General features: G+C 44.1%; 2 protein-coding genes across 2 annotated transcripts; one reads left to right on the forward strand and one right to left on the reverse strand.

The window, feature by feature from the left end:
- Positions 1-14841: 14841 nt before the first annotated feature.
- SAP30 (Sin3A associated protein 30) lies at positions 14842-55166 on the forward strand. Its single transcript, XM_077477213.1, has 4 exons — positions 14842-15205; positions 29258-29383; positions 45139-45237; positions 51516-55166. Exons 1-4 carry the CDS (start codon positions 14930-14932, stop codon positions 51636-51638), a joined length of 624 nt encoding a protein of 207 aa, XP_077333339.1. The 5' UTR covers positions 14842-14929; the 3' UTR covers positions 51639-55166.
- A 15098-nt stretch (positions 55167-70264) lies between these two features.
- Positions 70265-112984, reverse strand: SCRG1 (stimulator of chondrogenesis 1). Its single transcript, XM_077478576.1, has 3 exons — positions 112854-112984; positions 77356-77621; positions 70265-70599 (listed from the first exon to the last, which is right to left on the reverse strand). Exons 2-3 carry the CDS (start codon positions 77592-77594, stop codon positions 70545-70547), a joined length of 294 nt encoding a protein of 97 aa, XP_077334702.1. The 5' UTR covers positions 77595-77621; positions 112854-112984; the 3' UTR covers positions 70265-70544.
- Positions 112985-138499: the final 25515 nt, after the last annotated feature.

Consider the following 138499-nt stretch of genomic DNA (forward strand, 5'->3'; position numbering starts at 1 on the left):
AAAACACACTGTTGGGCCCCCAACTGCTCCCCTTTAAAACAGAACTGAACAACAACAAAAAAATCCCTGACAAGTAGGGTTTCTATGACAAAAAAAGACTCTATTAGTCTCATGTGTCACAAATGCTTCTCCCTGCCTATCAGTGGTAATGAACACTGTACATGTGCATACAGTTACAAAACCTGCATGTGTGAAAGTAACATTCAAGCAGCTGAACAGAGTAGGTTCAGAAGCAAGACCTGGAGAGGATGGAAGTGCTTGTGACCAGTGGGAGGGCTCGCAACCATCATTTAGTGAGTCTGCCATAATGTGCTATTATGTGGTGCATAAAGCTACTGGGGTCCATTTAATAAAAGAAAATGGCAACGTTTACATATACTCACATAGTTACTTACTTACATCAAAAGCAGTGGGCGTGTGGTATATGCAGAGGCTGTGGTGCAAAAATGATTCCCCCTGACACACTTGGAAGGCAGTACCACCTGCAGAACATGAACTATTCACCTGAATAGCGCCACTCCACAACCGCCCTGTAACCAGTGTTGCCAACCTCCTGTAAATTTACAGGCAGCCCGTAAATGTAATATTTTGGGTTGCCTGTAAATGCCCGTTACGGAAAGCAGCCACCAGTGAAAAATATGTGCAGTTCCAAAGCCTGCCAGGCTTATACATGCTTGGCCATTTTCGACTTGGCGGGCGCAAGCACAGTGAGTCAGTGATGTAATGGTGCTGTTGCAGAAATGGACGGCAGTCAGCACTAAGTCTCGGCGCCTCGGCAGCAAATCAGCAGGCATATCTCCCGACCCGAAGGCTGGACCCTGTCCTGCACCATGGCTAGAGCCTGTGGGGGCTCCCAGCCCAACTGCATTGTAAGCATGGTCACGCGGAGTCCCAGAGAGTGGAGTGACTGGACCCCTACACCATCCATCCATGGCTGCTGGAGACTCCCACCAAGTCACTGTGAGCACAGTCACCCTGGCCCGGCATTCACTTTCCAGACACTCCAAGACCATGAACAGTCCATTGGCTTTGTTTTGTTGTTTTATTGAGGGGTTAGAACTTGGATGGGGTTAAGGAATTTATGGGATGTCCAGAAATTGATTCTTGCATAGTATGGGACAATTCAGATATTCTCCCACAACACTTGCTGCAGACTAGCTCTCTTTCTCCCTCCAGCACAATTCTTCAGGCGCCACTAGCACATGGTTAGGCCTAACTCTGGTTTCAGCCAGGCCTTAGCAAAGCTCCTTATTTCAGGCAGGGACTGCGGGTCCCCATAGTGTAGCAAAAGACAGTTCTGGTGCTAGTTGCCCTCTTTGGTGGACTACTGATCCCAGTCAGCCCTTTGCAGACCCTGACAGCCCTCCTGGCTGCAGCGGCCTGACTTCACTGCCAGTAATATCACAGTCTCTCCCGCTGCCTCTACATCCATCTCTGATTGCACACTTCCAGTTCTCTCCGGCATGCCTATCCCAGCTCTCCCGACTGTGCCTGCCACTCACCGACACTTGATGGATCCCTCTTGGAGACTTGCCTGGCAGTATTCCCTGTCCTCTCTTGCTCCTGTTCAGGACACCCCTTGGGTTGTATGGGGTTCCTGTTCAGCTCAGAGTCACTGGCCCAAGGTCACCCCCCCAGACTGGGGGGTGCCTTCCAAGGCCCTGACAGCCTAATACTCTATCTCTAGTTTATCTCCAGGTATTTAAGGAGGCCTGCCCCCTGCCAATCCAGGTTGGGGATTGGTCAGGGCTCCTCAGAACAGCCCAGATAGCCACCTTTCTTCCCCACCTTCCTTCTAGAAGCCTCTAGAAGCAGAAGGGTGGTAACGGAAAGATGAAACTAGCTGTGAGTCACCAGCCTACTCTAAGCCACTTCCAGACCCACAGAACAAAACACAAAACAAACAGCCTGCTTAAATTTACCTGCACTGACAAAAATCCTACTACTAGCACCTACCTAAAGTAGAGGGTGCTAAACTTGCTTGCAGAATATTCTCTCTCTCTTTCTCTAGGAGCAGCTAGCACATGGTTGAGCCTGACACTGGCTCAGCCAGGCCTTAAGAATTTTCCTTTCCACGCAGGGACCGCGGGCCCCTATAGTGTAGCAGAAAATATGGAAAGCCTCCTTAGTGCTAGCAGTCTTTACAGATGGACTACTGCTCCCAGTCAGCCCTCTCCAGGCCCTGCCAGCCCTCCTGGCTGCAGCTACCTGACTTCACTGCCTGCAACATCACAGTCCACACTACTGGCTGACTGGGGAGCTCCCTCAAAGGCCCTAACAGCCTAGTACTCCATCCTCAGTTCTTCTACTCAACAACTCCCCCCAGCTGGGCTGACCCTGGGTATTTCAAGGAGGCCTGCCCCCTGCCAATGCTAGTTGGGGATTGGTCAGGGCTCCCTAAGACACCTCAGACAGCTCCACCTCCTTTCTCCTCCTCTTCTTCAAGAATCCTCTAGAAGAAAGAGGGAGGTTAACAGCGAAGTAATACTGTCTTTCAGTCATAGCTGCTACTCTGAGCCACTCCTTGTGCAAACAAACCAAAAACAAACAGGCCTAGCTTCCAGCTAGGCCTGCTTAACCACTACAGCCCCGGACCAATAAACACCTTAAGGACCAGAGGTCTTTTTCCAATTTCGCACTGCGCTGCTTTAACTGGTAATTGCGCGGTCATGCATTATTGCACCCAAACGAAATTTGCGTCCTTTTCTTCCCACAAATAGAGCTTTCTTTTGATGGTATTTGATTGCCTCTGCGGTTTTTATTTTTTGCGATATAAATGGAAAAAGAGCGAAAATTTTGAAAAAAAATATATTTTCTTCTTTTTGTTATAAGAAAAATCGAATAAACTAAATTTTAGTCATACATTGAGGGCAAAATTTATTCAGTCACATGTCTTTAGTAAAAAAAATGTCAATAAGCGTATATTTTTTGGTTTGCGCAAAAGTTATAGCGTCTACAAACTAGAGTACATTTTCTGGAATTTACACAGCTTTTAATTTATGACTGCCTATCTCATTTCTTGAGGTGCTAAAATGGCAGGACAGTAATTGGTATTGGAAATTGCTGATGGGTATGTTGAGCCCATTGAATATTTTTTTTTTGTCCTAAGGGATTGAATAATGACAAAAAAATTTTTTTTTTACCAAAAGTTGTCACTAAATTATATATTGCTCACACATGCCATGGTTATATGTGGAATTGCACCCCAAAATATATTTCGCTACTTCTCCCGAGTATGGGGATACCACATGTGTGGGACTTTTTGGGAGTCTAGTCGCGCACGGCACCCCGAAAACCAATCACCACCTTCAGGATTTCTAAGGGTGCAAATTTTTGATTTCACTCCTCACTACCTATCTCAGTTTCGAAGGCCATAAAATGCCAAAATAGCACAAAACCCCCCAAAATGACCCCATTTTGGAAAGTAGACACCCCAAGCTATTTACTGAGAGGCATGTTGAGTCCATGTAATATTTTATATTTTGCCACAAGTTGCGGGAATATTACAAACTTTTTTTTTTTTTGCACAAAGTTGTCACTAAATGATATATTGCTCACACATGCTATGGGCATAAGTCAAATTACACCCCAAAATAAATTCTGCTGCTTCTCCCGAGTATGGGGATACCACATGTGGGGGACTTTTTGGGAGCCTAGCCACGTACGAGACCCCGAAAACCAAGCACTACCTTCCGGATTTAAATATAAAATGCTACCAAAAAAACTGTTAGCGATCGCAGGGATCAGGCCTGACTCTGCGATCGCTGCAGTTATGTGTTTAGTGTTTTGTAAGTGACAGTGATCGATCGATACTGCACTTGGGTGGGCTGGGCAGAGGGGCAAAACTTAGTTGCTAGCAGGTATCTGGGCTGATCCCGCTAACAATGTGTTTTTTTGGAACCCTGAACTGCTGGGGACGCTAGTATAGATCTGATCAGATCAGATATTGATCTGTTCAGATTCTATACCACTACAGGAGGTTTATGCTTTGTGTGTGGGTGTTAGCGGTACTGGCACTAACCTAGCGCTGCCTGGGGCGACGCAGACCCTGACCCTAAAACCTAATTGATATCACCCGCCGGGTGATCAGGGGGTTAAACCTTTATTGGGTAATAAATGGTGGGTGCCCTGATGCTATAAAAAGCAAACTAACCAGAGTCACCCGTAACACTTATACGGTGATCAGTGGTGAAAGGGTTAACTAGGGGCAATCAGGGGGTTCAAATTTTTATTAGGTAGTATATGGGGGTCCCTGGCGCTATATAAAAACCTGACGGGGAACCTAAATAACTAACTGGCTAACCAGCGTCACCAGTGACACTTATACTGTGATCGCTGGTGAAAGGGTTAGCTAGGGGCAATCAGGGGGTTAAAACCATTATTGGGTAGTATATGGGGGTACCTAACGCTATAAAAACCTGGCGGTGAACCTAAAAAAATAACTAGCTACCTAACGACACTAGTGACACTAATGCAGCAATCAGAAAAACGATCGCTTAGTGACACTGGCAAAAGGGGGTGAAAGGGTTAACTAGGGGCAATCAGGGGGTTAAAACCATTATTGGGTAGTATATCGGGGGGACCTAGCGCTATAAAAACCTGGCGGTGAACCTAAAAAAATAACTAACTACCTAGCGGCACTAGTGACACTAATGCAGCGATCAGAAAAACGAGCGCTTAGTGACACTGGCAAAAGGGGGTGAAAGGGTTAACTAGGGGCAATCAGGGGGTTAAAACCATTATTGGGTAGTATATGGGGGTACCTAACGCTATAAAAACCTGGCGTTGAACCTAAAAAAATAACTAGCTACCTAACGACACTAGTGACACTAATGCAGCGATCAGAAAATCGATCGCTTAGTGACACTGGCAAAAGGGGGTGAAAGGGTTAACTAGGGGCAATCAGGGGGTTAAAACCATTATTGGGTAGTATATAGGGGTACCTAGCGCTATAAAAACCTGGCGGTGAACCTAAAAAAATAACTAGCTACCTAGCGACAGTAGCGACACTAATGCAGCGATCAGAAAAATGATCGCTTAGTGACAGTGGCAAAAGGGGGTGAAAGGGTTAACTAGGGGCAATCAGGGGGTTAAAACCATTATTGGGTAGTATATCGGGGTACCTAGCGCTATAAAAACCTGGCGGTGAACCTAAAAAAATAACTAGCTACCTAGCGACAGTAGCGACACTAATGCAGCGATCAGAAAAATGATCGCTTAGTGACAGTGGCAAAAGGGGGTGAAAGGGTTAACTAGGGGCAATCAGGGGGTTAAAACCATTATTGGGCAGTATATCGGGGTACCTAGCGATATAAAAACCTGGCGGTGAACCTAAAAAAATAACTAGCTACCTAGCGACAGTAGCGACACTGATGCAGCGATCAGAAAAATGATCGCTTAGTGACACTGGCAAAAGGGGGTGAAAGGGTTAACTAGGGGCAATCAGGGGGTTAAAACCATTATTGGGCAGTATATCGGGGTACCTAGCGATATAAAAACCTGGCGGTGAACCTAAAAAAATAACTAGCTACCTAGCGACAGTAGCGACACTGATGCAGCGATCAGAAAAATGATCGCTTAGTGACACTGGCAAAAGGGGGTGAAAGGGTTAACTCTAGGGGCAATCAGGGGGTTAAATCTTTATTGGGGGGGTGATAGGGGGCTACCCTGGACCTAACACTAACTGCCCTGACAGTTTTAACTGTTACAACTGACACTGAATGCAGTGATCAGTAAAGAAATGATCAATGCAATCAGTGACACTGTGACTGGGGGGGGAGGGGGGGGCGGGGGGGATCAGGGGGCGATCGGGGGGGGTCGGGGGGGGGTTTGTGTACCTATGTGTACCTATGTGTCAGTGTAGTGTCTTGGTGCACTTACTTTTAGTCTTCTCCTCGTAGTCCGGTCAAAAAGACCGCCCCGAGGAGAATGACATCACTTCCTCCTTCCTGTGTAAACAATACACAGTGGGAGGAAGCTTGTCATTGGCCAGGAGCGATCCAGAGGGGGTGGCCAGAAACCAACGGCTATCCCCTCATCACGGATCGCTCCTGGAGCGAACCGGACCGTACATGTACGTGCTTGTGCCTGCCTGTGCCATTGTGATGACGTACAATGGCAATACGGCGGTCCTTAAGTGGTTAAATTTGCCTGCACTACCAAAAATCATAACTTCTAGCGCCTACCTATGTGAAGGGTGCTATACTTGTCCTGTATCATGTCTGCAGTCTCTGACGAGCCTGAAAAGGAGTCAAGAGTGATAGCGTCGCCAGGATGAGGAGTCAGAGGAGTGTGGACTGTGGACTGTGGAGAGGAGACTATAGGATAAAACCAGAGCTGGAGTCCGGAGAAAGCCATCTGACCGAGCCCTGCATGGTGCACCTAAGGGGATGTTAGTGACAGCTCCATCCGGTCAGTCTGAGGGGGAGGTCACTGATGTAAGTGGGGAGTGAATACGATAATGTAAGGGGGCACTTATATACGGGTCCCCTCTCATATAAGTAACCCCCCTCCTTTCCCTTAATGTATTCACTCTGCGGAAGGTAGTCTCTGGTCACCAGAGTCTCCCCCACATCAGAGCTCCCGCTTTCCCCTTTACATCAGAGTCTGCAGAATTCCCCCTTACAGTGAGCAAGGACCCTGATGTAAAGGGGAACTCCGATGTAAAGGACAATGCTTTAACTTAAGCACATTGCTAATAGCACTAGTTAAAAGTTTAAATATTGATATTTGCACTGTTTAGCACTGAAAACGGCTATTATAGGTACTTTTTTGCAGTGTCAGAAAAAAAGTCTCTGTCAGTAAATTTCATGATTTTTGCCAGTAAAAAGTTGGGGGTTGCAATGCAGGTGTTCACTGTGCGATTCCACGTGTGTGTTTAAGTTAAAGCATGTGTGTGTTTAAGTTAAAGCATGTGTGTTTACATGCATTTATAATGTGATTGCAGCATATTTTTTTTTTTTTTTTTAGAAAATTCTTTATTTAACAAGATTATTGCTGAGTTGCATGACTGCTGAGAAACATAGGTGCGGTCACGACCAACTTAAAAACATACTTTGCCTAAAAACGACACAGAGACTGATTAAAGTATAACTAAGGGCTGGTTCACACTGCTGCGATGAGGGGAACCCTGCAAATTCACTACGGTTCCGATACGATGGTTCCCGCAACGTATTTATCCCGGCCCCTATGTGAACTGCTGGGAGTGTCAGTTCGCATATCGCGGTGTGATCTGAAAATTCGAAAAGGAATTGGATCACATGGGTGTGAACATTCTGCTGCGGACCAAAAAAAGGGTTCTGTGCGAGTTTGGGCCAAATGCGATGCAATTCCAGCCACACTATCTGTATGGATAAAATCACATCACACAGAGACTGCATGTGCATACCTCCCAACATTAGAGATTTGAGATAGGAATAAGCGACACCTACTAGCAAACATATGTAGGCTTAGGACACACCCCCTGCTATGCCCCTTAACCACTTTCCGACCAGCACACGATGATGTACGTTGGCACAATGGCACGGCTGCACAAATGGGCGTACCCGTACGTCCCCTTTAAGGCATGGCATTGTTGGCGCGCGCGCGCCCGCCACGTGCTCTGTGAGTGTGCCCAAGGGTCCCGCTGGACTCGATGTCCGCTGGGGCCCCACGATCGTGACATGGAGCAACAGAACCTAAATCGCTCCCTGCCCATTGAAAGCTGGCGCTTTGCCGGGGCTTTTAACTTTTTCAGCTGCTAGCGGGGGTTAAAAGCACCCTGCTAGCGTTTACAACCGCTGTAACGTTCATGTGCGTGTAAAGGCAGGCGTCCTGATACTTTTGACAATATAGTGTATATGTGATCTGACACTTCCAGGTAGGGGGCATGCATGTGCGCTGCTGGCGGCTCACTTGCGCTGTAGTTACACACAGTGTAAGCTGATCAGCGGGAATGTCAGGCAGAGAGACAGAACTGCCATCTGTCTATGTAAACAAGGCAGATCGCCGTTCTTACAGGAGGACAGGGATGAAGTTTGTTTCTCTGCAAAGGGAATACATTTCATCTCTTCCCCTAGTAAAAGCATCACACACAGTGTAGTAAAACACTGGCTAGGCACACCGTTAAAGTGGTCGTAAAGGCCCACCCAATACTTACCGAAGCCCATCTTGATCCAGCAATTTTGCAGGAGAGACTCAGCTGCCCGGGACTCTACCTCCTGATTGCCCATTGGCTCCCGCTGTTGTCAATCACAGTCAGTGAGCCAATGAGAGAGAGAGGGGGCGAGGCTGAGCCATGTCTCTGTGTCCTCTATCTGATCACCACCTTATTAGTTTCACTCTCTCCTTGTCTGCCTCCTCCTTGCCTTCCAAATACCAAACTATTACCTGTAGAAACCTTTGTCATCTTAATCCTTCTCTTCTTTTTTCTGCTACAGATTGTCTCTATGACAAAATCTCATCCTTGTCCTGCCCCAACTTGGCTACTTCTGTCTACAACAGTTCACTGTCAGCCACCCTGGATACCTTTGCTCCCCTCACTACGCACAGAATCAGGCCCCGATCGCTACAACACCGGCAGACAGACAATACCAGACGAAAAACCTAGCCAAGCTCTTGAGCGTCTGTGGCATAAAAAGAAGTCGCAGCAAGATTTCAGCCAATATAAATCTGCCCCCCAAAAATACCATTCCTGCCTCCACACTGCCAAACAGACCTACTTTATCACTCTCATTAACACCCTCTCCCACAGTCCCCATCAACTCTTTTCTACGTTTACCACTCTACTTCATCCTCCATTACCCCCACCCACTAACTCACTCACTGCCCAGGAGATTGCAAATCACATCAAAAATAAGATGGAGACAATTTGTCTCGAGATCTCCGCTCTACAGACATCTCCCTCACTTTACACTCCTTGTCCTCCTGCACAATCAATACCTCCCTCTTTTAACCCAGCTACTATAGAGGAAGTCACTAAACTTTTTTCTAATGCCCACCTCACCTCCTGCACCCTGGACCCTGTTCCTTCTCAAATACTACAGTCACCATCTGACTCAATCCTACACTCCTTAACTCATATCTTCAACCTCTCACTCTCTACTGGCATCTTCCCCAACAGTCTAAAACATGCACTAGTTACTCCCATACCAAAAAAGGCCTCAGACCCCACCAATCTTAACAACTTAAGACCCATCTCTTTACTCCCTTTTGCCTCCAAACTCCTTGAACGTTTAGTCTACAACCGACTGAGTGACCACCTCATTGAAAATAACCTTCTTGATCCCCTTCAGTCTGGATTTCGTCTACAGCACTCCACTGAAACTGCCCTTCTAAAACTCACAAACGACTTACTAACAGCCAAAACCAAGGGTCATTATTCCATACTCTAAGGCTGCATTCACACCTGAGCGTAGCGTTTTCAAGCGTTTTTTGCGGCATTTTTTACCACGATTTGCGGCGTTTTTTACTGCGTTTTTTACCGCCGAATTTGTGCAGGGCAAAAGGTCACCAATGTTAAAAGAAGAAAAACGCCCAAATCAGCCCGATTCGTGCGACAAAAAAGGGTCCGGAACTTGTTTGAGCTTCAGGCGTAGGGCTTCAGGCGACTTGGAGTGGAGATGTGAACCATCTCCATTGAGAATAATGGATTTTTTCCCCTCCAGCGTTTTGTAGCTTCAGGCGTCAAGCTACAAATTGCTCAGGTGTGAATGGGGTCTTACTCTTGGACCTTTCTGCTGCTTTTGATACAGTCCACCACCCCCTCCTCCTCAAAAAGCTCAATTTGCTTGGTCTCCAAGGCTGCACTCTCCTTTGGTTCGAATCTTACTTAACTCCCCTTTCCGTTGGGGTCCCCCAAGGTTCTGTCCTTGGACCTCTACTATTCTCGATCTACACATCCTCCTTGGGTCAGCTGATAGCCTCCCATGGCTTTCACTACCATTTATATGCTGATGACACCCAAATCTCTCTCTGCCCCTCAGCTCACTCCATCAATCTCCTCACGCATCACTGATCTACTAACAGACATATCAGCCTGAATGTCAAACCACTTCCTCAAACTTAATATAAAACTGAGCTCTTAATATTTCCTCCCCCACGTACCCCTTCCCCTGACTTCTCTGTCAAGATCAATGGCACATCTATCAGTCCGTCCCCACATTCCAGGATGCTAGGGGTAACCATAAACTGAACTGTCCTTTCAGGCCCACATATCCAAATCATGCCGCCTTAGCCTCCACAACATTTCCAGAATACACCCGTTTTTAACTAATGACACCACCAAGCTTCTTATTCACTCCCTGGTCATCTCTCGCCTGGACTACTGCAACTCCCTCCTCATTGGATTACCTTTACATAGACTATCCCCTCCTTCAGTCCATAATGAATGCCACTGCCAGAATCATCCACCTTACCAGCCATTCAGTGTCCTCCACCCCTCTCTACCAATCCCTGCACTGGCTTCCACTCACCCAACGAATAAAATTCAAATTACAAACAATAATTTACAAAGTTATCCATAACTCTGCCCCCAGCTACATCACTAACCTAGTCCCAAAATACCAACCAAGACACCCTCTTCGGTCATCCCAAGACCTCCTGCTCTCTAGCGCCCATGTCACCTCCTCCCATGCTCGCCTCCAGGATTTCTCCAGAGCTTCTCCCATCCTTTGGAACTCCCTACCCCAATCTGTCCAACTGTCCCCTAATCTATCCATCTTTAGGTGATCCCTGAAAACCCTTCTCTTCAAAGAAGCCTATCCTGCTTCTAACACTGTTCTACTTCCTCCATCAATGCATCTTCCCTTCTGTATCAATTAACCCTTCCTTTTTAGATTGTAAGTTCTAACGAGCAGGCCCCTCTGATTCCTCTTGTACCAAATTGTAATGTAGCTGTAATGTCTGCCCTCATGTTGTAAAGTGCTGCGCAAACTGTTGGTGCTATATAAAACCTGTATAATAATATTGTTAGCACTGATCACTGTATGAGTGTCACTGGTCCCCAAAAAGTGTCAAAAGTGTCAGTTAGTGTGAGGATGTCCACCACAATATCGCAGTCCTGCTATAGGTCGCTGATCGCCATCATTGCCAGTAAAAAATAAATAAATAAAAATATCCCATAGTTTGTAGACGCTCTAACTTTTGTGCAAACCAATCAATATACGCTTATTGGGATTTTTTTTACCAAAAATATGTAGCAGAATACATATTGATCTAAATTTATGAAGAAATTTGATTTTTTACATTTTTTATTTGATGTGTTTTATAGCAGACAGTAAAAAATATTGTTTTTTTTTGTTTTGTTTTTATCAATTGTTGAAGAAATTACACTTTGCTGCAATGTAAAGTAGTGAGCGCACAGCTTGTATATCAGTGTAAATTTGCTGTCCCCTCAAAATAACTCAACACACAGCCATTAATGTCTAAACCTCTGGCAACAAAAGTGAGTACACCCCTAAGTGAAAATGTCCAAATTGTGCCCAATTAGCCATTTTTCCTCCCCATGTCATGTGACTCGTTAGTGTTACAAGGTCTCAGGTGTGATTGGGGAGCAGGTGTGTTAAATTTGATGTTATCACGTTCAGTCTTTCATACTGGTCACTGGAAGTTCAACATGGCACCTCATGGCAAAGAACTCTCTGAGGATCTGAAAAAAAGAATTGTTGCTCTATATAAAGATGGCCTAGGCTATAAGAAGACTGCCAAGACCCCAAAACTGAGCTGCAGCACGGTGGCCAAGATCATATAGTGGTTTAACAAGACAGGTTCCGCTTACAACAGGCCTCGCCGTGATCAACCAAAGAAGTTGAGTGCACATGCTCAGCGTCATATTTAGAGGTTGTCTTTGGGAAATAGACATATGAGTGCTGCCAGCATTGCTGCAGAGATTGAAGGGGTGGGGAGTCAGCCTGTCAATGCTCAGACCATATGCCACACACTGCATCAAATCGGTCTGCATGGCTCTTGTCCCAGAAGGAAGCTTCTTCTAAAGATGATGCACAAGAAAGCCCGCAGTTTGCTGAAGACAAGCAGACTAGGGACATGGATTACTGGAACCATTTCCGGGGGCTGATGAGACCAAGATAAACCTATTTGGTTCAGATGGTGTCAAGCATGTGTGGCAGCAACCAGGGGAGGAGTACACCCTGCCTGACATGTGTCCTGTGTGCCAACCTCCCCACCCTGCCTGCCATGTGTCCTGTGTGCCAACATCACCACCCTGCCTGTCATGTCTCCTGTGTGCCAACCTCACCACCCTGCCTGATGTGTCCCATGTGCCAACCTCACTGCCCTGCCTGCCATGTCTCCTGTGTGCCAACCTCACCACCCTGCCTGACATGTTCTGTGTGCCAGCCTCACCACCCTGCCTGCCATGTGTCCTGTGTGACAACCTCAACACCCTGTCTGACGTGTCCTGTGTGCCAAACTCACCACCCTGCCTGCCATGTGTCCTTTGTGCCTACCTCACCACCCTGCCTGCCATGTATCCTGTGTGAGGGCCCTCTGTGTGCTCCTCTACATGGGGGACAATTCTGTGTGCTCCTCTACATGGAGCACTCCTCCCGTGTACTCCCCTACATGGGGGACTCCTCTGTGTGCTCCTCTATATACGGGACTCCTCTGTGTGCTCCCCTTACATGACTGACTCCTTCTGTGTGCTCCTCTACATGCTGGACTCCTCTGTGTGCCCCTATACATGGGCTACTCCACTGTGTGCTCCCCCTACATGACTGACTCCTTTGTGTGCTCCCCAGGGGCGGACTGACAACTCATGGTGCCCCCGGCAATAGGAGATTATGGGGCCCCTGGGCAATAGGAGATTATGGGGCCCCCAGGCAATACATTATGGGGACACACAGTATACACACACAGACACACAATATACACTCGCAGAATACACATACAAACACTGAAAAGGTACTGGAGAGGCGGGGCAGCTATAATCTTGGTATTTTTTTTTAAAACACAGATTTTTACATACTGTCCCTGGTTTTATTGAGGCTGGCAACCCAGATGGGTCCCCTTAGTGGCATGGGACCCTCGGGCAGCGTCCGAGTGCCCGAATGGTCAGTCTGCCCCTAGTGCTCCCCCTACATGTCTGCATACTCTGCTGACCTCCTGTATCATTTCAGCAGTCTCTGAACACCTCCTGTATCCTGTGTGCATCTTCTGTCCCCTATGTAGGGGAGCACAGTTGCAGTGGCAACCTGAGAAGCTCTGGTGAACTCCATGCCAAAGAGGGTTAAGGCAGTGCTGGGAAATAATGGTGGCCACACAAAATATTGACAATTTGGGCCCAATTTGGGCATTTTCACTTAGGGGTGTACTCACTTTTGTTGCCAGCGGTTTAGACATTAACCACTTGCTGACCGAACCATAGCCGATAGAAGGCTACAGCGCAGTCGACTTATTCTGGGAGAACGTCCAGCGCGCCCCCTGAAAAATCCGTGACCGCCGGGTCCGGAAGACCTGGCGCATCACAGATCAAGGTAAATGGCCGCTGGTAGCAAACCAAACAAACCGGCGCCATATCATGACGCCGGTTCCTCCCTCCCCTCTCTGTACCGATCTGTACAGTGAGAGGGGAGAGGGGGAGAGATTGTTTGCAGCAGTGCTGTGGGCTGGATCTGTAGTGCCAACAGAGATGCTCAGTGCTCATACTCTGCAATAATCTGCATTACTCTGCCCATACTCTGCCAATAATCTGCAAAACTCTGCCAATACTCTGCAGTACTCTGCCCATACTCTGCAATACTCTGCCAATAATCTGCAGTACTCTGCCAATAATCTGCAAAACTCTGCAGTACAGTGCCAATACTCTGCAGTACTCTGCCCATACTCGGCCAATAATCTGCAGTACTCTGCCCATAGTCTGCCAATAATCTGCAAAACTCTGCCAATACTCTGCAGTACTCTGCAAGACTCTACCAATACTCTGCAGTACCCTGCCCATAATCTGCAGTACTCTGCAATACTCTGCCCATACTCTGTCAGTACTCTGCTAACTAAACATTAAGATAATTTTTAGTCTTTTTGGATTTATAGTGCAAAAAATAAAAAACCCAGAGGTGATTAAATACCAACAAAAGCTCTATTTGTGTGAAAAAAGGACAAACATTTCATATGGGTACAGTGTTGCATGACTGAGTGATTGTCATTCAAAGTGTGAGAGCACCGAAAGCTGAAAATTGGTCCGGTTAGGAAGGGGGGTTTAACTGCCCAGTGGTTAATGGCTGTGTGTTAAATTATTTTGAGGGCACAGCAAATTTACACTGTTATATAAGCTGTACACTCACTACTTTACATTGTAGCAAAGTGTAATTTCTTCAGTGTTGTCGCATGAAAAGATAGAATAAAATATTTACAAACATGTGAGGGGTGTACTCACTTTTGTGAGGCAGTGGCGTATCGCAAAAAATGGCCTGGTCACGAAGTGGGGTAAATCTTCTGGATGTCAAGTGGTTATAAAAAAAAGAAGTATGGCATGCTGCATTATTCTGCACCGTAAAAATGTGTAAATGCAGTTTAGTAGAGAAAATAAATTGAAATAAGTGGAAAGAAAAACAATCTGAAACACGCAGGGAAGGCAGACGTTGTGGTGTAATGATCACTATTGTGTAGTATGGGTTGTGTGTGCCTTTTAGTGACTCTGACTTGTCCCTTTCCCAGCTACTGTACAGAACGAATCACACACACACACAGGGATCTGTGATCCTGCAGACAGCCATGTAAACAATGTCCTCCCATCTGTGCCAAGTCTGCACTCCGCACAAGTTTGTTATTCAGTGTTGTGCTATATTGCAGAGTTTGGAGGGGAGTGGCAGTAGGCGGGGCCAGCGGTGATGGGGGCGGGCCAGGCGAAGCTTGCAATGAATGTAATGCTGTGAAGCTGTGAGCCTGGCAGTGTACACACTCTTCTCTCATAGACACATGCCAGGCAGCTGGGTGTATGTCTGCACCATACTACACATCGCCCGACAAGCTGCATCCACACACCATGATGAACGGCTTCCCCTCCGAGGACATAGCTCGGGATAGCGGGGGAGAGGTCACCTCCCCGACAGCTGCCATCCCCGCCGGGGCTCTGGGTCCTCTCAACGGGCAACTGTGCTGTCTGCGGGACGAGGGGGAGCGCTGCACCCGGCCTGCGGGCAATGCCAGCTTCAGCAAGAGGATCCAGAAGAGCATCTCCCAGAAGAAAGTCAAGATCGACCTGGACAAGACGGTAAGTGGCCATCGGTCGCTCAGACCCCTGCCATGGCATGCTGACACACTGCTATTGTGTAGTTCGGGCTGCAGAGGAGGCCAGTGTGTGATCGGGGACAACAACAAACTAGACAAGTCATCCGCATTGCATGACTGATGAGATCAACACAATCATCACACTGCACTACACAAGCATCACTCTGCACTACACACATTGCACTACACAATAATCACTCTGCACTACACACTGCACAACACAATCATCACTCTGCACTACACAATCATCACTCTGCACTACACACATTACACTACACAATGATCACTCTGTACTACACACACTGCACATCACAATCATAACATTGCACAACATAATCATCACTCTGCACTACACACACTGCACAACACAATCATCACTCTGTACTACACACACTCTGCACAAGACAATGATCACTCTGTACTACACAATGGTCACTCTGCACTACACACACTGCATAACACAATTATCACTGCACTACACACACTGCACAGCACAATGATCACTCTGCACTACACACACACACACACACTGCACAACACAATGATCACTCTGCACTACACAAGGCACACACACACACAACACAATGATCACTCTGCACTCACAACACAAGGCATACACAACACAATGATCATTCTGCACTACACAAGGCGCACACACACCGATCACACACACTGCACTACACAATGATCAGTCTGCACTACACAAGGCCACACTGCACAACACAATGACCACTCTGCACTACACAAGCCAGCCACACAATACACTACACAACACAGTGATCACTCTGCACAACACAATGATCACTCTGCAATACACAGGGCACATTGCAAAACACAGTGTTCACTCTGCACTACACAGAGCACACACCAAACACGAACAGTACAGCACGATGCACACTCTGCACTACATCAGACACACACCGATCCCACTCTGCACTACATTACACACACTGCACAACACAGGGCACAAACCAATCACACACACTTTGCACATGATCTACACACTGCACAACACAATGCATACTCTGCACTCTACATCAGACACACCGATCATACACTGTACACGCGATCTACACACTGCACAGCACTACCCACACACCGATCACAATGCATTACAGCAGACACACACCGCACACACTTTACACATGGTCTACACATTGCACACACAATGCAATGCCTGGATCACACACACAGCTGCTTCCTGTCATGTGAAACTTCATGCAATGGCTGTGTGCAGCGTGCTCAGTGCTGTGTCTGCTATCACTGCGATGTAAACAATCGGCATGGAGTTTCCCTTTGTGTGGATGTCGGTGATACGTGGCGGTTCCCGGGAGGAGGAGGGGGGATCGGGTGTACAGTGTGTGGCGGGGAAGGACTTTGCTTTTGTTCTGCTGCCTGAAATCAGTCAAGTGGCAGGTTGTTGTTGCCTGTTAGAGACAGAACAAGTGTCAGCCATGGAGGGGACATTTCCTGCACCGTCCACACTGAGAGCAAGGACAATGCATGACATGTGTAGGACCTGTGTGTTGTGTGCACATATCCACTGCATGCAGCACAACACCGCCTCTGTATACATGTCTCCTCCACCACCAGAAGGGACTTGTACTGTATACATGTCTCCTCACTACTACAGGGACTTGTACTGTATACATGTCTCCTCACTACTACAGGGACTTGTACTGTATACATGTCTCCTCACTACTACAGGGACTTGTACTGTATACATGTCTCCTCACTACTACAGGGACTTGTACTGTATACATGTCTCCTCACTACTACAGGGACTTGTACTGTATACATGTCTCCTTCAATACTACAGGGACTTGTACTGTATACATGTCTCCTCACTACTACAGGGACTTGTACTGTATACATGTCTCCTCACTACTACAGGGACTTGTACTGTATACATGTCTCCTCACTACTACAGGGACTTGTACTTTATACATGTCTCCTCACTACTACAGGGACTTGTACTGTATACATGTCTCCTCACTACTACATGGACTTGTACTGTATACATGTCTCCTCACTACTACAGGGACTTGTACTGTATACATGTCTCCTCACTACTACAGGGACTTGTACTGTATACATGTCTCCTCACTACTACAGGGACTTGTACTGTATACATGTCTCCTCACTACTACAGGGACTTGTACTGTATACACGTCTCCTCACTACTACAGGGACTTGTACTGTATACACGTCTCCTCACTACTACAGGGACTTGTACTGTATACACGTCTCCTCACTACTACAGGGACTTGTACTGTATACACGTCTCCTCACTACTACAGGGACTTGTACTGTATACACGTCTCCTCACTACTACAGGGACTTGTACTGTATACACGTCTCCTCACTACTACAGGGACTTGTACTGTATACACGTCTCCTCACTACTACAGGGACTTGTACTGTATACATGTCTCCTCCACCACTACTGAGGCTTGTACTGTATACACTTCTCCTCCACCACTACTGAGGCTTGTACTTTATACACTTCTCCTCCACCACTACTGAGGCTTGTACTGTATACACTTCTCCTCCACCACTACTGAGGCTTGTACTGTATACACTTCTCCTCCACCACTACTGAGGCTTGTACTGTATACACTTCTCCTCCACCACTACTGAGGCTTGTACTGTATACACGTCTCCTCCACCACTACTGAGGCTTGTACTGTATACACGTCTCCTCCACCACTACTGAGGCTTGTACTGTATACACGTCTCCTCCACCACTACTGAGGCTTGTACTGTATACACGTCTCCTCCACCACTACTGAGGCTTGTACTGTATACACGTCTCCTCCACCACTACTGAGGCTTGTACTGTATACACGTCTCCTCCACCACTACTGAGGCTTGTACTGTATACATGTCTCCTCCACCACTACTGAGGCTTGTACTGTATACACGTCTCCTCCACCACCACAGGGACTTGTACTGTATGCACGTCTCCTCCACCACCACAGGGGCTTGTACTGTATACACGTCTCCTCCACCACCACAGGGACTTGTACTGTATGCATGTCTCCTCCACCACCACTGAGGCTTGTACTGCATGCATGTCTCCTCCACCACCACAGGGACTTGTACTGTATACATGTCTCCTCACTACTACAGGGACTTGTACTGTATACACGTCTCCTCACTACTACAGGGACTTGTACTGTATACACGTCTCCTCACTACTACAGGGACTTGTACTGTATACACGTCTCCTCCACCACTACTGAGGCTTGTACTGTATACACGTCTCCTCCACCACTACTGAGGCTTGTACTGTATACACGTCTCCTCCACCACTACTGAGGCTTGTACTGTATACACGTCTCCTCCACCACTACTGAGGCTTGTACTGTATACACGTCTCCTCCACCACTACTGAGGCTTGTACTGTATACACGTCTCCTCCACCACTACTGAGGCTTGTACTGTATACACGTCTCCTCCACCACCACAGGGACTTGTACTGTATACACGTCTCCTCCACCACCACAGGGACTTGTACTGTATGCATGTCTCCTCCACCACCACAGGGACTTGTACTGTATGCATGTCTCCTCCACCACCACTGAGGCTTGTACTGCATGCATGTCTCCTCCACCACCACTGAGGCTTGTACTGCATGCATGTCTCCTCCACCACCACTGAGGCTTGTACTGTATGCATGTCTCCTCCATCACCACAGGGACTTGTACTGTATGCATGTCTCCTCCATCACCACAGGGACTTGTACTGTATGCATGTCCCCTCCACCACCACAGGGACTTGTACTGTATGCATGTCTCCTCCATCACCACTAAGGCTTGTACTGTATGCATGTCTCCTCCACCACCACAGGGGCTTGTACTGTATGCATGTCTCCTCCACCACCACTGAGGCTTGTACTGTATGCATGTCTCCTCCACCACCACAGGGGCTTGTACTGTATGCATGTCTCCTCCACCACCACTGGGGCTTGTACTGTATGCATGTCTCCTCCACCACCACTGGGGCTTGTACTGTATGCATGTCTCCTACACCACCACTGGGGCTTGTACTGTATGCATGTCTCCTCCACAACCACTGGGGCTTGTACTGTATGCATGTCTCCTCCACCACCACTGAGGCTTGTACTGTATGCATGTCTCCTCCACCACCACTGAGGCTTGTACTGTATGCATGTCTCCTCCACCACCACTGAGGCTTGTACTGTATGCATGTCTCCTCCACCACCACTGAGGCTTGTACTGTATGCATGTCTCCTCCACCACCACTGAGGCTTGTACTGTATGCATGTCTCCTCCACCACCACTGAGGCTTGTACTGTATGCATGTCTCCTCCACCACCACTGAGGCTTGTACTGTATGCATGTCTCCTCCACCACCACTGAGGCTTGCACTGTATGCATGTCTCCTCCACCACCACTGAGGCTTGCACTGTATGCATGTCTCCTCCACCACCACAGGGACTTGTACTGTATGCATGTCTCCACCACCACTGAGGCTTGTACTGTATGCATGTCTCCTCCACCACCAAAGGGACTTCTACTGTATGCACGTCTCCTCCACTACTACGGGGACTTTTGTTCCCTTTGCAAATGCTTGTGGAGATGGCTTGCAGCAAGTGTGTGCTGTAGCAGCTGTCAGCTGGAAACTGGTATCAACATATGTCAAAGCATATATTACCAGCACACCATGGATCTTCAGAATAGCACCCAAATGCCTGATGAAGGGGTCCTGAGTGGCCCCAGAACACCACATTTTACTGCTGTGATATGATCACTTTTTTAAACTTTTGAACACTGTATACATGGCTCTTCCACCAGTACTGAGACTGGGTTATCCTCTGTGTACAGGACTCCTCCACCAATACATGGACTTGGGTGTCCTCTGTGTATTACCAAGTAAATTATTTCTGTTGCTTGTGGTATGATGAAAATATACTGGGATGGTTTTTACTATATTGTTTGTCTGTCTCTTTTCAATAAAAATCATTGGAAAATAAATTATTTCTGTTGTAAATGCTCCTGGAGATGGTTTGGGCAAGTGGGTGCTGTAGCAGCTGTCAGCTGGAAACCGGTACTCGGTAGCCCCAGCATACCAGGGATCTTTAGAAAAGCATCCAAATACCTGATGAAGGGGTCCTGCATGGCCACAAAACATCATTTTACTTCACTTTTTTCCAAAATGTTGAAGATTCATGGTGTGCTGGCAATATATGCGGTAACTCTGTGTACAAGGCTCTTCCATCAGTAAAGGGACTGGATTTCTGCTGTATACATGGCTCCTCCACCAGTACTGAGACTGGGTTGTCCTTTGTGCACACCAGGACTGGGGTTTCTGCTCAGTCTGGAGGAAGTTGAATGTGTAGCATGAGAAATTACACACACTGGGGTGTCCTCTGTGTACATAGTGACTCCACCAGTACTGGGATTTCTTCTGTATCAATGGCTTTTCCACGAAGTACAAGGACTGAGGTGTCCTCTGTGCACGTGGCTTATACACCAATATAAAGACTGTGGTTCCCTCAGTGTGCATGGCTCCTCCACAAGTACAAGGACTTGAGTGTCCTCTGTGCGCAGCTCATCCACCAGTACAAGGACTGTAGTATCCTATGTGTACGTGACCCTTTTATACATAGCTCTCCTACCAGGACTGGCGTGTCCTCTGTGTACGTGGCTTGTACACCAATATAAGGCCTGGGGTGCCCTCTTTATACATTACTCCTCTACTTGTATAACAACTGGGTTGTCCTCTGTGTATGTGGATTCATCACCAGTATAAGCCCAGGGTTCTCTTCTGTGTACATGGCTCCTCATCCAATACAAGGACTGGGTTGTCCTCTCTGTATATGGTTCACACACCAGTACTGTACAAGGACTGGGTTGTCCTCTCTGTATATGGCTCACACCAGTACTGTACAAGGACTGGGTTGTCCTCTCTGTATATGGCTCACACCAGTACTGTACAAGTACTGGGTTGTCCTTTCTGTATATGGCTCACACCAGTACTGTACAAGGATTGGGTTGGCCTCTCTGTATATGGCTCACACACCAGTACCGTACAAGGACTGGGTTGGCCTCTCTGTATATGGCTCACACACCAGTGCTGTACAAGGACTGGGTTGGCCTCTCTGTATATGGCTCACACACCAGTACTGTACAAGGACTGGGTTTGCCTCTCTGTATATGGTTCACACACCAGTACTGTACAAGGACTGGGTTGTCCTCTCTGTATATGGTTCACACACCAGTACTGTACAAGGACTGGGTTGTCCTTTCTGTATATGGCTCACACACCAGTACTGTACAAGGACTGGGTTGTCCTCTCTGTATATGGTTCACACACCAGTACTGTACAAGGACTGGGTTGTCCTTTCTGTATATGGCTCACACACCAGTACTGTACAAGGACTGGGTTGTCCTTTCTGTATATGGCTCACACACCAGTACTGTACAAGGACTGGGTTGTCCTCTCTGTATATGGCTCACACACCAGTACTGTACAAGGACTGGGCTGTCCTCTCTGTATATGGCTCACACACCAGTACTGTACAAGGACTGGGCTGTCCTCTCTGTATATGGTTCACACACCAGTACTGTACAAGGACGGAGTTTTGCTCTGTATGTGGCTCATACACCAGTACAAGCATTGGGTTGTCCTCTCTGCATATGGCTCATATCCCAGTACAAGCGCTGGTTTGTCCTCTCTGAATATGGCTTGTGCACCAATACAAGGACTGGTTGTCCTTTCTCTGTATATTGCTCGTACACCAGTACTTGCACTGAGGTTTCTGCTCAGTCTGAAGGAAATTGCATGTGGAGCATGAGAAAGGGAAGTTGTTTTGTCTGGTCTGCCAAGCCTGGATTATTTAGAGATCACACACAGTTTACCCATTCTCCAGATGGGATTTTCATTGTTTTATCAGCTCACGCTCTATTCCTTAGGCTTCTGGAATGCAGTTGTCCAGCTAGTGTATAAATAGTAATACTGTGGCGCTAAAGTCAACAGAATATATTCAATATTCAATGAAGTCCATAATTAAGTCCAAACAGTGACTTGACAATCCAAAATTCATAAGATGTGCAAAATAAACATGTGTAAATGAAGTATATTTCTTTAATCCTAAATTCAAAGAAGGTGCTTGTGTAATCCAAAATATAAACATGTTATTGATAGTAGATGTGAAAAAGTCCAGGGCAGAAACAAACCTCAATTCTTAAAGCATCTAGTCACGCTTGCTTCCACCACCTGCAATTCACCAATAGTGTGCCCCAGCCTCTCACCTCAGATGAAGACCCCAGTGGGTCTAGTAGAGCTTCTGGTAGTAATGATCCTTACTGGCGATTTCACCTCCACTTTTCTCTTATAATGCACCAGACCAGGCAAAGGTAAAGCAGTGGTTTGGGATATAAATAAACAGTGTTCTCTCACTGTGCACAATACCGAAAGTGGCGTCACCTGGCTCCTCCCGATGCGTTGCGTCACTAATCACGTGACTTTATCAAGGGCTTGCTAAAGTCTCATGATTAGTGACTCAACGTGTTGGGAGGAGCTGGGTGATGCCACTTCTGGTTGTGCCGATACTGGAAGTCCTTGATTTTATCGATGTTCCAATTTTCCAATTTGATATGTAAGTTTGCTGCTTTGAATACATTTTTATATATGGATTTACTGCACTATAGAGATCTCCTTTATCTTATATGAGTCTTGAGTGGAGGAGATTAACGAGGACGTATTGTGCACAGTGGGTGAACACTGTTTATTTATATCGGGAACCACTGCTTTACCTTTGCCTGGTCTGGTGTCTTTGTTGAAACTGCCAATTACTACCATAAGTGCTACAAGACCTGCTGGGCTCTTCATTTGAGGTGAGAGGCTGCGGCACATTATTGGTGGATAGCGGATGATGGAAGCAAGCGTGACTACACGTTTTAAGAATTGTTTGTTTCTGCACTGGACTTTTTCACATTTGTCAATTTAATTTTATATTTTGGATTACACAAGCACCTTTTTTTGAATATAGGCTTAAAGAAATATACCTAATTTGCACATGCTTATTTTGCACATTTTATGAATTTTGGATTAAGTCACAGTTTGGACTTAATTATGGACTTCATTGAATATTGAATGAATATATTCTGTTCACTTTAGCACTTTACTTGGGTGAGCGCCACATTATTACTATTTATATACTTTGTTTGTGGGGACACTTTTTTCAATATTAGCTGGCACTCTTTGATTCTTTTTTTATTTTATATTTTTAATTTTTTTTTATTTTTTGGTTTGCGCATTTGTGTGTGTGTTTGTTTTTTTTTTTTTTTTATCACATGTCCAGCTAGTGTGTGGTGTGCTTTTTTTTTTATTTTATTTTTTTTGAAATTTATTTATTTTTTTTTTTTTTTTTATTATATACAGTATGTATATGCACACACCTTGTGTATCCAAATAGTCCTGAAGACAAGGACAGCTTTGATACATGTTTTTTTTTAGGATACAAATATGCTAGTAATGTAATAAAAAAACACATACAGGGATACCTTTTTTCTAACAGTTCATGAGATGGTGATATGCAATGTTTCTGTATTTTTTTTTTCAAATGTTTTCCACTGATGTTTTTAATTACCAAATATTTTAAAATGATTTTACGTATGGTTTAGTATTTGCTAAACATTAAATGTACTTTTCTGATGTATTATGACAGGGAAGAATTCCCCCAGCACCTGGCAGAAGGTTCATTTAGCAGTAGCTGAGAAAGTCTCCAGTACGAGCTATCAGATGTTAGATCTCAGCAGTGTAGGCAGTACAGCCTGGAAGTTGTTTGATGATTAGTGCCCGGGGTTATTATTACTGGGGTTGTCACCTGGCGGGTAGACACCAGACTAGTTGCCAATATTATTATTAGGAAAGAGATCATAAAGCCAGTGTTTTTCCCTAGAAAAGGTGGCAATCTTTTGTTATTACACTCCATCTCTCTTACACTTTAATGAAATATAGGCCTGTACATGCACATGCCATATAAATCGTTATGAAGTAGAGCTGCACGATTCATTATTGAAGAATCAGATCGCGATTCTTCCCCTCTTCACAATCTTAACCAATCATTTTCCAGATTTTATGCAAAATTCTCTGCTTACAGCTGTCTAAAAAATAAATAATCCAGGCAGCCTGCCAAGTTTATGAGACATTGCTTATACAGAGATAAAGAGCTACATTGTAACACTTAGGTTAGGTTTTCACTATTGCGACCTGAAAGTCACGTAATTTTGCGACAATATTCGATATTATTTTTCCCCGCAAATTTGATGCGACTTGAAACAATGCCTGTGTATCCTTGAGGTCTATGGACCTCAAGCCCCATAAAAGTGGGGACTAAAGTAGCACAGGGATTATTTTGAAGTTGCTGTGACTTTAAGTCGCAGATATGAGCGGTACTCATTGGACATCATGGGATACAACTTGTCATGCGACTTTACATTCCCAAGTCACATGACTAGTTGTACTAGTGGAAACTGAGTGGAAGTGGATGTAAACCCGAATTATTATTCTTTTTTTTTTTTTATGTCATAATGAATATACGATTTCCTATCATTTGAGCCCAGTCTTGCCACAAAGAGTTAATCCAGCTCTGAGCAATCCTCTTTTATTGTTCAGTGAGATAAATCTTGACAAACAGAAAAACTTTGTCAAATCCTCCCCCTTGCTGTGAGTGACAGGTGATTTACATACCTCCTGCACTAGCCTAAGAGACATGCATTATTTTTTAATTCCCTCCCACTCCTTTCTTCTGCTGCTCTGCCAGGTTTGGATGTTCCACACCTCAGCATGATTTGGCATGCTGAACTCATGTGGGGACTTTCCTATATTTCACTGGATGTTAGAGATCATAGCAGAAGTTCAGCGTAAGAAATAAACAGGAGAAAATGCATATTGATAAGGGGAGTGTAGAGGTGGGCGGGGAGTCTACTGACATCACAACTCCACCCACCGAGCTCCAGACAACAGACCCGCCCACAGAATCTGCAGTTTTTCGGGTCTCATAACAGACAGAGGGGAGACATTTGACAGGTAAAGATACATGCAGGAGGCATGATGTATATCCTTCTATATAACCCCTATGGCAGTAGTTTAGAAAGGATGACATTGGGTTTACATCAACTTTAAGCCCCCCGTACATACTATTAGATTTTCTGCAGATTTTTGTCTTCAGATTTACCAAAATCATGTAGTGCAAAGGGCCCGCCTGGTTGCATACAAATTGAAATTCTTAAGGTTTGACCTCATTATATGGGTTTGGAAAATCTGAAGACACAAATCTAGAGAAAATCTGATAGTGTGTATGGGGTCTAAGTCCTTAGATCCAATGAATGAACTTTGGTCTGTAACCACTTAAAGACTAAACCTTTTTCTGACACTTGTTGGTTTAAATCAGTATTTTTGCTAGAAAATTACTTAGAAGCCCCCCCCCCCCCCAAAAAAAAATATAATAAATAAATAAAATAAATACGTGTGTGTGTTTATTGGCTGTTGTTGCAATATTTTATGTCACACTGTATTTGCGCAGCGGTCTTTCAAATGCAATTATTTTAGCAAAAAGCATACTTAAATTAATTTAATAAAAAAACTAAAAGGTAAAGTTAGTCCATTTTTTTTTTTTTTTTTTTTTTTGGTATAATGTGCCAGAATTGTGCAGCTCTAGTATAAAGTTAAAAAAAAAAATTTGAAAAAGTGACATTATTTGATGTGTAACTATAGGGCACAAATAAAAGAAAGAGACCTGGTGCAAACTGTCACCAGCATTAATGTTGAACTCCCCCACACAGCAAGGGTCAAATCATTGTTAAAACGGTTGTAAAGTTATTATTTTTTCTTATTAACTAAACTAATAAACATGGTATACTTACCTGATCAGTGCAGTGGAATTGCAGAGTGGCCCTGAACCTTCTCTTCTGGGGTCCCCTGTCGGCACTCCTGGCTCCACCTCTTCTTTGTCTGCCATGATAGTAAGCTGCTTGCTATGGGGGCAGATGTGCAGGCTTGGCTCCACCCTCTACTCACAGGATTTGATTGAAAGCAGCAGGAGCCAATCACTCTTCTCTATCCTGTGAGTGAGGACTCAGGTAAATATTTGAGGGCAGTTATATGGCTACTGGGAATTTTTTACTTTTTTTTTTTTTTTTTTTTCAATTCTCAATTTAGAATGAGTTTAATGTCTTAAGCCGGCAATACACTAAGACCCCTTTCCCACTTGGGCATTTTTCAGGCACTTTGGGCTAAAAATAGCACCTGAAAAACACCTCCCCTGCAGCCCCAGTGTGGGAGCCCGAGTGCTTTCACACTGGAGCGGTGCGCTTGCAGGACGTTAGAAAAAAGCAAGCAGCATCCCACTCCAGTGTGAAAGTGACCTAAGCAAATTTAGTGTGGTTCTTGATAAATTAGCCAAAACGTCCTCAATAAGTGGCCCTGCAGGCATCACTTTTTGGCAGAACAGCAACTGCATCCAATCCGATTGGTCAATCTACATTGTTTAGCTGTTTACAGTATGAATATAGGAAGTCTAAAGCCAAATTTTCTACATGGCCTGTCAGGGGCAGTAAAATTGGGGAGTTGGGCCACGTTGAATGCCCGCCTAAAGCCTATAATACGGCCAGAGGGGGCCGTTCACATGCTGCACCCATGATGCTTTGTGTTGGGCTGCAGCAGAGAGGGCTGCAGCACGTCTAAGCCCCTGTACACACGGTCGGAGATTTCGACAACCAAATCCTTTGGATTTTGTCCGCCGGATTTTGTCCGTCGGATTGTGTCCGAAACTGTTGCATTCACACGGTCGGACTAAGTTGTCGAAAAATCCGATTATTCAGAACGTGATGACGTAATTTCGTTACGATGGGGCTACGTTCAGGCTAGGAGCCAATAGCTTTGATGTAGGAATTTGATCTGAGCATGCGTGGCACTTGGTCCGATCAAAATTCTCTACACATGATCGGAGTATGTCCGATCGAACCAGTTGGTCGGGAAATATTTCCAACAAGTTGGAAAATTGAGTCCGACGGAATCAGTGCGATGCATACCACACACAGTCGGATTATCCGACAACACGGTCCGATAGGACACATTCCGACGGATTCTCCGACCGTGTGTGCAAGGGCTAACACTGTATGTGATTTTGACAAACTAAGCTGCCTATCAAGCTCACTTTTCCATGTCAAAGGGTCCATGTTGCAACCGTGAGTCAAATACTTGGTTCTTAATTGTGGCACATTTAGTCCTATTGAAAACCGGGGCAGGAGCCTCCTGAATGCCTGATGGTGGCTGCCTAGCCACACTTAGAAAAGCAATCCATCACAGATTACTTTTCAGAGAGTTTAGACGTGTGAGTGTATAGCCAGCTTAAAGTGATTGTAAAAGTATAATTATTTTTTTATTAAAATAAAAAACCTCTTATACTTACCTGCTCTGTGCATTGGTATTGCACAGAGTGGTCCCGAACCTCCTCTTCTGGGGTCCTCTGCTGGCAGTCTAGGCTCCTCCTCCCTTCCGAGTGAACCCATAGCAAGCCGCTTTCTATGGGGGCACTTGTGCTGGCTTGATTTTGAGCCAGGCTGTATGGCATCTATAGACACATACACAGTGCAGCTCGGCCCCACCCTGCTCCCTCCTCACAGGATTTGATTGACAGCAGCAGGAGCTAATATATTTGAAATTAAATCTTTATTATTTTTTGGCAATAACATGGTATGGGGGGGTTTATGCCAGTCACAGACTCTCACACCATTCCAGCCTGTGTTTTAGAATAACAGGAAGGTGAAGCCTCCATCAATCAAGATGTAATATCCTGCCCTCATTGTGTTTAGCTGGTTAGTGGGCATGGAGGAGAAGGGAGGGAGTGGGCTGTCATTTCCCTCTGTGTATATGCCCACATGTGTGATTCTATAGTCACATGGGCTGCTCGGATATGATAGGGAGGAAATGCTTAGTGCAGAAACTGAAAACTGAGCATGTGCAGAGCTGCCACCACAGCTGCAAAATCCCTAGCTGAATTGGGAACATGGAAAGAAGGTGGAAATAGAGAACAGCAGGATCTACCAGGTTTTATTGCAGAAAACAAATCCCATAGTGACTGAGTATGAACTTCATGTAATACAGCATTTAGCATTTATTGATCATTTTTAATGATCAGTGTTAATTTTGGCAGCACATTTTTGATTTAGTCTTAGTCTTAGGACTAAAATGGCGTTTTAGTCCCATTTTAGTCTTCTGCAATTGTTTGTCGTATTTAGTCAACTAAATCTCCAGCACATTTTAGTCAACTAAAATGTCCTATGTTTTAGTCGACTAAAATCTCCAGTACATTTTAGGTGACTAAAACTCATTTTATTTGTCTAAAATCTAATAGGTGTAATTAAATTGTAATGCATTAGTTAACAATTTCCAAAGTCATTATATACTGCTGGAGTGAAAAATCGAATATGTTATTTGTTATGGCATTGAGGTATGAACATGCACTACAGACCAATGTTAATTTTCAAGTCAAATTTCAATTTAGTTTTAGTCTTAGTCTTTTGATTAAAATGGCATTTTAGTCCCATTTTAGTCTTCTGAATAAAATGCCATTTTAGTTTTAGTCATATTTTAGTAATCTCAGCTGTTTTGATTTTAGTCGACTAAAATATTATTAATTTAGTCAACTTAAATGTTTTAGTCGACAAAATGAACACTGTTAATTATATGGGTTTAAGGAATAATCTGCAATAATTACCTTGTGCCTTGCTCTAGTGGGATTCCGAATCTCACCTTTTCTGTCCTTGGTTCCGAGTTGTGGGGGCAGGCTGCACAGCATGCAGCATAGATGAATCCTGCTGGAGCAAGGACTACATGAAGTATTGGAGCTTCCTCCTGTACACCTAGGCTTGACAAGAATTTAAAGGGCAAGTTTGTCTTTTCATAAAAGGACACCGATATCCCAGGAGTAGGGATCCACTTGTTATGGCCTACTTCTAAATTTATGTTACTTATACTGCATACGTTTTATCTGTTTTAGGCAAGGCATCTTTATATTTGTGACTTCCACAAGAACTTAATTCAGAGTGTAAGGAACAGACGGAAACGGAAGGGTAGTGATGATGATGAAGGGGACTCCCCTGTCCATGACACTGATACTCCGGAGGTATACTTTTCAAATTTATGTTTTTATCTGAAGTGTACAGTCATCTGTGTACTATTTTGACCGAACTGTGTATTCATTCTTTTATAGTTTTGTATTTGTAGCAAGCCTTTAACCACTTAAGGACTGAGCCTCTTTCTGAGATTTGTCGTTTACAAGTTAAAAACCTATTTTTATTTTTTTTGGCTAGAAAATGACTTAGAACCCCCAAACTTTATACTTTTTATTTTTTCTTCTTCTTACACCCTAGAGAATAAAATGGCGGTCATTGCAATACTTTCTGTCACACTGTATTTGGGCAGCAGTCTTACAAGTGCACTTTTTTTTTGGAAAAAATAAACGTTTTTGAATTAAAAAATAAGACAACAGTAAAGTTAGCCCAATTTATTTTTTATATTGTGAAAGGTAATGTTACTCCCGAGTAAATTGATACCCAACATGTCACGCTTCAAAATTGCACCCGCTCGTGGAATGGCAACAAACTTTTACCCTTAAAAATCTCCATAGGCAACGTTTAAAAAATTCTACAGGTTGCATGTATTGAGTTACAGAGGAGGTCTAGGGCTAGAATTAGTGCTCTCGCTCTACCGATCACGGCAATACTTCACATGTGTTGTTTGAACACCGTTTTCATATGTGGGCGCTACTCACATATGCGTTTTCGCTTCTGCACGCGAGCTCATCGGGACAGGGCACGTTTAAAAAAAAAATTCTTATTTATTTTACCTCTTTAATTTTACAGTGTTTAAAAAAAAAAAAGTCACTTTTATTCCTATTACAATGAATGTAAACATCCCTTGTAATAGAAAAAAAAAACATGACAGGACCTCTTAAATATGAGATATGGGGTCAAAAAGACCTCAGATCTCATATTGACACTAAAATGCAATAAAAAAAAAAAAATTATTGATTTTAAAAAAATGCCCTTTTTAAGCGATATGGGCGGAAGCCACGTTATGACGTCGCTTCCGCCCAGCAATGTCATAGAGACGAGTGGGGGCCGCTGATAAAAGCGATCTTGCTGCGAATCTGCCGCAGGGACCACTTTTATCTTGTAGCCAACTGCCTGCCGAATATGAGGATACCAGGGTTATGGCGAGCTAGTGCCATAACAACGATATCTGTCCTCAAAGTTAGGATGTATATCGGCATGCGCTGGTCGGCAAGTGGTTAAAGCACAGTTTATTGAGGCATTTGAAAGGGAACTGTTTTGCCTTTTAAAGTGTAACTAAAGGCATTTTTTGTTTTAGATTTGGTGGAGAGGGATTAGAACACCAACACCTGTCGGGCTTTTATTGACATTTGTAACCCCATTAGGGAGATTCCCCCCCCCCCTCTCTATCCCGTGATTATCAAAATGAAACTAAAAGAAATTCCCAAATTTTGGGTTGTCCCCAGAACCATAATACAGGAGAAGTCTTCCCATGGGGATACTAGTTTGGGTGACCCCGGTGACAACATCTCCTTGGAGGGATTTGATCTCACCTTCCTGTTTTTGCTGTGGGACAGGAAGTGAAGGTAAATCACCCCCAATGGGAAATTGATGGCCAACCCTCCCTTACACTGTCCAAAATTAAGAAGAGAAAAAGTTTTGCCTTTAGTTCTACTTTTAAGTAAACCATGTCACTCTTGCTATCCCATCTAACAGTGCTTGTTCATTGAGTCGGTTGTAAGCTCTTTATTGCTCCCTATCTGACATAGATGGGGAACAATAAAGATGTAGGAACTACATACCTGCTTCGAAACCTCTGAAAATCAGACTTTTTGGCCTCATTTACATGGGTGCAGACAGCTGTATACCTCAGTCCTTGCCAGGTATACAGCAAAAACGCTAGTCCCTGTACTGTACAGCATGTATGTATGTGGCTGGGGGGCACCCAGGCATTTTGGGGCCAAGGCCACTCCGTGCTTCTTTTTACACATAGAAACTCTTGGATGTGTTGTTACACATATACAGCCGCAGCAAGTTAGTGATTTATATGGGTGGCTGTATGCAAACATTGTCATTCCCAGGCACCTTCCAGGTGCACAAACACATGCCCTTTTTACATTGTATGACCCTCTGCACCCATGAGAATGAAAACTTAAAGTGGAGGGCCACCCTAAAAAAACTCATAAAAATGTCCCTAAAATATCTGGAGAAAAAAAATGGAAAAAAATGTTTTTTTTTAACTTAATAGAAATGGCTGTTGCTAAGCAGATCGTCCTAATCTGCCACTTCTTACACCATGGTGATCTTCAGTCTTCTCCTCCTCACGTTGTCTTCCGGGGAAGGTGGCGCAGTGTGTTCTGGGAACTGTTTGTCCCAGAACACAGCCGGCCATTCACAAAGCACTGCGTGGCTCGCGCATGCGCAGTAGGAAACGGGCTTAGTTGGAATGGGTGCGCCGGGACCCAAGGGACAGGTCGAACTCAGGCGGCCAATATTGCGGGCACCCTGGACAGGTAAGTGTGCTTATTAAAAGTCAGCAGCTACAGTGTTTGTAGCTGCTGACTTAAAAAAATAATATTTCAGCTGGCCCACCACTTTAAGGTATAGTGAAGGTTTCGTTTTACTGTGTACAGTAACATCATCCCTTCTTTCCTGATTGGCTGGAACAATTCTTTTCTTTTCTGATGGCTAATAGAAACAATAATTCCAGCCAATGGGTAAAAAAAAAAAGGGGGGATGGGATGGGATTTTGAAAATGGGTAATGTGGATTTTTACAGAAAGTTTTCACAGCTGTTATCTAGGGATTGCTAGAGAGCTGTGAAATGCGATGGAAAGCAACAAAGCGCTTACAAAAGTCTCTGTGCACAGGTACTATTAATAATTTACTCGTTAATATGATGAATCTTGCTGTCAGAAAAATCAAGTGCAAAAAAAAAAACCACATGCAATGGCATATGAAGTACTTGCCTTCACGTGCATACAGCATTTCCAAGAATAAGGTCTTTTTCTTTTTTTTCATAACTAGAATGTATTTACGTGGAAAAATATGCTCTTCTACATTTGATATTATTTTTTTTTCCTGTTACTTCCTTATTTTGAGCTCTAGAATGCTGCCATGTACATGTACACTTTGGCTATAATAAAGCTGCGGTCAGACTCCAAAAAAAAAAAAAAAATGCAGAAAGCAGGATTTTTTTTTTTTTTTTAAACCTCATCGCACCAAAAATTCGGAGATAAAACTGCACCATAGCAAATCATTTTATTTTCTTTACTATAACTGGTGAAATTGGGCAAAAATCGTCTCATTTCTGTGGACACCTTATAGCTCATCTCTAGACATATTTTTTCTTTCATAAAATCTGTGACCCCTTCCCAGAGCTGATTTACTTTTTTTTCCTGTGTAGTCACTGGGACAGATACTGAAAGCATGTTTCCCCAACAAAGACAGACTCCAGTAAATGTCTTTTTTTTTTTTTTTTTTTTTTTTTTTTTTAGCTGAAGTTCCTTTTTCATAGGTTATTGGAGGAAATAGGAACCATTCTGTCACATGAAGATTGAATCGGTCTTACAAAAGGAACTGTGCAAAATGATTCTCTTCCTCCTGGCTTTAACAAGAACCACTGTTTGCTTAGTGTTTAAAGGAAACCTATACTGAGAAAAGTACTTTGAGTAATAGACCAGGAACATAAATGTAGATCTTTTGGGGATTTACTACTTAACATTGGCTGAGAAATCATTGAGGCCAAAGGCAGCCAGGCAATGATCATTTCCAGAATAAGGTCTGCAATAGCAGCCTTTATATTTCTCTCAGTATGTCTTCTTCTTGTTTCTAAACACTAGGTTACTTGGGGATTTTTTTTTTTTTTTGTGTGTGAAGTAACTGACAAATCTTACCAGAACATATACAAGATGAATTTTGACTGATTGGAAGCATCGAGGTGCAAAGACTTCCTTGACCACCCAGTGTTGGGGCAATAGTGGTTGGTGATGGTAGATTTCTTTGACTAAGGCCCCTTTCACACTAGGGTGGGAGGTGCGTCGGCGGTAAAGCGCCGCTATTTTTAACGGCGATTTACCGTCAGATTTGCGGCGCTATTCGGCCGAGAACGAGTTAAAAACCACCATAAAGCGTCTCTGCAGGGGCGTTTTGCCGGCGGAATAGCCGCGCTGCCCCATTGATTGAAGGAGCTGTATACACACCGCTCCTTCACCGCTCCAAAGATGCTGCTAGCAGGACTTTTATTTTTTTTATTTTTTTTACTGTCCTTGAGCACTGCTCCAGTGTGAAAGGCTTTGGTGCTTTCACACTGGAGACACGGCGTAGGCTATTTCAGGTTGGTTTGCAGGTGCTATTTTTAGAGCTGTATCGCCCGCAAAACGACCCACTGTGAAAGGGGTCTAAGGCCTCATGAACACTGCTGCTGCTAAACGGACGTTTAGGAGCAGTTAGGCAATTTTTTCAACTGCTCCTGAACTCTCCTCTGTTATCTTATCAGTACATGTACACAGGGTCGTTTACAGTCGTTTCTAGGCAGTTGAGTTTAGAGGCTTTTATTGGAACGCAAAAACAGTGTGTTCAAAAGCCGAGTTTAGAGGCATTTCAGTATCTCACAAAAGTCAGTACACCCCTCACATTTTTGTAAATATTTTATTCTATCTTTTCATGTGACAACACTGAAGAAATTACACTTTGCTACAATATAAAGTGAGTGTACAGCTTGTATAACGGTGTAAATCTGCTGTCCCCTCAAAATAACTCGACACACAGCGATTTATGTCTAAACCACTGGCAACAAAAGTGAGTACACCCGTAAGTGAAAATGTCCAAATTGGGCCCAAAGTGTCAATATTTTGTGTGGCACTGCCTTAACCCGTTTGGGCATGGAGTTCACCAGAGCTTCACAGGTTGTCACGGAAGTCCTCTTCCACTCCTCCATGATGACCTCACGGAGCTGGTGGATGTTGGAGACCTTGAGCTCCTCCACCTTCCGTCTGAGCATGCCCCACAGATGCTTAATAGGGTTTAGGTCTGGAGACATGCTTGGTCAGTCCATAACCTTTACCCTCAGCTTCTTTAGCAAAGCAGTGATCATCTTGGAGATGTGTTTGGGGTCATTATCATGTTGGAATACTGCCCTGTGGCCCAGTCTCCGAAGGGAGGGAATCATGTTCTGCTTCAGTATGTCGCAGTACATGTTGGCATTCATGGTTCCCTCAATAAACTGTAACTCCCCAGTGTCAGCAGCACTCATACAGCCCCAGACCATAACGCTCGCACCACCATGCTTGACTGTAGGCAGGAGACACTTGTTTTTGTACTCCTCACCTGGTTGACGGCACACACGCTTGACACCATCTGAACCAAATAAGTTTATCTTGGTCTCATCAGACCACAGGACATGGTTCAAGTAATCCATGTCCTTAGTCTGCTTGTATTCAGCAAACTGTTTGCAGGCTTTTTTGTGCATCGTCATAGAAGAGGCTTCCTTCTAGAACAACACAGACATGCAGACCAATTTGTTGAAGTGTGCGGCGTATGGTCTGAGCACTGACAGGCTGATCCCCCCACTCCTTCAACCTCTGCAGCAATGCTGGCAGCACTCATACGTCTACTCAACTTCTCTGGTCGACCATGGCAAGGCCTGTTCTGAGTGGAACCCGTCCTGTTAAACCGCTATATGGTCTTGGCCACTGTGCTGCAGCTCATTTTCAGGGTCTTGGCAATCTTCTTATAGCCTAGGTCAACTTTATGTAGAGCAACAGTTCTTTTTTTTTTGGATCTTCAGAGAGTTCTTTGCAATGAGGTGCCATGTTGAACTTCCAGTGACCAGTATGAAAGACTGAATGTGATGACACAAAATTTAACACACTTGCTCCCCATTCACACATCAGACCTGTTAACACTAACGAGTCACATGACACTGGGGATGGAAAATGGCTAATTAAGCCCAGTTTAGACTTTTTCACTTAGGGGTGTACTCACTTTTGTTGCCGGCAGTTTAGACAATAATGGCTTTGTGTTGAGTTATTTTGAGGACCAGCAAATTTACACTGGTCTACAAGCTGTACACTCACTACTTTACATAGTAGCAAAGTGTAATTTCTTCAGTGTTGTCACATTAAAAGATATAATAAAATACTTACAAAAATGTGAGGGGTGTAGTCACTTTTGTAGTTATATTGTGTGTGTGTGTAATATATAAATATATATATATATATATATATATATATATATATATATATATATATATATATATATATATATATATATATATATATATATATATATATATATATATAATTTTCATGACGTGGCATGTAAACGCAGCAAAATGGATGTTTTCAACATGGGTTATTATCTGTCAAGTTAAATTGTTCAGGAGAGGTTGTAAAAACGTCCAGTGTACACGAAGCCTCATAGTTTCTGTTTTTCTCCGAGGATGTGTCGGGGATGTTTCCTGTTTTCCTCCTGGCAACCTCTGTAGCCACGAAGACACAATCTTGGGAAAACTGGGAAAATTTCTCAATCATTAAGGAGTGGAGGGGGGAAATGAACCACTTTTGAGTGATGTTCTGTTATAAGTCTAAGCCAATTTTTCACTGGCAAATGGCACATGTATAATCTTTAGGCTTTGTATAAACCGAAGCAGGTAAGACGGTGCGCATGTGTCTTTGTGTGTTTTAATGCGTTGCGTTGTGTGGGAAAATCGCATGAGAGGTGCATAACCCCCCTTTTTTTGTACCATTAAGAATAAATGGCACAGTTGCACGCAAAGTTGCAACAGTTGATTAATGGCACAGTTGCAAACACAACGCATATTTTTTGTGCATTTCGTGAACGTGCGCAGTTCCTGCAATGCAGAATTCCAGGAATGTGAACCTAGCCTAAAGCTGGCCAAAGATGGAATGAAATTCGGCTGTTCAGCAGGGACTGAGTTTTCGATCCATGTATGTCCATCCCTGTTAGACAGGAGTCAGTTGTTAATTGACTTCTGTCGAAAGGGAGTATTGGAAAATGTTTCTCAATTAGTCTCGCTTTCAGAATACAATGTCCCAGTGGGGAGGATTCCTCTATCAACCTCGCTTGTGTGGATGCCTGCTGGCAGGTCGAAAGAAAACAATTCCTCTATGGCCACCTTAAGTGCCTATACCACCAATATTTTTTTTCTAGTTTGCACACCATACAGTGTGTTCTGAAACAATGGGGCAAATGGTGCTGTTCTCATTCACACAGAGATCCATATATCACCAGCACACCACTGAATGGATATCGGTATATGTTCTTCAAATTCATAGACTCAATGCAACAATTTACAACATTTGTTTCCTATGTAGGGTTACTTATTTCACCGCACTTTGCAGAGGTAGATTGATGTGTTGCATTGCTTCCACATACAATCTGTTTTACTAAGGTGTTTTAACTAGGCCACTCTGCGTACCAATTAGGGCTTGCTGCTGGGCAGTTAGTTTAATGTCTTTCTGCGGCCTGATTTATTCAGATTAAAGTGATTCTGTGGACTTGAAATCTATATCCTCTTCACATGACTGGATGTGTGCAGTGAATACAGGCTTATTTTAGCTCCCTTTCCACATTAGTGAATCAGGTCCAGGCTCACTTTATAGCTCTTCAAAGCAAATCACACGTTGGTACATCAAGCTCTTAGCAAATTGCTGTTCCCATGTGTACTCCCTTTAATAATTTCCCTTCTTTGCTAAATGCACATATTACATAAACTGCAATAAATATTTGTTGAGCATTCCTATTTTTATTGTGTAGTGTTGTGATTTATTATAAGTCGCTGGCCATATAAATAAAAAGTGCAATACAGGCATACCCCACTTTTAAGTACACAATGGGGTTTATTTACTAAAGCTAGAAAGTGCAAAATCAGGCTCACTTCTGCATAGAAACCAATGAGCTTCTAACCCCAGCTTGTTCAATTAAGCTTTGGTAATAAAACCTGGAAGCTCATTGGTTTCTATGCAGAAGTGAGCCTGAATTTGCACTTTCTAGCTTTAGTAAATAAACCCCATTGTGTACATAAAAGTGGGGTATGCCTGTATGTAGCCATTTTTCTTATGGTCAGTATGTTGCCAATTGAAATTTCTCTGCTCCCACTGTGAAAAAAAAGACATTATTAGCGCTACAATTTCTTGTCTGTGGGCAGGCCTGGGCATTTTTTGGAGCCCAGCTTTCTGGTCTCTCCCCCCTCAAGCCACCCCTCAAAAAATGCATTCTATGTACTTTTATATTTTTAAAATTTTTATTAAATATCAGAGAATATAGTGGTAACATAAACATATTTCAGGTATTCTGCTAGGGCTGCCTACTAGCTCTCCATAGCAATATAAAGAGAAGGCTTTAGAGAAATTCAGCTAACAAAAATGTGTTCACTGTCACTATGGCAAGAAATGGGGATTACCTCTACCACTGGGGTACAAACAGACATCAAAACCTGACAAGCGCTATCCCCTCTCAACAATTAAAGTGGTTGTAAACCCTTACAGACCACTTTTACCAACAGGTAAGCCTATATTAACCTCCCTGGTGGTATGATTATTTCCGATTTTTGGTGCTGAAAGAGGTACAATTATTTTGCATGGAAATTTGGCATTTTATATTGTAGGTCTGTAATTCTTAGGATTAGCTCACTTAAATCTGTCCAAACCAGAATCTAGTAGACATCCCGGATATGATATATCATTTGAAAACAAAATCCTAAATTAAAAAATAACTATAAAGAATTATACCAAAATAATATTAATAAAAATTATTCAATAATGTAATCAAACCAAAAATACTGAAATTTGCTCAGTTGCAGAATTGTCACTGTCGTTACTTTCAGTATTTGATTACGAATTTCCTCACAAATCGCTATCACTCTGCGAGTGATTCTAATTTATTATCGCTGTTTTCTAGTTGATCTAAAACCACCTTTGATGTAAAGGGACAGTTTAGGTTGCTATGGACAATCTCCAGTTTCCAGGCAGAAAGAACAGTTTTCATAATATAAAACTACATGCAGGACACTGGGCAGACCTCAAGGGACAAAAGGGATGTGAAATAATTACATAGAGCAATGTAATCTGTAAGATTACATTATACTGTATGTAATGTGTGTGTTTCGCTTTTTGAATTTGGCGCCGTTCTCCATCCCCGTGCATCTCAACGCTCCCAGGGAACGGAGCTCGGCTCCGTGATAGATCGAACGGAGGACAAGCCGCTCACACAGGGGGACATCGCTGGATCCAGGGACTATACATACTAGCTCATTGAAGTGTGTATTTTTTATTTTTTTTTGTATAGTTTGGCTTTACTTCCTCTTTAAATACAGTTAATAATTACCTGTTTATTTCAATTGGCTGATTGGTATTGTGGTTGAACTCACTCTCTATTAAAGTGATTTTAAAGGTTCTATATATTTTTATTAAAATAAACATGTTATACTTACCTGCTCTGGCAATGGTTTTGCATAAAGCAGCTCAGAACCTCCTCTTCTGGGGTCCTCTGCTAGTGATCTTAACTCCTCCTCCCTTCTGCTGCATGCTGTAGGGGCACTAATGCTGGCTCAACCCACAGCCAGGCTGTCTGCATCTATTGACAAACACAGTGAGGCTCCCCCCCCTGCTTCCACCTCACAGCGTTTAATTAACAGCAACAGGAGCCAATAGCTTCCGCTGCTACCTTCATGTCCTGTGAGGAAGGAAAGAGAAAGCAGCGCTATTGCTCTCAGGTACAGTGCTTCTTCGGTATTTTGGGGGGAGCTGATCACAGAAGAGTTTTTTTTTTTTTCTCTTAATGCAAAGAAAGCATTAAAGGCTAAGTTCACCTTTGGAAAAAAGAGTCTGTGAAGCATTGCACCCGCGATCAGCAGATCGCGGGTGCAATGCAAGGCTCCTGCAGGCTGTCAGTGTAGCTGTCTTCCGGTGCCTCATACAGGCAGGCAGTGATTGAATGACCGGTAGAATCGATGAACTACCGAGAGTACTCATCGGCACCCCGGTAGTTCATTGAGAACTACAAGTTATCATCCACAATGGCTGGCTGTAGTTTGTAGTTCTCTAATTCACAGGACTTTGTGAATGAATGATTACTACTCACTACTCAGCGCTAAAATACTTCACAGTTCCCAAGGTCAAATAATATTCAAACATAAAAGTTTTAAATTATAAAGTGAGACGTGCTTAATCGCTTTTCAGCAGTCAAGCGCATAAGGGGATGTTATGCAAAAGTTTCTGTTTAAAATGAAAAAAAATGATCACAAGAAAGTTCAGCTAAACTTCTGCATCAGTTCCATGTTAAAACCGCGCTACTGTTAGCCCATTTAAGCTTCTGACCAACATCAACATCCCAAATAGATGATTCATATGTGATGACAGTACAAATTGTTCTTTAAACACAGTGGGTGATCCTAGAAATTGGTCAGTGTGTGCACCATCCACCAAACACAAAATCTTCACCGTGTGAGGCACGCTCCCCCAAGGGGTTAAACTCACCAGAGCCTAGATAAACTCAAGCTTTTAAAAAAAATCTTTATATTGCTTGGAAACACAGTCATCTGTACTGGAAGCGATTTTGGGAACTATAATTCACTCCGATCAGGTGTATCCATAAAAAATTCGGACATAGCGTAATCCTGATTCATGAATTTATTAATAAAAAACCCAAAAACCTGTCCCTCATACAAAATATGTACATAAATGTAAACATCAATGAAGAATATAAATCACAAAGTGAGTGTAATCACCAGTCTGCTGCCCAAGGAAATGTTTGTTGAATACACAGCGATACATGCGCTTTGTGGAACCGGACGTGACGTGTGCGTTCCACTGTCAGCTGGCTAGTATCAGGAAGCACATTGTATCGCGGTGTACAGTGCCTTGCAAAAGTATGCACCCCGTTGGCTTTTTACCTATTTTGTTACATTACAGCCTTTAGTTCAATGTTTTTTTTTTAATCTGAATTATATGTATTCACCCCCTTTTGTTATGAAGCCCATAAAAAGTTCTGGTGCAACCAATTAGCTTCAGAAGTCACATAATTAGTGAAATGATGTCCACCTTTGTGCAATCTAAGTGTCACATAATCTGTTATTACATATACACAACTTTTTGAAAGGCCCCAGAGGCTGCAACGCCTAAGCAAGAGTCACCACTAACCAAAAACTGTCATGAAGATCAAGGAACTCTCCAAACAAGTAAGGCCGCGTACACACGGGCGGACTGTTCGCCCAACTTTGTCCGCTGAACAGTGTTTGGGCGGACAGTCCGCTCGTGTGTGGGCTTTCAGCGGACAGTTTCAGCGGACAGTTGGACGGACAAGGTTTTTCGGAAATTCCGAAAAACTGTCCGCTGAAACCTTGTGTGAGCGAACAGTCCGCCCGTGTGTAGGCTTGTTCGTCAAACAAAGTTGCGCGCATGCTCAGAAAGGATTTTCACGCCGAAAGCTATAATGCAGTGTATAGGACGTCGTATTTTTCGTCCCGTCGTACGTGCCGTTCACGTCATCGCGCGCGGTTTCAGCAAACTGTTCGTTCGTCGTGTGTGGGCATGTCTGTCCATGCTAAGTTTGAGCGGACTGTTTGCCGAAACTGTTGGACGGACAAAGTTGGGCGAACAGTCCGCGCGTGTGTACGCGGCCTAAGGAACAATGTTGTTGAGAAGTACAAGTCAGGGTTAGGTTATAGAAAAAAATATCCAAATCTTTGATGATCCCTAGGAGCACCATGAAATCTATCATAAACAAATGGAAACAACATGGCACAACAGCAAACCTGCCAAGAGATGGCCGCACACCAAAACTCACGGACTGGGAAAGGAGGGCATTAAAATGAGAGGCAGCACAGAGACCCTAAGGTAACCCTGGAGGAGCTGCAGAGTTCCACAGCAGAGACTTGAGTATCTGGACAACAATAAGCCGTACGCTCCATAGAGTTGGGCTTTATGGCAGAGTGGCCAGAAGAAAGCCATTACTTTCAGCATAAAACTAAATGGCACGTGGGAGACTCCCAAAATGTATGGAGGAAGGTGCTCTGGTCTGATGAGAATAAAATTGAACTTTTTGGCCATCAAAGAAAACGCTATGTCTGGCGCAAACCCAACACATTGCATCACCCAAATAACACCATCCCCACAGTGAAACGTGGTGGCAGCATCATGCTGTGGGGATGTTTTTCAGCAGTCGGGACTGGCAAACCGGTCAAAGTTGAGGGAAAGATGGATGGTGCTAAATACACGGATACTCTTGTGCAAAACCTGTACCACTCTGTGTGTGATTTGAGGCTAGGGTGGAGGTTCTCTTTTTCAGCAGGTCAATGACCCCAAACACAATGCTAAAGCAACACTTGAGTGGTTTAAGGGGAAATATGTAAATGTGTTGGAATGGCCTAGTCAAAGCCGAACCTCAATCCAATAGAAAATCTGTGGTCAGACTTAAAGATTGCTGTTCACAAGTGCAAACCATCCAACTTGAAGGAGCTGGAGCAGTTTTGCAAGGAGGAAGGGGAAAAAATCTCAGTGGTAAGATTTGGCAAGCTCATAAATAGAGTACCACTATTTGAAAACAATATCCTCTATTAAATTGTGTGCCCTCCCCCTCCCTAACCTGACGCTTCAGTGAGTGCTGTAGGAGCAGAGCTGAGAGTGGTGACTGAGAGTGACTGCTGTGATCAGAAGTCATGTTATTGCTCAGTTTTCAGTCTTGGAGCCACTGTGTAACAGCTGTGGCTTCACACTGATGCTGCAACATGAGTATGTAGGTTTATATTTTCCGCGGGATAATCTGATTGTGTTTACGTGGCATAAGTGACACTGAAGGATGTGGATGGGGACAATGTGTCTTCCATATACATGTGCCTCATCCTAAAGTGCCATGGCACCCCCCAGTTTGAGAATCACTGCTTTGAATTCACTTTTGAAAGTGGAAACTACACCAATTGTAGTATTGGTGTCCTACACACTCTTTATTACTCTCCATCAATTGGTATGTTTGTAATAAATGTAACTTCAAACATGTCTGCTGCTTCAGACAGAGTGATGACCTGAAAAAAACTTTAGACCAAACATGTTCTTGATGTTGGAAACTGGCCCAGCAGAAATACCTGAACCTGAATATATATATATCATAAATATAATTTTTCCCCACCCTGCATACACATTAAGGAAACAATACTGCAGCCATTATCAGTACAATGCTAATAGAAATGTATGAATGTTTAGGTTCCCTAAGTCTGCCTCAAAAGCACCATGTTGAAACCATACATGGACTTGCCCAAAATGGCCAGTGGAGTCCACAGCTGCAGAGACCATTGGTCTATCCTATGATTTTTCTTTTTCTTCCTACTGTGAATCTCCAGTGTCACAAAGCTGTGTCACAAAACAACTTCCTATCGGAACACTATTGCCGCGTACACGCGATCAGACTATCCAGCAGACAACCCACCAGACTTTGCAGAGAAGGTCCGCCGGACTTTCCAAACGAGTGGACCTGCCCACACACGCCCGGACTTTCCGGCGGACAATCCACCGGACTATGGCGGGAGTCCGCCGGACTTTTTGAAATGAACGGACTTGCCCACACACGGAGTAAAGTCCGTTCATTTTGAATGGGGCTCCAGGTAGACGGAACTAGCGAAGGAAGTGAATGTCACCACCTCCATCAGCAAGATTGACACTTCGCGGGCCCGTCACCTGGTATGGATTTAAAGGGGAACCCCTACACCGAAAAAACGGCGTGAGTGTCCCCCCAAGGTCCATAGCAGACCCTTATCTGAGCATGCAGCCCGGCCGGTCAGGAAAGGGGGTGGGGACGCCTCCCCTCCTGAGCCGTACCAGGCCGCATGCCCTCAACATGAGGGGGTGCTTTGGGGTGGGGGTCACAGGGTCCCCCTTCCCCAAAGCCCCTTGTCCCCATGTTGATGAGGACAAGGGCCTCTTCCCGACAACCCTGGCCGTTGGTTGTCGAGGGTCTGCGGGTGGGGGGCTTATCAGAATCCTGAAGCTCCCTTTAATAAGGGGGCCCCAGATCCCGGCCCCCCCACTCTATGTGAATGAGTATGGGGTACATGGTACCCCTACCCATTCACCTGGGGGAAAAATATATATATAAAAAAAAAAACACAACACGGGTTTTTAAAATACTTTATTAGACAGCTCCGGGGGTCTTCTCTTCTTCCGTATTCGGGGGTGTTATTGCTGGACTCCTCCACTATCTTCTGCTAGCTCTTTTACTAGCAGAGGAGCCCGGCTTTCTCCTTCGCCGCCGCCGTCCGGGGGTCTTCTTCCGACTTGGGGGGGTCTTGTCCCGCTCTCCGGGGCTCTTGTCCCGCTCTTCGGATCTTCTTGCCGGGCCTCCGCTTTCTTCTTTCAGCTCTTTAACTAGTGTTGGCCCAGTCTTCTCTGCTTCTTCTTCTTCCGATGTTGACATGACGCTCTCTATGGCTGTAATGCTGGGGACGTGTTGTGCGGCGACTTATATAGGGACAAGGGACGGGGTCACCGGATGATGTCACATGGTGACCATGCCCCTTATGATGTCACAGTCCCGGAGGATGCTGGGACTGTGACATCATAAGGGGCGGGATCACCATATGACATCACCCGGTGACCCCGCCCCTGGTCCCTATACAAGTCGCCACACAACGCGTCCCCAGCATTAAGGCCAGAGAGAGCGTCGTGTCACCATCGGAAGAAGAAGAAGCAAAAGGGAAGAAGAAGGCGGCGACGGCAACAGAAGACCGGGCCAATGTTAGTTAAAGAGATGGAAGAAGAGAGCGGAGGCCTGGCAAGTAGAACTGAAGAGTGGGACAAGACCCCCGAAGTCGGAAGAAGACCCCCGGAAGGCGGCGGCGACGAAGGAGAAAGCCGGGCTCCTCCGCTAGTAAAAGAGCTAGCAGAAGATAGCAGAGGAGACCGGCAAGAAGACCCTCGAAGACGGAAGAAGAGAAGACCCCCGGAGCTGTCTAATAAAGTATTTTAAAAACCTGTGTTGTGTTTGTTTTTATGAGCGCTTTTTTTTTTCCCCAGGTGAATGGGTAGGGGTACCATGTACCCCATAATCATTCACATAGGGTAGGGGGTCGGAATCTGGGGGCCCCCTTATTAAAGGGGGCCCCCAGATAAACTCAGGACTCTGGTCCGCCGGATAATCCGATCGTGTGTACGCGGCATAAGTGACACTGAAGGATGGTGCCTCTGGAATGGGGACAATGTGTCTTCCATATACATGTGCCTCATCCTAAAGTGCCATGGCACTCCCCAGTTTGAGAATCACTGCTTTGAATACACTGGTGAAAGTGGATACTACAATTGTAGTATTGGTGTCCTATGCACTCTTTATTACTCTCCATCAATTGGTATGTTTGTAATAAATGTAACTTCAAACATGTCTGCTGCTTCAGACAGAGTGATAACCTGAAAAAAACTTTAGACCAAACATGTTCTTGATGTTGGAAACTGTCTGGCCCTGCAGAAAGACCTGAACACCCTCCTATAGCACTTATGTGTACAAAGGCCTTTAAGAAATAATTTCACAGGTACTTGATGGCTTTTCAGTCATAACAGATAAATGATATAAACCAGCCTGCTATGCCTAGACCTGCATTTTCCAGTACTGTTTTATAGTCCTATAAAATAAAGCATAAATTACAAGATAGATTCTCTAAAATCTTATCTCCTGTTTTGTGAAGAACGTCTGTGGTGAGGAAAGCAATTTTGTAGGAAACTGTTTTGAAGGCCGTTTGAGAAACTGAAAAAAAAAAAAGTTCAGATGGTATCATGTAGCCCTTGCAGCAACCTTGATTTTTATATAGCTTTTTAATGTTCTAGGTGGACCTTTTCCAGTTGCAAGTAAACACATTAAGAAGATATAAGAGGCATTTCAAACTACAAGCAAGGCCTGGACTGAATAAAGCACAGCTTGTTGAAGTGAGTTTACTGCTTGTGCTATGGAAATGTGGACGTATACTGACAGCTGCATAGTATATTTGTATTATTGAAAGAATCATCTTCACATTTTAAAATGTCATTTGGCATTGTGACATTACAGCATTTCTGCTCTTATTAAATAAACCTGTAATGTGAAGTAAACCATATAAGCCAGTCTAAGCCCCTGTACACACGGTCGGATATTTCGACAACCAAATCCGTCGGATTTTGTCCGTCGGATCTTGTCCGAAACTGTTGCATACACACGGTCGGACTAAGTTGTCGAAAAATCCAATCATTCAGAAAGTGATGACGTAATTTAGTTATGACGGGACTACGTTCAGGCTAGTAGCCAATAGCTTTGATGTAGGAATTTGATCTGAGCATGCGTGGCACTTGGTCCGATCAAAATTCTCTACACATGATTGGAGTATGTCCGATCGAACCAGTTGGTCGGGAAATATTTCCAACAAGTTGGAAAATTGGGTCCGACGGATATTCCGACGGAATCAGTCCGATGCATACCACACACAGTCGGATTATCCGACAACACGGTCCGATAGGACACATTCCGACGGATTCTCCGACCTTGTGTGCAAGGGCTAAGAATGGATTAAAGGATGAGTGCGTGTTCATGGCCATCCTATCTGTGCCCCCTGACCTAAAGTAGCCCTCTCTCGCCTGCTCCAGGTGTGTGCTTAATTATATGTCATGGTCCACTGCGGTGTTTTGCATCAGCTGGTAAAATGTTTTTTGCCGGGCAGTGTCTGTGCAGTTGATCCTCATAGACATCTGTGGGATCAGCTCCCAAAGATAAAAGGGGTGGGAGATGACCCCATATACGTCTATGGGAATCGGTTGCACAGGTGCATGTAGCACAGAGATGATTTGCCCATGAGATGTATGGCAGCAGGCAGTGTGATAAGGTAAATATACATTTGCACAATGCAAGGGGCAGCTACTTTATTTGAAGAGAAAGCAGAAAGGATATGTGCCCTTTCTGTGAAATTATATGTATCCTGCTATGAGAAGCAGCCACTTAAAAAATACCTTTCCTAAAGCACTGTGTTATTAAAGCCATAAATAGTGCCTGAAGACCCATTGAACTGTTCATGAAAAAGGCTGTCATCATAATGGGAGGTCATCACTCAAGGAAATTCCACCTTCTTTTCTTTTCCTCCTGAGCAAAATTCCCAAGTGTGCGCACAGCGCTCGTCATATAAAGAGCACAAAAAGATTTGTTAGTGATGAATACAAGCAAGAGATGGGCTTTACATAACATCTTTTTATGTGATCTTATTTTCCTACAATATAGATTTGATAACAAGCATCTCTTGCTCAATTGAGGACCTTCAAACTTTATTAGAGCTAGAGACCCTACTCCACTGTATTTTATAATGTTTATATGTACAGTGTGGAAAACAATTATTTTATCCCTCAGATTTTGTAAGTTTGCCCACTTACAAAGAAATGAAGGGTCTATTTTTTTTTTTCTTGTCAAATTTTGTTTTTGAATTTTAACAATTGGTATACATAAGTACATATGGTGGACCTTCTGTGAAAGATCACATATATGGTAATAATGAGTTGTAGTTCCAACATAAACTAAAAGGTAGTTTAACTAAAACAATTTTAGCATGGATCTAATTGCTCAAAAGTTTGCATAATACATTGTATAAGGGAGGATAAAACCAACTTAGACCAGGTTAATATAAGATGACCTCAGATAAAAAAAAAAAAACCTTTAACGCTCTGCTCCACCGTTTGGTGGAGCAAATTTTGAGTCACGCTAACTCATTGAAAAATGTGGACTTTAAAGGGTTAATTATCAATAGTATAATTTTTACATAAAAATAAAGAAATAATTTATTATAGAATCTAAAATCTTATACTACATTTTGGAACTATGTACAATTTGTATAATGATAACCAAGGAAATAAAAGTTCTGCTACCAGAACTATATAAAGAGTAAATTGAAAGAGGAGAGCGAGAATAAGGGGAAAATGTCGAAAACAGAACATAAAAGAAAAAGTATTCTTGGGTAGGGGAAAAATAGATGGGAAAGAAAGAATTGAGGTAGTAGCGGTCCCTGGGGAAGTACATGGTAATAAACACATACCATGAATGCAGAGAATGTAAGTATAAATCGAGATTACCATGGTTTTAGTAGGGAAGCATCGAAATTGGAAGGCAGAAAGTGAATCACCCAGGGATTCCATATATTCTCAAAGTTGGATATTTTATCTTGAGTTAAAGCCTCTGTTTTGGCATGGATCATTGCTTGATTAACTCTATTTTTAGTTTCAGCAATTAAGGACAGCTTTGGCAATTGCTTTGGCAATTGTTTGTTTCGTGGCTGTAGTGATCTGTAATTGGAGTTTGAATTGGCGGTAGGAGAGAGTTGCCGGTTTTAAGTTTAAAAGTACTATTGTAGGATCAGGATTGATAGAGATTTCAAACAGTGTTGAAATCGTAAGAAATACATCAGTAAATCTTAAAGAAAATATTGTAGTATACTGCATTCATGGATTGTAAGTCTACAATTACTCAGGAGGGGCAGGGGGCAAGAACCAAGAGGGGAGTAGAGACAGAATAAAGAGGAAGAAAGAGAGAGAGAGTAGGAGTCATATAGTCAAATAGTAAGTCAATTGTGCGAATAAGAAAACTAAAAAGGTGGCGTACTGAGTTTGTAAAAAAATGCTAACTCTGAGGCCTAGTATCTATCCTAGGAGGTCCTCCAATAATAGGGCAGAAAGGAGGTTTATCCTAGGACAGAAAGATAGGGAGAGCAGTGACAATTTCTTGAGGCCCCCAACAGCCTAGATCTATATACAGAAAAAGACAAATACTTGGACAGCCAAGTTTGGCTGTTGAGAAAGGGGATAAATAGATAAAACATCAAATATGTTATCTGAGGTTGTGGGGGTTAAAAGGGGGAAGTTCAAAGCTTAACAGTATTATTTTAAATAAGTTTAGTCAGATTATACTGAAGGTGGTAAATTAGTGACCAAAGAAAGGCAAGCCTTAAGATTGAATATGCTTCAAGATGAGGAGTGAAAGTTATTCAGTCCATTGTGTCTACAGGATCTATATCAGGAGAATTGAATCGACTTCTCTTAGAGGAATTTTGTCAGCCTCTATCTTTTTTCAGATTCAGTGAATAAAATAAGTATTTGATCCCCCAAGCAAAACATAACTTAGTACTTGGGGAAACCCTTGTTGGGAAGCACAGAGGTAAGACATCTCTTATAGTTGGTTACCAGGTTTGTACACACATCAGGAGGGATTTTGGTCCACTCTTTACAAATCTTCACTAAATCCTTAAAGCGGTTGTAAACCCACTGATTTTTTATTTTTTATTTTTTTCTCACCTGCAAAGGAAAAGATATAATGAGCTAGTATGCACCGCATACTAGCTCATTATGAAATACCTTAGACCAAGGCCCCGACATCTGGCCCGATCCACGCCGAGGGAGCGGACTTGTTCCCTCTGCGTTTCTTCCGCGTATCGCGGCTCCGGCGCTGTGAGTGGCCGGAGCCACGATATCGTCACTCCCGCGCATGCACGCGGGAGATTTCTTCCCGGCAGGGTCCGGCATCTGCCGGGCTTCCAGCCGAGAATCCCCTGTGCGCATGCGCCGCTGCAGTCAGCGGCACATTGCAAGGGGAATATCTCCTAAACCATACAGGTTTAGGAGATTTTTTTTTTACCTACAGGTAAGCCTTATTATAGGCTTTCCTGTAGGTAAAAGTCAAAAAATTACTTTACAACCACTTTAAGGTTTCTTGGCTGTCACTTGGCAACTTGAAGTTTTCAGCTCCTTCCATACATTTCCTATAGGGTTAATATCTGGAGACTGGCTAGGCCACTCCGTGACCTTAATATGCTTCTTCTTGAGCCACTCCTTTGTTGCCTTGGCGGTATGTTTTGGGTCATTGTCATGCTGGAAGACCCATCCATGACCCATCTTCAGTGTTCTGGCTGAGGGAAGAAGGTTCTCATGTGGCAAAGTCGGCCTGTACCTTTAGCAGAGAAAACAACCCCAAAGCATAATGTTTCCACCTCTGTGCTTGATGGTAGAGATGGTGTTCTTAGGATCATAGTCCGTATTTTTCTTCCTCCAAACACATTGAATCGAGTTAATGCAAAAGAGCTAAATTTTGGTCTTGTCTGACCACAGCACCTTATCCTAATCCTTCTCTGAATAAGTTATATATTTATTGGCAAACTTCAGACGGGTGGTCTGTACATGTGCCTTCTTGAGGAGGGAGACCTTGTGGGCACTGCAGGGTTTCAATCCATGGTGGTGTATTGTGTTACCAATGGTTTGTTTCTTGACTGTGGTCCCAACTGCCTTGAGATCATTCACAAGCTCCTCCTGTGTAGTTGTGGGCTGATCCCTCCCTTTTCTCATGATCATCCTTACCCCATGAGGCGAAAAATTGCATGGAGCTCTAGGCCGAGGGCGATTGGTAGTTATTTTTTTTGTATTTCTTCCATTTGCAAATAGTTGCTCCAGCAGTTGTCTCCTTCTCGCCAAGCTTTTTGCTGGTGGTTTTATAGCCAATTCCAGCTTTTTACAGGTCTACAATCTTGTCCCCGATATTCTTTGACAGCTCTTTTGATCTTGCCCATGATGAGGCTTGAGTGGAAGAGAAAGATTCTGTGGACAGGTGTCTCTTATACACATAAAGAGTTGTCGTTAAGAGCACCTTCTTAAATTGACAGGACTGATCAGTCTACCACATGAGCACATACTGTAGCCAGTCTGTGGGAGGCAGATTTATTGTTTTTTGGTAGCAGATCAAATACTATACTTATTTTACTTACTGAACTGCAACTAAATTTATAACCTTTTTATCATGGTTTTTTTTTTCTGGATTTTTGGTTGATATTCTGTCTCTATCGTTTAAAATAATTATAGACCTTTCATTTCTTTGTAAGTGGGCAAACTTACAAAATCTGCAGGGGATGAAATGATTATTTTCCACTCTATATTATATAATTTACATTCTAAATTAATCTACCTGGGGCTCTGGAGTTGGCTTGAGCATACAATCATACATACATACATAAATTTAGAAATCCTAGCTGAACTTTGAAGGACTAGGTAGACATTTTTTACCCATTTTAAACATAAGTTGCAAACTAAAACGTAGCTGCTGTCTTTAGGCAGTTTTATTGTGGCTAGACCAGCCTTTCTCCGCCAGGGTTTCTCATGAGGTAGTTGAGGGCTTCTTCAACAGTGAGCAATAACAAACTGATCTCCCACCTACACTGACCAACAGTGCAAGGGGGCACTTCTACACTGACTATGGAATAAACATATATGTAAACCCTCTCTCCTTGTAAAACAACCCATACAGTTTAAAATAAAATGAAAGGAAATCCATTTGTGAATAGATATAAGAAACTATTTATACATCCTCCCAATCCCCCCCGATCACATAACCTCTGTTCTCAGCTGCATAAGGAACTCAGAGAGCCGAAGGAGGAGGAACAGCATTGCATCGGCTCTCCCAGTGAATGGCTGTGTGGGGGGGGGGGGGGGGCGCGTGTCAGCACACGTCTGATATTCAGAGGCAGCATAGCTAGAAAAATGACAATGCTCTATTCTCATGCCTCATGTGGTCAGTTTTTGATAGGATATCAAGGGGACTGACAGAAACACCAGGTATTTCATACAAAGGGAGCAACAGAAAGAGAACAGGATATTTTCTCATACAAGTACACGATGCAGCAGGCACCTATCAGTGAAATGTTGGGTTTACATATTTAATTTTTTTTTTTTTTTTTACAGCCTGTGTTTCTTTTCTGTTATTATAATTCATTTTATTTCAAGATCATTACTAAAAATAATTTACTAGTAGAATTCAGGGGATTACAAAAAAATTGTATATGCAACATTATTTATTCTTTAATTTTAAAACTTTCTAGCATATACTCAGAAGCAGGAAAGAAAGTCGCACCATCTATGGTCGGCTTGCTTTAGTGAGGGGAGATCTCCTCAAGGGGGTTACAGATAAACCTGACCGGTCAAACTTTTCCGCATTCTATTTAAAACTAAAAAAATTGTTCAGACTGGAGTTCGGCTTTAACAGGGCCACAGAATATGTTTGTTGTAGACAAATACATTGTAGAAAAAACTTAGTTTAATTGTATAGGTACCATTTGGCTTATTTTGGAATACGGAAAAAACTCTTGTCAAGGCTATTTGTTTCATCTGTCTATTTATCCCCGTGTCAAATATATTCTTTTGCTGTTTTTGTTGTTTAGATAATTGGAGGCCATTTCAGAACACTCCCAGTGAATGAAAAGGACACACTAACATATTTTATCTGCTCGGTGAAGAACGAAAAAAACAAAGCAGATCACAAATCTGACGGGGGACTCCACTAGAGAAAATCGGACATTTTATGGACAGTTTTGGGTTTGCTCAAGGCCTTGGAATGGAAGGACAGTTGTAAATAAAATTCAGTGTTATTTTAGTTATTTCTGTGAAAAGGTTATTCGTTGTCTCATCTAAAAATGTATCTATTTCCTAAGCCTGTAGTTGAGAAATGTCACCTTTCATAAAGTATAATCTATCATAAAGCTGGTTTATTTGACCTGGTAAGCAGTACTTTGATACAATATTTAAGGTGGAAGGTAAAGTAGAACTATGTACAAAGCTTTATATTTTTTCATTTTGGATAGAGTGATTAAGGGTTATAACCACTGTCGGATTTTTTATTTTTTTGTCATCTGTGTCCCATTGGAGAGATTTACCTTTGACTTCATGTCCAATAGCCAAAACAGGAAGAAAGAAGAAATCGCCGCAAATTAAGGGAATCCCTTGGGGCACCCCAGGTCACCAGAACTAGTGTCCCCATTGGAAAAATGGTGAATCTTCCTAATGGGGACACAGACGGAAATAAAAACCTAATGGGTGTTCTAATCCATCTCCACTCTCATACTATGAAGAAAAAAAAAAGGTTTCGCCTTTTATTTCTATTTTGACTTCCAAAACGTTATGGATAATATACATCTGGACCTCGTGTAGGAACAGTATCTGTGCCATCATGCCATTTATCTTGCTGTTCCATCTAACACCACCTGCGCTTAGAGGTGGTTGCAGGCAGTTTATAGCTCCCTCTCTAGTACCACCACAGCTGACTAGTAATCATTAGCAGCTATGAGACTAAAAAATTGACTTTACTTCAGAAGTTAGATGTACAATGTCTGTCTAACAAATATACCCTAAACACAATGAAATCCCTTCTTTTTCTATAGGCCAAAATAACCATTTACTTTTATAGCCTAGATTTGTGAGCTATCAACCAAAAGAAAAAAATAACTACAGCCAATTGGCTAAGAGAAGATTTTATCTAGGCAGACTTCTGAAGGTGAAGTTGGCTTTTATATAGTTTCACAGCTGCTATCTAAAGATTTCTAGATATCTCTTTCACACCTGAGCATTCTAAAGCATCATTTGAAGCTTCACCAAAAGCACTTCAGTGCTCGACACTAGCATTTTCATTTTATTCAGTGGTGCCTGTTCACACCTGAGTGTAGTGTAAAGAAATGAAAAAGCCAGCAACTTTGGCAATTGATGAATTTTATTGTAGCAGTTGAATTACAAAATAATACAAGGTCTTACGTGTTTCGACATGTAGCCTTATTCATAGCAATAGAATAATGTGTAGTGTGTCTTGAAGCTCATCTCTCAAAACTTCTGTTGGGCAGCGTCGTGTGTTTTTGCCTCAATAGCATTCAATGGGAATGCTTGAAAAATGTGCATAACATGCATTTTGCAGTCATCTTGTCTAATAACTAGCTTTTTAATTGGCTAATAATAATAATAAAACAATAATAAAAATGCTGAAGCCTGAAACATGTCCAAAAATGCTTGCACAAATACTCAAAAACATGACCAAAGTTGCACAACTCAAATGTAAATTGTTCCAGAGAGCTGTGACAGGAAAGAAGGAGCAATAGGAAACTTACAACAGCCCCTGTGCACAGGTACTGTTACTAAGGGTCATTTTAAAACCAGTTTTTCATTCGATTTTTTGACTTTTTAGCACTTTTATACATTAGGCCCACTATATTCTGTAGTTTATACAGTAGTAAAAGGCTGTGTCCAGACCGGTACATTGGAAGAGGGAATACAGATGTACAAAGATGTATCATAATGCTATTTTCAAAAGGACCTTTTTAAATATAATTTTTTTCAGTTGGTTTAATATAAATGATTTGATTTTTCTATTAAACTTTATTTGACCAAAAATGCTTACTTTCAAAGAACCAGATAACTCTCAGATAAGAGTTGACCCTACAGTATGAACGTAGGTAGTAGGGATGTCTTGCAATGGTTATTGTGGTGCTGACTCTCACCTAATAGTGAGGCCAGCTATTTCTTAGGAAAGGGGCAGCTATGTACAATGGAAAATATATAATTTGTTTAAACCTGATTGATGAATAAGGCGTGAGTGGCCGTATGGTAGCTCGTAAATTTTCCATAAACCTAATACAAGATTCCTTCACAATGGCAGCCTAGGGATGTTGTAGAGCTACGTTTCCAGCACAAGAAATGCAGGGCAGTATTTTATAGATTTGCCAGCACTGTGCTGTTATGAATCCCTTAGCATTAAGACACAAGGGGGTTATTTACGAAAGGCAAATCTACTTTGCACTGCAAGTGCATTTTTAAGTGCAGTCACTCTAAATCTGAGGGGTAGATATGAAATAAGCGGAAGCTCTCCTGATTTTATCATCCAATCATGTGCAAGCTAAAATGCTGTTTTTTATTTTCCTTGCATGTCCCCCTCGGATCTACAGCGACTTTACTTCCAAGTGCACTTGCAGTGAAAAGTGGATTTTCCTTTAGTAAATAACCCCCAATGTTTCAATGGGTTCTCTTTATGCATAAATACACAGAGAACTGTTGTAGGAGCTCTCGTTCCTATATATTGATTGTAGCAATCGCATTTAATATGTGCCCCACTGTAAAACTGATTTTATGAAAGCTCAAGCAAAAAGTAGACTTGTTTGAAGGCCTAACAGAGCTATTAGCAACTACTACCGGTATTCTCTGTTTGCTTCTAGGCAGTGTTTGGCAGAGTCGTTTTATATATCATGGTGACGAGTACTAATAGAAATGGAAGAAGTTTAGAGGGGATGAGAGATTATGCCATCTAGTGTGGTCTTACTTCAACAAGACAAGGATCAGTAACCATAGCAACCAACGAGACCTCATCTTTCATTTAGTCAACAGCACTTAACTGCTGAAATCTTACTGGTTGCTCTGGGCAACAGCACATCATGGTTGCTCGTTGTACTGTAATATTTCTAGCATACTCTTTAAGGCACTTAAATGAGAATAATGACGGTGTGTGTCATGTGCAGTTAGCCTACAGCAGCCAATCAGGCGTTCTTGCTTATCTGACCACTGTGCTTTGCACATAATTGCTGCTCTTTGCGCTTCCTTATTAAACTGCTGCATCCAAACTGGCAAGACATCTTTAAATTAACATGTTTGAATATGATTTCTGTATACATGTACAAATATATAAGTTGGCAAAAATATACGACAACACACACTGCACTATATGTTTCAAATGCTGACAAAATATACTGTTAAAGGATATTCTTTGTGTATATCCTGTTTATTGATGTTTTTCCTTGACTCTTAAATAAATCAAGCTTGGATAAATTGGCTTTCTTTAAGTTAAGACTTCATTTGGTGTACAGCATGTATTAATGCTATAGGTTGCACAGCCCCTTATATCATATGATAGCCTTTAGAATTTGCACTTTCCTTTTCTGGGGATTTTTGTCTCTTAAATATTGTTGGCATGTGTTGGTTAATGTTAGTGATTTAAGTCCCTGGATCAACCTGAATGTATAATATTGTGATGGCTTTAATAAAAAAATAATTGTTATTGATCTTTTGTTGTGTGGTTCTAAATTATTTTTAAAGAGTTATATCTAAAGAAAGGGACCTTTTACACCACTGCATAATGCATGTTGCTGTGCTTTTTATCTTGAATGGCACCCTAATGCACCTCCACAAAGCACCTATATTGCAGTGCACCACAACACACAGTTACACACTGCTGTGCATTGTAATACACTTGTAACAGAAAAAAATATGAAGGTACATTTCCATAAGGCATCTTTCTGGACAGCACCTCTAAGAGACAGCGCCTCCCCCTTTACCTGGACACACAGCCACATCAAACTTTAAAAGCAGTGTCTGTCCATCAGCTCTTCAGTTTTAGTGTTTCCTCGTGGGGAGACACTGCAAGGAAACCTGTTGTGTGGCTGCTCTCAGGGGAAGTCTGGTGTGTGTTACCAATGGCTAACGTGGTCGAGGGCAAGCGGCGCTTCAGAGTAGATCTAGCCTAGCTGTGCTTGGTATACCTTATTTTCTTGTCCCTCAAGAAGGATTGTGTCAGTTAAGATGTCTGCATTGCACAGCTGCCGTTCCTAGACACACACATGTATGCAGGCACCAGCAAAGAACGAGCAGAGCAGCCACGGGCACATATGTGAATGCGGCCGCGCACCTATCACCAGGACTGGCGCCAAATGGCCTTTTGATTCCTATGTTTGACTTCTGATACTGATCCGGCTTGCTCCCGACTACCTCTGTCTGCTTCCTGCTCTGACCCCTGATTTAACTACGGACTCTGTCTCTGCCTGCTGCTCCTGTTTTACCATGCAACTGTTGCCATCCCTGCTATGCTTCTGCCTGCCATTTATGTCTGATCTGCCTGTTACCAACCCGGCTCGCCTGACCCTGCTTCCACCTCCTCCAGCCTGCTACAGCTCCTTCAGTCCAGCTCAGCACATCCAGGTTCCTGCTTCCTGTTGGGCATCCACAGTCTGTCATCAGCCAAGTCTGCCAGCCTGTCTGCTCCTCATCTGCCTGCTACCAGCCAAGTCCGGCTTCCTGCCTGCGAGTTCCTGGCTACTACCTGACTTCTGGACTGATCCTAGGCACTCTTACCCCACCGTGCTCCAGTGGTTGCTGTCTCACTATCAGTAGACCTCTACATGTCAGGCTCACCAACTGGGTAGGTGACAGATTGGGGTTACCTGTATGTTGCCATCCCAGCTTTCCCTCAGACATTTGGGAGAAGTTTCTGGGGTCTGCTCTTTCTGATGCCCAGGGAGGGTCTGTACTTAAGGGGGATACTTCCCTGGGTATGTGTCAGGGCTGGGTTCAGCCCTTCCTTCTCTGAGCTGGCCTCTCAACTGTTGGCTAATTGGCAGCTCCCTTCTCTCTCCACAGTTACTCAGCTGTTGATAATCCTGCTCGTCAGTCCTGCCTACTTAAGCCGTCCAGTCCAGAGGAGCTCTGCCTTCGCCTTGGTCACATCACAAGAAGCTATCTCCTGGGTTCCTGTTTAAAGACTGGCTTTGCTGACATCCCTTCTGGCTCCAGATCCTGCTTGCTGTTCCACTACATTGATCCCTGACTTCTGGCTTGGTTGACTCTCTGTTCCGGTTACTGAACTCTGGCTATGTTTTGACTACGTTTTGTTCTTTTTACTTTTATTATTTAACAAGTGTGTTTTAACTGTACTTCTGTCTCAGTCTGATTTCATGGTTTCTGACAGTAGGAGAAGGCCATGAATTCAGAAGATGCAGTCAATCCATGGGTTAGTAATATTTTTTCCAGATTGGATGAACTGGATCACCACATGGATCAGTTCGCCATGGCGTTACAAATGCTTCCGAGTGGAATGGCTCATCTGGAATCTCCCACTGTAGCCAGCCCGATACAACCTATGTTGCATGCCGACCCTGCTGCTGCTCCAGTCTCTGTGCAGGCACCCGCCTCGAGTATTACCTCTATTAGAGGTATGTCTGGTTCCGCTCCACTTCCCCAGTGATTTGAGGGCGATCCAGTCCAAGGCAGAGGGTTTCTAAACCAGGTTGAGACATACTATGAGATGCTGCCCCAGGCAAAATATCTGAGATTGGCATTGAAAGCAGGGATTAAGGTTGTACACCTGCAGTTTAGAGCACTCCCATTTGGTTTGTCATTGGCCCCAAGAGTGTTCACGAAGGTAATGGCCAAAGCATTGGCACCTTTGTGTCTAGAAGGAATCTCAGTGATTCCATATCTGGACGACCTGTTTTTCACTCAAACCAGAGAAAAGCTTCAGCAAAACTTGGTCAGAGCTCATGCCCACCTAGAGTCCATAGGATGGATCTTAAACCTCCAGAAGTCTAATCTTATTTCCTCGCAGGAGGTGTTATTCTTGGGCTAACGGATCAACTCAGTGGAGCAAAAGATCTTTCTTCCAGAAAAAAAGGATCATGTCAGCATTGGGAACTAGAGCTGCACAATTAATCGTTAAAAGATCGTGATCTCGATTTACCCCCCCCCCCCCCCCCCACGACAATCCATATTGCAGTGTTTCCTGATTCTTTCATGTTCAAGTATAGAGAGTTCTCTGCTCACTCTGGCAGTCTGCCAAGTTTTTAACAACATTGTAACTCTTCTGTCTTATATTAAAGGGATACAACTTCTGTGTGAATATGCAAGAGGTTTAACCACTTAAAGTCTAAACCTTTTTCTGACACTTGTTTCTTACAGTTGTAATCAGATTTTTTTTCTAGAAAATTACTTGGAACCCCAAAACATTATATATATATATATATATATATATATATATATATATATATAAGAAGGCCAGTATGGTGGCCTGAATTTATGGGAGGAGCCCGGGGGGTATTTAACCAGCCCGTTCGCCTGTGGTGGTTGTCGGTTTCCGGTGCGCAATACCACGTCACTAGGCCGACAGCTCGTGTTGATCACCATTTGATTACCATTCAGACAAACGTCTCCCTTCTTGGAAGTCTCGTAGTTTTCGTGTTCCGTCCGGTTTTGTACAAATCTCGCCGGCTCGACTGCCGCAGGTAGGGGTCTCGATTGACCTTCATTTCTATTCATTTCTATTTTATTTGAGTGTCGTAAACCCTAAAAAATGTCACATCGTTCGGGATGATACCGGGTTGTTATCACTCATGTCGCACTTGCCCGCACACGCCCTTCATTTCACGGGCGTCGTTCGGTAGGTTGTCTGTGATACCTTGTTAGCTACCGGTTGCATAATCTTGTTCGTCATGTTCCGCAGTCATATCGTTGTCAGTCGTATCTTGCGGCACAACGACCCATGCCTCTGCCACAAACTGGCTCACGTAGGCCATTTCTTCATTTCACCTGTCACTTACTACGCTCCGATTCGAATCCAGTTGCATCACCTAAATGCGCCGATTCGTCCCGGGGTGCCCCTAGGTATTCGGCCTCATTTCGGTACATGCTCCAGAGTCCGCGCGTTCCAACCGTCCAGGTCTCTGTCATGGGTTCATTTCACGTCACCTACTACGTTCGAATCGATACCAGTCGTTTGCCAAAAAAAAAAAAAAAAACGCACAGGTTCGATTAAACGTGTCCCAAATAGCTTGGCCTCATTTCGGTACATGCTCCAGAGCCCGTGCGTTACCAATTCAACCCGGGCCCTGTCATGGGATTCATTTCACGTCACCACTACGTTCGAATCAATACCAGTCGTTTTTAAAAAAAAAAAAAAAAAAAAAAAAAACGCACAGGTTTGGTCGACGTGTCCCAGTTGTCGTTGGCCTCATTTCAGTACATGCGCTAGAGCCCGTTCGTTGACGGTTGCGAGTCGCGTCCTCTCCGAGTCGCAGCTCTACCATGGGAAAACATTTCATCCTCATCTAGTTCGCCCGGGTCGAATCCGGTCGCATTTCGTTTGCATCGATTCGCCCGGACGGTCCCACATTTTGTAGCTTTTTTCGGCCTCATTTCAGTGCATGCTCCAGAAATCCGGGTTGGTTCCAGCCTCAGTTTGGGGCCGGCCATCCCAGGCCTCTGTCATGACAGTAGTCCTTCATTCATTTCACTGTCACATTCCGCGCTCCGGTTCGAATCCAGTCGCACGATCGGATGCACCGATTCGTTCCGGTTCGCCCCCCAGGTTGTTGCCCTCATTTCAGTACGTGCTCCAGAGTCAGTTCTGCTGTCAGTTGTACTAACGACACGACCAGTTTGTGCCTCTGTCACGGCAAATCGTGCTTCATTTCATGGTCACTTATAGCGCTCCGATCCGAATCCAGTAGCATCTATGATGCATCGATACGGTTCGGCGTGCCCCAGAGGGAACAGCCACATTTCATTTATTTTTTCCACAGGTTGTCTGGCGCTGGGCCAAAAAAAAAAAAAATAAATAAAAAAAAAACGGAAATCTCAAAAGGATAACAGAAACAATGAGGAAATAACGGCGTGATGGTTTAGGAATCATGGCGCAGAAATATCTACTCACCGGTGCACTTCAGTTGTGTTAGCCAACTACTTACGTCACATGCCAGTTTTCCTTGTTAGGCTCCTTCAAACAAATGTCATCTGTTGTTTCTCTCTCCAGGTCAGTCAAAGCTTAGTAGGTCCACCCTGCACCAGCTTGGACGTCGTCTCCCAGGTAAAAAAAAAAAAAAAAAAAAAAAGAAGGGCTAGGAGTGGAAAAGGCGACAGCGAGACGGACCGGTACACATATGTATGTAGGCGAAGGAACGTCAGTATATACGTGTATTCGCGTTCGCTTCCGCCTTAGTACCCAAGCAACAGGTGGGCTCACTTGGAAAATAGAGAAACAGTCTTGACTTTGTCATCCTCTATAGGTTCCGGTCGTCCATCTATCTTCCCCAAAAGAGATAGGACATCACTCCCGGGGCTCGATCCATCAGGAACCATGTCCCAGATCAGCAGTGAAGACCTTACTGCCCCCCTGTCACCTCGCCCGCCTTCAGTGGGCGACAGCATTCAGTCTTTCAGGGGCTGGACTATCCCTAGGCTGTCAGCGGAGCTCAGACGCAGGGGCATTCCCTTCCCAGCCACAGCTAGGAAGGCAGAGCTGTTTAGGCTCCTCTCTGCCCCCCCAGCTACCGCCGGGCCTAGTACCCCGCCTCAGGCTACGCTGCAGTCCATCTCTTCGGCCATAGGTCAACTGCATACCATGGTGTCGTCTCTGGCCAGCTCGGTCACGGATGTTCAAACCAGAGTGACCCTCTTAGAAACACCTCCAGCTACAGCCACCACTGTTCCGGATGCAGTCCCGTCTCCTCTACCAACAGGTACCGAAGGCACATGTCCCGTGGTCTGTCCAGCACATCTTGTGCCGGCCAGCATTAGGAAGGACATCTTGGACGGCAAGGATGTTAACCTTGCCTCCTTGCTCATTTCGGTGCATGACCTGGCAGAGAACAAGGCTTACACCTGGGGGGATGTATCCGTAGTTCTCAAAGCTAAGGACCCCAGGCTAAACCGGAAGCTATCCATCCCCGAGTTTACCCTAGCCTTCGGCATGCTCAGAGATGTCGTTTGCTCAGCCTCTCCTGCCAGGAGGGTTGAACTAGATTTGTATCTCCACACGGTGGTGGACCTGGGGTACAAATATGGTGGCTTTGCATTCTACGACTACCATCGTTCCTTCTCAGCGAAAGCAGCCGCCATACTGGCACAGTTCCAGTCTCTCACAGACTGGAGCCTGATGGACACGGAACTATTCTGCCGGCATTTTGCCGGCCTTCGTTCTCCCCTGTGTGCCGTCTGCCAGTCCTCCACCCATACCGCTCCCTGGTGCGCCAACATACCGGCTACTCGCCCGGTAGAATTTCCCTCCACCTCTGCCGCAGCCCCAGGCCCATCAGGCTCGGCACCAAAAAACCAGGTGGACAAATTTGGACGCACGGTCCAAACCATTGGGGGTGCGGCCATCTGCAATAACTTCAACTACGGTTCTTGTAATTACAGCCAGTGCCGTCTACTGCATATCTGCGTTATATGCCACAGGGCGCACCCCAGGAATTTGTGCGAGGTCAAAGCGCACAAAGGTTCATGACTGAGCCGTATAGACATACTTTGCCTGGGCTTCTACCTCAACACGCACCCCACTCCTTCACTAACCACCTTCCTCATAGGCGGCTTCACCGCAGGTTTTCACACCGGCCTCATCTCCCTACCTCACCAAACCCACGAGTGCAGAAACCTCCGCTCAGCAGCCTCTGACGAACAGGCCATCGACCTATTGCTGCAGAACGAGGTGGATCGAGGCTTCGTTATAGGCCCCTTCACTCAGCCCCCCTTCAATATGTGGAGAGTTAGCCCTATTGGGCTTGTCAAGGGCAAGTTTTCCAATAAAAGTCGTTTAGTGTATGACCTGTCTGCGCCTCATTCTTCTCACATCCCTAGCTTAAACTCATTGATCCCTTCTGAAGAATTCTCCTTAAAATATTCCTCAGTGGACATGGCAATCCAGGCCATCCTTAAAGTAGGCACAGGCGCATGGCTGGCGAAAGCGGACATATCCGACGCCTTTAAACTGTTACCTATCCACCCGTCCCTCTGGTGCTGGCACGGGATTAAGTGGAAGGATCAATACTACTTCGCCACGAAGTTGACGTTCGGCTCCAAAAGCAGCCCGTGGCTGTTCGACATATTTGCCCAATCTCTCGAGTGGATTCTCTTACACAAGGTCGGCTGTCAGCGAGTTATCCACTACTTAGATGATTTTTTATTGATAGAACGGCCAGGCGCACCTCCCAGAGATCTCGACAAGTTAAGGACCGTTTTCGGGAACCTCAATGTTCCCATCGCTGAACATAAGGTGGACGGACCCGCACATTCAATCACCTTCCTTGGTGTTATTTTAGACGCCGGCTCCATGAAAGCCAGCCTGCCCCTTGACAAACTAACCCGCATCAGGGCGGCACTTCACGAGTTCACTCGGACCAGGGGATGTACTAGGAGACAGCTGCAGTCACTGTTGGGCATGCTCAATTATGCCATGCGCATTATCCCACAAGGCCGTTCCTTTATCTCACGACTGTTGGTCTACCTGTCTCAGGCTCAAGACCCGGATCATATCCTTTGCCTAGACACCGCAGCTTTAGCAGACCTGGCAATGTGGGACGAGTTCCTGTCCAACTGGAATGGCATCTCCCTTTTCATCCCGTGCATTTCACCTCTCTCACCACAGGTAGTCACAGACGCCGCGGCCTCTACAGGGTTTGCAGCAATTTTTGGCCACCATTGGTTCGCCGGACCCTGGCCTTCTCAGATACTTAGCATCCCGGGCTTTAGTCAATCCTCTTCACTCTTCGAGCTCTACCCCATGGTTGCAGCCGCCCAGCTCTGGGGCCCTACCTGGTCCGGACAAACGGTAGGCTTCACCACCGACAATCAGGCCACAGCCGAAATTGTCAATAAAGGCAGGTCTAAATCCCCCTCCGTGATGTCCTTCCTACGCAGGCTGGTGCAGCTGTCACTACAGCACCAATTTAATGTCATCTGCATGTTTATCCCAGGGAAATATAACCGGGCAGCTGACGCCCTCTCCCGCTTTAATTTCCGGTCCTTCTTTCTACAGGTTCCCAGTGCAGATGCCGCATCAGCGCCTATCCCGCATTGGTCGCAGTTGACCCTGGACTAGAGCCGCATTTACTAGGAGCCACGCAGCTCATCAACCGTTCGTTATCGGACAATACTCTCAAAGCCTACCAGGTAGCCTGGAGAACCTTCAACGCATTTCTGGTCACCTCCTCAGTAGGCACCCCCACAGATACTAGACACATTCTAGCCTTCATCTCGTACTGCCACAACCAACTGGCCTTGTCTTTTAACACCATTCGCTTATACTTAGCTGGTGTTCAGCACTTCCTTTCAATCCAGGATCCTACCAAACCCTCTGTTTTCTCGTCCCACGCTGTCCGAGCCATATTACGCGGCATCCAAAAGCAACAGCCGCCAGTAAAAGTCAAGCGGCTCCCCATCACCAGTGCCATCTTCAGGGACATGTCCACCATACTCAACAGCTACCCCTTTGGTGTTCTCCCCAGTCTGGTCATACAGGCAGCCATTTACCTAGCCTTCTATGGCTTCCTTCGGCCCGGTGAGTTCACTCACAACAGCCTACACGGCCCAGTCCTCCGCAGACGTCATCTGCTCCGTCACCAGGACCATTTCATCCTCCACCTCCCGGTAACCAAGACCCAGCAGACAGGCACCGGCGTAGACATCCACCTCTACAAAACCAACAATGCCTGGTGCCCGGTCACGATGCTTACACAGTTTCTCGCTCGGCTGCCCGAGCTCCCGGACTCTAGCCCACTTTTGCCCTTCCCGGTGAAACCACTAACTAACCAACAATTTATTAAGCATATCAGGATTCTCCTCCGCAACCTGCTCCTCAATCCTAGTGAGTATTCCGGCCACTCCTTCCGCATTGGAGCAGCTTCATCCGCATCCCGGCATGGGGTCCCGGACCACGTCATCAAAAGGTTGGGCAGGTGGAAGTCGGCCTGCTTCACTCGGTACATCCCTAACCCACAGGTGGAGATGTCTCGAGCATTCACTCAACTGGCTCAATAAAATTAACCAGGAAACAATAAAACTCTCTTATCCCTACCTGACTGTTTTGCCCCCTTATTTTGGTATACCGTCCATTAGACCAGGGCACACTTTCAGGTCCATTTCATAAAAGGTGTCTCATGATAAGCTTGTTTTGTTCAGATACGTATCGGCCATAGGGCTCCAGCCATAAGTAAGAAGGCCAGTATGGTGGCCTGAATTTATGGGAGGAGCCCGGGGGGTATTTAACCAGCCCGTTCGCCTGTGGTGGTTGTCGGTTTCCGGTGCGCAATACCCTCCCTCCCATCCCCTTTTTAGGGCATTTATCAAAAAACATTTCTCTTCAATCATATTCATTCTAATTACTGGGTATGCCCCCTTATTTTGGTATACCGTCCATTAGACCAGGGCACACTTTCAGGTCCATTTCATAAAAGGTGTCTCATGATAAGCTTATTTTGTTCAGATACGTATCGGCCATAGGGCTCCAGCCATAAATATATATATATATATATATATATATATTTTTTTTTAGCAGAGGCCCTAGGAAATAAAATGGCGATTGTTGCAATATTTTATGTCACACTGTATTTGCATAGTGGTCTTTCAAACACAATTTTTTGGGAAAAATACACTTCAATAAATAAAAAAAAAACAGTAAAGTTAACCCAATTATTTTATTTAATGTGAAAGAGAGGATGTTACGCCGTGAGAATCATGATCTATCTATAATCTATCATCTAAGCAAATAAAATCATGATTTTCATTTTAACCAGAATTGTGCAGCTCCATTGGGAACCCTGACCTCTTCCATGCCTGCAATTTAGTGGGCAAGACTTCACTTCAGACCCCTGCAAAGTTTCTTGTTAAAAGTCTTTGATCACCAGCAAGATCTGCTAGTGAGGGTTCCCACCTCGGTGAAAAAGGAGTCTTTGTTGGTGGAAGAACCAGACCAGGTTTTCACAGGTCTGTTATGGCCCTTCCCGGTCCAAGTAAGGTTAACCAGCTCCTGGGGTTGGGGGGCTCACATGAGCAGTCAATGGGCTCAGGGCTCGTGGTCCACAAGAGAAGCAGTAAAATCCTCGAATTGGAGGGAACTAAAAGCAATAGAAATGGCTTTACTGACGTTTGCCAGAGAAGTGTGGGGACTTCATATACAGGCACTGTCGGACAACGCCATGACAGTGGCCTACATAAACAGACAGGGGGGCACCAGAAGCAGAGTCAGTGCCTAGCAGGAAGTATTCAAAGATGGGCAGAGCTCCATATTGTATCCTTGTCTGCAGTCTATCTAAAAGGGACTCTAAACAGGGTAGCGGACTTCCTCAGAAGAAACCAGGTGTATGAAGCAGAGTGGCAATTGAACCTGGAAAGCTTTCATACAATCATGAAGAAATGGGGGCAGCCAAAAGGGATCTCATTGTGACTCAGGAAAATGCACAGGTGTCTCTCTTCTTCTCCCTGAACAGAACCAAGCCATCCCTGGGGTTAGATGCTCTGGCGCACAGCTGGAAGTTTCACCTCTGTTACGTCTTTCCCCCTTTTCAGCTTTTCCTTCAGGTCATAAGGAAAATCCAGAAGGAGGATACAACAGTAATCCTCATCACTCCCTTTTGGCCCAAGAGAACTTGGTTCTCATCCCTTCTCCAGATTCAACTCAAACCGTATTGGCACCTTCCGTTGAGACTTGCTGATACAAGGTCCCTTACTTCACCAGGAAGTAGCAAAACTAAAGCTTGCAGCTTGGCTTCTAAAGAGAGGCTCTTAAGGAAGAAGAGATTTTCGTAAAGGTTGGTTGTTACCCTCCTATCTAGATGAAAGAGTGTTACCAGAACAACTTATTCCAAAGCCTGGAAAGGTTTCAACTTCTAGTGCACTGAGTCTGCCAGGTCTTTAAACGATATTTCTTCTATTCTGAAATTCCTGCAAGAGGGAGGGGATAAGGGCTTAGCAGTCAGTACTGTCAAAGTTCAGGTTGCCACAATTTTATGGAGGTATCTATCTCATCAGAACCCCTAGTGATCAGATTCTTCAAGGCCCTCACCTGGTCCAGACTGGTAGTGATCAGAAGCTGTCCAAAGTACGACTTATCAGTTGTTCTACAGGCCCCTACCAGAGAACCATATGAACCCTTTTAATTTAGCCTCCCTGAGACTGCTTGAAGAATTAGTAAGCTTCAAGCCTTGCCAATCAGGGGGCCATTTTTTCTATTTTTTTTTATTTGCAGACAGAATAGTTCATAAGATCTAATTTTTTACCGAAGGTCGCTTAAGTACAAAATCAAGCTCAGGAGATGATACTTCGTATGTTTTGCTCTAATCTATTGGGAAAGAAGGAAGTGGAATTCCATACCTTGGATGTTAAGAGAGCAGTCTTAAGTTACCTGGAAGCCACTAAGGACTTAGGCGTTCAGACGCATTATTTGTTTCATAAGCTGGTAGTAAGAAAGGAAGACAAGCTACCAAAGGAACCACTGCCAGATGGTTGAGAATGGCTATCACAGAGGCCTATTCACTTTCGGGCCAGGAGAGTCCAGTTGGTGTTCGGGCTCATTCTATGAGAACTTTGGCAGTGAGTTGGGCAGAAAAATCTGAGGCCACCCCGAACAGATCTGTAAAGCAGCTGCATGGACGAGTCTGACGACCCTTACCCTTCATTATAGGTTAGACCCAAACAGATCTGTAAAGCAGCTACATGGATAAGTCTGGCAACCTCTGCCCTTTATTATAGGTTATACCCAAACAGATCTGTAAAGCAGCTACATGGATGAGTCTGGCGACCTATAAAAGATGAGGCTGTACCAAGTAAATAGATACATAAAAATGTCAAGTCTCAACATTTTCTGTGTGTGTGTATGTGTATGTCTTGGGGTATTTTTTTTTTTTTTTACATTTTATTTATTGTTATCACAAGGGAGAAGGGAGGCGGTAAAGTCACTTTACGATAACAATGTGCAGATAACAGGTCCTCTTCAACCATCTCAGCCCTGGAAGAATTTACCCCCTTCCTGACCGGGCCATTTTATGCAATACGGCATTGGGCCTATTTAACTGACAATTTGCCCAGAGCAGCCTGGATTCTCCTCTTCTCTGGTCCCTCTTCGGTCCTTCTGGCTCCTCCTTCCTGTTGAGTGCCCCCCGCAGCAAAAAATCTGAGGCCAAATAATGGTTCTGCGATGTTGTACCCAAATAAAATTGACGTTCTTTTTTCCCCACAAATAGAGCTTTCTTTTGGTGGCGTTTGATCGCCTCTGCAGTTTTTATTTTTTGCGCTATAAACAAAAAGAGCGACAATTTTGAAAAATATTGTTTTTATTTTTAACTTTTTGCTATAATAAATAAGAAAAAAAAATGTAAACAAATTTCTTCATCAGTTTAGGCCGATATATGTAGAAGAATACGTATCGGCCTAAACTGAGGAAATTTTATATATATATATATATATTTTTTTTTTTTTTTTTGGGGGGGATGTTTATTATAGCAAAAAGTAAAAAATAATGTGTTTTTTTTTTTCAAAATTGTCACTCTTTTTGTTTATAGCAAAAAAAATAAACACTGCAGAGGTGATCAAATACCACCAAAAGAAAGCTCTATTTGTGGGAAAAAAGGACATAAATTTTGTTTGGGAGTCATGTCGCACGGCCGCACAATTGTCAGTTAAAGCGACGCAGTGCCGAATCGCAAAAAGTGCTCTGGTCTTAAGCCAGCAAAATGGTCCACTCTGAAAGTGGTTAATGCATTCTATGCATTAAGATAAAAAGCCTTCTGTGTGTAGCAGCCCTCCTCAGCCCCCCCGATACTTACCTGAGCTCCTTCTCTGTCCATGAGTGTCTCAGCCACCCAACACTCTCACTCCTAATTGGCTGAGACACAGCAGTGGGAGCTGGAGCACCGAAGAGGGACCCAAGAAGAGGAGGATCCAGGCTGCTCTGTGCAAATCTACTGCACAGAGCAGGCAAGTATGACATGTTTGTTATTTTTAAAGAAAAAACATGACTTTACAATCACATTAAGGATTCTCTTCCCCAAGTGCTACCACTGGGAGTGATTGATAAGTAAGCACCGGAGCTATGTCACTCCATCATCCCTCATCCCCACCCTATTCAGAAAACATATTCCCCTGCCCAGTGATTCCAGCATTGTTCTGCAGTGATCTTAAGGCATCTTCCTTGCCTCTTTAGGGGAGAGCAAAGTAGAGCAACCAACTCTAAGGACTGGTAATCTGCAATATATTACATTTTTTGTTTTTGTTTACATACACCTTTGACACATAAAAAGGATCCTTTTGGTAAAATAGCTTAGTTTTTATATTCAAGACAAATCAAAAAAAGTATAATAGTATAGTAATGTAGTATAACAATATGTGCTGACTACAATACTTGAATTGCTCAGAATGGAGTTCGCTGCCCAACTTCTGTCACTATGTGATAAATCCTAAGCAAGTGGAGCTTCTTGTTACACCTTCCAGTTTCTTCTTACATTTTGTTGTCAATAGCTTTTTATAGAGCTCAATAGCTCAAGCTAAAATGTGCACACATAAATAAATGAGAAAGAGCAGAGACTCATATTGCCCTTCTCTTGAAAATGCTATTGTCTAGTACTTGACTAACACTGACCTGGAACAAAGCAGTACTTTTGCCTGATGTACAGTGGTGTGAAAAAGTGTTTGCCCCCTTCCTCATTTCCTGTTCCTTTGCATGTTTGTCACACTTAAGTGTTTCGGAACATCAAACCAATTTAAACAATAGTCAAGGACAACACAAGTAAACACAAAATGCAATTTGTAAATGAAGGTGTTTATTATTAAAGGTGAAAAAAAATCCAAACCATCATGGCCCTGTGTGAAAAAGTGATTGCCCCCTAAACCTAATAACTGGTTGGGCCACCCTTAGCAGCAACAACTGCAACCAAGCGTTTGCGATAACGTGCAATGAGTCTTTTACAGCGTCCTGGAGGAATTTTGGCCCACTAATCTTTGCAGAATTGTCCTAATTCAGTTACATTAGAGGGTTTTCGAGCATGAACGGCCTTTTTAAGGTCATACCACAACATCTCAATAGGATTCAGGTCAGGACTTTGGCTAGGCCACTCCAAAGTCTTCATTTTGTTTTTATTCAGCCATTCGGTGGTGGACTTGCTGGTGTGTTTAGGATCATTGTCCTGCTGTAGAACCCAAGTTCGTTTCAGCTTGAGTACACAAACAGATGGTCGGATATTCTCCTTCAGGATCTCTTCGTAGACAGCAGAATTCATAGTTCCTTTTATCACGGCAAGTCTTCCAGGTCCTGAAGCACCAAAACAGCCCCAGACCATCACACTACCACCACCATATTTTACTGTTGGTATAATGCTCTTTTTATGAAATGCAGTGTTCCTTCTACGCCAGATATACTTGGACACACACCTTCCAAAGAGTTCCACTTTTGTCTCATCGGTCCACAGAATGTTGTCCCAAAAGTCTTGGGGATCATCAAGATGTGTTGTGGAGAAATTGAGACGAGCTTTGATGTTCTTTTTGCTCAGCAGTGGTTTTCTCCTTGGAACTCTGCCATGCAGGCCATTTTTGCCCAGTCTTTTCCTGATGGTGGAGGCATGAACGCTGACCTTAACTGAGGCAAGTGAGGCCTGCAGTTCCTTGGACGTTGTTGTGGGGTCTTTTGTGACCTCTTGGATGAGTCGTCGCTGCGCTCTTGGGGTAATTTTGGGCGGCCGGCCACTCCTGGGAAGGTTCACCACTGTTCCATGTCTTCGCCATTTGTGGATAATGGCTCTCACTGTGGTTCGCTGGATTCCCAAAGCTTTGGAAATGGCTTTATAACCCTTTCCAGACTGATAGATCTCAATTACTTTCTTTCTCAATTGTTCCTGAATTTCTTTGGGTCTCGGCATGATGTGTAGCTTTTAAGGATCTTCTGGTGGACCTTACTGTGTCAAGCAGCTCCTATTTAAGTGATGCCTTGATTGTGAACAGGTGTGGCAATAATCAGACCTGGGTGTGGCTAGAGAAATTGAACTCAGGTGTGGACAACCACAGTTATAGTATGTTTTAACAAGGGGGGCAATCACTTTTTCACACAGGGCCATGATGGTTTGGATTTTTTTTCACCTTTAATAATAAACACCTTCATTTACAAATTGCATTTTGTGTTTACTTGTGTTGTCCTTGACTATTGTTTAAATTGGTTTGATGTTCCGAAACACTTAAGTGTGACAAACATGCAAAGGAACAGGAAATGAGGAAGGGGGCAAACACTTTTTCACACCACTGTAAGAGACAGCTAGATTACTATCATTTTTATTTTGAGGCTCTGCATTTCTTTTAGTACATATTTTTCCTCTTATCTGTGATTACCTTTTAGAACTTTTCAGTAGGCCACAAAACATTTATTGCCATGCTTGGACTATAATTATGCATGCCTTCAAAGCTGCATTGGGATCAACAATCCACTTTAGCTTAGCCTTAGGGGATTTTTTTTTCCAAGCTCTTTAACCTAAGAATCTGTGTCAGAATGGGTCTGGAAAGAAGCAAAATATTTCTCTGTTGGTTTCTGTATGCATTGCATTTATAACACAACTACAAATAACATAATCCAGTCTTGACACCGTTAGGAGTAAAAAAAAAATCTTTTTAATTTTAGCAGCTCTGTTCCAAAAATGTGAAAGTGCACATAGATTTAGCCTTAATTATCGTATTGGTAAACAGAATATCTTTTTGTGGCCTGTCCTCATAATCGTTATAGTGTGGTGAAAAAAAGAATACAGAAGGAGACAGATTATTCCACTGGGGGCAACACAAAGTAACAGAGATGAAGGTATTTTATTGGAAAACTTCACATTTTCTGTACCAGGCATTCTCTTCCTCCCGCATAATGTTTGCTTTGTTTATCAGTGGGTGGTACAAGGAATCACAAAGGAAATCTTCGGCCCAAAGAAAATCTCTCTGTAAAACAAGAAACAGAGTTTACGTTCACGTTCTGGAACAGTAAATAGTATCGCTCTGATGCCATTTATTAATGGAATTGGAAGTTGTTGGAGTTTTTGAGAACAGCAATCTGGCACCTTGAAGACACAGTAGACAACACATTAATACAAGCTGGCTTCTCTCTGAACATGTTCACAAGCTGATGCTTCAGGGGGAAGGAACAGAAGCATCATTGTGAGAGTATAATAGCACTTCAGTTGTGCTCTCACATCCAAATAGCTTGGCTGTAACTGCCAATACATGGGAAAAACAGAGCCCCTACTAAGTCTTTTTACCAGCTCTGTGTCTGCAGGCTGTGCTGCATTTCCTACAGTATAGCCCACGCTGGTATTTTTTTCTCTTCTATATATACCCTGTGTATGCCCATAGTTGCTAACATTCTAAAATTTCAAGTGACATTTTACTGCTAGGCTGTTCTTTGATCATCACTAATACGCCATTGTTTAACGCCGCGTACACACAAGCGGACTTCTCATCGGACTGAACTCCGAAGGACTTTTCAACGGAGTTCCGATGGAGTTCTGCTGAAATGGACTTGCCTACATATGATCACACCAAAGTCTGATAGTTTAGAATGCAATGACGTACGATGGGACTTGAAAAGGGAAGTTCAATAGCCAGTAGCCAATAGCTGCCCTTGCATTGTTTTTGGTCCGTCAGAACTGGTTCCGGCGGAAAGATTTGAAACGTTCTATTTCTAGGTCTGTCAAAATTTTAGAAAGAAAAAGTCAGATGAAGCCCACACATGATCGGAATGTCCGACAGAATGATTCCGTCTGACCTTTTCTGACGGAAAGTCCGGTCGTGTGTACAGGGCATTCGATGCGTTAAACTATATTCATTTTTAACTTTATCGCTAATTTGACTCATAGATAAGTAAGATTTTAAATGGTGCTCTTTATAGTGCATTGGCTGAAAATGCCATAAGAACATTTTTAAGGGGCATAAAATGGATCTGTACACACACATGGCTTTGTTATCAATCCCTCTGCTGTGTCCTCAAATTACCATTACATTATATCATCTAGCTGAACCCTGTGGGATGCTGGATGAAGGCAATAATATATCCCACAGCCAAGACATGATGGTTAACTGTGGAGATTTCTCTAGTACTGTAGATGCAGCAGAGGGACCGAACAAATATACAGTGGTATATACTAGTATAAAATTGGGGCAGATCCCATTTTATGCCCTTGTCTGTAGCCACAGGTTTGCTTTAAAGCAGAACCAGGGCTGCTGTTAGAAATTATGAGGCCCTATACAGCCTACCTGATAAGAGTCCCCCGCCACCCCAGAAAATATCAAAACAATATTTAAAAAATACACTAAAATCATTATTAGAGGGCACAACTTAAAGCAGAAGTCTCTTAATTTTTTTTTTTTTTTTTAAGTCAGCAGCTACAAATACTGCAGCTGCTGACTTTTAACCACTTTCAGACCGGACCAATTTGCTGGTCAAAGACCAGACCACTTTTTGCGATTCGGCACTGCGTCGCTTTAACTGACAATTGCGCGGTCGTGCGACGTGGCTCCCAAACAAAATTGACGTCCTTTTTTCCCACAAATAGAGCTTTCTTTTGGTGGTATTTGATCACCCCTGCGTTTTTTATTTTTTGCGCTATAAACAAAAATAGAGCGACAATTTTGAAAAAAACGCATTATTTTTTACTTTTTGTTATAATAAATATCCCCCAAAAATATATAAAAAAAAAATTTTTTCCCTCAATTTAGGCCGATACGTATTCTTCTACATATTTTTGGTAAAAAAAATCGCAATAAGCGATTATTGATTGGTTTGCGCAAAAGTTATAGCGTTTACAAAATAGGGATAGTTTTATAGCATTTTTATTAATAATTTTTTATTATTTTTTTTTTTACTAGTAATGGCGGCGATCTGCGATTTTTATTGTGACTGCGACATTGTCGGGGACCCATCGGACATTTTTGACACATTTTTGGGACCATTGTCATTTATACAGTAATCACTGCTATATAAATGCAGTGATTCCTGTGTAAATGACACTGGCAGTGAAAGGGTTAACCAGTGGGTGGCAGTGTAGGGGTTAAGTGTTCCTAGGGGTGTGTTACTAACTGTGGGGGGGTTGGGCTTTCATTTAGTGTACACTGATCTCTGCTCCAATCACATGGAGCAGAGATCAGCGTCACTAGTTGCTAGGCAGAATGGAAAAATGTTGTTTATACAGCATTTCCTCCATTCGGCCGCTCCGTGAGACGATCGCGGGGATGCCCGCGGCGATCGAGTCCGCGGGTCCCGCGACCGGACTCACGGGGGTCCCGACCAGCGCAGGAGCGCGCCGCCGGCGGCGCGCTCCCGATGGCAGGGCGGCATTGAATATTGGACGTACATGTACGCCAATATGCCTGCCCGTGCCATTCTGTCGACGTACATCGTCGTGCGCTGGTCGGGAAGTGGTTAAAATAAGGACACTTACCTGTCTCAGGGTCCAGCGATGTCGGCACCCGAGGCCGAACTGTCTCTCGGTCCTCAGATGCTGCTGCCGCCATCTTCGGTAAGGGAATCAGGAAATGCCTTGCAGCTTCACTTCCCAGTTCCCTACTGTGCATACGCGAGTCGCACTGCGCAATCAAAATGGTCTCTGCTGTCTCTGGGACCCGTGTTTATCCCAGCAGACAGTGCAGAAGGACGGGAAGAGGTGTATACTCCCGTGGGAGTCTATGCCCAGAAATGGGTGCAAATACCTGTCTTAGACAGGTATCTGCACCCCCCTCCCCCCTGAAAGGTGCCAAATGTGACACCGGAGAGGGGGAGGGTTCCGAAAAGCGGAGGTTCCATTTTTGTGTGAACCTCTGCTTTAATGTACAAAATTACATCTAAAACTAAAAGGTAACACTCTATTAGGTTATCAAACAAACCTCTGTGTGTGAATGAGATCTTGGGGATCATTCACATGGGCGCTGTGGCCTGCATAGTGTGAATCAGCAGTTTGTTTATGTGGCTGGAGCCACCAGTAGCTGTGTGCAGGCAGCTTATGATGTATGAACACATCTGCAGGTTCTAATTTTACCGACGTGATGTGCAGGCGTAGTGCCCCCTGAACGCGACCCAATAAAGTTATTATGCTCCATGTTGGCATGGTGTCTACCTTAGCATTTGCAGTGGCAAGGCAGTGTAGGACTCACCAGAAGAGGGATTAATTTAACACAGTTGGTCAGCTTAACCACTTTCAGACCGGACCAATTTGCTGGTCAAAGACCAGACCACTTTTTGCGATTCGGCACTGCGTCGCTTTAACTGACAATTGCGCGGTCGTGCGACGTGGCTCCCAAACAAAATTAACGTCCTTTTTTTCCCACAAATAGAGCTTTCTTTTGGTGGTATTTGATCACCCCTGCGGTTTTTATTTTTTGCGCTATAAACAAAAATAGAGCGATAATTTTGAAAAAAACGCATTATTTTTTACTTTTTGTAATAATGTATATCCCCCAAAAATATATAAAAAAACATTTTTTTCCCTCAGTTTAGGCCGATACGTATTCTTCTACATATTTTTGGTAAAAAAAATCGCAATAAGCGATTATTGATTGGTTTGCGCAAAAGTTATAGCGTTTACAAAATAGGGATAGTTTTATAGCATTTTTATTAATAATTTTTTATTATTTTTTTTTTTACTAGTAATGGCGGCGATCTGCGATTTTTATTGTGACTGCAACATTGTGGGGGACCCATCGGACATTTTTGACACATTTTTGGGACCATTGTCATTTATACAGTAATCACTGCTATATAAATGCAGTGATTCCTGTGTAAATGACACTGGCAGTGAAAGGGTTAACCAGGGGGTGGCAGTGTAGGGGTTAAGTGTTCCTAGGGGTGTGTTACTAACTGTGGGGGGGTTGGGCTTTCATTTAGTGTACACTGATCTCTGCTCCAATCACATGGAGCAGAGATCAGCGTCACTAGTTGCTAGGCAGAATGGAAAAATGTTGTTTATACAGCATTTCCTCCATTCGGCCGCTCCGTGAGACGATCGCGGGGATGCCCGCGGCGATCGAGTCCGCGGGTCCCGCGACCGGACTCACGGGGGTCCCGACCAGCGCGGGAGCGCGCCGCCGGCGGTGCGCTCCCGATGGCACGGCGGCAACGAATATTGGACGTACATGTACGCCAATATGCCTGCCCGTGCCATTCTGTCGACGTACATCGTCGTGCGCTGGTCGGGAAGTGGTTAAACATGTATTGCAATATACAGTGCCTTGAAAAAGTATTCAAACCCCTTGAAATTTTCCACATTTTTTAACGTTTCAACCAAAAACATAAATGTATTTTATTGGGATTTTATGTGATAGACCAACACAAAGTGGCACATAATTGTGAAGTAGAAGGAAGATGATAAATGTTTTTCCCATTTTCTTTTCAAATAAATATGTGAAAAGTGTGGCTTGCATTTGTATTCAGCCCCCTTTACTCTGATACCCCTAACTAAAATCTAGTGGAATCAATTGCCTTCAGAAGTCACCTAATTAATAGAGTCCACCTGTGTGCAATTTAATCTATATATACAGCTGTTCTGTAAAGTCCTCAGAGGTTTGTTAAAGAACCTTAGTGAACAAACAGCATCGTGAAGGCCAAGGAACACACCAGACAGGTCAAAAATAAAGTTGTGGAGAAGATTAAAGCAGGGTTAAGTTATAAAAAAAATCCCAAGCTTTGAACATCTCACAGAACACTGTTCAATGCATCATCCAAAAATGAAAAGAGTATGGCACAACTGCAAACCTACCAAGACATGGCCGTCCACCTATACTGACAGGCCAAACAAGGAGAGCATTAATCAGAGAAGCAGCCAAGAGGCCAATGGTAACTCTAGAGGAGCTACAGAGATCCACAGCTCAGGTGGGAGGATCTGTCCACAGGACAACTATTAGTTATGCACTCCACAAATCTGGCATTTATGGAAGAGTGGCAAGAAGAAAGCCATTGTTGAAAGAAAGCCATAAGAAGTCCTGTTTGCAGTTTGTGAGAAGCAAATGCCTGATGTTCAAGTCGAACTTACGTTCGACTCGAACATTGAGCTCATCAGGGCCGTCTTTAAGGCAGGGCAAAGGGGGCAGCTGCCCTGGGCCCTGTCATTGGTATTTGGAGGCAGGAGTGAATAGAAAGTTACTGCTGCATTTTTTTTTCAATGCAGATAGCGCTCTGTTGGTTTATCTGACCATTCAGATTCCAACTGCTATCTTTGAAGGATGGATTAAAAAAGGAATAGAACCATCTATTCAGTTATAGTAGAGTTTTTATTTTAGTTTTTTGGCAATACATTCTTTTTTTCTTATATATATATATATATATATATATATCAGCTTATTTCCATCATCCAATCACGTGCAAGAAAAAGTGCTGTTTTTTTTCCTTGCACCTGATTGGGTATTCTTTGTAAAGTGAAGATTCACCTCAAACTCTGGGTAAAATTAGTGCAACTGCAATTGCAAAGTATACAGTCTATTTTTTTTCCTTTAATAAATCAGCCCCAAAGTGTCTTAAGTGTCTTGCCCAGCTCTTTTCCTTTCATATCCAATAGCACAGTTTAGAATATCTATGCAACTCTGAAAGCTATTTTAATGTTGGGTATAAAATGGAAATTAGGTTAACAAGTGTAGGGATGTAAGGATATGATTAATATTATATGACTGTTGTCAGCTGCTACTGAAATTACTTTTATCAGGCTATGGAACTTGCATATGCTGGTTGCAGTATAATTATCTATATCTAACATTTTCAGCCAGCTTTACTTTTTTATGTTTTCACACCCACAAACATTTCTTCAACAGGTATTTCAGTGTATTTTTGCTTTCTACAAGCAGTAGAAAGACATTATTTAAACTGCTATTTTGACAGAATGGGAATGTTTTAAACTGCAATATGGAACCTATTTGATGTTACATTGCATCGCTGTATAGAATAACCAAGGTCATTACCGTAGAATTGTTGTGAAGAATATTTTGCTCCTCCAGGCTTTGTGTGACCAATTATGTCAAGTTGAAATAACCTAAATATTTTTTCTAGGCCAAGGCAACATGTGAGTAAAGCTACATTTTCTGACATATACAGTGGAAATGATACAGGGATAGTATAAAAAGTTGTTGTTCCTGGGACACTTGTATAGAAACACTGAATGTAGCTAATATACAGTACATTTATTAATATACACGATTTATATAGCGTCAACAGTTTACGCAGCGCTTTACAATGTAAAAGGGGGACAGCACAATTTACGATACAGTTCAATACAGAAGGGACAGGAGTGCCCTGCTCGTAGAGCTTACATTCTAAAGGACACTAATGCTCCTAATTTATTGTCAATTTAAAAAATGGAGAACAACAGATGACTATGGAAACATTTCAGTAGCCAGAGAATGCAGAGGGAAGTGGGACATACCAGCCTCTGCATTCCTCTTGCCATTGCTTGTCTTAGGAAAGTTCTCAGAGCCAAGACAAGCTGCCTATAAAGCAACCGTCTCCTTCCTAGCTGTTGTCGGATTGATTGCAGCAGGAGGGGAGAGGGGGCAGGTCAGGCCTTACAGCTCGGGATAGGAAGCTCCTTGTAACATAGGACTAATTACTATATGTAATATGTCCAATAGTGAACAGTCTGTGCATGCAGACTTCAAAAGCTAAATGCAAAAAAAAAATTTAAGAAGAATAAAATACTGTACATAAAGTACAACACATCTTACCTTGGGCAGCAGAGCAGCTCATTAAAATTGCAGTAGCACACCATATCACACCCTGTGCCTTCCCAAAAGTGGTCTTGCAGATTTTTATTCATTGGCCAAAGATCCTGCATTCCCTCTGGAATGTTATGACAGTTCCGATCTTTGAGAATCTTTTTATAACATGAGAGACGCCCGACTGGAGTAGCAGTGATTCCCCAGACAATAGTCAATAATAGCACAACAGCTCCAGCCAGTTTCATTTTTCACCAGAGAAAAATATGATTACCCTGAAAGAAAAAAAAAGCACATAATTTAAAATGTAAGTGTGTGATTGGTTGTCTGTACAGGCAGAGCTGGATTTCATTTAAAGAGAATTTCAAAGAAAAATGGAAAACCCTTATTTACCTAAAACTTGCCTTTCTCAGTTCTCATAATCCACAAATCAAAATAGTTCACAGATAATTTCATTGTACAGATGAGTACAGTTTAAAATTTCACCACCAAAGGATATTAGCAGACATTATCTGAATTTCTAGCTCTAACATTAAAATTCAGATGCCATATACATACTGTAAACAGGGCCCCCATTAGGGGGGACATCCCATACACATGTAGGGGGCTCAGGCGTATCAACCAGGGGCAGACTGACCATTCAGATCGGATCAGGAGGGGGCCCCATGAGAGGTTCAGTTTGCCCCTGGAGGTGCCCACAGATTAGGATGCAGATATAAGAAAGGTTAGGCCCAGAGGAAGCAGTGAACCATGGCATCCCTGGCGGGAGTTGCAGCAGTGGTGGGAGAGGACTCACATGCTGGCCAGGGATTAGAGAGGGTGAGTAAACTCATGTAAAGCAATACCAAAGAAAATTCCCAGCCCAACTCGCCAGCCCCCCCAAAAAAACAGGGTTTAGTTAGCACACATTTGCAAATATATGTGTAAACTGTGGAGGCCGTGACAAGGTACCCCATCATTATCTGCAGTCCTAACTCTATACATCTTTGGGAGCCTCCATAGTAGAAGCATATGCATTATAATGGATAGGCAGAAGGCAGGTGAGCCTTGAAGGAGGGCAGACAGAGTGCAGTACAGAGTGGACTCGGAGGAACCTGCATTGTGTGCAGCAGGTCAGTGACAGTGATTGTCAGCCTAGCAGCTTAGTGTGTAACTCTGTTTAAATCTATACCAGCTAGTCTGAGTGTTCCTGCCCAGTGCACATACACCAATTGCTATTCCCTATCTAACAACCCTGATCTCTATACACTGAGTGCACACTGATATGTGTACACTGAATGCACTCAGTGTACACATATCGGTGTTATATATACAGTAGGTAATAGCACTCATTGTTTACCTATCATTGTTATTTACAACACACTGAGTGTTATTCTTTATGTATAACACTGATCTCTGTACACTCAGTGGCACTCAGTGTACAGATATTAGTCCTCTACAGGGGCGGACTGACCATTCGGGTGTAAGAGAGTCTTATATCGAGGCGGGTAGATGTCATACTGAAGTTGGTAAGTGTCAGGGGGTCTTACATAGGGGTTGGTAGGTATTTGAAATTCTTACTGTATATAGAGGTTGATATGAGTCTGGAGTCTTATATAGATGTTGGTAGGTGTCAGTGTGTCTTATATAGAGGTCATTGTGTCAGGAGGTCTTATATAGAGGTCAGTAGGTATTGGTGGAGTCTTATATAGAGGTTGGTAGGTGTCCAGGGATCTTGTATAGAGGTGGGTAGGTATACGGTTGACTTGGAATACACTTTCCATCTTCATATGTTAAGTTGTATGAGTGTTAAAATAAAAGTGGGTGCACTAAAGGACTTGGTGGGATGGCCAGTGGGCGGGCCCTGGGAAATGTTGGTGGTCAGGCCTGGGGGGGGGGGCTAAAGTTGTGTAAGGGGCCCCAAAATTTCTGATGGTTGCCCTGTCTGTAAGGAATATATCAGTATTATCAAATCATAATTATTTTGAGGGAAAAAGTAACTATTTCTTTCTATAAACAAAACCAGCTGCTCCCAAACTCTCTCATCAACTTACTGCCTTGTCCCTCCAAGAATCCTGTTGTTGGAGGCACTTTGCCAGCCACATGATCTTTAACCACATTCAGCCCGCCGAACGCTGATATAGGTCCTTTCTTTGAGAACGGATATTGTTGTTATGGCAGCAGCTAACCCCGGTATCTTCATGTTCGGCCTGTGGTCCGCTACAAGAAAAAAGTGGTCTCTGCAGCGGATTCACCGCAAAATCACCTTTGTCAGCGTTGGGAGAGGCCCCTCCCCCCTCCTGTGCCCTCCGATGCTTATCAGAGCTGTCGGCAGTGGCGGAGGCGATCCGGTCCTCTCTGTGGCTGGGCATGGAGACGAGTGAGGGGAAGATGGCCCACACCCGTCTCCATGACATTTTACGGATCAGAAGCGATGTCAAAACGTCACTTCCGCCCATAAGAGCCATTTTTTAAAATAATTTTTTGAAATTACAAATTTTTTTTTTTTTTTCTTATTGCATTTTAGTCTAAATATGAGATGTGAGATCTTTTTGACCCCAGATCTCATATTTAAGAGGTCCCGTCATGCTTTTTTTCTATTACAAGGGAGTTAAAGGAATAAAAGTGACACAATTTTTTTTTAAAAACTGTGCAAAAATAAAAGTTAAAATAAATAAAAAAATAAATAAATTAAACACGCCCTGTCCCACTGAGCTCACGTGCAGAAGCGAACGCATAGGTGAGTAGCGCCCGCATATGAAAACACTGCGATCAATAGAGTGAGAGCAATAATTCTAGCCCTAGACCTCCTCTGTAACTCAAAACATGCAACCTGTAGAATTTTTTAAATGTCGCCTATGGAGATTTTTAAGGGTAAAAGTTTGTTGCCATTCCACGAGTGGGCACAATTTTGAAGCGTGACATGTTGGGCATAAATTTACTCAGCGCAACATTATCTTTCACAATATAAAAAAAATTGGGCTAACTTTACTGTTGTCTTATTTTTTAAATCAAAAAAGTATTTTTTTTCCAAAAAAAAGTAGTGCTTGCAAGACCGCTGCGCGAATACGGTATGACAGAAAGTATTGCAACATTTATTCTCTAGGGTTTTAGAAAAAAAAAGTATAACGTTTGGGGGTTCTATGTAATTTTCTAGCAAAAAAAAAAACAGTTTTTAACTTGTAAACAACATCTAAAAAATAGGCTCGGTCCTTAAGTGGGAGATATCTGACCTTTTTCCATGGTGCTGGCTTTGCTGGCTAAACTAGCGAGAGGTTGCTGTGTTACTACTTTCCTGGATAGGTTTTGCAGCATTTCAGCCACTGAGGGAGTGACATCCATGTCTATTGCACCTCACCAAGGCGGCCAGTGGTGACACCTTTTCATTGGCAAAAGAATAAATGTGCAACCAATTTTATGATCACGTCCACATGGTACAGAGTTTCTCAACTTCTGCATAAATTCTACCTAAAATCTTCTCCGCTGTGCTGGAGATGTGGTCAACAGGAGGGATCCATGTTAAATGTTTTCTGGAGCTGCCTAGTACTAGAAGACTTTTGGAAACAAGTGAGCGAAATTATATTTAAATTGACGGACATCAAACTAGAAAATGACCTGGCTGCTTTTCTCATACATCTTACCCCACTCTCGACCAAACGGTATAAGATATCACTTCTTATCCATCTTTTGAATGCCGCAAAGGCTTGTTATGGAAACAAACTACTATCTCATCAATTAGCCTTTGGTTTCGCAAAACTTAATGTGATTGTAGTATTGATATTAGTGCAATTGTGACAGAGAAAATTGAGTACTGTCCGTGAAAAAGTATCACGGACAGTACTCAATTTTTTTTCGCAAAAAGAAATAAAATCCAGCCTATGGAAGAGACTGTAGCTTCCACCAGTGGCAGTGGTGCACAATGTCATAAAACCTGGTTCTATTGGATGGACTTTACTCTTCAGCTTATCATACATTCATAACACCCACTCTCCGCTGGACTTTTTTTTCATTCTCAGAGATTGCTTTTATAGAGAATACGTGACCATATATGCCCGTCTTGTTGCTCAGCCTGCATGCTAAAGTTTATCCAGCATTATTTTTGATCCAACCTCAGTGTTAGTTAATGGTGGCATTCTGTGTTGGATGCCGGGTTTCAAGTTCCGATAATGTAGTGTTTTTATAGGATGTTTATTCCTATACCCCCCCCCCCCCGGCTTTTTATCTATTTTGTTACATTACAGCCTTTAGTTCAATGTTTTTTTTAACCTGAATTATATGTGATGGATCAGAACACAATAGTCTAAGTTGGTGAAGTAAAGTTAGAAAAATATATACATAAAACTATTTTTCAGAAATAAAAAACTGATAATAGGCATGTGCATATGTATTCACCCCCTTTGTTATGAAGCCCATAAAAAGCTCTGATGCAACCAATTACCTTCAGAAGTCACATAATTAGTGAATTGATGTTCACCTGTGTGCAATCTAAGTGTCACATGATCTGTCATTAACCACTTCCCACCCGGCCAATGTACATATACGGTATACCGTATATGTACATTGGCCGGGTGGGAGCCACCTCCTTCTGACTGGACGTTCCTGAACGTCCATCAGAAGGAGGGGGATCGCGTGTGCGTATGCCCGCGCGGCGGCGCGATCCCGATGCGCTCGTGTCACCCGGATGCGGCGCATCTCGGATCGGCAGGAGGGCTCTGTGATTGGCCCTCCTGATCACATGACGGCCGTGTCCAATCACGGCCATCATGTGATGTAAACAAACAGCCGGTTGCTAGGCAATCGGCTCTCCTCTCCTCACACGGAAGTCATCACTGAGGAGAGGAGAGCAGATCGCTGCAGCCGGCTGGTGATCAGTGAGTATGAGCTGTTTTTACAGCCAAAACACATGTCCCCACACATGTCCCCAAAACACACATGTCCCCAAATAATAAAAAGACATGTCCCCAAATAAAAAAAAAACATGTCCCCCACATATGTCCCACTAAAATCACATGTTCCAATGATTATCTGCACACATATGTACGTGATCACCTGCACACATATGTACATGATCATTTGCGTACATATGTCCGTGATCACACAAACCAATTATTATACACTTAACGGAATTTTTTTTACCAAAAACATGTAGCAGAATACATTTTGGCTTAAATTTATGACAAAATTTGATTTTATTGGATTTCTTTTAAAATAGAAAAAAGAAAATATTGTTTTTTTTCCAAATTTCCGCAAAAAATAAAAAACGGAGTCGTGAATAAATATCACCAAAATAAAGCTCTATTTGTGTGAACAAAATGATAAAAATTTAATTTGGGTACAGTGTAGCATAACCGAGCAATTGTCATTGAAAGTGCGAGAGCGATGAACGCTGAAAATTGGGCTGGGAAAGAAGGAGGCGAAAGTGCCCTGCATTGTAGTGGTTAAGGAGACATGATCTGCCACAAAGGACAAGTTTCCTATAAAACTTAATGGGGAATTGGGTCCACTGGTGTAGAGCAGCCTTTCTCAGCCTTTTCAGCATAGAGGAACCTTTGAAATATTTATCCGGTATCAGGGAACCCCTGCTAAAAATTTGAAATCTAACATGATACATTAGTGTGATGGTCAGTGGGAAGAATGGTCCTTACACTTGTGGTCATTGGGAAGAATTACCTTCTTACAGATAGCTAGAAAGACCAATGGTGTCAGTGGGAACTTATCTGAGAGGCAAAAATTGCCCAATGCTGAAGCATGGGCGTCCGCAGAACTTTTTCCAAGGGGGGGCATCATTTTAAGGTCACTCATGCTCCGCCCCTTTTCGACAATCTCATGAAAATCTTTCCACTGGAAATACATATGTGTCATATAACAGATAATTCAGCTTCACTTTGTATTGGAAGTTACTCTGGCGGTTGTGTTCCATGCCCATATAGCCTAGAGAATGTACATATTTTTACATTGCAATACATCTGTTGTGGCCATATTTTGATCTCATACTGTCACTGTATAGGCTGTTTTCAGCAAGATAAAAATATAGCAACAACAGATGTATTGCAATGTAAAAATATGTACATTCTCTAGGCTATATGGGCATGGTACACAGCCACCTGAGTAACCTTGCGGATGCCCATGCTTTCAAAAACCAGCCCTGGAAAAAATTTCATACCAGCCTCACAGCATTATTATACCAGCCCAACAGCATAACGTCATTATTTTCTTGTTCATGAAAGGGAAAACCATACATTTTAAAGCACATTTGATGAAGAGAGTATTAGATATAGATATGAAATCACATAGGGCTTTATATATATATATATATATTTAAATTCCAGTTAATAGTGGTAAGTGATCAATCAAGGGGGACCCCAGAAACTCAGCACGGTGGGGGGGGGACCACCTTCTGCAGAAAGAATACTTTAAGCTAAGTGGGGTGGGTTACTAATATAAGGAGGAAACCCTTTATATCAGTGCCCCTTACATTATCATATTCACTCCCCCTTACATCAGTGACCCCCGACTGGTCTGGCGGTGCTTTCACTGACCTCCTCTCAGGTGCACTGTGCAGGGCTCAGTGAGTCGGCTCCAGCTTGGTGGCTCTGGTTTTATCCTATAGTCTCCTGTCCACAGTCTACACAAGTCTCACTTCTGCCATGACCCCCATTCCGGTGGTGCTCCCACTCTTGACTCCTCTCCAGACTCCCTCAGAGACTGCAGACATGCTACAGGAGATGGTCAGAGACTGCAGACTTGATGCAAGAGCTCAATGCAGCCTCACTGTGTCCATAAAATGCAGCCTCACTGTGCCGTGAATGCTGTCTCACTGTGCCCATCATTGCAGCCCCTCCTTTGCCCCATGTCCCAGTCTGCAGTCCCTGTCTGTGGGAAGGTGTGTTGTTGATGCTTGGTACGGTACCTTACATGCCAGAAGGATATCCATGACGGCCAGCAGCAGGCAGGGTCTGTTCTCGTTTTGGATGGGGATGGTGCTCCTTCCAGAGGATCTGTCTGCTGTGAGATGGAGTGGTCCCTGGCCACCTGCATCTTCAGCCGTCCTCATTTTCCGGCCCCAGTCAGCCTGCCCTCTGGTCCTGGTGAAGTGGAGAGCACTGGGTGGGAGTTGGAGAGAAGGGGGAGCAGAGAGTACTGGCGGGGTTGGAGAACACATGGGTGGGGGCAAAGAGCGAGGGGAGTGGAGATCACAGGGGTGGGGAGTGGAGAGCACTGGGGGGGGACTTGAGAGCACTGGGGGGTGCAATAAGAACAGGGGTAGAGAGCACAGTAGGCTGAGAGCACTGGGGGGGCTAAGAGTGTAGTGTGGTGAAGAGCACTAGGGGGCAGAAAAACAGGGGTGGAGAGCACGGGGGCTGGAGAGTACTGGGGGGGGGTACAAAGAGCAGGGGGAGTGGAGAGCAATGGGGGGGGGAAGCTTGAGAGCACCAGTGGGGGCCAGAAAGAACAGGGGTGGAAAGCACGGGGGACTGGAGAGCACTATGGGGGGTGGAGAGCACATGGGTGGGGGCAAAATGCAGGGGGAGTGGAGAGTGCTGGGGGAGTGGAGAGTACAGGGGTGGGGAGTGGAGAGTGCTGGGGGGAGCAAAAAAGAACAGGGGTAGAGAGCACTGGGGGGGGGGGGGCTGGAGAGCACCAGGGGGGCAGAAAGAACAGGGGTGGGGAGAATGGGGGGCTGGAGAGTGATTGGGAGAGCTGAAGAGCACTGGGGGGGGGGAACAGGGGGGAGAGCACTGGAGGTGTGGAGAGCACTGGGAGGAGAACAGAGGGGAGAGCACTGGGGAGGAGAACGGGGGGAGAGCACGGAGGGGAGAGGACTGGGGGGAGTGGAGAGCACTGTGGGGGGGAGCACTGGGCGTAGTTGAGAGCGCTGGGGGGAACAGGGGGGAGAGCACTGGGGGGAGCAGGGGGGGAGAGCACTGGGATGGTGGCTAGAGAAGGATGGGGAGAGCTGGAGAGAAGGGGGGGGCAGCAAGAACAGGGGAGGAGAAAACTGGGGGGGCAGGAGAGTGTGGTGGAGGAGAGCACTGAGGGGGAGTGGAGAGCACTGTGGGGGGGGGGGGGAACAGAGGGGAGAGCACTGGAGGGAGTGGAGAGCACTGGGGGGAAAGCAGTGGGGGGGGGGCAGGGGGGGGAGTGGAGAGCACTGGGATGGTGGCTAGAGAAGGATGGGGAGAGCTGGAGAGCAGGGGGCAGCAAAAACAGGGGAGGAGAGAACTGTGGGGGGGGGGGCAGGAGAGTGTAGTGGTGGAGGAGAGCAGGGGGGGGGGGCAGGAGAGTGTGGTGGAGGAGAGCACTGGAGTGGGTGGCAGGAGAGTGTGGTGGTGGAGGAGACCACGAGGGGGGGCAGGAGGGTGTGGTGGTGGAGGAGACCACGGGGGGCAGGAGAGTGTGGTGGTGAAGGAGAGCACTGGGGGGGGCAGGAGAGTGTGGTGGTGGAGGAGAGCACTGTGGGGGGGGGGGGCAGGAGAGTGTGGTGGTGGAGGAGAGCACTGGAGGGGGTGGCAGGAGAGTGTGGTGGTGGAGGAGAGCACTGGAGGGGGTGGCAGGAGAGTGTGGTGGTGGAGGAGACCACGGGGGGGGGGGCAGGAGGGTGTGGTGGTGGAGGAGACCACGGGGGGCAGGAGAGTGTGGTGGTGGAGGAGAGCACTGGGGGGGGGCAGGAGAGTGTGGTGGTGGAGGAGAGCACTGGGGGGGGGGCAGGAGAGTGTGGTGGTGGAGGAGAGCACTGGGGGGGCGGGGCAGGAGAGTGTGGTGATGGAGGAGAGCACTGGGGGGGCGGGGCAGGAGAGTGTGGTGGTGGAGGAGAACACTGTGGGGGGGAGGCAGGAGAGTGTGGTGGTGGAGGAGAGCACTGTGAGGGGTGGGGGGCAGGAGAGTGTGGTGGTGGAGGAGAGCACTGCAGCCCCCCCTCGATCCTCCTATCCAGGCACACAGGGGGCTGTACAGATGGGCATCTCCTTCCCTGGATCACAGTGCTGGATGACTCTGTGTTCGGCGGCTGCTCTGTAACACAGTCCCACCCCCCCCCCCCCCCCCAGACCGGCTCATGTGATAGGCGGAACGTTGATTCTCTCTACTATCACACGAGCTGGTCTGGGGGGGTGGGGCTGTGTTACAGAGCGGCTGCCGAACACACAGTGATCCAGCGCTGTGATCCAGAGGAGGGAGCGGAGGATGCAGCTGCCAGCGGACTCAGTAAAAAAAAATGCAGCATGGCGGCGGCTGCAATACCTTGAAGATTCCAGGGGGGGCACTTGACCCCCCTTGCCCCCTGCTGCGGATGCCCATGTGCTGAAGGAACCCCTAGCAACCTCTGGAGGAACCCTGGTTGAGAATCACTGGTGTAAGAGAATAAATTCATCTCAGGGAACAAACTGTTTGGATTAACTGTGAATGCTGACTCCCTCAAACTGATTTACTTATCGCTTATTTTTGGCTACCAAAGTGGGTTTTTCACATCATAAGCAACTTCAGAAAGTCTAGCGCTTTCAAACAGATTGACTGCCATTTGGAGTGAGATAATTGGTTTAATTAAGCACAAAATTGTGTATCATTGCAAAGCAGGAAGTCCGGCCTATGTGCTGAGCACAATAGCCCTTTCTGATAATATTATTTACTTGAGTGCCATTGTTTTCACATGTACAGTGCCTTGCGAAAGTATTCGGCCCCTTTGAACTTTTCAACCTTTTGCCACATTTCAGGCTTCAAACATAAAGATATAAAATTTTTATTTTTTGTGAAGAATCACCAACAAGTGGGACACAATTGTGAATTGCACTGTATATTTAAAAAACATTAAAACACTACAGTACACCTCTAAGGCCTCATGTACACTGCTGCTGGACGTTCAGAGGCAGTTGGACACTTTTTTTAGCTGCCCCTGAACTCATCCAATGTTAGCGTATGTGTACATGTACACAGGGTTGTTTAATGTTGTTTTTAGGCAGTTGCGTTTAGTGGCTTTTCTTTGAAGGCAAAAAATGGGTTCAGACGCTAATGTTTACCGATGTGCCAGACGCGCCTAAATGCGGTACTGGCATTTAGGTGCGTTTTCGTTTAGAATAGTTTTTAAAGGTGCCCTATTTTATTTGAGTCTAATGATGTTATCTTAAATGTTCCTAGATGCGAACGCGGCTAAATGCGGCATTCAAACATGGCTAAACTGAACAATTGTTTTGCATAGAAATTTGGGGTTTTATATTGTAGGCCTGTAATTCTTAGTAATAACACACTTAAATATGTCAAAACAAGAGTCTAGTAGACATCCCGGGTATGATAATGTTTGAAACACAAAATCATAAATTATAATATAATAAATACCGTATTTATCGGCGTATAACACGCACCTCAAGTTTAGGAGGGAATTTTAAAGGAAAAAACCTTTAGGAGGGAAGTTTAAGGCAAAAAAACTTACATTTAAATGCCCATCAATGCAGCCTTGTCAGTGTCAATTGCAGCCTTGCATTCCAGCCTTGTCAGTCATTTGCAGCCTTATCAGTCATTTGCAGCCTCGTTAGTGTGTTTACCGTTTAAAAATGGCGCCGCCGAGATACAGAGCGGATGTCCTGTGTATCTCGGCGGCACTCGGTAGTTCTTGGCTGTTCTCGTCGGCCTTCCGAAAGCCGCCGAGAACGGCCGAGAAAAAGAAAAGCAAGGGGGGATGGGGGTATGATAGGAAGGGGGAGAGGAAAGAAAGAGGAAGGGTGGGGGAGAGAATTAGAGAGGTGTGGGAAGGGAATGGCAGGAAAAGGTGGAAAATACAGTATTTTATGGTTAAATGTATTATGAGTTAACTTGTAATAAACAAAACTGCTTTTATTGTGGTACCTTGGTTTCCTTTTTCTCGAGATATAAATATTCATTATAATAAAAATGTAATTTAAAATAATTCTGAGAAGAAATGGTAATGCAATTCATGTGTGTTCCCTGTAATAAAGAAAGTTGAAAACAAGGATTATAGATAAATCCAAGCTTTACACAACACCATTGCTAGTGTGAAGTGAGTTCAACACCACCTCCTGGTCAAATTGGATATTGCAACATAAAGATGCACGAAAGACAGAAGTGTAACCAGATACACTGAAATTCATCTGCACGGTGCAGATGAAAAAAGCGAAACGATCTAAAAAAGCTGAAAAAGTGTTGCTAAAATGTTATCCATGCTTTTTCATCCTGCTTTATCATATAAATAACACTTTCATGTTAATAATATTGCACTTTAATAGCAGATGAATTTCATGGTAATAAAGAGATAACAATATAGACACTTTCTGTATATATGCACTAGGAACCATGGGCTACAAATTAGGGCAAATTGAAATATGTGAATAAGTGACTTGTGAGTTCACAGTAATTGCCCATCTTTCCTCACTGCTGCTCTGACGGATAAGATCTTGCAAGTTGGCCTATCAGCAGGGCAGCCATCAGAAATTGTGGGGCCCCTTACACAGCTTTAGGCCTGGCCCCCCTGGGCCTGACCACCAACATTCCCCAGGGTCTGCCTACTGGCCATCCCACCAAATCCACCCACTAGCCATTCCATCAAGTCCTTCACTGCCTCAGCCTCCACTCACCTGAACACTCTCAACCCCCCTCTCAGCCTCCTCACACCTTTATGCTTGCTGCCCCCTCACACCTGTACACTCTCAGCCCTCCTCACACCTGTATGCTCTCAGCCCCCCTCATACATGTACGCACTCAGTCCCATCACACCTGTACACACTCAGCCCCATCACACCTGTACGCACTCAGCCCCCCTCACACCTGTACGCTCTCAGCCCCCTCACACCTGTAATCTCTCAGCCTCCTCACACCTTTATGTTTGCAGCTCCCCTCACACCTGTGCACTCTCAGCCCCCCTCACATCTGTACGCACTCAGCTCCCCTCACACCTGTACATTCTCAGCCCCCTCACACCTGTACACTCTCAGCCCCCTCACACCTGTGCACTCTCAGCCCCCCTCACATCTGTACGCACTCAGCTCCCCTCACACCTGTACATTCTCAGCCCCCTCACACCTGTACACTCTCAGCCCCCTCACACCTGTAAACTCTCAGCCTCCTCACACCTTTATGCTTGCAGCTCCCCTCACACCTGTACACTCTCATCCCCCCTCACACCTATATGCTCTCAGCCCCCTTATCAAACTCCTCACACCTGTATGCTCGCAGCCCCCCTCACTCCTGTACATTCTCAGCCCCCTCACACCTGTATGCTCGCAGCCCCCTTCACACCTGTATGCTTACAGCCCCCCTCACACCTGTGCACTATCAGCCCCCCTCTCATCTGTATGCTCGCAGTCCCCCTCACACTTCTACACTCTCATCCCCCCTCACACCTGTACGCTCTCAGCCCCCTTATCAAACTCCTCATACCTGTATGCTCGCAGCCCCCCTCACTCCTGTACATTCTCAGCCCCCTCACACCTGTACGCTCGCAGCCCCCTTCACACCTGTATGCTTACAGCCCCCCTCACACCTGTGCACTCTCAACCCCCCTCACATCTGTACGCTCGCAGTCCCCCTCACACTTCTACACTCTCATCCCCCCTCACACCTGTACGCTCTCAGCCCCCTTATCAAACTCATCACACTTGTTTGCTTGCAGCCCCCCTCACTCCTGTACATTCTCAGCCCCCTCACACCTGTACGCTCGCAGCCCCCTTCACACCTGTATGCTTACAGCCCCCCTCACACCTGTACACTCTCAGCCCCCCTCACACCTGTACACTCTCAGCCCCCCTCACACCTGTATGCTCTCAGCCCCCCTCACACCTGTACGCTCTCAGCCCCCCTTCTCAGACTCCTCACACCTGTATGCTCGCAGCCCCCCTCACACCTGTACGCTCTCAGCCCCCCACACACCTGTACGCTCTCAGCCCCCCTCACACCTGTATGCTCGCAGCCCCCCTCGCACCTGTATTTTTGTAGCCCCCTCGCACCTGTATGCTCTCAGCCCACTCACACCTTTACACTCTCAGCCCCCTCACACCTGTATGCTTGAGGCCCCCCTCACACCTGTACGCTCGCCCCCTCTTGTGTATATATGCTGTGTGTGTCAACGTACACACAGAGTGTAACTTGGAAGCAAGTCCAGACCTGTGCTCCATAGTAAGTTGCTTGCTATCGTGGACACTCAGTGGGGGAGGGAGCCAGGAGTGCCGATGGGGGACCTGACTAAAGGAGGATTTGGGCAGCTCTTTGCTAAATGATTGCACAGATCAGGTAAGTATAACATGTTTGTTATTATTTTTTTTTTTTAAATGTGTTTACAATCACTTTAATAATTGCAGTACTACTGCTGTAAGCACAATTAGTGTTCCATGTAAATGTTCCTAGCTAAAAAAGCTACACGCTTTTAAAAATTTGTCATTATTGGGTACAATAAACTGAGTCATTGATATACCGTTCTTCGCATATGTGTTCTTCCAGGAAGGAGTGTGAAGAATTAAATGCTGGTTGCAGAAAGATCAAAATGAAATGAAACATTGTAGTTTTAGAAAAAAACAAACAATAGACCTTTGAATTTGGTTAAAAAAAAGTTAGTCATGTGGCATCTGAACTGTTTGTGCTGGCAAGAAGCCTAGATAGGAGGCAGCATGCTTCACGTTTCTCAGCAGGGTATAAAATGTTACTCAGTTACCAGGTGCCACTTTCAGTGATGCTATTATTCTTTGAACTCCAATGGCCAAGAATCCATCATTCAAATCCATTCAGCAAGGAAAGCGAGAGCTATGAAAAACGACTCTCAAATGTTCAGGTCTAAACCAAGGAACTGTAATTCTGGCCATGGACAAGAACAACAATGGAAGCTTCCTTGTGTAATGAGGTCATACTTTGGTATACATTAAAGTTTAACTGTAGCTAAAGGGCTTAATACACAATGTAAATACATACTGTATGTGGTTAAACCTGCCAAAACACACATGATTCTGTTCAACCCCAGTTGGAAAAATCTGTTGGAAAATATAAAGTTCAAAAGCATATAAAAGCAGGCTATAATAAGCACCCCGTCTGTATAATAATTTGTCCCAAATAACTGTCACTTTTGCTGGACAGCTTGGTCTGCATGTAAATGCGAAGAAAAATGCAAATAAATTAGGTCATCTGAAATAAAACAGAAATCCACATATTAGTGTCCATGCACACTGGCCTAAAAATCATTGCTTCTACAGGAGTTTTGTGTTTTGCTTGTAGAAGCAGCTCAATGTTATCCTATGTGTCAATGCATATTGGGACAATTAGAGGCATATTTTGAGCTCAGCGTTTGGAGGCAGGAAAAAACAAAAACCTTCTTGTTTGTGTTTTTGGTTGGAACTTTTTCGTAGAAAAACACTAAGGGCTCTTTCACACGGGGTGGATCTGTGCTGATCCGCCCCGTGGACATCGGTTTGCTCAGCGGGGATCGCACCGTCGATCCCCGCTGAGCAGGAAGATGACTAGTCCGTCTCTGCACACTGCGCAGGGATGGACCTGTCAGAGCGCCGCTCTCCTCTATGGGGGATCGGATGACGATGGACCGCAGAGTTTCCTCCGTCACACTTTCTCAGATCGGAGCGGGTCGGATGTCAGCGGACTTGTCACCGCTGACATCCAATGCTCCATAGACCTCTATGGAGCATCCGTTCAGGTCCGCCGAAAAAACTGACAGGCGGATCTGAACGGATCGTCCATGTGAAAGAGCCATAAAGTCTCCCAAATTGTGTACAAAAACGATCTATATGAGCATTTTTTTCTGCCAGTGGAACTGTTTTTTTTTTTTTAAGACCAGTGTGCATGGAGCCTAAATACTAAAATTACAGGTAATAACCCCATACCGTTACCAAAAAACAATATTTTTCATCACTTACCCCTCATTTTTTGCCTCTTAAACATACTATTTAATATTGCCATGTCCATTCTATTTAATATCCACTTAAGCTGGAGAATTAAAATAAAGCTCTACTGACAGCATTTGCACCTGTATCTACAGTACATTCACAATTCATGTCAGTATCTGCACTGAATCCATCAATTGAATGTAATTGCATTCAATTCTACTTTTCTGTACAATGGCAGTGAAACTGATAGACAAAAGGTAATGAGAAAGAGAATGTGTTAGAAAAGAAAACTTGAACAGAATATAATTATTATTGGTGAGACACCTGGCTCATGAATGATCTCTTCTTCTCCGGGGTCCCGGTTTAAGCTCTTGAATGGGCCTCTCAGTTATAATAATTATGATTTTCAATGTATAATGCTTTTTCTCTAATGGGACCCTGAGCTGCAGTCTGTTGCATAGCAAAGATAACACTCAACATTTAATTAGCATCAGTATAGGAAGGCTGAATATTAGTGTACATCAGAGGGAGATGAAGGAAATAAAGTACATCCCTATCATAATAAAGCTAAACATTCATTGCCCAGAGGCATACAGTAAAATCTATCACACATTAAATGGGTTGTGTTTGCAAGTTTGTCTATACAGTATGTATTCGTTTGCCTAATTTGTCTATTTCTTTCTCTAATTTGACAGTACTTGTACCTAATGATATGCACAGTTCTGTTTCTTGGGGACTAGTAGAGTGTCCTAAGTCTTGAGTAAAGTCCAACTAAAGTGACTCTTATCTTGAAGTACAACTAAAAGCTCCTGTATGACAGTCTAAACAAGTACCAAATCCAAATACTATATATAGTTACATAGTTGGTCAGGTTGGAAAAAGACACAAGTCCACCCAGTTCAACCACAAAAAATAAATAAATAAATAATATCATACAATCCCATGTACCCAATTCTATACCCATGGTTGATCTAGAGCAGGGGTAATGAATTAAAATTCAAGGAGGTCCGGTCGCCAAAATTTTCTTTGGGCCGAGGTCCGAATCTCAAGTCTGTGCTATGACTCAGAAAGATTGTAGTCACTGTATATCTATCAAAAACATGAGAAATGTACAATTTCCTTAGCATTTCAACAATATTTATTGTCAAGTTTCAGTTACAATATTAAACATGTGGACAGTTGGAACTAGGATAGCTTTACATTTGCTCTTTACATCGGGTGTCCCCATCACAGTGTCCCTTTACATCGGGTGTCCCCATCACAGTGTCCCTTTACATCGGGTGTCCCCATCACAGTGTCCCTTTACACCGGGTGTCCCCATCACAGTGTCCCTTTACACCGGGTGTCCCCATCACAGTGCCCCTTTACACCGGGGCCCCTTTACACCGGGTGTCCCCATCACAGTGCCCCTTTACACTGGGTGTCCCCATCACAGTGCCCCTTTACACCGGGTGTCCCCATCACAGTGCCCCTTTACACCGGGTGTCCCCATCACAGTGCCCCTTTACACCGGGTGTCCCCATCACAGTGCCCCTTTACACCGGGTGTCCCCATCACAGTGCCCCTTTACATCGGGTGTCCCCATCACAGTGCCCCTTTACATCAGACCTTCCTGTCAGAGTGTCCCCATACATCAGATGTCCCCATCAGGGTGTCCCTTAACATAAATTAAGGGTCACGCTGATGGGTAAATTTTATGTTAAGGGTCACGCTGATGGGCACATTTTATATTAAGGGGCACTCTGATGGACACAACAAAATGTGCCCCTTAACTTAAAATTTGCCCAAAGTGCCCCTTTAATATAAAATGTACCCATCAGTGTTGCTCTTAAAATAAAATGTGCCCATGAGTGTGCCCCTTTACATCAGGTGTCCCCATCACAGTGTCCATTTACATCACTGACATTCCTGTCAGTGTCCCCTTACATAAGATGTACCCATCAGAGTCCCCCTTAACATAATATGTGCACATCAGGGTGCCTCTTAACATAAAATAAGGGTCATGCTGATAGGCACATTTTATATTAAGGGGCACTCTGATGGACAACAAAATGTGCCCCTTAACTTAAAATTTGCCCATCAGAGTGCCCCTTTTAATATAAAATAAAATATGCCCATCAGAGTGCCCCTTAACATGAAATAAGGGTCACACTGATGGGCGCCTATTATGTTAGGAGGCACTCTGATGGACAAATTTTATTTTAAGGGGTATGCTGGTGGGTATATTTTTAATGTGCACATCAATGGGCATATTTTGTAGGGCACATTTTGTTGTGCCCATCAGCGTGCCCCTTAACAAAATATGCCCATCGATGTGCACATTAAAAATATACCCATCAGCGTGCCCCGTAAAATTAAATTTGTCCATCAGAGTACCCCTTAACATAAAAGGTGCCCATCAGCGTGACCCTTATTTTATGCTAAAGGGCACGCTGATGGGCACATTTTATTTTAGGGGCATGCTGATGGGTATATTTTTTAAGTGCACACTGATGGGCATATTTTGTTAAGGTGCACCTTAACAAAACATGCAAATCAGTTTGCATATAAAAAATATACTTATCAGCATGCCCCTTACAAAAAAAGCCCAGCATTGTGCAAATTACAAATATACCTATCAGTGTGCCCCTTACAATATGCCCAACAGTGTGCATGAAAACTAATGTGCCCACATACCTCAACTGCAGGAGGAAGGGCACAACTGAAGCTGCCTCAAGGAGAGCCAGGACCCGGGAATCGGGAAACGCGGGCAGCATGGGGGGCGGGGCGCGCACGTGACGTCACACCCCCTACTGCCTGTGAGCGTGAGTAAAACACAGCTCCGAGAGACGCGGCCAGGAGCAGGGGGCGGGCGCATGCGCACAGCGTCACTGGTTGCTAGGGAAACCCGCGGTCCCAGCAAACCAGTGATCGCTGTAATTCACTACACAGGCGGCATAGCGCACAGCGTCACTGGTTGCTAGGGAAACCCGCGGTCCCAGCAAACCAGTGATTGCTGTAATTCACTACACATGCGGCATAGCAGTCCGGGCAGAAGCCCCGCTTGGTCCGGACTCAGACCGCGGGCCGCCATTTAATGACGGCTGATCTAGAGGAAGGCAAAAAACCCCAGCAGAGCATAATCCAATTTGCTACAGCAGGGGGAAAAATTCCTTCCTGATCCCCCAAGAGGCAATTGGATTTTCCCCGAATCAACTTTACCTATAAATGTTAGTACCCAGTTATATTATGTACATTTTGGAAATAATCCAGGCCTTTCTTAACCACCTCGCGCCCGCCCTATAGCCGATTTACGGCCTTAGAGCAGGCGCTTTCCTGCAATTGGCCGTCCCTGGACGTCCTATTGTTTACTTCCGCAATGCGCGCCGCCGGCGCGCATCGCGGAAGTTCTGTGTTCGCCGTGTCCCCCGGGGACAGGCAAACACAGATCGCTGTAAACGGCCAATCACAGCGGCCGTTTACAGCGTGATCGGCGTGTCCAATGGGAGATGATCTCATATGTAAACATATGAGATCATCTCTCAGCGCCGCTCTCCCTCCTCACACAGACAGCGTGTGAGAGGGGAGAGATGAACGGCTGCAGCAGCCGTCAGTGCACAGAGAAAAAAAAAGTGCCATCCTCCCCCAGTGCCATCCTCCCCCAGTGCAATCCTCCCCCAGTGCAATCCTGCCCCAGTGCCATCCTGCCCCAGTGCCATCCGCCCCAGTGCCATCCTGCCCCAGTGCCATCCGCCCCAGTGCCATCTGCCCCAGTGCCATCCGCCCCAGTGCCATCCACCCCAGTGCAATCCACCCCACCCCAGTGCCACCTGCCCCCAGTGCTATCTGTCCCCAGTGCCACCTGTTGTCAGTGCCATTTGTCCCCAGTGCCATCTGTCATCAGTGCCACGTATAAGTGGCATCTGTCATCAGTGCCATGTATTAGTGCCATCTGTCATCAGTGCCACGTATCAGTGCCATTTGTCATCAGTGCCACCTGTCAGTGTCACGTGCCATCTGTTGTCAGTGTCACGTGTCATCAATGCCACTTATCAGTGCCATCTGTCATCAGTGTCACGCGTCATCGGTGCCACGTATTAGTGCCATCTGTCATCGGTGGCACGTATTAGTGCCACGTATTAGTGGCATGTGTCATCAGTGCCACGTGTCATCAGTGCCACGTATTAGTGCCACGTGTCATCAGTGCCACATATTAGTGTCATCTGTCATCAGTGCCACATATTAGTGCCATCTGTCATCAGTGCCACGTGTCATCAGTGCCACGTATAAGTGTCATCATTGCCACGTATCAGTGCCATCTGTCATCAGTGTCACGTGTCATTGTCCTGGTATTTCAAAAGTGTAATAAGTAGTCAACAAGTTAGATGTGTAATTTATGCTCCTAGAACACGTGATGGCGCTCCCTGCATGTTGGGCCTCTCTATGTGGCCAGGCTGTGAAAAAGTCACACACATGTGGTATTGTAATACTCAGGAGGAGTAGCAGAATTTTTTTGGGGTTGTCATTTGTGGTATACACATGCCATGTGAGAGAAATAACCTATTACAATGACAATTTTGTGGAGAAAAAAAAAAATGAAAAATCTTAATTTTGCAAAGAATTATGGGAAAAAAATGACAACATCAAAAAGCTCACCATGCCTCTTACTAAATACCTTGGAATGTCTACTTTCCAAAAAGGGGTCATTTGGGGGGTATTTGTACTTTCCTGGCTTGTTCGGGTCACAAGAAGCGAGATAGGCCACCAGTACATCAGATGTGATCAATTTTGTGCGATTCGCACCACAGCTTGTAGACTCTCTAACTTTCACAAAGACCAAATAATATCCACTAATGTGGGTTATTTTTACCAAAGATATGTAGCAGTATAAATTGTGGCCAAAATTTATGAAGAAAAATTAATAATTTGCATAATTCTGTCACAGAAACAAAGAAATATGCGTTTTTTTTCAAAATTTTCAGTCTTTTTTCATTTATAGTGCAAAAAATAAAAACCCCAGAGGTGATCAAATACCACCAAAAGAAAGCTCTATTTGTGGGAAAAAAAGGACACAAAATTCATTTGGGTACAGTGTTGCATGACTGAGTAATTGTCATTCAAAGTGTGAGAGCACCAAAAGCTGAAAATTGGTCTGGTCAGGAAGGGTGTTTAAGTGCCCAGTAAGCAAGTGGTTAAAGCAATCTACTGAGCTGGCCAGAACCACCTCTGCAGGGAGTCTATTCCACATTTTCACAGCTCTTTCTGTGAAGAAACCTTTCCGTATTTGGAGATGAAATCTCTTTTCCTCTAGATGTAAAGAGTGCCCCCTTGTCCTCTGTGTTGACTGTAAAGGGAATAACTCAACACCAGGTTCACTATATGGACCCCTTATATATTTGTACATGTTGATCATATCCCCCCTTAATCTCCTCTTATCAAGAGTGAATACATTCAGTTCCTTTAATCTTTCCTCATAGCTGAGCTCCTCCATGCCTCTTATCAGTTTGGTTGCCCTTCTCTGCACTTTCTCCAGTTCCCCAATATCCCTTTTGAGAACTGGTGCCCAAAACTGAACTGCATATTCCAGATGAGGTCTTACTAATGATTTGAACAGGGGTAAAATGATATCTTTCTCTCTGGAGTCCATACCTCTCTTAATACAGGAAAGGACTTTGCTCGCTTTGGAAACCACAGCTTGGCATTGCATGCCATTACTGAGCTTATGATCTACCAAAACCCCCAGATCCTTCTCCACTACAGATTCCCACAGCTGTACTCCCCCTAGTATGTATGATGCATGCATATTCTTAGACCCCCAAGTGCATAACTTTACATTTATCAACATTAAACCTCATCTGCCACATAGTCACCCAATTAGACAGAGCATTGAGGTCAGCTTGTAAATTGGAGACATCCTGTATATGATGCATAAGCCTCAAGAATTAAGCAGAAAACTTTGTTTACCCTCCCTGACTAAGCCTAACCCTCCTTAATTTTTTATTTCGCACACTCCCCCTACTAGACACTGCAGCCCAGAGTGGTAGGGGTTCTGCAACAGAAGTAGCATTGTCAATCCAGAAAGCAGTGGGCAGAATGAGATGTGGCCATTTGCGGATTGATAAGCTATAGGCTTCATGAGCTACAGCAGTGACAAAGCTGATAGTCAAGCTCTCTTTAACATCTTTACATCACACTGTAGTGAACACTGGAATAGCCTGTCAACTTTGCTCTGAATTAAGGAGCAGTGCAGCATTGTTGCCACACCATTACAGGAAGCAGGTAGGTCAATCTACACCTGCCTACACTCCCACTATCATTCTAAAGGGATAGGGCTGGGCTAGTACAGAGAACACCCACCAAGGGGCCCAAGTGAACTGGTTATTCATTAAAGGGGAACACCTGCCTACATATGGGTGCTGCTGGCTATCAGAATAAACAGTCAGCAGCAGGTATAGGGGACTCTATGAATGTAAATCTTTACGTGTATGACCACCTTTAGACAGGAAGTGACATGAAAGCTTCATTATGCTAATATAATCTCAAATGTTGTTTTAGATCTTCTAAAATATGCAACCTGTATTAATATAATACCTTGTGATCATATAATGCAGTCATGAGGTTCAGATCTACTTTAGAGTTGGCTATACATGGTTAGATTCTCATTCAAACCCCGGTAGGGAGATTATGAAAAATCAATCTAGCAGAATATTCTTTCTCGACATCAAACTAATTTTGTTTGAAAGCCTTTAAAATTTTGTCCAGGCCTGCTATTTCAATTAAATCTCACATGTAATAAACAGGTTTCATTGCAAAATATACAATTTTCCCTGCCCAAAAAACACATTTAGTTTAATTTTGTTAGAGAAAATTTTTCCACCTACTCTTTTGAATGTTCTCATAACTACAGTAAAAATTGAATGTCAATTTGACCCCACTAAGAAATAAAAATGTCTAACAAAATTCTACTGGTGTATGGCCAGCCTAAAAGAGAATTGTGGGATCGAAAAAAACAAACCTCATACTCAGCTAGATGACCACAGCCCTGATCCAAGCTGCAGCTGTCTCCTGCCACCTCTAAGCCCAAGAACGAAATGATCAAAGACCACTAATGGCTCAGTTCTTGGATCTTCTCTGAGCACAGAATGATGACTGTAAGTTACTCTGTGCCCTGCCCCTTCAATAGGAGCATTGGACTGTGGAGGGATCTGGACTCTGGAGTGGCTGGCTCAGGCTCTCAGTAGTGTGCTAAGAGGCTGAGTCAGCTACTGGTCAGGCATATGGACAGAGACCGACATTATTGTCAGGATCCCTGCAGAGCCTAGACTGGCTCTGTTATGTCAGCTGACAGCGAACTTACGCTTGTTGTTAGCTGAATCTGGATCACAGGACTGCAGAACTAAGTACACTCCTGTGGCCCATATGAGAAGTATGCCAAACAAGCTTTGCCCATACTTCTCCTTTAAGAGAAGGTTTATCCAACCTGGTTAGCCACCTTCAGGGTAGGTACTGATATTATGTTAGCCACAGTCAGATTATAATAATATTGCCGTTACATCCTTTTAAACTTGACAAACATTCCCTGTTCAAGCATTCATGAGGGAGTAATCATTCATCCAGGTCTGATCTTTTCTGGCTGATAGCAATTGTCTTCCTCAGAGATAAACTGGCACCCTTCATGAGACATGCATGCAAATTCACTCAATGCAAACATGCATGTCTACAAAAGGTAGAAAACCCCAAAAAGAAAGGGAAATATAAAATACATCAAAATATTCAAACCTAGTCAATTATTTATTGGAACCTTAAGGAAATGTAGTGATATGAAATGATTATATATCTGCATCTTTCCTCAAATACTAAGGTGGTTTTGATATGGTCACAGTAAATCAGCTTGATATTATTGTGTCACAGAATTAGGGATGGCCTTGCGGTTCGCCCGGTGGTCGGTTAGCGGTGAATTTTGCGTGTTCGCGATTCGCCAAACCGGCGGACTTTTGGCGTTGTTCGCCCGGCGGACATATGCGTTTACATTGTGAAAGAACTTTGACCCATGATGACACATCCATCATGGGGTACACGACAGCCAATTGATACATTTCAGAACATGGAGAATTGGACATTTCCCCTACCTTATAAATAGACCTGACCTGGTGGCCATTTTACATTCTGTCTTTTGTCAGTGTAGGGAGAGGTTGCTGTGTGGAGCAGGGACAGACTGTAGTGACACTAATCACTAGCTGTGTGGAGCAGGGACAGTCAGTTTAATCACTAGCTATTACTATTAGCTCCACAAAGGTCCTTTTAAGGACTGGTATAGGTGTACAGTATATAGGGTTGTACACGTATAATATACTTTGTTTCAAATATAGAAAGCCTATTATACTTGACTGCTGACCGATTCTGCAGCTGTCTTTTATCAGTGTAGGGACTGAGGGACAATCTGCAAATCACTAGCTACTAGGTCCACAAAGGTCTTTAAGGACTGGTATAGGTGTACTATTTGGTGTGCAGTATAGAGGGGTGTAATACACGTATAAAATACTTGCACATATATAAATCATTGTATAGTGCATTTCCACTGTGCAGCATTGTGACTGCTGAGCGGTTCTGCAGCAATAGTACAAAGAATGACAAAGGCAATTAAAAAAAAGTATTATAACTGGTGTGATAGACCAGTGGCCCCCAAAAACGACGGATTGAAGCGGGGTGTTATATACCTTCTTCCACATACATACTTCACTTCTCTAGAGACTTTTGTCACAGGGTCATTTAAAAAATGACAGGCAGAGGAAGAGGCAGGCCCTTCTGCAGGGGTGGTAGGGGTAGGGCAGGAGCAACAGGCTTGAGCCAAAGTGGCAAATTGCAGAAGGTGCGTGCGATTACGACAAAGGACGCACCAGACTTGGTTGAGTGGCTCACTCAGCCTTACTCTTCTTCACCCTCCGCTCAGTGCTCTCTATCTCGGTGCTGGTGTCAGTGCTCTCTCTCTATCTCGGTGCTGGTGTCAGTGCTCTCTCTCTATCTCGGTGCTGGTGTGGTGTCAGTGCTCTCTATCTCGGTGCTGGTGTGGTCTCAGTGCTCTCTATCATGGTGCTGGTGTCAGTGCTCTCTATCACGGTGCTGGTGTCAGTGCTCTCTATCACGGTGCTGGTGTGGTGTCAGTGCTCTCTATCTCAGTGCTGGTGTCAGTGCTCTCTATCTCGGTCCTGGTGTCAGTGCTCTCTATCATGGTGCTGGTGTCAGTGCTCTCTATCACGGTGCTGGTGTCAGTGCTCTCTATCACGGTGCTGGTGTCAGTGCTCTCTATCACGGTGCTGGTGGTGTCAGTGCTCTCTATCTCGGTGCTGGTGTCAGTGCTCTCTATCTCTGTGCTGGTGTCAGTGCTCTCTATCACGGTGCTGGTGTTAGTGCTCTCTATCACGGTGCTGGTGTCAGTGCTCTCTATCTCAGTGCTCATGTCAGTGCTCTCTATCATGGTGCTGGTGTCAGTGCTTTCTATCTCGGTGCTAGTGTCAGTGCTCTATATCACGGTGCTCGTGTCAGTGCTCTCTATCACGTTGCTGGTGTCAGTGCTCTCTATCTCGGTGCTGGTGTCAGTGCTCTCTATCACGGTGCTGGTGTCAGTGCTCTCTATCATGCTGCTGGTGTCAGTGCTCTCTATCTCGGTGTTGGTGTCAGTGCTCTCTATCACGGTGCTGATGTCAGGGCTCTCTATCTCAGTGCTGCTGTCAGTGCTCTCTATCATGGTGCTGATGTCAGTGCTCTCTATCACGGTGCTGGTGTCAGTGCTCTCTATCACGGTGCTGGTGTCAGTGCCCAATCTCTATCGCGGTGCTGGTTTCAGACAGTGAGGGAGATAGCAGAGGAGAAGCCAATCAGCAGGCAGTGCCAGCACCATGGCTGAGGATCAGCACTGGACTGGCACCTCCGGACCACCGCAGTGGAGCTCTGCATAGGTGGGGGTAAGGGCCGGGCAGAGGGAGGGGCTCAAGCACAGGTTGGCACACTGGGACACTGGCATAGGACTGTGCTGCCCTGACTGTGGCACTGATCATCTCCTGCACCCCCTTCATAGCCTGGCTTGACCTTGCCTCTCCTCCATGGCTTTCATGCACTCCTGAATTATCAAAAATTCAGAGATAAAAAAAGAATGCTTCTCGTTGTCGATCCCAGATTCACTTAATACTTCTGGTATGTCAGTGTCCATGTTGTGGGACTATGTGTGCACAGCTAGTAAGCATTTTGTGGCTGAAAATATGACCAGGAGGTTTTTTACTGTTCGCCTGCCATTAAAGTCAATGGGGCCCGCCGCTATCTTTGGGGTTCACAAACTTTTGGCCGCGTTCACGGTTCGGGTTCGCGAAACGCCCCATCAGAAGTTCGTCCATCACTACACAGAATCATTTTACTCTATATTTTACTGCTTTATACTGGCTGGTGTGCAGTACAGATATCTATCTGCAGACTTTTCGCTGTACATGCGTGGCTTCGGAAAAAGTTCTACATTCATCTTCTGAATATACAGACACATACTTCAAGATCCTACTGAGAATGATCCCTTAAATTTCACATTTGCTTAAACCTCTAAAAATAACATTAAAGCAAGCTCTTAGTTACAAGCCTTCATACTGTAATACAGGACTCTTTTTTTTCTCATGAGCTCTGGGAAAACCACTAGCTAGATAGAGGATAGGCTACTCGGCGCCACAAGCTTTTTTTGGATACGTTTACCACAGAGTGATCAGAGCAGAATAAAACCGCATTATTGGCCAATATAAGCAGACTAGGAAAGGGAAAGCAGTTGTAAGTCTTAACAATGACACAAAGCATAGGAGATGATTGACTGTCTGACTAAGACATATGTAATAGGATTTATAAGTTGGTAAAATTCCCCAATGTATTCAAGTACATTAATGCAGTTTCAGAAATATTTGAATTTATTTTTCTGATAAGTGACCCTGTGCCTTAAACTATAAATGTATAGTCCTCCTTAAAGTGGAACTAAACTTACTGCATCAACCTTTTTTGATCCCTTCCACCTCCGTGCACAGATGCACTGCCAGTCTCTGCCAGGTCATAGATACCTGGAAGACAGTGGTGGTGTATGTGCACAGTCTCCAGGGTTTATAAAAAGGTGATGCGGAACAGGGTGTTGTATGTGTATGTAAACCCTGCTTTGTAAACCATGCAATTAGTAGACAGGACTGGCCATTAATGCTCCAAAGGGGGAAGCAAGGAGGTTAATCCTGCACCTCCCAGTTAAAGATCAGGATTCCCTTGACAAGATAGTTAACTATGTAGATGTAGTGGTAACACTAGGGTACCCCTGGGCCCAATTCGTAAGCAGAAAGTAAGTATAGAGCAGTAGAATCCATTCTACAATATACACTGTAACTGCATGACATGGAAATGGAGATATGCCACATGGAAAGTGGCCGAGTAGGAGGGTCTGACTGGGGTGATGCAGATAGATGGCTGAAGGAACAATTTGTGGATGGACTGTTGTCCAACAAAGTCAGAAAAACATAGAAGAACACCCAATTTAAAGTTCCACAAACTTTTAGGAGTGGTAAAACATTGACATACAGGCTTGGACACACCAATGGCCATCATAGGCAGGAAAAGGTTAGGCTCACTTGCAATAGGACAGACAGTTCCATGGGAAGTTGCCATCAGCTGCAGATAGAATTATCAGAGTGGAAGTACAGAAATTAATACTTCACCAAAGGGCAGTGGAGGCATGCAAGGTCACTATCCCTGTGCTGTTGCTGTCAAAAGTTTAGCCATCTCCTGGGGCATTTCCCCAGTCATACACAAAGGAAGCCATTAAACTAAAGTGTCCCACTGCCAATAGTTACTCAGTGGGGCAGCAAAGTAGAAAGACTCCCCATTCAAGAACTGAAGATGTGGTGACTGTCCTGCTGTGGGTAATGCCTCTGAGAGGGGGGTGGTCACAGGTGATTCTGTGCATGAATGCCATCTGGGATCTAAGAATTTAGATGCTAAAGGGATGTCCTGCACACTTGGGCCCACCAAGGAAACCAGGCAAGAAGTGGCTCCATTTGTCAACAGGACTCTCGCAATGGTCTGACAAGGTATCATACCAGTTTGAATCCATAATACCAGACTCCTCCACTCTATTTGTTTCTTGAAACTGCGTTGAATGACCTGGCCCTAACCATGTAAGTGCTTTCACCCTAGGTGAGGCACAGAGTGATCTGAGAATTTCATGGTCTTGCTATGTGGCAAAAGTAAACATAATTTAGAGGCTTGCAAGAAAGAAATGAGAGTGAGCAGGAGAGCAAATACACAGAGGAATTGATACCCATAAAGTTAGAAGCAGTAAGCGGATATTGGATAAGTGGTCAGATGTGTTCTCACAGGGGGACCATAACCACAGATGAAGCAATGGGACTGAACATGAGATACCCAAAGGAATCCTCCCTTCTGGGAGATATAGAAAAGCATACCTCCACACCACTACCAAATAGTCAAGCAGATGCTAGAACAGATGAAACAAGAGGTGACTGAAGAGACCAAAAGCCGCTGGGTGGCTCACGAGGGAGGACTTCTAGGAGTAGAAGAATCCCTGTCTCCTCTAGGACGGGACAAATTTTTCTCCGCACTCAATCTTGCCAGCAGGTATTGGCATATCCTTATTAAAATGGGGTTGCTCCAATTTCAAAGTAATCTCTTTGGGCCTAACAATGTGCCCATTGCATTCCAGAGGATGATCGAACACTTCCATCCTGGTTACTATTTATCTTCAAAATGTAGTGGGGTTTTCTCCTATATTCAAGGACCATCTTCAATGCATGGATGCAGTGTTGGCACAGGAGCACCAGTATGGGCTGAAATACCTTTGTGAGATTGAGCCCAATCCCAAGAAAAGACAATACAAAAATGGAGGCCCCTATCGGCTGTGACCAAAGTCAGAACTTTTTTGCATTTTATCAAGCAATATGCCCATCACTCTGCTCTGATTCAAAAGCTCCTACATGAGGCAGGCCACAAGGGGGGGACTCCGTGAAAGTGAAATGGGGATTGCAACGTGAGGCATTTAAGTACTTGAAGAAGAAGCTGATGTGTTTACCTTTGCTTATTTCTCCCATCCATCCCAGCTAAGAACTGATACCTGTACTCAGGGCCTAGGGGCCATACTCTAGTAGGGAAAAGATGGCCAGGAGAAGGTCATCGCCTATGCCATTCAAAGTCTACATGTGGCCAAGAAAAACCCTGCAAATTACAGCCCCTTCAACCTGTTGGTCTTGAGATGTGCAATTGCTGAACTCTTGATCTATAGTCAGGTAACTGTGCAGAGGCTGAGATGACTTAATTTGCAGTAAAGATGTCATCATCAGTCTTCTGCAGGCAGAAGGAAGAATTTCCTCAGTCTACCCTCCCCCTGTGATTACTCGAATTGTAAAGTTTTAGCAAGTAACAAAATGAGAGACAAGATGTGGACATTCAGCCTTAGATGAAATCAGAACAAGATGCCCAGGAGAAGGTCATCACCTATGCCATTTTAAATCTACATGTGGCCATGAAGAACCCTGCAAACTGAAGCCCCTTCATGCTGTTGGCCTTGGTGTGTGCAATTGCTGAACTCTTGAGCTCTAGGCAGGTAACTACTTTGGGAAGATTCCAGAGGTTTCCACTAGTTACAGGCTTTTTTTGGAAGCCTTATCATGTTCTAATTTCTAGATATATAGAAGCTTTCACAGATATAATGTGACGACCTTTCTACTACTATTATGGCCAGAACAGTTCCCACTCCGTTTTTTGCTGATTTCTTCATAAGGATGTATTCCCCTTGCTCTAGCTACTGAGTGCAAAATACAATAAAATAAAAGAATAATGACAGCACATCAAATTTCTCAGTATAGATTTGGCACTAATAACAACCCTAACCCAAATGTTATTCAATGTACGTTGCATCAGATGGAGCTTGTTCTCAGTGCAACACTGTGATATATGGGCAGTGTGCTGCTGTGGCAAGGCAAGTGAATTACGTATTAGTATAATGTCAGTACTACAATTTCATTCCAAGAGTCACCTAATAAATATGATGTTTTTCCTATTTCAAATATTTGCATAAAACACATTACATGTTCCTCTCATATAGACATAACATCTTATGTGGGGTAAGAAAACACTGTATTACTTTTAGGCCAGTTAAAACTAATCTTATATGCATTTATATTAGTGCTCATTTAACAGCTCAGCATATAGTCAGCCATATACATTATTAGCAGTCGTATCATTTATTATACACACATACTTATAGCAAACCTTTTAATCAGTTAAAAAAAAATTGTAATATAAAACCATGTGTTAATGTGTTTTCAATTGCCCCAGGAGCTCAATAACCTTAGATATGCAAGTATTAACTTCAAAAACAAGATTGATGCAATTATTTTTGACATCTCCACTGCACAGATATCTATCCCACTTAACATACCCTGTCCAAAACCACATTTAATAAATTCCTCTCTTGTCCATGTTACTACGGAACAGATGACCAAACTTTTCTCAGAAGCTCACCTTACCACCTGTCCTCTGGACCCTGTTTCTTTGCAAATACTATGGTCACCCTCTTCCTCTATCCTATTCTCCCTCATTTACATCCTAAATCTCTCCCTCTCTATTGGTCCACTCAATAAAAAATATTAAAAGCCAGCAGCTACAAATACTGCAGCTGCTGACTTTTTTTATAAATGGACACCTGATAAATGGACACTTACCTGTCCAGGGTGCCCGCGATGTCAGCAGCTGGAAGCTGATCAATCACTCAGCTCTCGGCTGCTGCCGCTGCCATCTTCGGTGAGGGAATCAGGAAGTGAAGCGTTGCGGCTTCACTTCCGGGTTCCCTACTGAGCATGCGCGAGTCGCGCTTCCCATCCTAGCTGGTCCCCGCTGTGATCTGGGACCTGTGACCTGCGGGTATCTGCACCCCTTCCCCCCTGAAAGGTGCCAAATGTAACACCGAAGGGGGGAGGGTTCCAAAAAGTGGAGGTTCCATTTTTGTGTGAACCTTCTCTTTAAAGCAGAGTCCCCCCCCCCCCCCCAGCAAAAATTTAAAGTCAGCAGCAGCACATACTTTAGCTGCTGCCTTTTTTATATTGGGACACTTACCTGTCCTTGAATCCAGCGATATCGGCACCCCAGTTGATGTTTCTATTGGCCTCCGCCATTGGCTGTGAGGGAAACCGGCGGTGAAGCCTTGCAGCTTCAGAGCTGGTTCCCTACTGCGCATGTGTGAAGTGCGCGGCGCTTTCTGAATGGCCCTGGAGGGGGAGGAGAGAGGGGGCCGAATCTCGCCGCTCCCCCCTGAAAGGTGCTAAATGTGGCACTGAAAGCGGGGCTTCCACTTTTGGGTAGAACTCCACTTTAAAATGCCCTCATTGGACCCCACCAGCCTGAATAACTTAAGACCAATTTCTTTACTCCTATTTACTTTTACCTTTTAGAACACCTAGTATACAACCATCTGAGTCCTACCTCACTGACAACAACCTCCTTGACTGCTTACAGTCTGGTTTTTGCTTGCAACACTCCACAGAAACAGTTCTACAAAAACTACACTATCGATGTACTAATTGTTAAATCCAATGGCCACTACACCATACTCATCCTACTAGACTTTTCTGCTGCCTTCGATACTGTTGATCACCCACTCCTCTTGAAAAAAAACGTCACTGCCTTGGCCTTCCAGACTCTGCTCTCCTATCTATCACAGTATTCCTTCGGTGCTGCCTACAACTCTGCCTCCTCCTCTCTGCTTCCTCTTTATCTGGGGTCCCCCCAAGGTTCTGTACTGGGAGCCCTTCTCCTCTCCATCTACACCTCGTCTTTGATCACGTGCTAAACTCCCACTGCTTCCAATACTATCTCTATGCTGATGACAAATATCTCTCTCTAATCCTCAGTCTCCTCTCACATTACTAACTTAATAACTGACATATCACTGTGGATGTCAAACCACTTCCTCAAATTCAACCTTTCTAAAATTGAGCTCATAATATTCCTCCCCACGTGTGCCCCCTCCCCTGACTTTTCCATCAAGATCATAAGTACAACTATAATTCCTTCCCCTCGTACCTGGGTGCTAGGTATAATCCTAGACTCTGACCTGTCCTTTCCAAATCCAATCACTGTCCACATCTTGTAGACTTCACCCTGATAGCATCTCCAAAATACACCCATTTTTAGTGTCTGCCATCCCACTCTGCCAATCCCTTCACTAGCTTCTGATTGCCCAGCGAATTAAATTCAAAATACTAACATCAACATACAAAGCCATTTACAACTCTATCCTAAGCTACATCACCAATCTTGTCACAATATATCACCCAAACTGTCCTCTCCGCTCCTCCAAAGACCTCCTGCTCTCTAGCTCCCTTGTCTCCTCCTCCCATACTCATCTCCAGGACTTCTCCAGAGCATCTCCCATCCTATGGAACTCTCTACCTCAGTCTGTCTGGCTATCTCCTACTCTGTCCACTTATAGGCAATCCCTGAAAACAAATCTCTTCAGGTAAGCCTTTCCTGAATTTAGCTAACAACTGAATCTTTTATTTCTCCTATCAGGTCATCCCTCACAGTTATTTCTTTTTGTTCCACTTGCCCCGCCCTATTACATTGGAAGCTCATAAGAGCAGCGCCCTCCTAATGCCTTTGTATTGAATTGTATTGTTACTGTTCTGTCTCCCTTTATATTATAAAGCACTGCACAAACTATTGGCACTATATAAATCCTGTATAATAGTAATAATACTAATTATAATAATAGTAATAATATTAATTACCTTCATAGTTGAAGACTTACCTGCTTACTACCTCATCCTACATCTAGCTATTAGTCATTGGATCCAACCATCATGCCCAATAACCAAAATATAGGCCTTTAAGATGGAAAGTCTATATATGTATGTCAGAAAATACAAAGACAGGTACAGTATCTCACAAAAGTGAGTACACCCCTCACATTTTTGTAAATATTTTATTATACCGTTCCTCATGACAACACTGAAGAAATGACACTTTTCTACAATGTAAAGTAGTGAGTGTACAGCTTGTATAACAGTGTAAATTTGTTGTCCCCTCAAACACAAATAACTCAACACACAGCCATTAATGTCTAAACTGCTGGCAACAAAAGTGAGTACACCCCTAAGTGAAAATGTCCAAATTGGGCCCAAAGTGTCAATATTTTGTGTGGCCACCATTATTTTCAAGCACTGCCTTAATTCTCTTGGGCATGGAGTTCACCAGAGCTTCACAGGTTGCCACTGGAGTTCTCTTCCAGTCCTCCATGATAACATCACAAAGCTGGTGGATTTTAGAGACCTTGCATTCCTCCACTTTCTGTTTAAGGATGCCCCACAGATGCTCAATAGGGTTTAGGACATGCTTGGCCAGTTCATCACCATTTACTTTCAGCTTGTTTAGTAAGGCAGTGGTCATCTTGGAGGTGTGTTTGTTGTTGTTATCATGTTGGAATACTGCCCTGCAGCCTAGTCTCCGAAGGGAGGGAATCATGCTCTGCTTCAGTATGGCACAGTGCATGTTGGCATTTATGGTTCCCTCAATGAACTGTAGCTCCCTAGTGCAGGCAGCACTCATGCAGCCCCAGACCATGACACTCCCACCGACATGCTTGACTGTAGGCAAGACACACTTGTCTTTGTACTCCTCACCTGGTTGCCGCCACACACGCTTGACACCATCTGAACCAAATAAGTTTATCTCATCAGACCACAGGACATGGTTCCAGTAATCCATGCCCTTAGTCTGCTTGTCTTAGCAAACTATTTACGGGCTTTCTTGTGCATCATCTTGAGCTTCCTTTTGGGATGACAGCCATGCAGACCAATTTGATGCAGTGTGCAGCGTATGGTCTGAGCATTAACAGGCTAACCCCCCACCCATTTAACCTCTGCAGCAATGCTAGCAGCACTCATATGTCTATATGTCAAAGACAACCTCTGGACATAACATGGAACACATGCATTCAACTTATTTGGTCGACCATGGCGAGGCCTGTTCTGAGTGGAACCTGGCCTGTTAAACTTCTGTATGGTCTTGGCCGCCGTGCTGCAGCTCAGTTTCAGGGTCTTGGCAATCTTCTTATAGCCTAGGTCATCTTTATATAGAGCAACAATTCTTTTTTTCAGATCCTCAGAGAGTTCTTTGCCATGAGGTGTCATGTTGAACTTCCAGTGACCAGTGTGAGAGAGAGAGAGAGCGATAACATCAAATTTAACACACCTGCTCCCCATTCACAACTGAGACCTTGTAACACTATGAGCCGCATGACACTGGGGAGGGAAAATGGCTAATTGGGTCCAATTTGAACATTTTCACTTAGGGGTATACTCAATTGTTGCCAGTTTAGACATTAATGGCTGTGTGTTGAGTTATTTTGAGGGGACAGCAATCTTACACTGTTATACAAGCTGTACACTCACTACTTCACATTGTAGCAAAGTGTCATTTCTTCAGTGTTGTCACATGCAAAGATATAATAAACTATTTACAAAAATGTAAGGGGATGTACTCACTTTTGTGAGATACTGTATGTTCAGGTTCTTTCGTTACATACAATGGCTGATTTACACTTTTTATGAGAAGAAACATTTGCTTTAAAGAAGTTAAAGTTAAAGGCAATACATTGCAGCAAGTTCCTGTTGCACTACCGAAATTCAGTGTCTTCACATCTAAGACATGTACCAGTAACTTTATTAAGAATTGTCTTTACCACCCCACAACTATCCCAATTTCCATTTTCCAGAGCATGCATGACTGTTGTCTGTGGTTAGAAAATGCATTTATTCCTTAACAGTGGCGGCTAGTGCTCAAAATGTTTGGGGGGATGCACACAAACGGAAAAATATAGACCCCCCCATGAATTGCAGCCTCACTGTGCCCATCAAACGCAGCCATTGTGCCCATCAAATGCAGTCACTGTGCCCATCAATTGCAGCCACTGTGCCCATCAAACACAGCCACTGTGCCCATCATATGCAGCCATTGTCCCCATCAAACACAGCCACTGTGCCCATCAAATGCAGCCACTTGTGCCCATCATATGCAGCCACCAGTGGCCATCATATGCAGCCACTGTGCCTACATAGTGCGCGCATCTCTGGCGGCAGCACCCCCCCCCCCACATGCTGCTCTGCACCAAAGCCACCCCCGAATGGCTTTGGCAGAGGGGACTTACCGCAGCAGCTCCTCCAGCATGTCTTCTCCAATCCTCTTCCTAATCGCCAGGCATCCAATAGGGTGGAAGTTTGTGTGAAAATAGTGAACATTAATTCGCTAGCGTCACACAATCTCTGCGCCCCGAGCCCACCCTATTTTGAAGCCTATTAGAGCCTCAGGTGCTTCAGAGAGTACTGCCCGTTCCCACCCCCTCCATAGGAATCCATGCGTCCGTTGTCCTGAAAGGGGCCGGGCGCATGGATGGGGGGGGGTGGCGCCCATGCACCCACAGTGCATGGACCGCCACTGTATCTGTGCACTAGTATACTACATGACAATTTGGTGACTACTAGTGAGTCAGGTATTATGAGCTCAGCAAGAGTCTGCAGTCTGTTTCTTGAAAGAATGGTCTTTTACTGATATGCATTTTAGTCATGCATCAGAAGAATTGCTATTTCTAATCTGCAAATTATTTAAGAAGGGATAATAGGAATACATAAAGTGTAGATTTAATTACGTATAAAGCAATTTGTCTTTATTTAAATGTATATCTAAACCCAAGAACAAATTCTTGATTAAAAAAATAATAAAGTGTCTGTAGATATTTTGGGTGAATTAAGCCTGCCATACATGGATCGAAATTTGGCCAGTTCAGCTGGGAATTTCTAACCATGTATGGGCTAGCTGATTGTACACAAGTCAATAGGTAGATCGATTTGTGTAAAACAAGCCTGTTAGGTTTTTCCTGAATGGTCAGAGCTGCCAGCTATCCGTTGACAGAATACAATAGCACAGCAGGAATGATTCCCCCCATCCACATCCATTTTTTACCTTTTCAGGCTTTTTCTCTTTTATTTATTTTTTCTGATGATTCTGCCAGTAACATACTTCCTGTGCTATGACAACATCACTCACCTTACTGTATCAGGACAGCAGAAATGGGACAGGACTACTGGGACCTACCCATGTTCTTCTGTCCATAGCATAGATGGGCGGGGTCCTGTAGTCCTCAGAAAAATATAACTGCTAACAGTAACGTACAAGCAGAAAGCACGAGAACTTATCAGCTGACAAGATTTCTGGCAAGAGCAATGTGGTTTTTTTTTTATTGAACAGAAATAACAAAATGCTTTTGATAATATATTTAGCAGAAGAAAGGGAGCACATAAAAAAAGTTAATTATTGCAAAAGGGTTTACATAACCTTTAGTGGGATGAAATATGCTGCCCCAATAAAATTATGAAAAATGTGAACTCTAAAATCATGCAGAATTTTAAATGTATTGTTTTCACACAAACAATATATTTACAAATTTATTAAAAATGGAGATAAAGTGCACTGCCATTTTCATATATGTGCTGCGCTCCTTCGCCTGAAAAGTATATTCGTTTCTATTGTACATATTACAATCTACAATGCATACTTTTATTATGCAACATTGTGCCTCATATAGGGGTGTAAATGCCCAATGTAATAATTTAAATAATTTCTATCATTTAATAATGGAGAAATTACCTGATTCTTCTGTAAAAATTCCTGTCTGGCCTTTAGACCTCTGGGTAGATGAATACTGTACAGAATGAGGTACAGTGCTAGAAGAGGGGCCAGAGAGTAGTACTGGGATGGGGGAGTGGACTGACTTCACTTACATAGAGAGAGAGACATAAATGTAGCTTTGTTTCCTTAGCAGTGACAAGTTCTCCTTTGCTGCCAGCATTGGCCCAGAGGTAACTGTGAATAACAGACTGCTTTTACCACGTAAAATCCTTAGGACATCTATGATCAGTTCACTTCCAGAACTAAACACAGCTCTCCTTTATACAGTCTGAAATTAATAAAATTATGTACATGAAAAGTAACATCCTTGCAATTTGCAAATGTCAATATGCAGATAAACATTTGCAATCAAGCAATAATAATTGTGTGCCAGTGTGAAATTAAAGTGTACCTATCAGCTAACCTGGGAACTTTAGTCTAAGATCCTACAGGGGGATGATTGTGTTGAGTGTAGCTGGGTTATATATTAATGTAGCACTTACCCCCGAAGGAGCTGCTGGTTTTTATTGGGCCTGCACTCTACCTAGAAACCCCACTGGCTTGACTCAATCCCCTTGGCACAGCTATGGTGCAATGTAATACAGTACAATATACAACAATGCAAAGTACCTTTATTATACCCTCAGGATCCACTGGCTCCACCTGGTGGGGAAAAACAGTACGCCACACAACTGGATACTTAACCAAAAATATTGTTTACTGTAAAATATTTCAATAGGTGGTTACAGTAATTGTGCTGTCATCCCAACATAGGACGACAGCACAATATATGTCAATATAACAGAATATAACAGATTATAACAGATGTATATAAATGTATTTATATGAACCTGGGAGCTCCCCTTGTTTTAAAAGCTATAAGCGAGGCCTCACTAAAGTACTTTAATCTTGGGTTTTCTTTTCTTCGCTAGCTCAAGTCACTCCTTTTTATTTGTAATCCAAAGTAAGGTGGAAAATTAAGCTGAAATGCTGCTGGTGTAATTTCAGTAACTTATTTACATGCGCTGAGACACCAAAGTAAATAGGCCTCAATCCTGTTCAATATCAGTGGCTCTGCTACGCCTCCGTGGAACTGCAGATTCCAGTGAGGCCTGTACGTGAGTCTAACTGTATGCTAAAGTTAACAGACGGTGGGCCATAGTCTGCTCACCAACTGGATCAGAGTTCCGTGTGATCACTTTGGTCCGGTGACAGTAGCTTGTCTTTCCGTCAGCTAGGCCAGGCGCTCTGTATCGCTCCACTGAATCGATCCGGTTCTCCAATTCTCAGCCGAGTGCCTTTGGACCTTCTCAATCCAGGCTACCGTCTTTCAGACTCCATCAGGTCACCTCACAAAGCGAGCAGTCTGGCACTCTGCAATAGTTGTTAGCCGCTGCCTCTCGGGACACCCCTCCACAGATCCGCACAGGCAGGTAACGTGGTCCCAAGAGACCTAAAATGGCCACTGCTGTCCCTTATATCCTCTACCTAGCATGCACTGCGTAAGAGAGTGTTCATGGATAGGTCACACACAGACTCCTTGGTAACGAGGTCAACCTTCAGAAACCAAACCAACAGTCACTTCCTGTACTTTAGGTTGTTCTGCGGTAAATGATAAACAGGTGCGCTACCCATATTTGGCCACTCGGTGGCTCTAGTGCGAAACCACAGTAATGTCCATATACCTCACATTAAAGCATGCATAATCACATCAATAACCAGTATGTCAGTGCTACATTAATATGATCTGCTATAAAGTAGACAGCGCTCTCACAGATTACGCTAGAGCAGTGTTTCTCAACCTCCTTTCAGCTAAGGCACCCTTTATAATTATGGACAGTCTGAAGGCCCTTTCTCCCACTCTAAAATCAAAAAAAAAAATACTCTAAATAGTTTTACAATGCAGCAATATCCACACCCAATGTGTCTTACATGTGGGACACAATGGGTGTCCTACATGTGGATATTGCCACTATTGCCACTATATACACTTTTACATACTGGTACTGACTAGTATTCCTATGTTTCTCTTATCCCTCAATTTCTCTCCGTCAGTTAGCTCATGTGACTCCAGTGATGAGAGAGCAGCAGAGAAGGGTTAAACAAGGATACCTACTTTGCAGCTATGCTTCATTTAAAGTCCCACCTTATTCTCTTTATAATAAGGATGCTGTGGAGGCAACAGATGTCCTCCCTATCTACTGATGACTTCATTGGTTGTTAGGATGCCAGTGTCTAGAAAGTCATAATTGTACATATTGAAATCCCATGGCTTTGTGTAACTTTAGCGGTCTCCCCGACTTCCAAGGGCCTGATGGTGACCCCCAGAGCGAGGGAGAACTGACATTTCTCCTCAGAGTGCAGGTTACTAGGTATAGTGGGTGTGGTGCAAGGTGAAAAGATTGGGCGCCAGTCACTTTTTGTAAAGAGTTTTTCTCTTAATAGGAATGATGAGAGAGATGGTGAGGGCTCAGGACACTCTTAGGCAAAGGCAATAGCAATTAGGCAAACTCTGTAGACTAAGCAGACAGCAATACAGATAAAGGGCCTTTAAGCTAAATGCAGAAATCTATAGCAACAACTTCTCTCACAGTATCCCCCTGTAGATCTTCCAGCTTAACCCACAGTATCCTCTTGTAGATCTTCCAGCTTAACTTACAGTATACCGCTGTAGATCAATAAGCTCAGCTTGCCGTCTCTCACAAGACTTCTTGGATTCTCAGCTACCTGCTGGATCCCTCAAGCTTCACCCACAGCTAACCTCTGTATTTATCTTCAAGCTTTACTTACAGCTACAAGCCATACACCTTCAAGCTTTACTCAAAGCTACCCGCTGTATTCCTGGATCTGTCTCCACTGAAGCTTTCCCACTTACTTCTCTGTCCCCGGCCAGTGAAGCGCCTACTCTGATATTCCTTCAGGACTTCATCCCTTCCAAACTTGCCTCTGGTAACATGAGTGGTCATCCCTTTGTGGCAACTGCTTCTCCTTTACCTCCGACAGTGATCAGGCTCCCCTCGGGCTGAGCCTCTAACACACGCGGTTCCACCCCAGGCTTCGTGCTTAATCTTTTCTGCTCTTCCTTTGCGAAACCCTGAACTACTGAATAGGCCTTACGTAGACCTAGCAGCCAGTATTACTCCTGGATAGGGATGAGCCGAACACCCCCCGGTTCGGTTCGCACCAGAACTTTCGAACAGACCCCACGTTCGTTACGAACGTTAGAACCCCATTGAAGTCTATGGGACTCGAACGTTCGAAATGGAAAGTGCTAATTTTAATGGCTAATATGCAAGATACTGTCCTAAAAAGGGTTTGGGGACCTGGCTCCTGCCCCAGGGGACATGGGTCAATGCCTAAAATGTTTTTAAAAATGGCCGTTTTGGCGGGAGCACTGATTTTAATGACGATTAAAGTGAAAAAAAAAGTGCAATATTCCTTTAAATATGGTGCCTGGGGGGTGTCTGTAGTATGCATGTGAAGTGCCACGTGTTTCCCATGTTTAGAGCAGTCCCTGCACAAAATGACATTAAACGGAAATAACACCATTTAAAACTGCTTGCGGTTTTAATGTTATATCTGGTTCCTGCAATATGGTTGAAAATCATTGAGAAAAATGGCATGGGTAGCCCTCCCTGCCCATTACCAGCCTATTTGGGTCTTGTACGCATATTAAGGGGAACCCCGTACCCATATTAAAAAAAGGAAATGCGTGTGGCCCCCAGGCCCTATATACTCAGAACAGCAGTATACAGGCGGTGCAAACAAGACAGGGACTGTGTAGGTTTGTTGTGTTAAGTTGAATCTGTTTGTAATTTTCAACTGGTACATTTTTAAAGTGTAGCTCCAGTCAAAAAAACTATTTTTAAGCTTTTTGGAAAACATGGGAAGGGTTATCACCCCTGTATAATTTGTTTTGTCGTCCATCTTTTTTCATCTCACTTGCTGTTGTCTCCTTCCGTTTGCAAGTAGGAGATGTTTGTAAATTGGATGTTTGAAAGTAGGGGCCTGCCCTATATGCTCTGCAGAAATGGCGGAACAAGGTGTTGGTTTTGCCACAACATTGTAAGCCCTCAAAGTGACTCTTGGTAGGCGCTGGAGCGCCCTGCTGTGAACGATTATATCAAGAATTGTAATTACATGCCATTGTTGAACAGTGGTAGAAAAATTGACCTTTGGTGGTTGTGGTGCTGGTGCCACAACACTATAAGTCCTCACCGTTACTCTGGGTGGGCACAGGAAGGGGCCCTCCTGTGAAATATTATATCAAGAATTGTAATTACATGTCCCTGTTAAACAGGGGCAGAAAAATTGGGCCTTAGGCACTGGTGCCATCACACTGCAACCTCTGCCATATACTCTAGTTTTATTGCAGGAATTAGCCCTGCTGCAAAGCATTGCATCAAAAATTGTACTTAAACGCCCCTGTTAAACAGGTGCAGAAAAATTGGGCCTTAGGCACTGGTGCCACCACACTCCAACCTCTGCCATATACTCTAGTTTTATTGCAGGAATTAGCCCTGCTGGAAAGCATTGCATCAAAAATTGTACTTAAACGCCCCTGTTAAACAGGGGCAGAAAAATTGGGCCTTAGGCACTGGTGCTGGTGCCACCACACTCCAACCTCTGCCATATACTCTAGTTTTATTGCAGGAATTAGCACTGCTGCAAAGCATTGCATCAAAAATTGTACTTAAACGCCCCTGTTAAACAGGGGCAGAAAAATTGGGCCTTAGGCACTGGTGCTGGTGCTACCACACTCCAACCTCTGCCATATACTCTAGTTTTATTGCAGGAATTAGCCCTGCTGCAAAGCATTGCATCAAAAATTGTAATTAAACGCCCCTGTTAAACAGGGGCAGAAAAATTGGGCTGCTGGCATCACCCAGAACCAAAAATGTTCTTCCAACATATCAGCGGAGGAAGAATAGGATAGACAATCAACATAACAGGACAGTCACTCAGCATCAGCATAGGCAGTCTTGAAGGGATGTGATATTTCAAAAAAAATTATTCGGTTACATCAGCTTCAGGTGCTTGGTAGCTGTGGGTGATCCAAGACTGATTCATCTTGATGAAGGTCAGTCGATCAACTGATTCGGTGGACAGGCGCACCCTGTGATCGGTAACCAAGCCACCAGCAGCACTGAAGGTGCGTTCCGAAAGAACGCTGGATGCAGGACAGGCCAGTAGCTCAATTGCATACTGTGCAAGCTCTGGCCAGTGATCCATCCTCAAGACCCAGTAAGCCAGAGGATTTTCAGTGGGAAAGGTGTCCAAGTCTGACCTTGCCCCTAGGTATTCCTGCACCATGTAAATTAGACGCTGGCGATGGGTGCTGGAACCAATCATACCTTGGGGCTGCGGACTAAAAAATTCTCTGAAAGCATCAGTCAGACGGCCACCTTCTCCACCGCTCCTTCTGACTGATGCCTCAGCAACACGTTGTCCAGGACCAGGAGTTTGTGACCTCCCAGTCTCTGGGAACACGTTGCACAGAGCTTTCTGCAAGGCCTCCCGGAGATGTCTCATCCTCTGCTCCCTCTGCGATGGCAAGATAAGGTCGGCAACCTTACCCTTGTACCGTGGATCAAGGAGAGTGGCCAGCCAGTAATGGTCCCTCTCCTTGATCCGAAGAATACGAGGATCCTTCCGCAGGCTTTGCAGGATCAGGGAGGCCATGCAGCGTAGGTTAGCTGAGGCATTCGGTCCGGAGTCCTCTGGGTCACTAAGGACAACATGATCCGCAGCTACCTCCTCCCAGCCACGTACAAGTCCACGTGTTTCTTGGGACTGTAAATCATCCCTATAAGACTGCTGCTGCTGATGCTGATGCTGAGTGCCAGCCTCCACCTCCATGCTGACACAATCATCCTCCTCCTCCTCTTCCTCCTCCTCACCCTCTTCCTGTGTGATGGGTGGCACAGCAGGAACACTGTCTGGATAAAGGGGGCCTTGAGAGGCAAGGAAGTCCTCCTCTTCCTGCCTCTGTTCTGCCTCAAGTGCCCTGTCCATTATTCCACGCAGCGTATGCTCCAAGAGGTGGACAAGAGGTACAGTGTCACTGATGCATGCACTGTCACTGCTCACCATCCTTGTGGCCTCCTCAAACGGTGACAGGACAGTGCATGCATCCCTGATCATGCCCCACTGGCGTGGTGAGAAAAAACCAAGATCCCCTGACCCTGTCCTGGTGCCGTAGTCGCACAGGTACTCATTGATGGCCCTCTGCTGCGTGTGCAGCCGCTGCAGCATGGCCAATGTTGAGTTCCATCTGGTGGGCATGTCACATATAAGGCGGTTCTTGGGCAGGTTCAACTCCTTTTGGAGCTCAGCCAGCCGAGCACAGGCATTAAATGATCGGCGGAAATGCACACAGACTTTCCTGGCCTGCTTCAGGACATCATGTAAGCCGGGGTACCTGCCCAAGAACCGCTGCACCACCAGGTTAAGGACGTGAGCTACACAGGGCACATGGGTCAGTTGTCCCTGTCGGAGGGCGGAGAGGAGGTTGGTGCCATTGTCGCAAACCACCATTCCTGGCTTAAGCTGGCGTGGCGTCAACCACCTCTCGGCCTGCCCCTGCAGAGCTGACAAAACATCCGCCCCAGTGTGGCTCCTGTCCCCCAAACAAACCAGCGCAAGCACGGCATGGCATCGTTTTGCCTGCGTACTTGCGTAGCCCCTGGAACGCCTACGGAGCACCGCTGGTTCTGAGGACAGAGCACTGGAAGAGGCCATGGAGGAAGAAGAAGAGGAGGAGAGAGGTGTGTCACAACCAATAGTAGCATTTTGGAGGCGTGGTGGCGGAACAACCTCCAACACTACTGCACCTTGTCCTGCATCCTTCCCAGCAGCCAGAAGAGTGACCCAATGGGCCGTGAAAGACAGGTAACGTCCCTGTCCATGCCTGCTGGACCATGAGTCAGCGGTAATATGCACCTTACCGCTGACCGCCCTGTCCAGCGAGGCAAGGACATTGCCTTCCACATGCCGGTAGAGAGCCGGAATCGCCTTCCGTGAGAAAAAGTGGCGTTTGGGGACCTGCCACTGAGGAACCGCACATTGTACAAACTCACAGAAGGGGGCCGAGTCTACCAACTGAAAAGGCAGCAGTTGAAGTGCTAGCAATTTAGCCAAGCTAGCATTCAACCGCTGGGCATGTGGATGGCTGGGAGTAAACTTCTTCCGCCGGTCCAGCAGCTGGGGCAGGGACATTTGCCTGCTATAATCGGATGTGGATGTACCACTAGCAGAGTTTCCGGAAGCACTTGGCTGTGACACACCTAATTCTACACCTTCATTCCTCTCAGAGCAGGTTTCAGAGAGGACTGAAGGTCTAGTGGGGTTGGAGATGCCAGCTGATGAGGAGCAAGGAGAGGTCCGCTTTGTTCTTTGGTGTGGGTCTTTGAGGTACGCTTGCCAACGAGCTGCATGGCAGGTCAACATATGTCTGGTCAAGCATGTGGTGCCCAAGCGGCTGATGTTTTGGCCACGTGAGATACGCTTGAGACATATGTTGCAAATAGCAGCGGTGCGATCTGATGCACTCGTCTCAAAAAAGGCCCACACCAAAGAACTTTTAGAATAACGCGCAGAGGAAGCGCTCTGCGCAGGCGGAGCTCTGCGGTGTGATTCAGTCGGTGTGCTGCCCCTAAGCTGGCCCCCGGAGGGCATCCTGCCTCGTTGGACATGTGCCTCCTCCTCCTCCTCCTCCTCCCTCCTTCCAGGCACCCACGTGGAGTCAGTGCCCTCATCATCCCCTCCCTCTTCATCGCTGTAGCAAACCTGGCAGTATGCTGCAGCTTGTGGAACATGACTGCCAGATTGCTGTCCTTCTTGAGCATCCCCCCTCTCTGCGCTCACGCTACTGCCTTCCTCTAGCTGAGTGTCATCATCAGAGCCCACCAAACACTGGGCATCCTCCTGGAGCATGTACCCAACACTGTGCTCAAAGAGTTCAGGAGACTCCTCAGGAGGACGTGGTGGGTCTAGGGAAGGAGTCACTGATGATGACATTGAGAGGAGGGAAGACGATGCGTTGGCAGCTGCTTTGCTACTACCCTGAGACTGGGTGAGAGAGGATGAGGAGGATGAAGAGGGCTTGGTCATCCACTCTACCAAGTCGTTGGCATGTTGCGGTTCAACATGTCCAGCTGCAGAAAAGAAGGACAAGCATGTCCCATGGCCACGTGCTGATGACAATGCACCGCGTCCACGACCAGCACTGTTGTCTCTAGACACAGAGCCTGCTTGCCCTCTTTTATCGGCTCGCGCCTGTCTGCCTCTCCTTGCTGGCCTTCCAGACATGGTAATGGCCTGAAGGGAGTTGGGTAAAACAGTAGTTGGGTAGTTTATATTGTGCTGGAGGCACACAACACCCACTAACTCCTGCAGATGCCTTTTTTATAGAACAGCAGAGATAAACGGGTATATACAGATGTATACTGTGCTGTGCTGGAAGCACACACAACTTCCAATAACTCCTGCAGATGGCAATTGGGCTCAAATAGAGAACAGCTATGTAGGTGGATTATAGCGGTATGTACTGGGTACAGAGCACGCAGACAGCACGCACTATCTCCTGACACTACTGACTGCAAGCTCTATTATTAAAGATGGACCACTAGCTATATAGGTGAGGTGAATATCACGGTGTATACTGCGGTCAGGGCACGCAGACAATAACCAGAAAACAGCAGAGTTAAAGGGGTATATACAGATGTATACTGTGCTGTGCTGGAAGCACACACAACTTCCAATAACTCCTGCAGATGACAATTGGGCCCAAATAGAGAACAGCTATGTAGGTGGATTATAGCGGTATGTACTGGGTACAGAGCACGCAGACAGCACGCACTATCTCCTAACACTACTGACTGCAAGCTCTATTATTAAAGCTAGATCACTAGCTATATAGGTGAGGTGAATATAGTGGTGTATACTGCGGTCAGGGCACAGACAATAACCACTACACAAGAGCAAGATAGGAAATCAGCCAAAAACGATTGGTGTGTAACTGTGTTGAAGGTACACAGAACACCCACTGCTTCAGACGCTAACACACTACACGAGGCCGCCTCAAAGGCGGCCTTATATAGTGTGGGGCGTGCACTACACAGCCTGAGCTATGATTGGCCACAGGCAGGATGCCTGTGGCCAATCATGGCTCTCCTCGCTGCTGGCGATGCGATTGGCCAAGCATGCGGGGTCACAGTGCATGCTTGGCCAATCACGAGCCAGCAATGCACTGCGCCATCGCAGTGCATTGTGGGCCGTGCGTGCCACACGAATTTTGACGTGAACGGACCAAGAGTTCGGATTTCGCCGAACGGACGAACAGCCAATGTTCGAGTCGAACATACGTTCGACTCGAACACGAAGCTCATCCCTACTCCTGGATATGCCTCAGACTTCAGACCTGAGAAACAAATGTGGACAATATACAAACTTGTGGGATTAAGTGTGCAAAATATTTGTATACCACACTGGCTATTGTGGCAATACATGGGCAATAAACAGGTAATCATAAAAATGTATGGGCAACAAGCACGTAGTTTTGAAAGCTTACAGGAAACAAATTACAGGCCACAAACATGCAACCATGACAATTCGTGGCCACTAATCATGGCAATACACGGGTACACAATGAGCAATCATGGCAACGTGTGGTCAAAAATGGGCAATTGTTAAAAAATGTTTACAAGTTGTAAAATCTCTGTTTTTGAGAAAAATGCTTCTGATGTTTGTGTGACCACAATAAAATCCGATTAATCCAACACTTTCTCACGCCATGCTTCCGAGCGGACCCCTCCATACCAGACATGACCAGTTTTGAATGTACATGCAAAAAAGAAGGCACAAAAAAGAACACAAGGAGTTTCAACATAATTGTACCATTGAGGAGATTTAGAAAGTTATGGAAAAGGAGAGTAACTGAAGTAAGTCAGAGGGCTCATGAGATCCTTCTAGCAGAATATGTGCCCTAATGGAGCAAAATATATACAACCAGCATGGGAATTATTATTGTTACTTGTAAACAGTTATGGATTTTCTCCAAGTTTCTGGAAAATATATAATGGAGTTATAATGGAGTTGATTTACCGAAACTGTAGAGGGCAAAATCTGGTGCAGCTCTGCACAGAAACCAACCAGCGTCTAAGTTTTACTGCCAAAGCTTAATTGAACATGCTAAAGTTAGAAGCTGATTGACTACAGTACCATACATTTTGCACTGTGCAGTTTTAGTAAATAAACTCAAATGTGTCTATGTGGGTAGCAACAAAGCAACAAAAACTGGGCCTGTGCAATTTAAAAAAAAAGTGATCTGCAGTGCTGCTCCATTGGGCACTTAGTATACTGTGCTTTAAGGTGCCCTCCTAAATAAGTCTCACTGCAATGCACCACACAGAGACAAACTCGCTCCAGAGCTGCTGCTCTGCGCATTCAGTCACAAACAGAGCCGAACCTCTCTCTCCTTATTGGCTCACTGGCTGTGATTGGCAGCAGCGGAAGCCAATGGCTGCTGCTGCCTCAGCCAATGGGTAGTGAGAGTTCTTGGAGAGCCGAAGCTCTCGTACACATCGCTGGATCAAGATGGGGCAGGAAGAATGATAGCTGAACAGAGAAGGGTTTTTTACCTTCATGAAGGTAAAACAATTGAGCCTTTAGAACCACAACTTGGCATTACAAACTTAGAAGTGTGGTGTGATATTTTTTTGTATACTTGGTCATTATACGTCTGTTTTATATGCTTTGCCCCAGCTGTAAACTATACTTTAAATTGTGTTGGCGGTCAGTGACTGACAGGGTAGAACAGAACTTTACAGGTTGTTCCAAGAGATATTCAGTATGAAATACTGCTCATTATTGAATCTACTTTCGTGTCTGTTTACAATGTTTCTTGTAAGGTCATTGGCTAAAAAAAAAAAGGATCCTATTTCTTGAAGTTTGTAATCTTAAATAAATAAGCTAATGTTCCACTGAAAACAATACCGGTCTATCACATGTGCACAGTGGGGTTTAAATTAGATTTTGGAATAATGCGTCTCATGAGAGATATTAGAGAAGATTTGACAAATAATAAGAACAATAAAAACCAAGGAAACCTTTTTTTAGTACTTTAGAAGATTCTTTTAGGTCTGTCACCAAAGTATTTACTTCCAGTTGCTATATAGTGCTATGATAATATGCAGCTTTTTGCAGCATACCTCCCAACTCTTTTGGATGGGAAAGATGGACACCTACTAGCAAAAGTATATAGGCATAGGACACACACCCTGCCACGCCCCCTTAACCACTTAAGGACTGGAAGGATTTGCCCCCTTAACCTCCTTAGCGGTAATCCCGAGTCTGGCTCGGGTTGGAATTTTAATTACAATAGCGGTAACCCCGAGCCAGACTCGGGCTTGCACCGCTCGATGCAGGGGAGGACACAGGTAACGTTACTTACCTTGTCCCCTGGATCCAGCGATGTCCTCCGCGCTGTGTGATCGAGCCGTCCTGCGCTCGATTCACAGTGCCGAATGCCGCCGAGCTCCGTTCCCTGCGACGTTACGACGCACGGGAGCGGAGAACGGCGGCAAATTCAAAAATGTAAAAACACACAAAACACTCACAGCACTGTAATCTTACAGATTACAGTGCTGTAGTAAAAAATACACCCCCCCTTTGTCCCTAGTGGTTTGTGCAATGCCCTGCATGCACTTTTATATTATAAATACTGTTTTTTACTGCTTGGAATTTGGAGATTGTCCATAGCAACCAAAACATGTCCCTTTTTCATTTTTTTTTGGATTTGATTACATTATTGAATAATTTTTATTATTCTTTATTATATTATAAACTTTATCATACCCGGGATGTCCGCTAGACTCTGGTTTGAAGAGATTTCAGAGCGTTATTCCTAAGAATTACAGGACTACAAAATAAAAGCCAGATTTCCATGCAAAATAATTGTACCGCTTTCAGCACCTTATTCCAGACTGAATCATACCGCCAGGGAGGTTAATGATCAGTCCATTGTTTAACTGACAATTGTGCGTTCGGGCGACATTGTACTCAAAACAAAATTTATGTCCTTTTTTTTCCCTACAAATAGAGCTTTCTTTTGGTGGTATTTGATCATCTCTGCAGTTTTTATTTTTTGCGCTATAAACAAAAAAGTGCGTCAATTTTGAAAACATTTATTTTTTACTTTTTGCTATAAATATATAAAAAAATATATATAAAAAAATGCAAAAAAAAAAATGAATTTCTTCATCAGTTCAGGCCTATATGTATTCTTCTACATATTATTTGTAAAAAAAATCACAATAAGCATATATTGATTGGTTTGCGCAAAAGTTATAACGTCTACACAGTAGGGATAGATTTATGGCAGTAATGATGATCAGGGATTTTTAGCGGGACTGCGGCGGACAGATCTGACACTTTTGACACTTTTTTGGGACCAGTGACATTTATGCAGCAATCAGAGCTATAAAAATGCACTGATTAATGTATAAATGACACCGGCAGGGAAGAGGTTAACTCTAGTGGCAATCAAGGGGTTTCTAACTGTGGTTGGGGGAGGGGGGAGTGGACTGACTGGGAGTACAGAGAGCTCGCTGTTCCTGATCACTAGGAACAGGCGATCACTCTGTTCTCCCCTGACCGAATGGGGATCTGTTTGTTTACTTTGACAGATCCCCATTCTGTTCTGGCTCTCTGTGGAGCAATCGCACGGGGGGGGGGGGGGGTGCGGACATCACGACCGCTGGCCACATACATCGGCTCCGGCACCATGCGCGCACCCACTGTATCTATTGCATGAAGCGACGTACACCTACGGCGATTTGCGCAATACAGCCACCTGGTCTTAAAGCGGTTAAAGGAGAATTTTTACAAAAAATTATTACTTAAACCCACAAGCTTTTTTATAACCACTATTATTCTTTTATACTGGCTTTTGAACATTACAAATGCAGTAATTTAGAAATTGGATGGAAGGTTTAGCACTGGGAAACACTTTTTGAAAGATAAATAGGGCATTTTATATACAACTACGTAGATCGGACCAAAATGTGGGACAAATGAGGAGGGAAGAGGAACAGAGGGACATTGTTCCAAATCAGGGACAGTCACTCGAAACCAGGGACTGTTGGGAGCTATGTTTTATAGTGTACAGAGAACCTAGTGGCAGGCTGATTAGACCTAAGCTTATTAGCTTATAAATGTTTGGATCATGGGACGAGTGCCTGGAGTGCACCTACACAATCACAGGGAGAGCATACAGGCATGCCGAAGGGGTCCATGTTGGGACTGTCGGACTGCATCCTAGGGCCTAGAGCTGCAAGGCAATAATGCTATTTACAGCTAGTTTCACAGCAACTAGGCATATTTCTCTAAATTGATGACATAAAGTTGATGCAGGTATGTGGGTTCAGAAGGAAATAAGCAACAGTAAATAAAAAGCAGTTTATGTCATAAAGTTGATACAACACCTCCTTCAGGATGCTGGCCCATTAACTTCGCTTTCTGAACCAATCTCTTCCTAATTCAAAGAACGTGTTACATTCTGTGGAAACAATGTAAGGACTTTTGTCAGGGGAAGAGAGGCCAGAAAGGGGTGGATACACTTCAGGACCTTTTTCAATGTACCGCAATGTTAGGTCAAAAGATATTGCCACTAATAATTTGTTGCTATAGGTCAGTGATGGCGAACCTTGGCACCCCAGATGTTTTGGAACTACATTTCCCATGATGCTCAACTATACTGCAGAGTGTATTAGCATCATGGGAAATGTAGTTCCAAAACATCTGGAGTGCCAAGGTTCGCCATCACTGCTATAGGTTATTGCACTTAAAGTGGATGTAATCCCTCTCCTATACCCAGTGAAGTGAACAGCCTCAGATGGTACACAGAGATGAAAAACATCTCCCTGCATACGTTCTACATATATATATATGCTGTCTTCAGCTGTATATATCCTTTAGAAAGTGCACATTGTGTTACAGATTTTTCTCTTCCTGTTCAGCACTGGGAGTGGATTATTGGCATACAGCCAGACAGCTGATTGGAGGAAAGGCACACACCCCCACTTCACATAGGCAAAGGAAGAAAAGGAATGGGAAGAGCTCTGCTGTGAGACGGCAAGCTGTCTGCTAATCTATTTATAGCAACCTCCCATAACACAAATTACAGGCTGCTTTTATCTCCTGTGCCGGAGAACTTGTCAGATGTTATCAGGCTGATAACAGAGCTACGGAGCAGGAGAAAGCCACAGGACTCAGTGCTTTAAAGAGAGATAAGAAAACACTGCAGATACGTATATGTGCCCAGCATGAATTGGGTTTACATCCACTTTAATGCCTAATTGAAGTCCAAACAAAAAATATTTATTTTATTCAAGCTACATAAAACATTGATTTATAAATGTCATACTCTTATTTTCTTTCTGTCTATCATTCTTCCTGCCCCTGGAACCTCAGCTGTCACTGTGTCAGTTTTACCTCTGAAACTTCACAAGCACTGTATAGAACCAGCGTGGGAATCATTTCCCATTTAATAGTGTGCAGCATCAGTGTCTGGTGCCGGTTTGTGAGCATACATACAGAGCACTACTGCTCCTATTGGAGAAGATGTGTGGAGGTGACTGTCCCTGGTGAGAACCCGCCTGGCTGCAGCTGCCCCTTTCACTAGCCCTCCTGGCTAACATCTCCACAGTCCTCCCAGACTGACAATTTGTCTCCTCAGTCCTCTCCAGACTGAATACTCACCTACCCACCCGCCTGACTTCTCGGGAGATCTCCTGGATGTGCTGATTCACTCCTGCTGTCCTCTCCTTGCTCCTACAGGATAGGATTCCTCCCAAAGTCACCACTCGCCTAGACTAGGGGGAATCCTTAAGTGCCATCAACAGCCTCCTCAGCACTTATTTATGAGGTGGCCTGCCCTCTGCCAGCCCATATGCTGGGGATTGGCTGGGATCCTCATTAATACTACAAGTAGCTCCTCCTGGACTCCATCCACTACTTTTGGAAGTTTCTCCAAGGTTCCAAAAAGCAGGGGGAGTCACCAGAGATGCTACTTGATGATTCATTCAGCCTCCTTCAGTCACTTAGCCCTGACACACATTCAACCCAAGTCTGGCTCTCAGCCAGACCAATTTTTCTGCTCTAACAAACCTATGTATATCTAATCTAGCACACTAGAGGGTGCTACAGTAGTATAACAATATCATTTATCATTGAAGCACTGCAATTACTGCTAAATTCTCACTAATATGTTGTTGCCATAAGTTATTACACTTAATGCCTAACTGAAATCTAAGAAAAAATATATTTTATTCAAGCTACATAAAAACATTGGTTTATAAATGTCTTATTCTTATCTTCTTTTTATCTAACCTTTTTGACTCAGCAGGAAATGCATCAGACCTGTGACGTTGCTATGCCTCACTGCTGCCGCCTAGGATAGCTGAGTATTCAAAATCCTGTAAGATTGCCCAACTATCTCAGGAGGCAAGGTTGAGGCATGGTGAGATCATCTGTTACTCCAGGAAGTACTGGAAGCCATGTTTACTTTCTCCATCAGCTCACCCCCCACAGTTATTACCTTTTGCATTAATTATTTTTAGATTTGTAAACAAAAAAACACAACAGCAAAAATTATCTGCGTAATTAATACAGTCCAAAGTAGTATCCGATATCCACAGTGTTCAGTCACCACAGTGCGTTCTATATTACTTCAGATTCTTGTGTTTATCTATCACCTGGTGAAAAACCTGCTCACCTCAAGGGTATATGAGACATGAACAGGGGTGGACTGACAACTCATGGGGCCCCCAGACAATAGGAGATTATGGGGCCCCCAGACAATCCGAGTTTATGGGGCCACACAGTATACAAACACACAGTATACAATCACACAGTATACACATACATGTACACACAGTATACACAGACTTGTTTCTATTTCCTGAGAAGGTACTGGAGAGGTGGGGCAGCTATAATCTTTGGATTTTTAGATCAAAAGGATGACGGTAAGGAACATTTCAGAGACAGATGTGAAAAAAAACACAGATTTTTACATACTGTCCCTTTACTGAGGCTGGCAACCCTGATGGGGCCCCCTAGTGGCCCAATGGTCAGTCCGCCCCCGGACATGAATTTATCATCTAATCCCCACTGCTGGAATACTTGGGGCATTGGTTTCTTATTCCTGCATAGTCTGCTAGCAGCTGGCCACCTCCTCTGCTTCCTTCTCTCTAGAAAAGCTTCCACTTTAGGGCCTTAGGAGATAAAGGTACAAACATAGTGTAGTCTGCTTTAAAAAGATTTATTGCCACACAGTATTGCCCTTACATAAAATCCAAGTTCACAGCACATAATGTTACAAGTCAAACGCCGCCAGCCTCCTAGCTAGCAAGATTTCCATTTACTTATTCACTCATAGGACCAAAGCTGCTAAATTTGTCAGACAGTGAGGATGTTGAAGACAAAGTAGGACATGACTTCCTTAACCACTTCAGCCCTGGAAGATTTTTCCCCTTAATGACCTGCCTGTTTTTTTGCGATACGGCACTGCATTGCTTTAACTGACAATCGCGCAGCCATGCGACGCTGTACCCAAACAAAATTGACGTCCTTTTTTTCCACAAATGGAGCTTTCTTTTTGGGGTATTTGATCACCGCTGCGGTTTTTATTTTTTGCGCTATAAACAAAAAAGTCAGTCAATTAAAAAATATATATATATATATATTTTTTTTACTTCCTGCTATAATATTAAAAAAATTAATTAAAATAACAAATTTCTTCATCGGCTTAGGCCAATAGGTATTCTTTTGGTAAAAAAAAAAAAAATCGCAATAAGCATATATTGATTGATTTGCACAAAAATTATAGCATCAACACAATAGAGGCTAGATTTATGGCATTTTTATTATTATTTTTATATTTTTACACTTATCGGACACTTTTTTGAAACCAGTGACATTTATACAGCGAACAGTGCTATAACAATGCACTGATTACTGTATAAATGACTCTGGTAGGGAACGGGGTTAACACTAGGGGGCGATTAAGGGGTTAACTGTGTTCCCTGGGAGGTGTTTCTAACTGTGGGGGGGGGAACTGACTGGGAGTAAAGAGAGATCACTGTTCCCAATCACTGGGAACAGACGATCATTCCGTACCTCCCTGTCAGAACAGGGATCTGTTAGTTTACATTGACAGATCCCCATTTTGGCTCTCTGTGGAGGGATTGCAGATGGCTCACGCACATCGTGGCCACCGGTCACGTGCATCAGCTTCCCTGCCGTGCAGCTATATCTGTTAAAGGGACCGACATACAGCTACATCGATTTGCGGGAACGAGCCGACCTGCCGCTGTATAATGACGTCGGCAAGCAGTTAATATAATTTCCTTTTACTTTTACACAACTAGGGAACTAGTGAGGATAGATGTGACAGGGTTACCTGTCACATCTATCCAGTGCTCTGTACATAGTGCTAGTACAAGGACAATACTGGGGCTAAGAGGTAAGTTTGTGAGTGCACTGATGAAGGCCCCTTGAACTGTCTTTAGGGAAAGGGAGCCTTGACTGCTGGAAGCATGGCATCACTGTGGATGTGAATCTAAAAGGGAAGTTAAATAGCTCCCTTAGGATTGGGCTCAAGTTTATTGGTGGTTTTGACCTTGTCAGCAATTGATGTTGCTTTATGGGTTATGCCCTCAAGTTAAATTCTGGGGTCAGTCTAATGCCTGTCTGGCACTGATGGTAATTACAGACCTCTTAGATCATATAAGTTTATGTTTTATGGGTGCTCATGGTATACTGTGACTGGCATTGTTGTTGAAAGGGAGCCTTGACTGCTGGAAGCATGGCATCACTGTGGATGTGAAACTAAAAGGGAAGTTAAGTAGCTCCCTTAGGATTGGCTACAAAGACCTGAGGTGACTGGGTGGAGCCTGAACTCTAGGAAAAAGTTACACTAAGGCACACCCAACTGCTCTGAGGAGATTCAGCTGTCACAAGAGTTGCCCACCCTCCCACCTGTTGTGATGTTTTCTCTCAGCTTTATTGGTGGTTTTGACCTTGCCTAGGCTTCCATGTCTGTTGGAAGGCAACATGGTTTAATATCATATTTCTGGAGTTTTCTTTCTAGTTGATACAACCAGGTGACTGGAATGTAACAAGATGCACATCAAAGCTTTGTAGAACAAAAGCTTGGCTCCTGACCAACTGATATGATAAGATTGAAATCCTTGATTAACACTCTTCAAAGAGGGCCATTGCTGAAGGTGGGCTACATAAGATCAAAGGACCAACAATCAATGAAGATGACCCAGGTCACATAGCGATTGGACAGGAGGCTAGTGGTGTGTGTTTACGAGGGGGTCTGAATGCGGTGTAAAAGTGCACACAGAAGGGAAATTGATCCCTTTTTCACTCTTGGTTCTCTTGCCTGATAGCTCTCGTGCCACATGGCTCTCTGTTACCATTTTGAGTCCAGCTGATGAGACAATATCTAGAGGACAGCCTTGCAATAAGTATCTTTGATGTTCTTTTGTTATATGCTCTGTAAAAGTAAAAGTTTTTATGTTAGTATTTTCCTATTTTCTTGGGAAATAAATAAGAGGTTGTTTTACTAAGCAGTGTGTTTGTTTTAATAGCTAACCTTATATCATTGCGCTATCAACAGTAACATTATCAGAGTTTTAATAGAATAGCTAACTATAGGAATAGACAAGTTAATACATATATGGAATAAATAGATGGAATCCATAACCACCCGGGTAATATTTATTTTTAGCATTTATTTCAGTGTCTATTTTGGGAGGCAAGGTATTGGTTTACTAGTTGGTCATAAATGAGCCTATGCTTCTCAGCAATCATATGTGCTTTGCGTAAAGCTAAGCAGTCCCTTGGGAACTGTTGAGCGCAGTGGGGGTGCAGTAACAATCCTAACAGCCTGTAGCAATGTAGCAGCACCTTTGTCCACCTCAGACACTGAATCTGGGCTGACACATAATAGCTAGCTAGATTTAGGCCTCATGTACACTTCTGCTCCTAAGCTCACGTTGAGAATCATGAAGCCTAAGCCTAAGCCTTTATTCTAGCGACTGAAATAAATAAACTCCCAAACACCAAATGCTGCTAAACTCACCTAAACTGGTTTGGAAAAATGCAGGTTAATTTTTAACACAGATTTTCTCCTGTCAGGGGAAACAATGTTTACAATAAACCAGTGTGCATAAAGGCTCAGGCTTCATGTTCCTTTGTGAAGGTGTAACACCCTCTACCTTAGATAGGTAGGTGCTAGAGTAGTGTTTTTGTGTGTACTGCCAGTGCAGGTAAATTTAGGCTGGCCTAGCTGAAAGCTAGGCCTGTTTTTGATCTGGTTGCAGGGGAGTGGTTTAGTGTAGCAGCAGGTGACTGACATGTGCTTCAGCTCTCTGGTACATCTTTTTTTTTTCAGAAAGAAGGTTCTGGAAAAGAGGCAGGGCATAGTGCTGGAGTGACATGGGGTGTATTTGGAAGCCCTGACCAATCCCCAACTATTATTGGTTATTGCCAGGGGGCAGGCCTTCTATATATACCCAACACATCACATGTCAGAACTGAGATGATGGAGTGTTAGACTGTCGTGGGCCTGAGGAAACTCCCTTTCTGGGGGGGGGGGGGTGAACTCAGGCCTGGAGCTCGGGAGCTGGGAGGGAGCCTCACTCTACACAGAGCAGGAAGAGGAAAGCTGGTAGCACTACTGGGAAAGTCATTCAGGAGGGATCCATGCTGGGGTCGGAGTGAGAAGCACAGTGTGAAGCTCTGGGAGAGATATGCCAGGATTGGATGTGGAGCCACAGAGAGAGACTGTGGTGTTGTTGAAGTCAAGTCACTGCAGCCAGGAGGGTTGGCAGGATGTGCACCGGGCTTGCTGTGAGCAGTAGTCCGCCAAGTATCAGTTAGCACAACTATTCTTTTCATCTAAAATGGTTGCTACAACTAAGGGGACTGCAGACCCCCGCCTGCAAATGGCTACTAGGAAAATGTTAGGACTTATTCAGAGTGAGGCCTAGCCATGTGCTAACGGTGACAGGAATCTAGAATTGGAGGAGATGTGAAGTAACAGAGATTGTCAATTTGGATTCAACTACCTTTTTTTTTCCATACATTTTTTTTTATTAAAGGAAAGTAGGGTTACAAACATATAAATCTTTGAACAGGTAACATTATCATATTCTGAATTACAGAGTTCAAGGATCGTCATGTAGTAGTTACGAAACAGTGAGATACAGCAGGTAACAGGAGGTAAACGGGGTAACAAATACGGTGATGTCCTTTTTTTTTTTCCATAAATTGTTATTTTATTAAAGGAAAGTAGGGTTACAAACATATAAATCTTCGAACAGGTAACATTATCATATTCTGAATTACAGATCGTCATGTTCAATTACCTTTATTTCTACTAAGAAAGATTCACCATTTGGGCATCTCATGTCCCTTTTTCCCATCCAAGTTGAATCCCCTTTTAAAAACAAGCAAGAGACTATTCATTTACTGGAGAAAGTGTGCCTAAAATGGATGTCTGACCAAGCAGAGTGATGTGTGGAGCTGAAACACGCAGCGACCCCACGGGGGCACCGCTACATTTTGGAGGTCCCACCAAGATTTGATAAAAACAAATAATGTTCATCTTTTGTGGTCATGTTAACAATTTGGTTTCTGTAACGCCATTGGTTTACGTGGTATGATCTGTGTTTCTAATCTATTTCTAATTTTTTTCCCTCTCTTTTTATTAGATAGTTGAGGAGTAGATGCAAGTAAATAAAAACTGATAATTAGCACCTTCTAGATCATCTGGCCCAACAGGTAGGATTCTTTATTCTACGGCAATGCAATTTGGCCATATCGGAGTTGTTATTCTTCCCTCCTGAGGGGAAAAAACATTTAATTTACACTTTCTCTGTGTGTTCGAAGTAGTGATACAGCGTTATGACCCTGCTAAAATCGGCACCATAGAACTATTCCCTAGCACAATTATAATATAAATCAACACCTTAAAGCAGAATTGTAGCGTGCCAGGGATATGCTGTGCTTTCTATTATTTTCAAGTATGCATAGAATGTTTGCTTATTACAGTAGGCTTGCCTCTGGGGCGCTGACACCTCCATCTTAGGTTCTGGTCCAGGTGGATTCACTCTTCAACTATTGGTTGGCCACTGATAATTTAACCCCTGCACATCAGCTCAGGGGTTATATCATATGAGCCCCTAGCCGCATTCTTGGACTTGGCATCTTGCATTTGCTCAGAGTGGGCTTAAAGCATACACTGCACTGTTCAAAAATTTTTTATAATTCCTAAGAGAAAGAGAACACATAGCAGGAGCAGCATTACAATTACATTGTAAGAAATATTACATTTGCTTTACTTTTTTATCCATATATAGATCAAAGGTATGACCTTTGACTTGCACATGACATCAGTTAAAGCAACCTTAGCCCTTGTACACATTCCGACGGAAAAATGTCCGATCCGACCGTGTGTGGGCTCCATCTGACTTTTTCCTTCGGAATGTCTGACCAACAAAGTTTAAGAGAGCTGGATATAAAATTTTCCGACAACATGACGAAGTCCGATCGTTTGTAGAGAATTCCGCTCGGACAAAGTGCCATGCATGCTCAGATCAAATTACGAGACCAAAGCTATTGGCTACTAGCCTCAACGTAGTTCTGTCGTAATGCGCAAACGTCATCACGTTACGAACGATCTGATTTTCCAACAACTTTGTCCTACCATGTGTATGCAACACCAGTTTCGGACAAAATCAGTCGGAAAAAATCGGACGGATTTTGTGGTCGGAATGTCCGACTGTGTGTATGGGGGCTTACAGGTAAAAAACAAAAACAAAAAAACTCCTCCCTCCACTTCAACAATTAGCTATTTTTTTGTTATGTCTATTGCTAACATTTCAAAGTTTTTTTCCAGTTTTATTCATATTGTTCATATTCATACTGTTTGATACTTCTTTCTGTCAAACTAAAAACAATGCACACAATTTAAAAAAAGTACCTTTTCAATTTGAAAATGCCTTTGCCATATCCACCACCCACCCACCACCAAAGAAGTAATTTTAGAGTTATTTTTTATGGGGGAGGATATAAAATATAACATATATATTTTGTCTACAGTACTACTGCATATTTTACCTGCCAAATTAGAAAAGAACACTTGTTTCGTTTGGTTACATATTTTGTGCTGTAAATTGCGTAAAGTAAAATAATTTTTGCAAGACATTATTAAAAAAATACAAATGGTAGTTCAACCCATATGAAATATTATGAAAAGCCAGCAATATTATGTGCAGTGACATTTAGAACTACAAGTGCAAGTAACCAATTCACTATCACTCATTCCTGCCAATTAGCAAAAAGGAACTGCTTTAATCCTGCTGTGAGGACATAGTTACATATACTTGCCTGATTGCTAAGGTTTAAAGTCCCTCCAGCTCACAGACTGTGTACTAGCAAGATGTCTCATTCTGCAGATACATTAATAAACTTCCTTCCATTTGCATGGCTGGTGGCTTTTAATCCTGTCACTGACAGCTCCAGATCACACTGATGGCTGAGAAAAAAATTAGAGTGTGCCTGATCTTGTGATCACTAGGCATAAGAAGGATTGCATAACAAGCACTCAGTGGGATCTACAGGAGATCTATTAAATGGTGTGGAGGTCAGAAACAATATTATTATTATTATTAGTAGTAATATAATAATAATAATAATAAGAAGAAGAAGAAGAAGAATATGTATTCATAATAATAATTTAAAAAAAATTCTCTTTCTTGCACATTTGTCAGCATATAACAAAAAACAGCAAGAAACTTTTTGAAAAACAGTGTTCCAAATAAAATTCTAAATAAAATTATTTAGAGAGACAAATTGCTTATAGACATATTGCCAAGTTAAAGTAAAACTAAACTCTGGTTTAAAAAAACAAAAATATGTACTCAAAAAAATACCTTCTACTGTTCTTAGCCTCCTCCAAATCTCTTTTTTTTTGTCACAGCGATTTAACTTGCTGTTAGAAGGTGGCTACTTTTGTTCTTTATAGTCTCACTGTATGTAGGGACATAGCGACCCTCTCTGGCTTGATCCTGAGATGGACTAGAATAGAGAGTTAATATTAAGAATGTTAAGAATAGAGTTGCCACTTTTTCTTCAAGCCAAAGCCGAACACTTTAGAGGTGCACAGTAACCTTTTTTTTTTGTATACACTATAAGATTGTAAAAGACCTGGGACACCTTTGGGCACTCCAAAGAGAATAGCAATGTGGTGCACGTAGTGCCCACTCACAATCCTGTCAGAACCTGTTCCGAGCCACATTCTTATCTGAATATTGCGTCCGGGTTTCAGGTGGATTGAAACCCAGACACTTGATTCAAAACTTGGACTGTCTGGGTGAATCCTGGACAGGTGACAACACTAAGAACTATGGACTATGGGATGTGTATTGTGCATAGAGCAGTACACGAGACTACAACTAACGTGCACTGCTTAATCCAAATAAATGGAAGTGATGGGGTTAAAGTAAAGCTTCTGGAGCTCACAGACGATGTTACAAGGAGGCAGAAAAATAAATTACAGACTGATTAAGTAGTAGATTTGTATGAATTGTTTTTTAAAGAATAAGAATATAGGGGGTTATTTACTAAAGGCAACTCCACTTTGCACTACAAGTGCAAAGTGCACTTGGAAGTGCAGTCGCTGTAGATCCGAAGGGGACATGCAAGGAAAATAAAAAACAGCATTTTAGCTTGCACATGATTGGATGATAAAATCGGCAGAGCTTCCACTCATTTCAGATCTACCCCTTAGATTTAGAGTGACTGCACTTTCAAGTGCACTTGCAGTGCAAAGTGGATTTGCCTTTCATAAATAACCCCCATAATGTCACTTTAACCAACACATACTGACACTGATAAATTTAGTCTGGGTATCAATGACCTCTGGTCTCCGAAGTATTGCTAACACACTGTTTCGGAATTACTGGAATTCACATATCAGTGTTCTCAGGCACTACATGGTGCTCTGCATGCTATGGTGTCCGTTTAATAAACTGTGACAAGCTGAGATCAGGATGATCACTGCTTATCTCAGAGCATTGCAGGTTTAATATACTGAGGTGAGAACTGGAGAACTATTTTCCTCTTCTCATCTCAGAGCACAGAACGGCTGCATTGACTGCAACAGAAACGGCATGTTTAGTAAACAGAGATGCCACTTTATCTCTGTGCTTCTCTTTCAAGTTCTCCTTTCTGGCTTCTCCAGCCCAGAGGTGGAGTTAGCAGGAGATCTCTGCCAGAGAATAGCTTCTTCCTTCTCCCATGGCCAAAAATGAAAGTAAAAACTTTCTTAACTGCAGTGAAAAATACACCAACAGCAGGTTACAATTACATTAACTATACAATTACATACATATATATATATATATATATATATATATATATATATATATATATATATATATATATATATATATATGTATATATTTATATTTGTGTGTGTATATATATTTACATCTGTTGTGTGTGTGTGCATATATATATATATATATATATATATATATATATATATATATATATATATATATATATATATATATATATATATATATATATATATATATATATATATATATATATATATATATATATTAGCGGTGCAACGGATCAAAAAACTCACGGAACGCATCGTTCCTCGGGTCAGAGTCACAGATCGGATCATTTTTCGGATCAGCAAATAATAATTGAATTTGCAAAAACCTGTGAAAATTCCACCACCATATAGTCCCCACTGTAATATTCACAATCTCCCCCACTGTAATATACATCTCCCCCACTGCAATATTCACGTCATCTCCCCCTCTGTAATATTGGCTGAGCATGGCTGGGTATCGCTGAGTATGGCTGGGTATTACAGAGTATGGCAAGTATTGGCTGGGTATTGGCAAGTATTGGCTGGGTATGGCAGAGTATGGGCAGGGTATGGCAAAGTATTGGCAGGGTATGGCAGAGTATTGGCAGAGTATTGGCAGAGTATTGGCACGTTATTGGCAGGGTATTGCAAAGTATTGGCAGAGTATAGAGGGATGGCTGTGACTACAATTTTTATAGAGCAGCGCTGTGGGCACTACAGATCCAGCCCACAGCGCTGCTTCTATCCGATATCTCCCCTCCACTGTACAGAAGGGAGAGAGGAACTGGCGTCATCATGACGCCGGTTTGTTTACATGTGATCGCTCCATCATTTGACAGAGCAATCAAATTGTAAATGGCTGACGGGTGCACCAAGATAGCTGCCTCTCCGGAGCTAGGCCGAAGCCGCGACCAGGGGTGGACTGACTGAGAGATTATGGGGCCCCCAGGCTTACAGATGGCCGCCACGTGGCAGCCATTTTTTTTTTTTAGAGGAGGGGCACCAAGCTCGGCGACAAGCAGGGTGGCAGGAGACCTAGAGCTGGTGACCCAGTAAAGGCACCACGAGCCTCTCATGAGCAGTGCCACCTTAACATCATGGGCCCCTGGGCAAAATACTGCACTGGGACCCCTACCAGGGAGATGATGATCTGTGGCAT

Source organism: Lithobates pipiens, unplaced genomic scaffold (assembly GCF_037356315.1).
Source record: "Lithobates pipiens isolate NorthernLeopardFrog02 unplaced genomic scaffold, aLitPip1_a1.2 Scaffold_13, whole genome shotgun sequence".
In the NCBI taxonomy this organism is placed as follows: domain Eukaryota; kingdom Metazoa; phylum Chordata; class Amphibia; order Anura; family Ranidae; genus Lithobates; species Lithobates pipiens.

Coding starts and splice junctions, on each gene's coding strand:
- SCRG1 (XM_077478576.1), bottom strand. CDS start 77,594: ATGAAACTGGCTGGAGCTGTTGTGCTATTATTGACTATTGTCTGGGGA. Junction 70,600..77,355: donor GAGCTGCTCTGCTGCCCAAG/GTAAGATGTGTT, acceptor CTTGTTTTACAG/AGAGATTTTCTTTGGGCCGA.
- SAP30 (XM_077477213.1), top strand. CDS start 14,930: ATGTCTGCACCATACTACACATCGCCCGACAAGCTGCATCCACACACC. Junction 15,206..29,257: donor AGATCGACCTGGACAAGACG/GTAAGTGGCCAT, acceptor TATCTGTTTTAG/GCAAGGCATCTTTATATTTG. Junction 45,238..51,515: donor ATAAAGCACAGCTTGTTGAA/GTGAGTTTACTG, acceptor TTTGTTGTTTAG/ATAATTGGAGGCCATTTCAG.